Genomic DNA, 138,946 nt, shown 5'->3' with positions numbered 1-138,946 from the left:
TGCAGGATTCAAAACTGCTTGTCTTTTTTCTGGTTCTCTTGTCTCGCTGAGTTCAGTTTGCCAGAGCTCAGTTAAGCTTTCTAGGGAGTCAGTATCTCTTCTTCCTCCTCCATCAGACCATCTTCGGCATAAAAGCTGTTCTGAGGCTGGTGAGGGCTGTGGGTTGGTTTCTTGGTAGGAGAGCCACAGTGGTGCTTTAACTGTTGTGCATTTGTTGTGAGTTGGTTGAACTGGTGGTGACGGAAGAGGCACTTTCCCTTCCGCCTCACGGCCGGAGTAAGCTTGCTGTGTCCATGTTGCTGCGTGGTTGTTCTGCAGCGGTCTCATGGCCGCTGCGCAGCCAAAGGGTGTTAGTGGACCGCCCTGGCTAAAGGGAGCTAGCAGAGCCTCTTCTGTGTCCTCTATAGACTCGCCGTCTATTTGTCTGTCATAGTCATCCTCCCCCCTTCCCGGCGAAACGCCTGAACCTGGGGGTGGCGGCTTCACTTCTGCCGCGCGGCAGGGGCAACACGGCGGTGCCTCCGCTGCCGCTCTCCTTCCGCACGCTGACTGCAACCGCCGTGTGACGGTCGCCGCGTAACGGTCCCGGGGTCGGCGCTGCTCTGTAACTGTCCCCGGCTCCAGCAGCACCGCTCGCTGCTCTGTACGGCACGGTCTCAGCTGCAGCCATGGGCGCTGGCATAAAGCCAGCATCCCCCCCTGCTGCCAGGCTCACGCCGCCCCCCCCCCAAACCCGGGCGGGGCGGCGCCACCGCAAACCGGGTCGGAGCGGCAGTCCCGGCAAACCCCGGCTCCACCCACTCTCCCGGGTGCATTTGCCTTTCTGTAGTGCATATTTAAAGCTTGGGTTCGATTCCCGGCCCCCCGGGCAGATGGAGCTCGTCAGCCCTGTGAGGCAATCCATCTAAGAGAAGGTCACTCTAATCAAACCTACGTCCTGAGACCCTCACTGCCACTGTCCAAGCTTGCTTGGCCCCGGCAGATGAACCTCAGGATTAAAGGGTGGGCTCAGTTCAGCGCACGCTGGGTCTCCCCTAAAAAATCCACTGCACAGGCTCGAAGGGTTAATGACCTTTCCCAAATCTTCGCTTGCGAAGACTGGCCATTATAGTGCATATTTAAAGCTATCATAATGTCCTTCCATGTAGCTAAATTCTTGAGGGCGTCTGTTTTTCCTTCACTAGCTTTTTCAACGATCTTGTTCCCTATTTTTCTCCAAGATGATATTTAATAAGGTCCAGTTAGAGGTAATGCAGGTTCATGCAAAGAAATCCAATATAACAAGTCCCATAACTTACTTTCTTCTATGTTTATGCTCTGTTCTTGTAAAAGTTGAGAGATAACTTCAGCTGTTTGTTTGATTTTTGGAGTAATTCCCTCCTGACGGGTAAACCACCCTTCCATATTTGCCAATTTTTGGTTACCTCTGTGCTGAAGCTCTGTTGTCCTTTCTTCCGGTCCTTTTTTCTTCCTTTTTTGTTCCTTTTTGCAGAGGAAACCCAGCGCGCTGAATTCTTTCTTTTCTTCCTTTTGGTTTTGGCGATATGGACACCCCCAGACGGGTTCCCCAGAGCTGCTGCTCCTGGTTGCCGGTAACCCGCTGAAGTCCCTTATTGGACGGCCATTTGAGGTGTTGATTAAGGCACGAACCACACTCAGACACGAACGAGTGCCAGAGCAGAATTACCTTTTATTCAAACCGCTTAGGTTTAAATACCATGCTTAAACATGTCCCATGACCTTCCAACCAATGACAATCAGGTATTGTTTGAGAACCCAGAAGACTACAACTCCCATGGTTCCTTGTTACATTCTTCCTGCCACAGGTTAATGTGGGGATGGGATAAGTTTTGCAGATGTCAGTTTTCTCTAATGGTTTCAGCGGTGCCTTATTTGTTAATTTGTTAATTTTGCAGATAGTTCTGGTGTATCTCTACCAGTCCAGGGGTCAATCTGCTGGCCCAGATATTTCTCAGAACTGCTGGGTTCAATCCCATTGAGGGGTGTGCAGTTAAGGGTCTGTGCTGGACAGTCACTGACGGTGTACGAATCCTTAGTTGGCTTGGTGTAGAAGCCGTGGCACTTTTCTCCCTGTGTCCTGCAGAAGGTCTGTAGGATTTTGATGTTGTTTTTTATGCCTTCCCAGGATCCATTTAATAGGACCAAGTCATCAGTGAAGGGCATTGCTGTTACAGTGTTCCCTCCCTGTTGGTACCCTTTTCCACACTCTTGCAGCTTGCGCAGCAGAGGGTCTACAGGCAAATGGAATAGAAGCAACAACATTGGATCACCTTGTTTCACAGCACTTTGTATGTGGATGTGATCTGTGTGTTCATTCTTTGTGTCTATACGTGTGTAGATGTTCTTATGCAGGTTCTTAAACAAGGTGATAATAGGAGGGTCTCCTCCCTTCTGTTTCAGAGCCCTTAGGATGTGCTGATGGCTCACGGTATCAAAGGCCTTTGCGATATCAACCAATAGCACTCGCAGTTCTCTGTGTCCTCAGCATTTCAGATTAGCAGTTGTAACAGTTTGGGATTTTTGGAGCATCCTGCCTGTCTTCTAAATCCTCTCTGCCTGAGATTAATGGGACATGCCTTGGCCAGCTTTGCTGTCATTGTTCTGGAAAAGAAGCTTAAAATGATTGATCCAATGGTAATGGGCTGTGAGTTGCTGATGTCCTTCAGGCGTTCTGGTCTGGTTGACTTTGGTATTAAAATAGTCCAGCAGCACCTCACCATGTCTGGTATCACTGCTGATGCCAGCCATAGATGGAAAACTTCCATGGTCTGGGAGTGGCGAGGGTCCAACTGCCAGGGGTAGCAATAGAATATGCATGAGAAGGGAGTGGAACTTTTGTGGGAACGAACCATTACAACATGGGGATATCAAAAAACATTAAAAGAGCCATAAACCTGTAATTTTGCTCCATTCAGTAATCTCAGTTAAATGAGTCCATTATTTCAAATCCATTCTTCCTCTTCTGCGACTTCTTTCAATGCTGCCGTCCAGTGCTGGTAGGCTTTTCTCTCTGGTTCTTCGGAGTCCTCACCCACACTCTGAGGAACCTTGATGAAGTTGGTTCAGTTCCTCTGTCACTGAGGGGTCTGTCAGTTGTTTTGCTTCAGATTTTTTCCAGGCCTTTTGTTTTATCCATCGCTCTCGTTGCTGCTGTATTGCCAGTTGAGCTGCCTGTTGTTACGACCCCCCCCAGGAAAAAAGGGGGGGGGTAACCCAGGTTTTATCAATAATTCCCTTGGGGTGGATTAAAGGGAAACGACACTCAATAGTCGGTGTCTGAAAACATAATCGACAAGGTTTATTTTAACAATTTTGTATCAACAGGTATGCCAGCATTTTGGGGGCTGTCATAACCTTTCCGGGGAGGAGAAAAATGCATAGGGGAGAGAAAGACAGGGTAAGAGTAAGGGAGAACAAGAAAAAAAGGAAAGATGAGAGTGGTATAATCACCGCCCACTGGATCCAGCGATGTCTTGATCTGCAGGCGGTGGGGGAGAAGAAGAAGAAAAAACCCCCCAAACCCCCAAAGTCACCAGTCAATATCCATATCCTTTGCACCTCCCCCAAGGCAGGGAGTTGTTTTCATAGGGTGGTGTCCCCCTTTTTGGCGTGGAGTTCATGTGGAGGGCGTGGTAAACTTGACTCTTCCTGCCTTTTCAGGGCTTGCACTGGAGGAGGGGGGATGGGCCCAGTTGCACATCAGAAAGTCAAAAGCCTGCAGAAGTCTCTTAGAATGCATAAATCATTAACTGTTCCAGTCTCTGACATAGGGTGTCATGTTCTTGAGGTAGAGCTTTCAGGTGTTTGAGTCTCTACAGTAATTGTTATAAAAAATAAATTAAGAAATTTAATATATATATTAATTACAGAACATCATATCATTACAAACAATTAGACTATACAAAACAACATATAAAACCATTAATTAATATACATATATATATAGATGTGCATGTATTTTTAGAGTTTGTCTGTAGTTTCCTGGCTATGTTGTTTTCTTTTTCTTATTAATGATCCTTCCCCTTCTTTTCCTTTTATTATAGAAGCTTCTCCTTTTCTTTTTCTAGATGTTTTTCATTGTTGCGATCACCTTTTTACCCTTGGACATAAAACTCAGCAAATATATTAGTAACAAAGAAAATACTTATCATTCAATTTTATAACAAAACCATAAACATGAAAATAGCTTCCTATTCCTAAATATCAAAAGTAGCATGGTCGTGTGGGTGTGCCAGCCATGCGGCCCAGTACCCGCCGTTCAACCGGGAGGACTGTGTGAGCAACACCTCCCTCCTGAGGTGTGCTTGTACCCTGCGCAAGCTGAGGTCGACTCCTCTACGCCAGGAATCAACTTCTCAGCTCCGCCTTTGGTTTCCATTTCACAGCCCAAAGGGGATGTCAACCTTGAAAGGTTAACGGACGGGGAAAGGGATCTGTCCCTGGTTGCTGCCTCTTAAGCTACTCACTGGTTTCCCAGGAACTATGATATTTAGGAAGAGTTTCAGCAATTGCGTTACAAACATGGTTAAATAAAGGATACCCGTTAATACATACACTTATATAAAAATGAAACATATACACCCATAAACAAGAAGTAATAGCAGCAGATAGAGTTTGAGGTAGTTAGTTATTAATTAAAATGTTCATGATTATTCCAAAAATTCAAGCTTTTCTGAAAACACTACTTTTTGTTCGCTGGAAATGGTTTGATGGATTCGGCGCTTCTTCTTTTGGTGGGCTACGAGTTCTGTGATATGTTTTGTTGTCTCATCTGTCACGGCTCGGAGAGTGACATCACCATTCTCGCGCTGAGAAACTTGGACCACGTCCAGTATAGACACGACCAGTTGTAATACAGATTGAAAACCTAGTTCTTGGACAGGCAGATCTTTATATGTCATGGCTTTATATTGCAATTCTAGTGCAGTTGGTGTTAAACCCTCTCTTTCAGATACCAGGATCGATCTCAATTCTTTTTTTACTGTGTCCATTGATGGTGTTGGTTTTGCTGAATTAGTAGTGGTTGTTTCTTTTGAGGGGTGTTGCTTACCAAGTGTGGTGAAAGCTAGTTCTGAATTTGAGGCCCATCTGTGGATGTTAACCGCAGGCCTTGAGCTACTGGCAGCTATCCCTGGGCGGTGCCATCTTGGCGGATGTTTACATTCTGAGAGCCGGAAGCTCCTTGGGCGCCGCCATCTTGGATGTTAAGAGTGTCACCGGATGTGGGCGTGGTGCAGATGTTGTCATGGGCCTCCGTTACCATGGTGTTGGTTGCCACAGAGGTGCCATTTTGGGAGATGGTAGAATTTTTCGCAGCACGAGCCGAGCCACCATTTGGTGTTCCTAATTTCCCGCCGCAGACTTTTGCGCCATCTGTTTTCCTGCCGGGGCGTCCCGCGCTCTGGGGCTCGTCGCCATTTTGTGGAGAACTATTTAATTTGGCATCCTTTTTGCCCTTGTCTTTTGATCCGCTATTTTTTATAGACGTTTTTGCATTATTGGTAATACAGACATTTTTACCTTAAAAAATACAGAAGGAAAAGTTTTGATTTTCTTTTACTTCTATCTCCTTATCCTGATTTTCCCATTTTACAGTCTTTTTTAATATTGTAAAGATCATTCACCACGCTTTTAAAGGCTTAATGGCGTGACGATCTCCATTATAAATAGCATATGAAATCGAAGCTCCGATATTCACCCATTCCAAATACGTGATTACTTCAGGAACAGGGTCCATAATTTTTGGTCAGGTCCTTTAAATAACTATACATCTCAGTCTCCTCCCTGGAAGGGTGAGCTCCCATCTTGATGTTAGTTGTAGAAGGGGTAATTAAAATCTTTGCTCGCCTCTCCGGTGTTAATGTGCGGTGTTTTCGTCGTTTAGCCGGGTCTGCTGTCCAGCTGCGATGGCTCTCTAAGCGTGGCAGTGAAGCTCTCAGGTGTTAAAGAGTTAGCTCACTGACATCTGCTGCACCTTACCAGCTACTGCTGCTGCTTGCTACTGTTTCTGTCACTCCTCACACAGGGCACCATTTGCGGAGGTCGGCGCTTGAATAAAGACCTCCCCAACTTTTCTGGGTGCAGCTGGTGAGGTGATTTTATTATAAAAGTAGCGGGGCAACTGAACGGCTTAAAGGGAGGAACAAAAGGGCACAAAAGAGCACTGCACAAAATGGCTCCAGCCTTAAATGATACGGGTAAGGAAGGCACTGGAACAGAAGGTGGGGTTTAGGCGGAGCATGCAAATTACAACCAATCATCGGGCTGAACATAACCATATATGGTACTGTGTGAAATATCAACCAGTGAAAGGACAGAACATACATACAATACAATACAACTTATACGCATAATCTACAATTTCCTTATTAATTACACGTTTTTAGACCACCACAAACCTGCCCCTGTGAAAGGGGACTGGCCCTTTCAGTAGAAGGGGATGGACTGACAGTCACTGGACTCCAGGGGTTGCCTCACCATCAGGGGCTTCATTCAGGGTGGAAGCAGCAGCCAAAGCTCTTCCCCCAGTGGGGCACTGGTAGGGCTTCACTTACTGGTGGGTCCCTTGGTGTCTCATCAAGTAGTCGGTGCAGCGGAAGGGCCTCTCATCTGTGTGAATCCGTTCATGCAGGAGGAGATTGGAGCTGGTCTGAAACCTCTTCCACATTCTCCACACTGGTAGGGCCGTTCCCCGGTATGGATGAGCTGATGTCTGTGGAGGTGGGAGCTCTGTCTGAACCTTTTCCCGCATTCCCCACGTGGGTAAGGCCATTCCCCAGTGTGCCTGTGCTGGTGTTGGATCAAGTGTTTTATCAGGTCGGAGTTGTTCCTCGAGCTCTACCCACATTCCCAACACATGTAGGGCCATTCCCCAGTGTGGATGTGCTGGTGTTGGATCAGGTCAGAGTTGTTCCTCAAGCTCTAACCACGTTCCCCACACATGTAGGGCCGTTTCCCACTGTGGATATGCTGGTGTTGTGCGGGGGTCGACACTTGAATAAACACCTCCACAACTTGTCAGGGTGCAACTGGTAAGGTGACTTTATTATAAAAGTGGGGTACAACTGAATGGCTTAAAAGGAGGAACAAAAAGAACACTGCATAAAATGGCTCCAGCCTTAAATAACGTGGGTAGGGAAGGCACTGGAACAGAAGGTGGGGTTTAGGCAGAGCATGCAAATTAGGACCATATAAGGAAAAACATAAATACACATAATACTGCAACCAATCAGAACACAAGAATTACATAAAAAGGTATAACATATACAAAACCATACAATGACAATAAACCAAATACAGAATTTATAATTCTCAGTCCCTCAACAGGTCCCCCTTTTCTGTTTTTTATTAAAGCACATTTTTTTTTTAATTGGGAACGAAAGGAATCATCAGAATGCCAATAAACTTTGGTCAGTATAAGAAAAAGAATTGTAAAAGAACATCGCTTACCAGGGAACAATTTAACAATTTGTAAAAGTCAGCTGACACAACTCTTAACACGACAGAGCAAGAAACATCGTTTTTAGCTTATAATAGAGGTTTAAAGAAGCAGAGTCTTTCATTTAATTCACTTTATCCTCACTACTTCTTCCACTACAATCTTCTTATAACTTAATTCTTTTTCTTCTTAGAACTGCTGCTTGCGAATTGTCTTTCTTCTCGTATCATCTTTCGACTTACATAAACTTTCTTTTCATAGTAAACCTCTCTTAAAACTTTCTATGTAATGACATTCTATGTTCTTTATTCTTAGTAAACCACTCTGGGAGCTTTCTATTACGTATTTTTTCTTTATCACCTTCATATTTTGCTTATGGTTTGTACAGATGTTTCTCCAAATTTTCGCTTCAGATTTTGGTGTGTCCTCATTCTAATGAAAACTTTTTTCAAACTGATATTTTTAAAGATCAAGACAATCTATTTCATAAAATAAAGTCAATAGGATATTGTCAGGATTGTCAGGGTTCAGATTATCAGGGTTCTTCTGTCAGATTGTCAGGGTTCTTCCCCAGCTGCTCGTCTCTTATATTGGACACGAGGATCAGCCCACCTTGCGGTGTGATATCCGCTGTTCAGCTGGGGGGGCTGCTGGAGTGCTGCTCTCTGAGCCACAGCACCTGTGCCCAGGTGGGCAGGCGGGTTCCTTCAGTATGAAGGACCTACAATCCTGCACCACGTCTGGCCGCCATTTAACGCAGCCTGATTGGAGAATGTGATCGATGAAACGAGGCTATAATTTGGGTTACAAGGAAATAAAAGGTTTATTAATGCCAATCTTCTAACAGATTCCCCATTTCTTTTTTAAAGGTTCTTACATCTCCAGAGCTGAGGGGCACAGACACAAATCCTATCCCTCCTTGTCTTCCTGTCAGAGCTGTTTCTCTGAGGGGATATAGTTGTGATTGTGGGAGGGGGTTCTCAATTTTTCCATGAGTCAATGTCATGCCTGGATTTAAAGGCGACTCACTGGAGTATTTTACTAATGTGTGTGCAGAGGTTGGTGACAAAATGGCGGCTTCCCGCCCTTGTGCAAATAAAATGGCGGCTTCCCGCTCTTTTGCAGATAAAATGGCGGATTCCCGCCCTTCTGAACACAAAATGGAGGTTTCCCACCCTCGAGGAGATGAAATGGCAGACTTTGACTCTACTGGGGCACTTGGTGTTACTATACTTTCCCCATTACAGGGTGGAATATAAGGTGGAGGGGAATTCCAAGGCTCCGGATCTTTATCTGAGTCTACTTGCTTTCTTTTCTCCCTTAGGGGAAATAAGCGAGTATGTGTACTTGCTCCCAACCAAATGATAGCATAATGACTTTCTTCTAAACAGTAAGGTCTTTTATCACTAACATACCAATTTAAGACTTCACAAATCCAATTCTCTAACATGCCATAAATTGGCCAGTACACACCATCTCCTATTTGTCTGCCTCCCCACATTTCAACACAATAGTAGACCATTTTCTCTCTCGACTTCCCGAGAGTATGTGGGTAACCACTCCAGTTTTTCAACAATATTCCTAAGGGGCTGTCTGGTGGAATCCCCTGCGACCTAGCCTCAAAACCACTTGTTTTAAGCCTTCGCTCCTCCAAAGAGTCTCTTCCAGGCTCACTCACAGATTTATTCTCTTTTTTGGTAGATAGGTCCCTAACTGTAGGATTCCTTTCTCCCTGGGAGCTGCAGCTACCTAGCGCAGACTGCCTCTCTCCCAGAGGGTCCTTCTTCAAATTCTTAATTTTACTCCTGAGTCCTTCCCTTCCCCGGGAACTACCGGCCCTCAGGAGCCTTCCTCCATCGGAGGAATCAGCTGGCTGCTCTACCTTACAGCCTCCTATGGGTGAGGAAGCCTTGCTCTTCCCCAATCCCATCTTCTGGGGTGCCTTCTCGCTCTCACTCAAGCACTCAAACCACAAACGTGTTTGGGACACGAACGTATCCCATTCAGGTGGAGTGATCGGGATCCCCACCAGGCACGTCCTAAACGGACTGCCTGCGCTGGTCAAGGCCAGGCACAAGGTGTCCGTACCAGTGGCCTTGGCCAGTGTTACCCATAGATTTTCTGCGGGTTGACTCATCCATTCCCTCAGCGGTGTCATGGTGGTTCGAGGGATGAGTCCAATGCTGATGATCAGGAAGAGGTGAGACGGATGCATGGGTGTTCTTTTTCTTTAACCTTGGAAGATCTTAATCCGGCGGGCAGGGACCCACTTTGGTCCTTCTGAACCTGAAATACAGACGTAGCCCTTCCCCCAGGTGACCAAGGGGAAAGGGCCCGTCCATTTTTCCGTTAGTGGGTCCCGGTACATAACTTTAGCTTTAGGTTGTGACAGCGATGAGGAATCTGTTCTGAAATGGCGATCTACAGGACTTTTGTTTAGGTGAGTTTCTGATTCCTCCATCATATTTAAAAAATTTAAAACATACATTACCTTTTCTAATCTTTCCTGGGGGGACAGGCCAATACTCCCCCTCTTTTGTTTTTTGAGTAAATTTTTAACATTTTGGTGGGCACGCTCCACTATACCCTGCCCTGTGGGATTATGAGGGATCCCAGTGGTATGTTGTACCCCCCATTGTTCAAAAAACCTTTTCGTGTCTACAGACACATAGGAGGGCCCGTTATCGGTCTTTACCTGCTTGGGGACACCCATCCTTGTGAATGCAGACAGGAAATGTTTTTTGACATGGCTACTTCTTTCTCCAGGATGCGCGGTGGCCACAATCATTTTTGAAAATGTGTCAATAGACACGTGAACATATTTTAGTCTGCCAAATTCAGCCACATGAGTGACATCTGACTGCCAAATCTCCAGTGGTGATAGACCTCTCGGGTTAGTTCCCTCAGGAACGACTGGTGTGAGTATTTGGCAATCAGAGCACGCTTTCAGAATTTCTTTAGCTTGGGATAATTTTAGGCCAAATTGCTTTTGTAGCGACCGCACATTCTGGTGGAAAAACTCATGTGAAAGTTTCGCCTGTTGGTATAAGTTAGGGGTGACAGCCATACCTGCCAGATGGTCGGCAACTTGGTTTCCCTCCGCCACAGGACCTGGTAGAGCGGTGTGTGACCTGGTGTGGACAATGTAATACTCAAATTCTCTCTTTTCTATAAGAAACAACAATTTGGTTAAGAGTCTGAACAAATTCTCATTTGCCACATCCTTTAAATATGAATTTTCGATTCTCTTGACCACACCAACGACATAGGCCGAATCTGAAATTATATTAATTGACTCACCACAGAAAATTTCGAAGGCTCGCACAACTGCTGAAAGCTCTACTATCTGGGGAGAACCCTGTACTTTATGAGTATCTTGTTGCCAGTCATCCTTTTCGCGCCATACTACGACTGCATTACCAGTTCTCCCAGAGCCATCGGTAAAAACTGTTCTTGCATTTTTGATTGGTATGTCTGATTGCATAATTTTTAGCCTCAATGGAATTTGGATTAGTCTCTGGATAAATGGGCACGCCGGGAGGTGTAGCCTGATTTCTCCCGGGTAGCCCCCGATGGCAATTTGAAAATCAATAGAGCTTCGCAGCAGTTGATCTAGGTGTTCAGAGGTCAGTGGGAGGTAGATAAAATTTGGCTCTTCCCCACTGAGCTCTAAACACCTAGTGCGACCTTTGGATGTTACCTTGCCAATCATTTCTGCAACTGTGGTGATGGTTTTGCCGAATTGATGAGGGAGGAATATCCACTCCCATAAACAAAAGTCTCTGTAGTCGTTCGTGAATTGGCCCAGAAGGGCCAAAGGTTGACGTTGTTCACGGATTATTACCAGGGAGGATGGCAGTCCCTCCATTCTCCTAGATGTCTGTCTCTGTGAAATCTTCTTTTCGACAATGGTAAGGGCCTTTTTTGCTTCAGATGTTAAAACTCTGGGAGAGGATAGACCGGCGTCTCCTTTTAGCAGCTCAAAGAGTGGGTGCAGATCACCGGTTGTGATCCCCAGCACAGACCTAATCCAATTAATAGCTCCCAGCAGTTTCTGGAGGTCATTTAAAGTCTGGACTCGCTTATCGATTGATACTGTCTGAGGTCTTATAGTTCTGGCAGTGATCTGGAGTCCCAGATACCTCCAGGGTGCTTCCCTCTGGACTTTTTCAGGGGATATCTCCAATCCTTTATCTTTTAGTGCCCTAAATTGTTGAATTTAGGGTCTTATCTACTGCCAGTTGAGATTTGGCGCAGATCAACACATCATCCATGTAATGGAAGATGATTGACTGCGGGTACTTTTGCCGAATAGGTCTCAACACTTCTGCCACGAACATCTGGCAGAGTGTTGGGGAATTTTTCATCCCCTGGGGAAGCACTTTCCACTGGAACCTACGGTGAGGTTCGCAAGCGTTGATCGCAGGGACTGAAAATGTGAATCGGACCGAATCAGCCGGATTGAGATAGATATGAAAAAAGCAGTCCTTAATATCAATGACCACTAGGGGCCATTCAGCAGGGAGCATAGATGGAGATGGCATTCCCTGCTGGAGGGCTCCCATTGGTTCAAGGACTTCATTAACTTTTCGCAGGTCCTGAAGAAATCTCCAGGAACCTGAGGATTTTTGTGCCACGACCCGCGGGGAAAAGGGAATGGGGTCGGGCACTGCAAAAAAGGGTTCTTCACACAGCGGAGGTCGAGGTGCAATGCCAAAGTTTATTGGGGGAACAACAACTTATATAGGGTAGGTTTGAGGGTGGAGTCTGGGCTAGGGAGGAGCATGGGACTGACAACTTAGGGAAGAAGGTGATTGGGCAGCTGGGCAAGGAGGGGAGGAGTTTAGGTGTAACTAGGGGAATAGACCAATAACAGCTACCTCTGCACTGCACCAAACACAGACCAATGGCAGGCAGAGGAGCAGGAAAACAGGGAAAAGGCGGGAAAACTGTGGGGAGAAGAAGGAGACAACATGGAGAACAAATTTAAAAAACAACAGCTGGGGGTACATATAACAGTACAACAATACAATAGTGAACTGGGGACAACTGGGGTGAAACTGTCACATCCGAGGGGTGTCACATCCGGTACAAATGAGTCTAGTCCAGTAAATAAGTGTTCATTCAGGGGTTGTAAATCTTCCTCCATGCCTCGTATCTCTGCCATTCGGTTTCATCTCTCCCAACATTTTTGGATGACAAACACTGGAGTGTTCCAGGGACTGGTGGAAGACTCCAGGTGTCCTTTCGCCAATTCCTGATTGACCAATTCGTTTAAAATTTGCAGCTTTTTTCGCGGTAGGGGCCACTGATCGACCCAGACTGGCGTTTCTGTCTTCCAGCTCAGTCTGGGGAGCTGTAGTACTTCAGTGACCCCTCCTAAAAATTTTCCTCAGGAGACAGGGTTCCTAATTTAAGGTCCCACTGCTCTATGGCGTCCTGTCCCCAGAGTGTTACTGGAGTGTTTAATACGTACGGTTGTAGAGACGCCGGCCTGCCCTCTGGCCCATAAATGGTGAGTACCTCTCGGCTTCTGACCGGGTATCGAGTTCCCCCTACGCCACTAACTTGAACATATGCAGTTTGGGCTGGCCACCCGTGCGGCCAGTCCTTGGAGGCGATGATTGTTACGTCCGCCCCCATGTCGAGGAGTCCCTCCACCTTGACTTGCTGCGGTCTCCTAAGCTGTGAAAAATAGACAAGGCAAGTTAGGAGAGGGCGAGAGGTTTTTACGGTTGTGGTCCAGAGGACTTCCCTCTGTGTTTTCTCCCTCTGCTCCTCATCCGTTGACATCACACACAGCAAGTCTTCGGTGGAGACCATCTTCGCCACGGGGAAGCGGTCCTCCAGCTGCACAGGGGGAAGATGAACAATTAGACAAATGGCGATGTTGGAATTGGTTAACCCAGTCAGAAGAGTAGGTACAACTACAATGCCCTTACCTACTGCCGAAAAGTGTTGATGTTATTAAATATGTCAAATCCGGGTCAACCAGGGCCGATGGCATGACCCTGGCCAACTGCTCATAGGAGCTGAGGTGGGTGGAAGGGTGTATGACATTGAGAATAATCCAATTAAGGGGTTTACATTGATCTTTAGTAGGGACAGGGTCTGCCAGGGGCAGCCGGGTTACGGGGTAGCTGGGCGCGATGGCTGGCGCAGGATGGAGCGCGAGTGGGGGGCAATTTGTGTCATCGTGCCCCCCTGGGCGCTCTGCTCCCCGTTTCCCGACGGCTCACATGAGCACGGTCTTAAATCTGGCAGAGAGGAAGAAGTGACCCTTTTCTGTAATTTGGGTGACCTCTTCGGGGGAAGGGGTTCGCCATTGACATTGGTCATCGAGCGACAGCTCGAAGTCCAGTGGCGTCCCTTCCCACACCTGCGACAGAGAGTCTTGGGTAAGCCTGGTTCTGTTGTTATCTTGGGACAGTGTTTGCGAAAATGCCCTTTCTCACCGCACTCAAAACAATGTTGGGGACCCGTAAAGGCAGCGGCCATCAGACGTGCTTTATGAGAATTGGATCCAACGTTTTTGCACGCATCAATCATTTCTAGCAGAGTGGGATCTTTTAGCATCTTCAAAACCCATTGGCAGTCCTCATTAGCTTTTTCTATTACCAATTTATTAAATAAAATTTCTTGGCTTTCCTTTTGGTGGACTTGCCTGGCAATAGCCTCTTTAAGCCGAGTTATGAATTCAATGAATGGTTCTTTTATGCCTTGGTTAATTAAAGTGAAAGAGGGCGTCTGCACATATGCATCAACCACTCTTTTCACGGCTTCTAATGCCAATTCTTTTGTAGCATTTAATAATTTGGGGTCGAGACGAGTTTGATCCCCTCTGCTAGAATAATTTCCCTCCCCAGAAAGCATGTCCACCGCTTGCCTAACAGGGATTCCCCTTCTCTCTATTTTATCATTCACAAACGTCACAATCCGCTTTTTCCATTCGGCCTCAAACACGGAGGCCTGTACCGTGGTAAACAAGCCCCCAATTACAACCCGAATGTCGTAGGGTATGAGGGTATAAGCTAGGAAAAAGGACTCCAATAAGCCGATAGTAAACGGAGCTCCCAACCCGTATTCCACGATTGCTTTCTTAATATCCTTTAACATTGGATATGAGATTGGCCTCCATTCGGGGGCCTTTCCCTCTTCAAAGTACACCGGGAAAGCTTTTAAGAACTCGGTGTCTTTTGCGCTCGCTGCCTCTTCCCTGAAGGCTTTCCAGATGTCTGGAGCTGTAGGTTGCCTTTCAGGGGAGCGCGGCGCCCAGTCATAGTCCGATTCTAAGTCGCAGCAGGCAGGGTAGGCCTTGGTGGTACGCGGCCTATGGGCACGGCCATCTTGGTGGAAGGAGGCCTTGACCTTTGCCCTTGCCCCGCCCACTGCTTCCCGCCCCTTCCTGGAGGGCAACACATCGGAGGAGGAGACGGGACTGGCGGAAGTAGGCGTGGTTGAGGGTGTGTCGGGGGAGGGACTTCTCACGTGACGTGTAGGTGGAGACGGAGGCGGCCCAGAGGGTGGAGCTACGGGGGCCCGCCTCCTTTTTTCCCGCGCCAATCTTTTGCGCATTTCTCCCTCTCGCTTTTTCTCTGGGCGGTCCCGGGGTCCCTCCTCCTCGACGCCATTTTGTAATCATCGCGATCTTCTCTTTCGCGCCTTCCCGCCATCTTGGGATTCACTGTCCATCTCCCGCCCGCCATTTTGTGTGCCTTTGTGGTCGGTGTCGGTGTCTCGATTCGTGTGCTCTGCTTTCTCTTTAGGGAGGCTGTAGCACCATCAGAACGAGCCTCCATGCTATGAGTGCTTGCTTTGCGATTCTGTCGCCCTTATTGCTGTCTCACCAGAGGCTGTAGCCTAAGGCTTGCCACCTTTCCAATCCGATGTCATCGGTTATTGTACAGCCTTGGCGGTCTAACCACCTGGCGAGCGCTTTTGCCGATTTTTTGTCGAGCGGATGGCCATGCTCAATAACAAAGTCTTTAAGGCGACGGTAAACAAACTTCTGGGAGGTGGAAAGTGTGAGCCCCATGATGTTAGCCGGGTTTTTCAACACACTTCCAGGTGTTATTCCTCCCCTTTTTAGTTTTTAGGTTACGGGGGTGAGGTGTTGGGTGAGGGTGTTAGGGATGTCCCCTGCAGCTCACCTTTCCAGGTGCGCGACCCGTGCGACTCGCTCGTAGTCCACAGCCGTCAGCTATGCAGAGGAGGGCCGGCGGAGCGATCTCCCCTCCTGGAGATGCTTGAGCCCAATTGGCAACACAGGAGTTCTCCTGATACAGGAGACCTCTACTGTGCCCCACGTTGGGCGCCACTTGCCACGACCCGCGGGAAAAGGAATAGGATCGGGCACTGCAAATCAGGGTCTTGACACAGTAGAGGTTGAGGAGCAATGCCAAACTTTATTAGGGAAACAGTAACTTATATAGGGTAGGTTTAGGGGTGGAGTCTGGGCTAGGGAGGAGCATAGGACTGACAACTCAGGGATGAATGTGATTGGGTAACTGGGCAAGGAGGGGAGGAGTTTGGGTGTAGCTGGGGAAATGGGCCAATGGCAGCTGCCTCTGCACTGCACCAAACATCAGCCAATGGCAGGCAGAGGAGCGGGAAAACAGGGTTAAGGCGGGAAAACTGTGAGGGGAAGAAGGAGACAATATGGAGGATAATTTTAAAAACAACAACTGGGGGTACACACAATCATATAACAATATAACAATAAACTGGGGAAAAGTGGGGTAAAACTGTCAAGTTCGGGGAATGTCACATCCAGTATAACAGTGTCCAATCCCGTATAAAAATGTCCATTTATGGGTCATAAATCTTTCTCCAAGCTTCATATTTTTGCCACTCCGTCTCTTCTCCTCTGATATAGATAAAATGAGGCTATAATTTCGATTGCAAGGTAAAAAGGTTTATTAATGCTAACAAGCAAAAGCGGCCAGCCGGGCGACCGGGGAGACCCTTGCTCACCACAGTCAGCAAAATGGGGAACCGAAACAGCAGCAATTATACCCTTGGTTGACACCACCCCCCTGAGTCATGTCAATAGTCCATTGGTTGGGGGTTCGCAAGCTGCTCCCTGTTTGGTTCCTCTTTCGCGGGCAGATCTGTGGTTGGTCCTTCTAATCCCGGGAGTCGGCCGTTGCTGAGGGGCTTCCACCAATGAGGTTAAAGTTATTAGTCTCTATGAGGTCGTGGTTCTGGAACTTTCCATAGGGTGATGTCATCTAGTCACAAGACTCCTCATGACTCCTCATGGCTTGCCCCTTTACATTAGTCCATATCAATATGCCTGTAACAAACAACTTCAAAAACACTGAATTACTCTGCGTTGTGTTCTGCAATAGTCAAATTTATGGTTAAGGATTCCATAATCACTCTACTCATAACTTTTAATAACATAACAACTTAATTAACCCATTTCTTGAACAGCAAATTTCCTTGGTTTACTTATAACAATTCCCCCCTCCTAATTTCCTCATAAATTTGCTGGTCAAGTCTAATCATTGCTTCTCTAGATGCCTCTGAAAGAGAAGCCTGGTCTTCATCAGAAGACCTTCTACTCATATCTTCATATTGGTGTTTTATGGTCAATAGCTGCGCTTTTTCAATCCTATTTTTAGCAAACGCAACGATTTTGTTGAGAACACATGGTCCGAAAATTAGGGAAGCAAATAACACTACCAACGGCCCTGCCATGGTTGAGATCAGGGCTGTTAGCCACGGGAACTGATTATGCCAAGTATCTAGCCAACTTTGTGTGGCCTCTTTTTCTCTTTTTCTTTGCAAAATTCCCTCACGTAATTTAGACATTGACTCTTTGATAACCCCCGAATGATTGGCATAAAAGCAACATTCTTCACCCAATGCTACACATAATCCTCCCTGTTGTAAAAACAGCAAATCTAATCCTCTCCTATGTTGTAAAACTACTTCCGAAAGGGAATTTAGAGAGGTCTCTAAAAAGGATATAGATTTTTCTATTCGGTCCAAATCTTCATCTACAACTGTTCTCAACGCAGTTAGTCCATAACTATGTTGTACCAGAGAGGCAACTCCAGTTCCCGTAGCTCCTAACCCTAATATCATTGCTATCGTTACACTCACTAGTTCCCTTTTTTGTAGTTTAGGTTTACTCACTTGCCAAGATTCGAAAACAGACTCTTCAGAACGATATAATATGCGAGGTAATACTGTTATTTGAATACAAAATTCATTATTCCTTTTAAAGGCGGAAACGGACACACATGGAACCAGACCTGTTTTTGAGCAAATCCACCATCCACCTTGATGTGGTATGACCCACTTATTACTTCTCCCTTCCACTTTATTTACCTCAATACCACATAAATCCCTACTACTTGGTGAAACATTCCCAATACATGCTCCTTGCCCACTAATTTGTGACATAGAGAGACCTATTTCTTTTTCTCCCCATCTGCACTGGCTCGGGTTATCTTCAGTGCTAAAATTAAAAGTGAGATTCAACCCTACTCCCTCATAAAAGGGAGGTCTCACATTATAGCATAACCAGCAGGACTCCGTCATCTCAGGATCTGTATAATTAATTGCTCTATATGATGAGTCTACCATGTTTAGCATTGATCTAATTCCACCATATGATACCTCATCCTTTTTTACTGGTTCGGTGGGGAGAATTTGGGTACCCTTTGAATCTTGTGACGTTGATCCGATAAGGATTTTATTCTCTCTTTCCCTCTCTTTTTCTTGATTGTTTCCCTTGGATTCCTTTATTTCCAGATTGGGTCCTAAAAACTGAGAATATGTAGTTAGTGGCTGTTTTCGTATGGTCACATATTCACCCGGGTCTGCTGACAATCGATCTAGCCTCACTCCCCATGTTCGGCCAGTCAACCATCCCGATCTTCATGGTTGAGAATCTGGACCTGCAAATATTCACAATTAGATGGTTCATTGGGGAGAACAAGTCCTCCAAGGGCAGGTGGTGTACAATGTGGGGGTCCCCACTGCACCCGTAAGTACTTATCTGGTTTCTCTGGCCTCCAAGCAGTAGCTATTGTTTTCACTTATGGATTCGGTAGAACTTGTTCTACACCTCATACAATGGGGTTGTCCCCTGATTGAAATACAGCGCCACTGTTTACCGCAATTCTTACACTTACACACCACCCAACTATAATGAGTAGATCCGGGATGTTTTATGCAGGATATTCCATGTGGGTCGCGTCCACCCGGTATGTCTGTTTCCACCTCGCAGCAAAAAGGCAAAACCGTTTGAGTTCCTACTATTCTATACAGTCCTGAACCTCCAGTCTGGTCAGGTATTCCTTCTAAATTCCAGGGAACGTAATACGCTCTCCTTAAAGTCTGTCCTTGGGGTGTCTGGAAAAAGGAATACAAACTGGGCCTTACACCTTCTTCTTCAAAGTTCATCTGTGGGTCGCACTCTCTTTATTTTCATCTGCAAGTTCCCAGGATTCGAAGTCACCCTCCACTCCAAATCCTTTATCGGTCCTTTCACTCGTGAGGCATGAGTCCACCCTCGCTTAGCTGTCCTTACTGCAGTATCTGTGGTGAGAAGAACGACAAATGGCCCCTCCCACTGTGGAGTTAGTGATGTTTCTCTCCAGGTTTTAATTAGCACCTGATCACCCGGTTGAATTTTATGTATAGCTAAATCCAAAGGAGGTCTTTGAGTTACCAATCCTTTCTTTCTTAACTCTTGTCTCCTCCTCATTAATTCAATAATATACTCTCTTAAATGTATGTCTTCAACCTTAGGGTGATCTACTGGGGTCCCAAACTCATAAGGCATACCATATAGCATTTCAAATGGTGAGATACCTGTATCTGTCCAAGGTTGAGTTCGGATGTATAGTAGTGTCAAGGGAAGACACTTTACCCAATTCATTTTAGTCTCTATCATCAATTTAGTCAGATGTTTCTTAATTTCCCCATTCATTCGTTGTACTCTCCCCGAACTCTGAGGGTGCCAAGGGGCATGATATTCCCACTTGATGCCTAGCAGCTCTGTTATTTCTTTAATTACTTTTGAAGTGAAGTGAGTTCCCCTATCTGAATCTATCACCGCAACCACCCCATACCTAGGTACAATTTCTTCTAATAAGATTTTAGATACCACTTTAGCTGTACACCGAGCAGTGGGAAAGGCTTCCACAAAGTGTGTCAAATGATCCACTAACACCAATAAATACTGATATCTCCCTACTTTTGGTAATTCTGTAAAGTCAACTTGAATTTTCTCAAATGGTCTTTTTGCCAATTCCCTTCCTCCTTTGATTTTCTCTCTCAAATATCCTCTATTCACCTTTTTACAAGTCAGACATCCTTCCAAGACCGACACATACATATCTATTCTCAAAATGATCTACCAAGGCCTGGGTACTCCAATGAGTCTGCCCGTGCAATCTACCCATAATCCTACGGGGAAGGCCCTTAGGAATCACTTCTCTCCCATCTGACAACAACCACTTTCCCTGTTCTTCTCTTGCACCGACTTGCAACAATTTTTCCTTCTCTTGATTGCTAAAAGACTTGGGGACCTGTTCACTTCCTGGCTCTTGTTCACTCACCACCAGCAGAGCTGCTTTCTTTGCCTCAGCGTCAGCTAGGTTATTTCCTCTGGCTGTCACTTTCAGTCCCTTCTGATGACCTTTCACATGCACCACTGCAATCTGTTTCGGGCCTCTTAGAGCTTGCAACACCTCTCGAATCAGACTCTCATGAACTAGCCCTTTTCCTTTTGCATTTGCTAGCCCTCTTTCTTCCCATATCTTTCCAAAAGTGTGTACTATTCCAAAAGCATACTTTGAGTCTGTGAATATAGTTCCTACCTTCCCTTCTAACAGCTGAAGAGATCTTAACAAGGCATAGAGTTCACATACTTGAGCCGACCAAGTACCACATAAAGATCCAGATTCCCTAACTTGAAGGGTAACTCCATCCACTATAGCATAGCCTGATCTCCTTTTTCCATCTACTACTCTAGACGAACCATCGATATAGAGCTTTTCACCTGTATCTAATTCCTCTTCTTCTAGATCTTCTCTAATTTTTGTCTGGAGACTTATAACCTGGCTGCAATCATGCACTATATTTCCTTGAGGTTCACCATACAAAAACTGAGCTGGATTCTGTAAATGAGTTACTTCCAATTCCAACTTAGGAGTATTCAACAAAATACTCTCATATTTCAACAACCTGCTATCAGTCAACCACTTCTCTGCCCTTTGTTTCAGTACTCCCCTGATATTGTGAGGGGTATATACCTTTAAATCTCCACCAAAAGTAATTTTTACAGCTTCTTCTACCAAAAGCGCAGTAGCCACTATGGCCTGTAAACAGGTGGGCCAACCCCTGCTGACTGGGTCTAGGATTTTTGAATAGTATCCTACAGGTTTCTTATGTCCCGCCCATTTCTGAGTTAATACACCATAAGCTGATCCATTTTCCACATTTACAAACAGATAAAAGGGCTTCCTAGTGTCTGGAAGACTAAGTACAGGAGAATTTATTAAATCCTCTTTTAATGCTTCTAGCTTACTCTCATCCTCATCATTCCACTTTACTAATTTCTCCTTGGTCAATTTTTCATATAGGAACTTTACCTTGTTGCTATAGTTCTCTATCCATTGTCTACAGTATCCCAAAAGTCCTAGTATCTGTCTGATTTGCCTTTTGTTCTTAGGTGCAGGTAGGGACAGTATTCCTTTTACCCTTTCTGGGTCTAACCCTTTACATCCTTTACTTAGCCAATGTCCCAGGTACTTTACCCTCTCTTCAGTAAATTGCAACTTGGACTTAGACACCTTTAGGCCCTTACCTCCCAAAAAATTCAGGAGCCTAATGCTTTCATCTCTTACAGATTCTGCATCTTTCCCAGCTATCAGCAGATCATCAACATATTGCACCAACACTGTACCCTCTCTAGGTTTGAAGGACTCCAGCAACTGTTCCAGAGCTTGCCCGAACAAATTTGGCGACTCTGTAAACCCCTGGGGCAAGACTGTCCATCTCAACTGCTGCTTCCTATAGGTATCAGGGTCCTCCCATTCAAATGCAAAATAATTTCTACTTTCCTCCTTAAGAGGGCACGTCCAGAAGGCATCTTTTAAGTCTATTACACTATACCATTGATGTTCTGGGGATACTTGACTCAATAAGGTGTATGGGTTAGCAACCACTGGGAATCTTGTCACTGTTTGCTTATTCACTTCCCTCAAATCTTGCACCAACCGATAAGTTCCGTCTGGCTTTTTAACCGGTAAAATGGGCGTATTGTGAGGGGACATACAAGGTTCTAACAATCCTTTTGCCAATAATCTTTCTATAGTGGGCTTTAGGCCCACTCTCCCTTCATTAGGAATTGGGTATTGCTTCACCCTGATAGGTCTATCTGGATCTTTAATAGTTATTTCAGATGGCTCAATATCTAACTTTCCCACAGTATCAGAAGTATACCACACTTCTGGATTAATCCTAATTTCATCTTCTGCCGTAAGGGCATAAATTTTTACCTCCAGCTGTTGTTCTGATACTTCCAAATTAATTCCCAATTCAACCATTAAATCCCTTCCTAATAAATTATACTCTGCCTCTGGGACTAACAAAAAGGTTCCCAAGGCAAACTTATTGGAAGCTTCTATTTCAACATTCTTAATCATGGGTACTTTGAAAGGCTCCCCTTTTGCTCCAATCACTTGAACTTTGTCGGATGATATTACACATCCTTGAGGTAGTTGTTGTACAGTTGATCTTTCTGCTCCCGAGTCCACAAGGAACTCTATAACTTGTTGCTGAGGACCCACTTTCAATTTTATCAAGGGCTCTGTATTCTTTGGGGTCCCCAGCAGATAGAGCCCCTGACCCCTCTAATCTTCTAAAAAGATCTGCTCGTCTTTCTGCTTCTTTCTGCAATTCCTCTGAATATGTCCTTTTTGGCCACAATAATGACACTCAACTTCTCTGAAATTTACTCTCCTACTTCTACTTGGCTGTGTCCTGTCATTAAGCCTAAAGGACTCCTTTCTCTCCTTTTCCCTGTTACTATTTTGCTCTCCTCTGATGGCTGCTACCAAAACCCTTGTCTGTCTCCTCTGCATGTCTTCCTTTTTCTTTTGTTTTTCCTCCTCTCTTACCTCATCTCTCCTAACATACACCTCCTGAGCTTCTCTCAACAACAAATCCAAGCCTTTTGTTTGCCAATCTCTATTCTTTTCTAACTTTTTCCTGATATCTTCCCATGATCCCTGGACAAACCTAAGCTTGAGTACCGCCTGTCCCATAGCATCATCCTCAGGATCCATCCCTGAATACAATTGGAAACTCTTTCTCAATCTCTCCAACCAATCTGTGGGTGACTCGTCTTTCTTTTGATATTCCTTAAATGCTCTATCTATATTTTGTCCTCTAGGGACAGACTCCCGTATTCCCTGAACGATCATACTTCTCAAATCATCCATTAGGGCCCTATCTTCAGGTCTCTGATTATTCCAATTAGGCTTTTCAAGGGGCCACTTAGTCTCAGCAGCTGGACCTTGCTGATGCCTTCTATCCCAATTTCTCATGCCAGCTGCTCTAATCATTCCCCTTTCCTCCACTGTAAATAAAATGCCTAATATAGCTTGCATCTCATCCCAAGTATAAGTATTAGGCCCTAAGAATTGATCAAACCTTTCGGAAACCCCTATGGGGTCCTCTAAAAGATTCCCCATTTCCTTTTTAAAAGCTCGGACATCTCCGGAGCTAAGGGGCACCGATACAAATCCTATACCTCCCTGTCTCCCCGTCAAAGCTGTCTCACGAAGGGGATACAACTGTGACTGTGGAGGGGGATGTTCAGTTTTTGGGTGAGTCTTTGTCATGTCATTGGTTAGAAACGACTCACTAACCCTATTAGCTGATAGGGGGGTAGAAGTGGACATCAAAATGGAGGACTCCCGCCCTTGCGCAGACAAAATGGCGGATTCCCGCCCTTGTTCAGATAAAATGGCGGATTCCTGCCCCGTTGGACACAAAATGGTGGATTCCCGCCTTTCTGATGGCAGAAGATAAGTTTCCCGCCCTTGTGTAATTGAAATGGCGGATTCCCGCCCTGACTCAGGTAAAATGGCGGGCTCTAACACTGTTGGAGCACTGGGTATCACTTTACTATCCTCACTATATGGAGGAATATAAGGTGGAGGTGAATTCCATAATTCAGAATTCTTATTAGAGTCCACTCGCTTCCCTTTTTCTTTTAGAGGAAACAGCCGGGTAGGTGTACTAGCTCCCAGCCAGATAACAGCATATTGGCTTTCCTCTGGACAATAAGGTCTTTTATCATTAACATGGTAATTCAAGATCTCACAAATCCAACCTTCTAAAGTACCGTAAATTGGCCAGTATATACCATTTCCTATCTGCCTACCTCCCCACACTTCAATGCAATAATAGATCATCTTGTTTTTCGACTTCCCGAGAGCATGTGGATTACTATTCCAATCCCTCAACACTATTCCTAGTGGGCTATTTGATGGAATGCCCTGCGACCTAGCCTCAAAGTCGCTTCTCTCAAATCTTCTCCCCTCCAGAGAGTCTGTTTTAATCTTACTCTCAGTTTCACTTCCCTTTTCGGTAGATAAATCCCTAACACGGTTCCTTTCACTCTGGGAGCTGCAGCTGCCTAGTACAGACTGTCTATTCTCCCGAGGGCACTTCTTAGCTAAATAAATTTTACTCCCTAGTCCTTTCCCTCTCCGGGAACCACCAGACTTCAGGAGCTGTTCCCCATCAGAGGACCTACCTGGCTGCTCTACCGTACAGCCACCCATGGGTGGGGAAGCCTTGCTCTTCCCCGATCCCATCTTCTGGAGTGCCTTCTCTCACACACACAATCACTCAAATCACAAACACTTCCCTCTGGTCGTGGTCTGCTCCCTCGCGGGCTACAGAAACCGCACTACTGAGAGGTCCACAATCGCTTCGTCCTCAGAGAACGTCTCAAGCAGGCACACTCCAGGACCCCCTCCCAACCGCCAAGGGGTACGCTAGACTCACCTCTCCGTGGATGAGTCCTCGCTCGTTCTGGCAGTGCTGCTCAGAGCACTGGAGCGGCCCCTCCCCAACCAGACAACCCACAGTCGCCTCGCCTGTGATCGACTGCTGCCCTCAAACAGAGCTCACCACAAGTTCCTAGCTACCCTTGAGCCAGGCGTTGTCTGGATCCGCATGCAGAAATTACGGAGATCTGCAGAAACCTACTTCCTTTTGCTTGTTTGCCTTAACAAACTGGTCGGTATGGAGAGGCTGAATGACAGAATCTCCCGGGGCCGTCCAAAAATGGGACGGGGGCGCCCTTCCCAAAGAGTGTTTCTATCACTCAGGGGTCTCCATCCGAGTCACGGCACCAATTGATATAGGTAAAATGAGGCTATAATTTCGATTGCAAGGTAAAAAGGTTTATTAATGCTAACAAGCAAAAGCGGCCAGCCGGGCGACCGGGGAGACCCTTGCTCCACCACAGTCAGCAAAATGGGGAACCGAAACAGCAGCAATTATACCCTTGGTTGACACCACCCCCCTGAGTCATGTCAATAGTCCATTGGTTGGGGGTTCGCAAGCTGCTCCCTGTTTGGTTCCTCTTTCGCGGGCAGATCTGTGGTTGGTCCTTCTAATCCCGGGAGTCGGCCGTTGCTGAGGGGCTTTCACCAATGAGGTTAAAGTTATTAGTCTCTATGAGGTCGTGGTTCTGGAACTTTCCATAGGGTGATGTCATCTAGTCACAAGACTCCTCATGACTCCTCATGGCTTGCCCCTTTACATTAGTCCATATCAATATGCCTGTAACAAACAACTTCAAAAACACTGAATTACTCTGCGTTGTGTTCTGCAATAGTCAAATTTATGGTTAAGGATTCCATAATCACTCTACTCATAACTTTTAATAACATAACAACTTAATTAACCCATTTCTTGAACAGCAAATTTCCTTGGTTTACTTATAACATCCTCCAACAGTCCTCCTCATCTCCATGGTTTTCATTTTCAGTGTCAGAGAGATTGTTTTTATTTTCTCTGACTGAGTCTGGTGTAAATGACTCGTAAACTTCTGGAAGTAAAGCCAATTTATCCCCTTGTATTAAAGATTGAGTGGCCTGCCAGTTCTCTATCTCCTTTGAGCTAGAGAACTCTAACTGTTGCAATTCAGTTTCATCTGATGTTGTTACTAAGGGACTTGATGTTTCATCTGATTTGGCTACAAAAGGTTTCCAATCATTAGGATCAGTTTGAGTGGCTGTTGGTACATGCATAAGCCTCATCAACCAGCCCATTTTGTCAGTTTATGTAGTTTGTCCATCCAAGTGAGAGATGACAAGGTTAACAGTACCCCTCAATATCTGTCAACCTGTGCCCAACTTGAGCCCGTGGGCAAGGTTCTGGGTAAATAACTTCTGTAAGTTATTATCAAAAATTTGTATCACTTTCATTTGATTACTCTCGCTGGGCAGTGACTCCAGACGATAGGGAGAGAGAGGCTTTAACCCCTCCTCCGAACTGGGGCCGAGGCCGACTTAGTTACCTGTGAAGGGCATCCAGCGGGACCACGAGGAGGTGCGACCACTGCGGCTGAGCCCAGTCAGTAACTCTGCTCCACCTTAGGAGAGTGATAGTTACTCCGCCGTTTACCTGCACTTCCCTGAATTTCTTCCCTTTGCCATTGAGAGCTCTGGGCAGAAATCCCAGCGCGTCAGCCCCCGCCGTGGGCCTTGGCGATGCTTGGCTTTGATTAAACAGTCGGATTGCCCTGGTCCGCACCAGTTCCGAGCCTGGTGCTGAGCCCTGGCCAAGGTCCCCTCTGGGGACCCTCCCCCACCTGAACCGTGGAGCTGATGTGTCCCCACCGGGCAGAGCGGGAACCCTCCAGACCCAGAGGGTCCACCCTGGGGTGGAGCTGGCACGAGTAAATTGGGATAATGAGTGATTGGTCACTCAGAAATCTGAACATGAAATAATACGTTCTTTAGAAGATCTGGTGAAGGAATTGTACTTTCAGTTAAATGAGGAGAAGGAAGAAGAGATGCAGGTGGAGGGGCTGCTGCTGGTGAGCACCGTGTTGGAAAGCTTCCCCCAGAGCTTTGGAATGCACATGAGAGAGAATCCGAGGGAAGAATTGCAGGATGTAGAACCTGTGACTCAGACCTTCTGTGTTCAGTGGAGGAGTTTGGGAGATGGTGAATGAGTGTTAATCTGATAAAGAGCAAAACCTAATGTTTGCATTGACAGCTGATGACGAGGAAGTAACATTACGACCCTTAATTAAAACTGAAACCACAAACGATTGTCAGGGTCAGCAAACTGCTACTAAAATGGTGCCAGGCACGGCTATGGAGATGTGAAGGTCTGGCCATAAATGAGGTGAGATTGAAATCTGGTCAGCATTAAAGCAGTGGGATGCTGAGAGGCCAGGTGTGCTTCCCGGGTAGCAAAGAGTTAAAATCACTGCAGTAAACAGAGCAAGTGGGATCTGCCAAACTGCTGAGGTGACTTTATGGCTCCTGGTTGAAAAGTGGAAATCTGGTAATCTTAACCCTAAAGGAAACACAGGGACTGTGCTCTCACAGTGTTGGGGTTTGCTGCAACACCAAACAGAATTTCTGAAGTTACAGCTAATTTGGCTCCACTGACAGCTGCAGCATTAAATGTTGCAAACCCAGGAGCCACAGGACCAGCACAGCCGTGCTTCAGCCCTGAAGGAGTGGTCTCAGCCTTCCCTTCTAATTCTCCTCCCTGGGCAGTTTATTACAGACAGTTGAATACCAATGCTCGGCCTTTAACAGCTGCTCTGCCAACCAGAGGGGACCCCCCTGAAAAATAGGGGAAGTTTGTGTTGTTTTCTCTTTCCAGGAATGCCAGCACTGCCCCCACTGAAGATGAGAGGAAGGAGTTGCAAGCAGGGCAGCTGCCAGCGGATTTCCCTGAGAAGGCTCACAGCCAGCCAAGATGGGATAATCATTTTTCCCTTAGGCCCTTTGAACTTTGGTTACTTGCTGCTTGAGTAGCATCCTGCCAGACAAGACATTCTTTCTTCTTTTTCAGGATTGGTCTATATTAGGCCAAATTTTCCCTTTCTTTTCCTAGGAACCTGCTGACAGGTGAGACCCAGCTGCCTGAAACCGATGGAGCTTTTAACTGCCCCATAATTGCTTGTGCTGTCAGTTTATTAATGTTTGTGATTTGTTTGTGTTTCCATGGCAAGCAACTTGTTGAGAACTAAAAATATTAGGAGGATTATATAAGACAAACCGTTCTATGTATTGCCAGTTTGATTTTTGCTAAGTTTATTTTGTCTTTTTACTAAAAAGAATGGGGTGGGGAAAGCTTTTGTCTTATGGACGTATAAGTTTGTCTCAGAAAACTCAATCAAATTTAGCCTGGGAGTTGGTACAAGAATTTATGCCTATTTGGAATCCTATAAATATGTATTAACCTTCCCATTCTGCTTCAGAAGGATTTAGATTTATTATGATTTGGCTAAATTTTTCAGAGATGTTAGTGAGTGAACTAAATAATCTTAACAAAAGAAAACATTACATGGGAAATGGTTGAGTCCCCCTTCCTAAACCAGAAGGAGGGACGGCCAAGGACTGCAGAGGGGACATGGATAAAATACAGGAAGGCCTTTTACCAGCTCTCAAGACCTGTAACCAGTTTTGGAAACACTTGTATTCTCACTTGAACGTGTCTGATGTACTGTTGAGTTTCTTACCCTGTGTCCTAAGCAGGTTTTTTACTTTGCATCTCTTCTTTCATTTTTGCTAATCAATATGGTAACTCTAGTCCACTGTGCACCCCACATGCTTCTAAACTTTGGGTGCAATTTACTGTAGCAGCAATTGTAAAGGAATGTGATGAGGGGAATTTGCCCACTAAAATTAAAAAAATAAAAAAGGAAAAGCAGCTGGGGATAATACAGTTAAATTTGAAAGGGAATTAATTTCATTTATGACCCCACCACCAGTAAAGCCACAGCTTTTTGTTTTGTGTCAGGACTAAATCACGACAGAGCTCTCCCCTGTGCTCTGTCCCCTGAGAATGGAGCATAGGCCTGATGTAAAGATGTGCTTATATGAACACTCTTTTATATTTTGTATGAGGACTTTGTACACCAAAAGTTAATTTTTCATGGTGTGTAGAATTACCCAGTGGGGCAGGAATGTTGCCTAGAAATTCTTCCAACTCAATGTGGATGTGGCCAAGAGAGAACCCTGTTTTAAAGCCTTTGAACTGTATGAACACACCTCCTTACAAACCCAGTCACACTTGTTCTGGTGTGCCAAGGGAACCAATTTACTGGGAGACCTGGAGATGCCCTTTGAGTCTTGGCTGAAAAACACGTGTCTTATACGTGAGGTGTGTTTGTTGGGGATCCCCCTCGATGGGATTGAAAAATCAGTACTTGCTGTGGAATTCTGGGACTCATTTCAAGCCCCAAATGTACTTGAGAGACCCCTGGACTTGCAAGACAAGCAGCTCTGGTGCCCCACTTGGGTCAGCTTGGGGTGTTCCTGACTCCTCACTCTGGTCTGAGGTGGGGGGTAGTGCTGCCATCCCTTTGCCCAAATCGTGTCTCTCCTTACCCGTGGGCAGGAAGGACAGGGCAGGAACTGAGTTGTCCTGAACAAAGCTGAGACTGGATCACTGACACACGTGCCCCAGATTATTATACAGTCGGGCAAAGGATAGATTTTCATCTTTGGGTATTTTTTACACCTTCTCTAGTTCTAACACACCACCAGTGGGCCTTGGAAAGTACCCCAGGGCAGGTGCATGCCCTCAGTAATTGGGCCAGGTGTGTTCAGAGAGCTGAACTTGGGAGTCCAGCAGGTGTCAAAACTGGCTTTACAAAATGGGTTGGTGTTAGAGATGTTACTGTTAAAGGAACAAGGGGTGTGTGGGATGTTAAATCTTACTGAATGTTGTATTGCCATTCACAATGTAACGGCATCAATTGAAAAAACCTGAGGCAAAACGAAAGAAAAGGCTGATCAAACATCAGAACTTTTGCAATCACTCCAACCCAAGGACTGGCTTCAAGGAACTGGCCCCAATTCCTGGCTGATGTCCATGTCCTGATCCTTGGGACTCGCGGGGTGGGGGCAGTGGCTGATGAGGGTTGGGTTGATGGTTGCAATTGGATTTACATTTTTCATGACTGGAATAGCTGATGTCCGTGGTATGATTACTCTTGTTGTTGTTTCTGCTGTTTGTGTCTTTTCTGCTCTGTCTTGTCTACGTGCACATCACCCTGATGGAAAACCCGTGAACTGAGGAAAAGTCCCTGGCAGAGAGTGTTTGAGCCATGGGGTGGGGTAAGGACTTCAGTGCAGTTCCCTCTCTCCAAACCCTGTCAAAGCACAGAAGGAACTTGCTGTAAGAGAAGCCACTGGATAAAAAATCCCCACTGTGCAGACGGTGAGAACTTGAGATGAGCCCAGAAGGGAGGAATCTGCAAGAGGAAAGAGCTCATGCCAGGCAGGTGGTGAGGCAGATCTGGGGAACCTCCTCCTTCCTGCATCTCAGCAAAAATTCCCCCTGTGGCAGCCTGGGGGAAAGGAAACAACTGCTCACACATGTGCCATCCCAAGAAATGGGAATGGGATCTGGGCCCCTTTTAAAGTCCAGGAGTTCAAGTAAGGCAGTAAAACTTAGGAGATTGATGTATCTCACCATACTCAGCCATAAGGTTCACATCTGCAGCGGACACTTTTATAGCATGGAGGCAAGAGGTACCTGCACTACCACTTCATGAGGTAAAGATGATTGACTGTAGTCAGGGGGGGCTGTGGCAGGGGGGCCTACCCCGAGAAGGCCCAGAAGCCATCAGAAAATGCCCACAGTGCAGGCTCTCATGCAAGCTGGCTGTGGTGAGTTCTGGTGGTGCCACGGTGGTGGGTTTTGGTGTTGAATGAGGCTAAAACCAGCCTGGTTCACCAAACCCCAAACACATCCTGCTTTTCGAAGTTGGGTGTGGCAGATAAGCTGGTGGCTGGCCTGTAAATTTGTGACTAGCAGTCAATCACTTTATACTATAAAAGTCCAGTCCACTTTTCTGCAGTCAGGTTCTTCAAACCTAACCCTTCTTGGGGTGTATGTGTGGAGATTCCTCCCTTGGGCTGGGGACCCCCCAAGGATACTCCTTGAGGTTGAGCAAAAGAGTTCTCCCCACAAGCATTGGTATGGGTGAGTTACATCCAATCTCTACTTAATGATTATTTCCCTTCTGCTCCCTTGAATATAATTGCTTCAGTAATTGCTTCAATAGAGTGCACTGTCCTACCCTACCCTGTGCTAGTAGTAGTCTTAGCCTTTATGTTGTGTAGTAAATATGATTAAGATCTTCTCTCTGTTCACCTGTTGATTTGTCTGATCATTTGTATCAATAAATGATTCATTTTATAGAAATAGTCTCACTTTGTCATCATTCAAACCTGCAGGACAAAAGTGGTTCAATCCCACCTCTGTAATTCCTCAGATTTAAACCATTGACATGATCCAAGGCTAAGATTGGATCCAGGCACACCGAGACTCCTCTCTGAGAAGGACTTTAGAAAGCAAGGGGGTCCTTTGTGCCCCTTGTGACTCCCCAGCAGGGCTTCTGTAATAAATGTTGTCTGAGCCTTCCACTCCCACCCGTGACAGCGACCTGGGGGTGTCTCGGCCCTCCTGGTCTTGGAGCCAGAGGAGCTGCTCCCAGGGCTGCTCTCAGTGCTGCTCCTCGTGCAGAAGGAGCTGTGTCATGGCAGTGCCAGCCCTGAGGACGTGCTGCTTGTCCTGGAAAGGGAAAGGAGAGGCTCTGCTGGGAGGGCTGAAGGTCGGTCTGTCCTCCCTGCTGGGAGGGGTTTCCCTTTGCCTTCTGGCCTGCAGGAGAAGGGCTCCCTGGAGAGCAGAGAAAGCAGCATTTCCCCATGCTGGCCCCCCAGGCCTCCCTGCAGAAGGGGCCCAGGACTGGGCTGTGTCCCTCCAGGGAGCCCCCAGCCTCGGGCACGGTGCTGGCAGGCTCCTGGCTTGGGGTGCTTTGTCACCCAGACGGCCCTTCCCAGCCCCCCTCTCCTCACGTGCCACCAGGCACAGATGGACCCACGGACGTGGCCATCCCAGCTGTGGCCCAAGGCGTGGGAAGCAGCAGCTCTCTCCTCTCCTCCTGGCAGCCCAGCCAATTGACCAGCACGTAATGGAAGAGGGGGTAAATGTCTTCACAGAGCTGCACTTCCCGGCTGCCAGGGAAGGGGTGTTGCTCCTGGGTGACATATTTGGACCATTGTTTCACAACTGTGCCAGGAGAAGAGAAAAGGGAGCACTCGAGGCTCTGCAGCCAGGAAGGTTCCTTGCACCCTCCCCCAAGCCAAGCTTTCCGGGCAGTCCCAGGCTCAGCCCAGGACCAGCTCTGGATCCAAGCTCAGCCTGTGCCCTGAGGTATCTGGATTCAAACCCCTGGCTGTTTCTCTCCTCCTCCCCATTGCACCTTTTCCTCCTAAGTGGCTGTTCCCCTCCAGCCTCTTCCACTGCACCCCTGCACTTCCCCTCCCAATACTCACCCTTTTAACCCTAAAGCAAAGCCAGGGAACAAAGTCATGGGAAGGGACCCGGCAGCTCCTCCACCCCAGCACTGGGGAAGGGACCCTGCAGCTCCTCCACAGCAGCACTGCCACATCCTGCCCACAGAAACCTCCCAGGCTTCCCCCGCTCCTCCTGCTCACTCACAGCAGTTGGGGATCTCCAAAGCCTGACCTTGCAGCAGGCTGACACTCCCCATGTTCCCTCTGAGATCACAGGGAGGCATCCAAGGTCACTCCAGCCCCATCCCCGGGATCCCGGCCAAGGAGCCGACACTCAGCACTGCAGACGGGCACAGGATCCGGCCCCTCCACACCCGACTGGGCACAGCAGGGCGGGAGCGGCGTTCCCAGGAAGGGGATGCACCGGGGGCTGCGGAGAAGGCAGAGACAGGCACTGAGAGGAGTAGGGAGAGACACAGGAGGCTGGGGCTGTTCCCTGGCAAGGCTGGGGCTGCTGGGCCATGAGGGATGAGCTGGGGGTGTGGGGAGAGCTGTCTTCCTAAGGGGGACCCAGAGGAGCCCTTGAGGCAAATGAGGAGGACAGAGGGGGGCAGAGACCCTGCAGGTTTTTCCCAGCGGGTTCCCACCCTGCAGGAACTGGGATTGGGCTGGTAAGGCAGAGCAGCCGGCTGGCCCTGGCTCAGAGCAAGGAGTCACAGCAACTTCATAGCCCCCAGTCCAACAGGGAGCTTTTGGGAAAGGGGAGGGACCTCCCCATGACCGCAGACCCCTGCCCAGACCAGGGGGCCGAGAGTGCCGTGCCGGAGCTGCGGCCACTTTGCCCAAGGTGAGGAGCACAGCCTCACCAGGGCCCTTCCCCGTGGCCTTCAGGTGGCTCTGGAGCTTGGACAGGGCACAGTGGGAGCACGAGCGGGCCAGAGCCACCCAGATGTCACTCACAGCTGCCATCACATCATCTGTCACCCCTGAACAAGCACCACGGGACAAGCTCGTGGCTTCCATTATCTGGTGGTTTGACACGGTAATGGAACTACAGTGCTATTTTTTCCTGTCCTGTATGTTCTTTGCCCACAGAAATAGGGAAGGTCTCCTTTCCAGGATGAAGCCATCCCAAATGTCCCGTTGCTCTGGTGGCAACTCATGGAAGTTGTTCATTTCTGCAGCTTTAGTTGCAAGCTGTTTCCTTCCACCTCTGCCTTGGGCTGCTGAGGCTGCACCAGCAGCTCCACTGTGCAGGGAACAGAGGCTCTTTGGCTCTTTGGTCCCTTAAGTGTCAGCTCATTTGGATCTTCCTCTGGAAACCACCCTCACAAAACCTCCTATTGATGCATAGATAGCACATAACAGTGACAATGGGAAGCTGATGCCAGTTAAAAATCTCAGACTTCCCGGAGCTGGGGACTGTCACTTCTTAACTTCATTTGCTGCCCCTTGTTTCCCTCACCTGCTGGAACACTCTCAGCACCCTGTCTCTTATTATACCCAGAGCTATTCTGGGGTTAGGTTGCCAGCTTTTGAGCAAAGCTCTATTCTAACTGAGAAAGTTTTGGGTAGTCCCATTTCTGGAGAAAATTTATTTATTCTAGAATTCTGTGATTGATGAGGGTTTCCTTTCTTCAAACCTTACAGGTTATGTCCTATAAAAGAAATACTTTTTTGAACTCAATGAATCCTGCTTTTTGCCAGCTGGGGTCCTATCTGTGCAGGTACTACTGAATATGGAACAGTTCTCCTCTAGTTGGGGGGGGGGGCTGTTTTGTTTTGTTTTGTTTTGTTTTGTTTTTTTAATTAATTTCTTAGCAGCTGTATCAGGGAGAGTTTGGAAGGAACAAAACCAATATTTATTAGCAAGAGGTGGCCAACAAAAGGAAAAAACCCAAGAGAGAGGAAGGAGGAAAAAAATAAGCCCTCAGTACAACTCCCCCAGTCCCCCAGGTGTTGTTTCTGAAGTTATCTCACCGCCCCAGAATGCCCAGAATTGCCCAGAGCAGAAGCTGCCATTTGGGACAGTCGGCAGGCTCACAAGATCGCAGCGTCCCCGCAACAGGCAACGTTGTCCTTTCAGGTGAAGCTTGTGTCTGCCGAGCACGAGCCATCTGCTTTTTACCCAATTAATTGGTGAGGTCTGCCTGGGCAGGTGTGGCCAGCACTGCCTAGCCAGAGGCCTTCAGTCCCTCCCAACATTCTAGAAGTGGTGCCCCTTCTGCGCATGCGTGTGTCCTTTGGAATTCCCCCCACACTTGCACACTGTACTTCAGGGGGTCTTTTCTAAATGAGTCTGGGGGCATACTTCATCACCCTCCTCTTCACTTTCTTCTTCAAATGCCCTTGGAAGGCCATCAGCCAATAATAAGACACCAATTAATTGTAGTTTGTACAAAACGCCTCCTTCAAGGTCCAAGTTCCCGTTTCTCAGTGCTTGTTTTCTCCTAACTGGGCAGGAAAAGGAGAGACTGTCCCAGGTGGCTGGGCCAAAAACAGACCAAAAGTATCAACATCTAACACAACCCTGATACATCCGCAAAGAAAAAGGGAAATTTCTTCAGCCTGTTTGTGGTCCATTGTAGCGTCCCTCCCCTGAGAAAGCTGGTGCAGAACTTGTGGTCCTTCCAACACTTGGTGTTGTCACTGGGGCAAAGTGGGACAAGATGTGTTTGAAAGTTTCTTCCTGCCCTGCTGTGTGCTGCTTGTTGCCTGGTGGAGCAGCAGAGCAGAAATTCACTGTTGGCATCTGGCAAAGCAGCAGGAGAGAGCAGTTGTGAGGGGAAGGGGGGTGAGGTGTCTGCTCTTCAAGAGGGACAAGACAAAGGAGTTGAGGAATTGTTGGGAACTCTGGCCTGGCAGGCTTGGAGCGCTGGGTGGGCATTTCTTGAGAGCTGTGGTGACCCCACTTCGTCCTGAGCCTCATTTGATGGCAGTGTGTCCAGAGGCAGCCCGGCTCCAGGCTGAAGCAAAAAGCCAGAGCGGGTGATGCGGGAGCTGCTCCAGCGCCTACCGCAGCCTGCGGCCCGGTGGGAGCGTCCCGGGCCCTGCCCCGGGGCGCCCTGAGGCGGGGCAGTGCCCACTCCCGCCGGCCGCCCTCACAAGGCCCAGGCCGCCTCCTTCCCACAAGGCCCAGCAGGGCCGCCCTCACACCTGCCCCGCCCTGCCCTGTCCCGCCCGGCCCCACCCTGCCCCGTGGCCTCTGTCACACCCCACGCTGACGTGCTGAGCCTTCCACCAGCCATTGTGACGCCACAGGCGCCAGTCGGGCACGGCTTTGTTGGTGCCCGCAGCCGGCGCCCAGAGCTGCTGTAGCCTCTCGGGGAGCAGCAGCACATCCCGCTCGGGGAGCATTGCGCGCCTGCATCGCCGTCTTGGCAGCTGCAGGCCACGACCACTGCGCAGGGCGACCTCGTCTGCCTTGTGCTTCATACCCTGTGCCCGTCCTTATTCTCGTCCCCTTTGTCACCCTCCCCCTAAACCTCGCCCTGTCCCATTCCTCATCCCCACTTGGCTCCCGGCAGCCCGCCGGGGCCTTCTTGCCCTTCCTGCTGCTGGGAGCTCCAAGCAGGGCCATGCCGTGGCTTCTGAGCAAGAAGCGACGGCAGTCGCCCTCCAGCAGCCCCAGTGGGCAGCCCTGGGCTGCCACCAGCTCCAGCAGCGCCTCCCAGCTCCGGGAGCAGGGGCTGGGCAGGCTGCACCGCGCGGCCGCCCGCGGTGACCTGGGCTGGCTGAGGCGCTGGCGCTGGTACGTCAAGGTAGTCGGCATCGACAGGCCAGACCAGGAGATGCGGTGAGTTCTGGGCCACGCTGATGGCACACCTTGGCTGCTCCTGAGCCAAGCTGCAGTAGTCCTCGGCAGCCCTCTCTTAGGGACAAGGCTTGAAAAGTGACATTTGCCCTGTCAGCTGGGACAGGGAACTCTTGAGCTTTTCACTGCTCGGAGCTGCCGGCCGGGCTCCAGCGCTGCTGCAAACGCGTGTTGCCCACCTGCCCCTTGGCCGTGCTCTCTCTGCAGGGCTGTTCTGCAGCTGCTCAGCCCTCACCTGTTCTCTTCTGCCCTCTGGCTCATCAGGGCAGGGTTGCAGCAGCAGCAGCAGCAGCAGCAGCAGCAGCAGGAGGAGCAGAGTCCAGGCAGGGTCCCCAGGGTGCTGGGTAGAGACACAGCTTGGGCTCGTCCTTTGTCTGTCTGGGTTAAGAGTGTCCGTTTAATTTTTAGGACACCTCTACATCTGGCTTCAGCCAATGGCCATGCAGATGTCGTCAGATATCTGCTAAGAAAGAACAGCCAGCCCAACCTCGCTGACAACTTCAAGAGAACAGCCCTGATGAAGGTGTGTGGAATGCCTTCTGAGCTTGGAGGTGGGGCTCAGTGCTGGGGTGTTAAAGGGGAGGTGTCTGGCAGGATTCCTTGCAGGGCAGGGCCATAGAAACACGCCTATTGCAATGGGCAGGGCACAGCCTCTGTTAGCTGATCTTTGAAGATGGTCTTCTATGGCAGCACTCAGGAGCTGAGGGAGTTGTGACAGAGGGGGATGGAAAAGTTGGAAGTCTTTCCCTTTTGGTGTGTTGTTGCCAGGCAGTCCAGCAGGAGCAGGAAGAATGTGTTGCTGTTCTGCTGGAACACGGTGCCGACCCCAATCTGGCAGACGCTGAGGGCAACACTGCCCTTCACCTGGCTGTCCTCTCTAAAAACACAGCTGTAGCAGGGCTGTTACTGGAGCATCATGCCAACAGTGATGCTCAGAACCAGGTAACCTTGGCACGTGGCTAAAGCTGCTCTTTCCAACAGCTGCAGAGCTTGTCTGTGTCTTTCTAATGGGGATTCTTTCTCCTTTTAGTGGGGATTTACCCCTTTCAAACTTGCAGCCTTGCAACAGCACGAGGAGATTCTGGAGTGCCTTGTGAACAAAGCAGCTGACAGGCCTGCTCAAGCCCAGGGGGAAAGGTGAGGGCTTTGTCAAAACAGCCCCCGGGTGTTCTGGGTAGTCTGCAAGTGTGACCCAGACGAGGGGCGTGGCAATGAGCTGGGAAAAAGAAGGAGCAGCCCCGTGGAAGCAGTTCACTGGGTGACTGGTAAATGCAGGTCTGCCCTTGGCTGCTCTCGTACCTCAGGGGATCTCGTCCTTTGCCCGCTGAGGTCTGCAAGAAAGCCTTGTCTGTGGTGCCCTTCCCCCCCACAGAGCCAGAGCCATGGGGAAACTTGCCAGTAGCTCAGCAGCGTGGCTGCTCTGCAGGCCAGGGGGGTTTGAGGCACGGCAGAGTTGGTGCGTGAAGTGCTCTGAAGGGAAGCGTTGGGGGAAAGAGAAGCAACACTGTCCCAGGGGACACGAGGGGCTCCGAGCACAGAAGGAGAAAACTTCCTGCCATGGAGATGGTCAGGCGGTGGGGCCTTTGAAGAGCAGTGCAAGGAGCCCTGAAGAGCACGGCCTGAGCTGGTAGTTGAGGCTGCTTCAGGGAGGCCCCTTGTAGGAGAAATTCTCCAGTGCTTGCATGGACTTGGCTTTGCTTTCCCGGAGCTTGTAGGAAAGGGGGGAAGAGGTCTTTTGGGAGCAAGCAGGGGAAAAATGATGCAGGATAAGACATGTTTCCGATGAACTTTTGGATGCTTTAGGACTGCTCTTGTGGTTCCTGGAAGCCATGAGGCTCACCTGGAGGAAGATAATCTGCGCTTCCAGGAGGAGTTGGACAGGGCTGACGCGGAGGTATGGAAAGCCTGTCCCCACAGGGATAAACCTGGGGGTGCTTGTTGCTTCCTCTCCATCACAAAAAGGGACAAAACAGTATTCTGGGAGCCACTCTGACAGAGACCTAAGGAAGCGGCAGTTCCATCAGGCTTTGATCTGCCTCTGTCCCTCCGGCCCCCTGCCCCACAACCCGCCATGCTGAGGCAGAGCTGCCTCTCCTTAGGGTTTCACTCCTTACCGCTCAGGGGGGCAGGGGTTCCTCTCTTTCTGCTCCATTGGAGGTCTTCCTACTTTAAGAAGACTCCCCACGCAGCCCTGGCTCCATTCTCGACTCCAGGGCAGGTCTGTGGAGCAGTTCACCTGGCTGCCTTTGCTGAAATGGCAGTTATCAGCTCGTCAGTGATGCCACCCTTCCTGACCCCACCCCACTGAAGCAGAACTGCCTCTCCTCAGGCATCCACTGCTTCCTGCTCAGGGGCTGCTGGGCGCCTCTCTCTGCACTACAGTGCGGGTCTTTCCCACTGAAGAAAACTCCCCGTGCTGCCCTGGTGCAATCCTGGGCTCCAGAGCACGTGTGCCAGAGCACTTGGCCTCTGCCACTTGCCAGACGCCTTCCTTTAGGAAGATGAACTATTTCAGTGGTCTTTTCCTGGAGTAGCAAGCAAGGGAATACAGGAAGTGTCCCAGGTGACCAAAAAGGACGGAGGGGCAGTGTCGGTGCTTAGAAGCGTGCTGTAGGAAAGCAGTGGAGGGATAGGAGAGGCTGCTGTAAAAGAGGACAAAGGCCTACAGTTTGTGTTCATGGGGCAGTAGAAGTGAAGCTTTGAAGGGACTTGAGTGGATTGCAGTTCTTTGGGCAGAGGGGATGCACACAGACATGCAGCACCTGAGTTCTTCAGCAGCAACTGGCTCCTCTCTGGAAAAGCTCCCCTGACAACTGTGGATTCTTCCCGTGGTTTTACAGCTGCGGGAGGAGGAAGAAAAGCATCTTCAGTCTGAGCATCGCGTTTGTGACTTGAAGACTGCCTTGGATGACAAGGGAAGAGAGGCAATAAGATCTTCCCAGAAACTGCAGGACCTCCCGTTGGCATCTTGCGAGACTAACATGACTGTAAAACAACTGGAAGAAGAGGCGCAAGAGTAAGAGAGTAACCCAGTGAAGCGAGGGCTCTGTGGCTTTGGGGGATTGGGTGGAAACAGGGGGAGAGTCAGTGGCATTTTGAAGGACACTTCTGCTGTGGCTTCTGTTCCTTAGCACAGTTTGTCTGGCATTGGATTTTCTGGTAATAAGAGCTGTATTTCTTCTTAAGCTTTGCAAGTGAAAAGAGCAGATTGGAAGGCACTGTCCAGCAGCCAAGCGATGGCGTTGAAGCCCTTCCGAGAGCCCTGCAAGCCTCTGCCTCAGTAAGCTGGTGCTAAATTTGCCTTTTTGTGACTCTTGAGCCTAGTTGCCTCTTTGTGTGGGGAAAGTGTCAGATGAAGTTTTCCTGGAGAGCCTGGGGAGCTCAGTTTCTGCCTTCTCCTCAGTAGAGGCTGCTCAGAAAGCAGCCTGGTCCTTTTGCCAGCTGCTACAAAAGCCCCGAGGGTATTTGCTGTGCTGGACACTGGAGGAATTCTTAGATTCTAAATGAGGAGTTTCATCCTGAGCTCCAAGGGAGCCGGAAGTATTGCTGCCAGGAGTGTCTCCCAAATTCTTAAGCAGGTCTAAAGTTTCTTCTTTCTGTCGGGGAATCTTTCAAGTGTTTTCTAGGCTGGTTTCCAGTAGAGGAGAGATACAGTTGCGATGGCCACCCCCTTGAGAAGTTTTCCCAGAATTCACTGCCTTTAGATGCCGCTGAGTTTCCTTTCCTGTTTTTTTTGTCCTGTGTCCAGGGTGGTGAACTTTCCCAGCAGCTGGACATGGAGCCTAGAAGAGGCATGCTGCTCGAGGCTCAAAAGCAGGCTTTGCAAGGAGAGCTGTCCAGTCTGCGTGGGAAGTGTGAAAACCTGGAGAAGAGCAAATGTCAGCTGCAAGAAGAGGTGGCAGAACTCGCTCATCATTTGGAGACTTTGGTGCTGGATGGCAGCCAAAGAGAAGAATGTAGAAGAGACGTGGAGGAACGAGCTGACCAGGAAAGAAGTCAAAAGGTACAAGACGTCAGCCTCGTTTTGCAAGTAAGTGAATTTCTCCCCAGCGTCCACAGGCACTACGTAAACTTCTGTTGTGGCCATGGGTTTTGGTGTTTTTCTTTTGCTCCTGTATTCTGTGGGTTAGCTTCTGTCTTTGCTGAAGACAGTGGCAGAAGGCAATCTGGTTGGGCAGGAGTGCTGTCGTGGGTGTGTCATGTGCCGGCAGGTCCCTGAATGCAAAGGCTGCCCAAGGCAGATTCCCACTTTGCAGTGCTTGGGGGGTATCTCTGTGCGCTGCTCTGCTTCTCACTGCTCATCCTTGAATGAGTTTTGCAACTTGCAGCTGTCATGGCCAGACCTAGAGGGGCTGCTTTGTCCTTGTAGGGGGGGAAGGTGCTCCGAAAAGGAGTCACTTAAATGACAGGGGTGGGGGTGAGGGGGTGGACATGCTGCTGGGAGTGAGGAGGCAGAGCCACCTCTCTGAGTAAGGCTGGGCCCTTGAAACTGGGTGCGTGCAATTTTGTGCTGGGCAGAGCTCTCTTTTTCTTGTGGTGGTTGAAGGTGCACTGTCTCCTTCAGGCACAGGCCCGATTAGGACAAATCAGAGACAGTCATTGTGATTCCGTGAGAATCCAGTTGGAAGACAGAATTAGAGGCCTCGAAAGTGAATTGGACAGGGTAAAAAGAACCCAACAAGAGAGTGCTTCTCGTAAAGAAGCAACGCAGGCAGAAATGACGATGTACAAAGACCTGTATCTGGAGGAAGTGAAAACCAGAAGATGCCTAACCAAGAAAGTGGAAAGGTAAGTCCCTGCTTTTTTTGGAGTGGTAATAAGAGACTCCTTTTTCTTCCTGCATTTTCCTTGGAAATCCATCTTCTCCATCTGGCCAGCATTATTGCCCTCCACTGGCCAGCAGGGTCTGATGGAGTTGCCAAGACATTCTCCTTGATATTTGAAAAGTCGTGGCAGTCAGGGGAAGTCCCAGGTGATGGGAAAAAGGGAAACTCACTGTGCCCATCTTTGAAAGGGGTGGAAAGGAGGGCCCTGGGAACTGCCAAGCTGAGTCCAGAGGAGGCCAGCAAGGTGGTTAGAAAGATGGAGCAGCTCTCCTCTGAGGAAAGGCTGGGCCAACTGCAATACTTCAGCCTGGAAAAGAGGAGGCTTTGGGGTGACCTACTGGTGGCCTTTCGGTGTGTGAAGGGAGCTTACAAGAAGGAGGAAGAGAGTGCATTTCAAAGAGCATGTGGGGAGAGGACAAGGGGGAATGGCTTCAAATGGCAAGAGAGTAGGTTTAGATTTGATCCTAGGAAGAGATTGGTCCCTGTGAGGGTGGTGAGGACCTGCAACAGGTTGCCCAGAGAAGCTGTGGATGCCCCATGGCTGGAAGTGTTCAAGGCCAGGTTGGATGGGGTTGTGAACAACCTGGTCTCGTGGAAGGTGTCCCTGGCCACAGCAGGAGGCTTGGAATGAGATGATCTTTAAGGTCCCTGCCAAGCCAAGCCATTCTAGGCTTGGATGCTGTCTGTGGCGTTTCTGTGAGACTGTGGGGGAAAGGCTGGTTGTTCCTGTGTTTCATGGTTTTCTTAACTAATTTGCTGTGCAGGTTGGAAAAGCTTCTGAGGCTAGAGAGGAGGAAAGTCAGGCTTAATGAAGAGAAAGAAAGCCAGCCCCAGATGGAGGAAATGAAGAAGAGTTATTCTGAAAAGGTCAAGGAAGTTGACAGATTACGAAGAGAGGTGAGCTGCGCTCTGGGTGGGGCTTTTTGGTTGTTCCTTCTTTTGAAAGCTGGGAGATGCTTTCCCTCTATTTCTTGTCATGTTGATGATTTTTTTCCCTTGTCTGCATTTTGGGTGTGATGGGCTTTTCTTAATGCTCCTTCTGCTGTTGCAGTGGGAGATGACTCTAAGTAATCCGGAGGTAGTTCTCCTTCTGGGGAAAGATGCAAATGTTGAGGGCAAAGCAGTAGGTGTAAGGGCTGATGGAGGCCAGGCTGTCCTGCAGAGGAGGGGCAAGCCAGGAGTGGCAGCCAGCCTGGCAGGGTGCGTGAGCTGAGGGGCCAGGGAGCCGTCCCACAGGCCCTGAGCAGGAAGAGCAGAACAGGTCCCCTGAGAGTGAGCGGGGTCAGCCAAGAGTGCAGATCCCCCGGCTGGGCCTGAGGGATGGGCAGGTCCTTGCAGGACATCATGTGCATGGGCTGAGAGCAGTGGGGCCCAGCTGAGGCCTGGCTGCAGCTTGAGGGAGGCTGTGACAGCGTCCTCTGGGTGTGACAGATGAATTGCAGTGATTCCTTTGGAGTGCAGAAGCTTGGAGCATTTTTGCAGGAGGAACTCGGAAAGGATGGGAAGCTGAGGAATCCTATGACAAATGATGGGAAAGCTGTTCTTGCTGGAAAAGAAGAGGCTGGTTGGACTTTGTTTCTAGTCCTGAGGCAGCAGATGATGAATATAGTCTCCCTGGCCGCCCCCTTTTGAGGTTTTCCCAGAATTCACTGCCTTTCCATCCCGCCGAGTTCCTGTTTTTTTCTTTCTGCCTGCAGGTTGCTGAACTTTCCCAGCAGCTGGACAGGGAATGTCAAAAGTGCACGCAGCTGGAAGCCAAAAATCAAGATTTGCAAGACGAACTGTCTACCCTGCGTGGGAAGTGCGAGAACCTGGAGATGGACAAATGCCAGCTGCAAGAAGAGCTGGCAAAACTCCGGCATCATTTGGAGACTGACTTGGTGGATCGCAGCCAACTCGAACAATGGAAAAAAGAGGTGGAAGAGCAAGCCGACCGGGAACTCAGACAAAAACTCCAGGAAGTCAATGAGTTTTTGCAAGTAAGTGAATTTCTCCCCAGCATCCACAGGCACTACGTAAACTTCTGTTGTGGCCACGGGTTTTGGTGTTTTTCTTTTGCTCCTGTATTCTGTGGGTTAGCTTCTGTCTTTGCTGAAGGCAGTGGCAGAAGGCAATCTGGTTGGGCAGGAGTGCTGTCGTGGGTGTGTCACGTGCCGGCAGGTCCCTGAATGCAAAGGCTGCCCAAGGCAGATTGTCAGGTTGCAGTGCTCGGGGGGATCTCTGTGGGCTGCTCTGGTTCTCGCTGCTCATCCTTGAATGGGTTTTGCAACTTGCAGCTGTCATGGCCAGACCTAGAGGTGCTGCTTTGTCCTTGTAGGGGGGGAAGGTGCTCCGAAAAGGAGTCACTTAAATGACAGGGGTGGGGGATGCTCTTCTTGTCTTTGAAGAATCCTTTTCGCTGTGCTCTGTCCTACAGATACAGTGTGTCTTCCTTAGTAGCTTTGAATAAGAGTGCAAAGAATTGTTTGCCTTGGTAGCTGCTGGGTTCTGCCTTGGTTGCTGCTGGCAGTGAGGAGGCAGAGCCGCCTCTCTGTGCAGAGCTGGGCCCTTGAAAGTGGGTGTGTGCAATTTTGTGCTGGGCAGAGCTCTCTTTTTCTTGTGGTGGTTGAAGGTGCACTGTCTCCTTCAGGCACAGGCAGCCCACCAGGACACATTAGAAAAAATCCGAAGCAGTCATCTGGACTCCCTGAAAAACCAGTTAGAAGAGAGAATTAGAGATCTTGACCGTGCACTGGGAAGGATAAGAAGCAACCAAGCAGAAAGACCTTTTCAAAAAGAATCCACCCAGGCAGAAGTGGAAAAGTATAAAGAACTGTATGTGGTGGAAGCAAAAAGCAGAAAAAGCCTCGCCAAGAAACTGGAAAGGTAAGTCCCTGCTTTTTTTTACTGGTACTAAGAGACTCCTTTTTCCTCCTGCATTTTCCTTCTTAAATCCCTTTTCTACATCTGGCCAGCGTCAGGTGTGAAAGCATAACGTGGCATCTTTGTGGGGAAAGTTCCTTAAGACCTTGCCTTCATCAGACCTGTCTTCCTTTCTCTTTAGAGTTCCAGCAGTAACAGCACAGTAGCGCCACTCTGGCATTGCTGGTGTCTTTTCAAGTTGAGGTTGTTTTAGCAGGCAGTCTTTTTGCCAGTCTCTAATCTCCTCATCCTGTGGGGGAGAGAAAAGACGAATCTTGTACCCTTTCCTGTTTGAATGAGGAGAGGCCTCTCGGAGAAGAGAGTTGGATTCTGTGAATCCAAACTAAGAAGGCTCTTGTTTGGCTTCGGTTTTGGCAGCGGGTCTGAGGGTTGAGCTTTCCTTGAGAAGGCCAGGGTAGGCCAGAGTTCTTCTGGAGGTGACACTGGCTGCTCCTTGCACTTGGTGTGATTTCTTAGAAACAGGCCCTGTGAACAAGCTCCGATCAAAGGATGTGCTGGTTTTGGACGCTCTTCATGCCCTTGGCTTTTAGAAGTGGGGTAATAGTGAAGGCTGTGGAGGGTAACTTTGCGAAAGCCTTCCTGCCAAAGATGACTCTGTGTGTGCTTGTGAATGTTTCAGAGCTAATGAGAGACTTGCAGAGGCCAACACCAAGCTCTTTTTGGAGCGCCACAGAAGCAGATCTGCAGTCCCAAGCAGCGCCGTCATCGGACACCTGGCTGCAAATCCACTTCTGGATTCAACTGGCCTGGGACGTCTTGGCACCGGTTTGGGACCGAGCAGAAGCCTGGGTCTCAGGCATCTGTGGTAAAGTGGAAGACTTCTGGTCATCAGGTTTGTCCAAATTTTCCAGAGTGGTCCAAGGCCCAAAAATACGGAACTGGAAGCAATGAGCTGTGGAACTCCATTCTTTGACAAGAGAAACCGTGGGAAAGAGCTCTGTGGCGCAGGAACCTCCCCCCTAAGTTCTCCACTAAATTGACACATAGGGTGTGTGTGACCTATTTGAAATGGCTGATGTCACCGTGAGTGCCAAATGCCACCAGACATCTGTGAGACACCTTTTTCTTCATCAGTGATCTTCGTTCTAGCAGTTTCTTCCCTGGACCTTGCTTTAATCTGTTACTCTGGATAGGAGGCATTTGCTGGTGTAGTTCCTGCTACGTCTTCCTCCATGAAACAGCAGAGCTCCCTACTCCTTGGGAAGTCTTCACGGCCTTCTAATTTTGCAGCAATGCTGCAAGCTCTGCAATACCGCTGGTCCGAGTATGCCCTGTAGTCAGCAGTCAGTGTGATAGCACATCCCTGCCAGACTGCAGAGCATGATAGCAGGAGATGTGGAAACCACGCGCCAGGAGTTGTAATCAGCGGGACAGGCGCGTAGCATGGGATTGAGGCATGGGCAAGCAGGAGGCTTGGAAGCAGATGATCTTTAAGGTCCCTTTAAGGTCCCCTTTTGGGGTTTTCCCGGAATTCACTGCCTTTCCATCCCGCTGAGTTCTTTTTTTGTTCTTTCTGTCTGCAGGTTGCTGAGCTTTCCCGGCAGCTGGAGAGGGAATGTCAAAAGCGCACGCAGCTGGAAGCCACAAGTCAGGGTTTGCAAGACGAGCTGTCTAGCCTGCGTGGGAAGTGGGAAAACCTGGAGAAGAGCAAATGCCAACTGCAAGAAGAGCTGGCAAAGCTCCAGCCTCATTTGGAGACCAGTGTGGTGGATGGCAGCCAGATCATGGCTAGGCTTGGCCAACGAAGATTTGGAAGGGCTCTCCCCACATTTGCTACAAGCGCGCTGGTGGCTAAAGAGGCCAATGCGAGACAGTCAAGATGGGTTGCAAAAGGCACAGCAGAAAGACTCCTTGGATGGGATCGGCAAGACACGATTCTTTCTGCGTTGTCTTCTCTCTTCGATGGTGATCCTGCGTGCGTTCTCAAAGGAAGCAGCAGCGTTAGAGACAGTGTGTCTGCAGACCTCTCGATTGGAGGCCAGAGTAGACCAGCGCTGGAGACCAATGTGGCCAAGGTTGAGATGTTGCTTCAGGGAGTCCTCGTGGCTCCTTTTGCGGGCTCCTCTCTTGCGGCAGCCAGTGGCAAGTTTGCCATAGATCACGATCTTAGGGAGGCGGTAGTCCTCCATCCTGGAGACGTGCCCTGCCCAACGCAGCCGTGTTCTCAGCAACATGGCCTCAGTGCTGGTAATTGCTGCCTGTTGTAGAACAGACGTATTAGTTCCGTAATCTGAGCAGCGGATGTTTAGGATTGTACGGAGACAGCGTTGATGGAAGCGTTCGAGGAGTCACAGGTGGTGGCGGTAAATGAGCCATGATTCGGACCCATCTGAGAGAGTAGACAGCACTATGGCTCTGTAAACCCTGATCTTTGTACTTTTCTTCAGGTGTTTATTTACAAGGACTCCCCGAAACAACCTCTCAGCCTTGGCCATATTGATCAACATAACTGGTCTACTCTGACCTCCAATCGGGAGGTCTGGAGACACACTATCTTTAACGCGGCTGATGCTTTTGAGAAAGCACGCAGGATCACTCTTGAGGAGAAAAGACAACGCAGAAAGAATCATGCCTTGCAGAATATATCTCCTAAGGAGTCTTTCTGCTGTGCCTTTTGCAACCGGCCGTGTCTATCTCGTGTTGGCCTTTTTAGCCACCAACGCGCTTGTAACAGACGTGGGTAGATCCCTTCCCAAATCTTCGTTCGTGAAACCTGGCCATGATGATGATGATGATGATGATGATTATTTCACCAGACTCTTTATGGAGTCTTCCGAAAGCTCTCGATGCCTTTGGTAACCTGTTGTGTCCCCTAGTAGGGGCAGTATCCAGTTCATTCTTCACGGGTTGTTGTGTAATGGACTGAATTGCTGAGTCTTGACCTACACGGTTGGTCCTGAAAAGAGTCTGAAAGTGTTCAGAGCATCAATTTAGAACGGCGGTTTCACCTGTGAGAAGCATTTGACCATCTGCGCTGAGTAGAGGGCTTTGGGCCTGGTCTGTCGGTCCATATGCTGTTTTCAAGGCCTCCTAGAATCCTCTGTGATCACCCGTATCTGCGCATAATTGAATTTTTCCTGCTAGATTGATCCACCCCTTGTTTTGGATGTCACGAAGTTGCTGTTGGAGGTTGCTGCCTGCGAGACGAAAGGCCGCTTTTCTTCCATGAGCAGAAGGCTGAGCAAGGTGTGCTCGGTGGGCAGTTCTCTTTTTCCTCCACAAATCCTGGATCTCTTGACTGTTTTCATCCAAGCAGCCCTTGTTCTTCTTGAAGGAGAAGCCTAAGGATTCTTCAGAGGACTGCAGGATGCTATTTTCCATAGGTTGCCCAAATGATTCAGGAGAGGGATCTATGGAATGATCCTGGAGCCTAGTTTGAAGGTTTGCCTGAAAGCTGTCTCTCCCTTTAGCTGATTGAAGATCTTTAACTTGGAATCTCCTGCTCGGAATACCGGCCCTTTTAGGTTTGAACTTAAGGTTGAAGTGAAGTTTACAGCCAAACAGAACACTAGAAAAGGGATGTGGAAGAACACGCCGAGCAGGAAATAAGACCAAAACTACAAGTCTGGTTCTCTACTCAACTGGGCTGGAACATCTTGTCAACAATTTGAGTCTGAACAATCTCAGTCTGTGAGGAGGCTCTTGACTCCCGCTAGGTGTTCTTATGCCAACTTGGTCTTGAATAAACTGAAGAGTCTAGTAGGTGTCCTTGTTTTCTTCTGTTGCCCCTGCCGGCTTTGCTTCTGCCATTCCCCGATCCCAAGGCTGTCCCCTCTTCTTCCCTCTGCTTTCCTGTGGGACAGGTGGGGACCTGTCCAGCTTGGGCAGAAAGGGCCTGGCTGCCAGAACTGTCCCGACATTTGAGGAGAACTGCTGCGTTTGGTGACAGAATTGGAGCTCTTTGGACCTAGGTGGGAGGGATGAGGAGAGTCCTATTTTTGAAGGTTTATTAAGGCTTTCTTCCCGGGCCGGGAGTTAAGACTTCTCTCTCTGCCCTTGGTCTGAGTGCAAATCAGTGCGGCAGACAATTTCAAGGCTGAAAGAGAAGCCAGGCCTGAAGGCCGAGCCGGAGCTCTCCTCTGCTCCCTTCAGCTCTGCTCACAGCTGCATCTTCAGCCCGTCCCAGAGGCCAGGCAAATGCATCCCCTTCCTCCGTGAAGGCTTGAAGCACAGTCGTGTTAAGATCCTGGCCGACAGGTGAGCTATTGCTTCTACTGGGTTGCCAGAGTCTTCCAGTGCTTTCGAGCCCTCCTCTTTGTGTTCTGGGCAGAAGACAATGGGTGAGCTTGTGGTAGCCATAAAACACAGGCAACTCCCTGATCCTGTGGGAAGCGGATGGGTTTGTAGCCCGCTGTAAGAGGGAAAGTTGGGAAGGATGCTGAAGCTGAAACCATACACCGTTGAAATCTCAACCCAAACAATCTTTATTCCCAAGAGGTGGCCAACAAAAGGAAAAAACCCCAAGAGAGAGGAAGGAGGAGAAAAATAAGCCCTCGGTACGACTCCCCCAGTTGCCCAGGTGTTGCTTCTGAAGTTATCTTCCCGACCCAGAAGGCCTAGAATTGCCCAGAGCAGAAGCTGCATTCTGGGAGAGTCGGCAGGCTCACAAGATAGCCGGCGTGCCCACCAAAGGCAACGTTGTCCTTTGATGTGAAGCTTGCGTCTGCCGAGCACGAGCCATCCGCTTTTTATCCAATTGATTGGCGATGTCCACCTGGGCAGGTGTGGTCAGCACCGCCCAGCCAGAGGCCTTCAGTCCCTCCCAATGTTCTGGAAGCGGTGCCCCTTCTGCGCACGCGTGTGTCCTTTGGAATCCCCCCCGTGCTTGCGCGCTGTACTTCAGGGGGTCTTTTCTAAATGAGTCTGGGGGCGTACTCCATCACCCTCCTGTTCCCTTTTTTCTTCAAATGCCCTTGGAAGGTGATCAGGCAATAATAAGACACCAATTAATTGTAGTTTGTCCAAAACGCTTCCTTCAAGGACGAAGTTGCCGTTTCTCAGTGCTTGTTTTCTCCTAAGTTGGCAGGAAAAGGATAGACCCTCCCAGGCGGCTGGGCCAAAGACAGACCAAAAGTATCAACATCCAATTAAGCCCTGATACACCCGCAAAGAAAAAGGGAAATTTCTTCAGCCCGCTTACGGTCCATTGTAGCGTCCCTCCCCTGAGCAAGCTGGTGCAGAAGTTGTGGGCCTTCACTTGGTGTTGTCATTGGGACCAAGTGGGACAAGATGTGTTTGAAAGTTTCTTGCTGCCCTGCTGTGTGCTGCCTGTTGGCTGGTGGAGCATCAGCAGAGCAGAAACTGACTGTTGGCATCTGGCAAAGCAGCAGGTGAGAGCAGTTGCGAGGGGGGGAGGGGGGGGCGAGGTGTCTGCTCTTCAAGAGGGACAATGTCAGGGTTGAAAACAAGTCTGTGGGAAGGCAGACAGAGCTAAACAAGTCCCTGTAAGTCTGTAAATGCTGAACCATCATGGTGTGATGCAGGGCAGCCAATTGTGATATATGTTTATGAAAAAACACCAATGGTATTTTAACATGTATGTTATGCCCAGGGCAATGAGTCAGTGTTCTGTTCCAATAAAGGTTCTTTCCTCTCCTGTCTTGTTGCTTGGAAGTAGACTGTCTGCGTATTTTCTTTTATTGACTGCCACAACAATAACAGGACAAGAGAAAGGAGTTGGGGAATTGTCCTGGAAGTCTGGTCTGGTGGGCTTGGAGCACTGGGTGGGCATTTCTTGAGAGCTGTGGTGGCCCCCGCCTGCTTGGGCTGGGATGTCACTTCATGCTGAGCCTCATTTGATGGCAGTGTGTCCAGAGGCAGCCCGGCTCCAGGCTGAAGCAAAAAGCCAGAGCGGGTGATGCGGGAGCTGCTCCAGCGCCTACCGCAGCCTGCGGCCCGGTGGGAGCGTCCCGGGCCCTGCCCCGGGGCGCCCTGAGGCGGGGCAGTGCCCACTCCCGCCGGCCGCCCTCACAAGGCCCAGGCCGCCTCCTTCCCACAAGGCCCAGCAGGGCCGCCCTCACACCTGCCCCGCCCTGCCCTGTCCCGCCCGGCCCCACCCTGCCCCGTGGCCTCTGTCACACCCCACGCTGACGTGCTGAGCCTTCCACCAGCCATTGTGACGCCACAGGCGCCAGTCGGGCACGGCTTTGTTGGTGCCCGCAGCCGGCGCCCAGAGCTGCTGTAGCCTCTCGGGGAGCAGCAGCACATCCCGCTCGGGGAGCATTGCGCGCCTGCATCGCCGTCTTGGCAGCTGCAGGCCACGACCACTGCGCAGGGCGACCTCGTCTGCCTTGTGCTTCATACCCTGTGCCCGTCCTTATTCTCGTCCCCTTTGTCACCCTCCCCCTAAACCTCGCCCCGTCCCATTCCTCATCCCTACTTGGCTCCCGGCAGCCCGCCGGGGGCTTCTTGCCCTTCCTGCTGCTGGGAGCTCCAAGCAGGGCCATGCCGTGGCTTCTGAGCAAGAAGCGACGGCAGTCGCCCTCCAGCAGCCCCAGTGGGCAGCCCTGGGCTGCCACCAGCTCCAGCAGCGCCTCCCAGCTCCGGGAGCAGGGGCTGGGCAGGCTGCACCGCGCGGCCGCCCGCGGTGACCTGGGCTGGCTGAGGCGCTGGCGCTGGTACGTCAAGGTAGTCGGCATCGACAGGCCAGACCAGGAGATGCGGTGAGTTCTGGGCCACGCTGATGGCACACCTTGGCTGCTCCTGAGCCAAGCTGCAGTAGTCCTCGGCAGCCCTCTCTTAGGGATAAGGCTTGAAAAGTGACATTTGCCCTGTCAGCTGGGAGAGGGAACTCTTGAGCTTTTCACTGCTCGGAGCTGCCGGCCGGGCTCCAGCGCTGTTGGAAAGGCGTGTTGCCCACCTGCCCCTTGACCGTGCTCTCTCTGCAGGGCTGTTCTGCAGCTACTCAACCCTCACCTGTTCTCTTCTGCCCTCTGGCTCATCAGTGCAGCATTGCAGCAGCAGCAGCAGCAGGAGGAGCAGCAGGAGCAGAGTCCGGGCAGGGTCCCCAGGGGGCTGGGTAGAGACACAGCTTGGGCTCGTCCTTTGTCTGTCTGGGTTAAGAGTGTCTGTTTAATTTTTAGGACACCTCTGCATCTGGCTTCGGCCAATGGCCATGCAGATGTCGTGAGATATCTGCTAAGAAAGAACAGCCAGCCCAACCTCGCTGACAGCTTCAAGAGAACGGCCCTGATGAAGGTGTGTGGAATGCCTTCTGAGCTTGGAGGTGGGGCTCAGTGCTGGGGTGTTAAAGGGGAGGTGTCTGGCAGGATTCCTTGCAGGGCAGGGCCATAGAAACACACCTATTGCAATGGGCACAGCACAGCCTCTGTTAGCTGATCTTTGAAGGTGGTCTTCTATGGCAGCATTCAGGAGCTGAGGCAGTTGTGGGAGAGGGGGATGGATGTAAAAGTTGGAAGCCTTTCCCTTTTGGTGTGTTGTTGCCAGGCAGTCCAGCAGGAGCAGGAAGAATGTGTTGCTGTTCTGCTGGAACACGGTGCCGACCCCAATCTGGCAGACGCGGACGGCAACACTGCCCTTCACCTGGCTGTGCTCTCTAAAAACACAGCTGTAGCAGGGCTGTTACTGGAGCATCATGCCAACAGCGATGCTCAGAACCAGGTAACCTTGGCACGTGGCTAAAGCTGCTCTTTCCAACAGCTGCAGAGCTTGTCTGTGTCTTTCTAATGGGGATTCTTTCTCCTTTTAGTGGGGATTTACCCCCTTGAAACTTGCAGCCTTGCAACAGCATGAGGAGATTGTGGAGTGCCTTGTGAGCAAAGCAGCTGACAGGCACGCTCAAGGCCAGGGGGAAAGGTGAGGGCTTTGTCAAAAGAGCACCCGGGCCTTCTGGGTAGTCTGCAAGTGTGAGTGAGACGAGGGGCGTGGCAATGAGCTGGGAAAAAGAAGGAGGAGCCCCGTGGAAGCAGTTCACTGGGTGACTGGTAAATGCAGGTCTCTGCACTTGGCTGCTCTCGTAGCTTTGGGGCTCTCACCCTTTGTCCGCTGAGGTCTGCAAGAAAGCCTTGTCTGTGGTGCCCTCCCCCCACCCAGAGCCAGAGCCCCGGGGAAACTTGCCAGTAGCTCAGCAGCGTGGCTGCTCTGCAGGCCAGGGGGGTTTGAGGCACGGCAGAGTTGGGGCGTGAAGTGCTCTGAAGGGAAGCGTTGGGGGAAAGAGAAGCAACACTGTCCCAGGGGACACGAGGGGCTCCGAGCACAGAAGGAGAAAACTTGCTGCCATGGAGATGGTCAGGGGGTCGAAGGGCTTGGCCTGGGAGTTTGTGCAGCCGCATCTGGGGGACTTTGAAGAGCAGTGCAAGGAGCCCTGAACAGCACGGCCTGAGCTGGTAGTTGAGGCTGCTTTAGGGAGGCCCCTTGTAGGAGAAATTCTCCAGTGCTTGCATGGACTTGGCTTTGCTTTCCCGGAGCTTGTAGGAAAGGGGGGAAGAGGTCTTTTGGGAGCAAGCAGGGGAAAAATGATGCAGGATAAGACATGTTTCCGATGAACTTTTGGATGCTTTAGGAGTGCTCTTGTGGTTCCTGGAAGCCATGAGGCTCACCTGGAGGAAGATAATCTGCGCTTCCAGGAGGAGTTGGACAGGGCTGACGCGGAGGTATGGAAAGCCTGTCCCCACAGGGATAAACCTGGGGGTGCTTGTTGCTTCCTCTCCATCACAAAAAGGGACAAAACAGTATTCTGGGAGCCACTCTGACAGAGACCTAAGGAAGCGGCAGTTCCATCAGGCTTTGATCTGCCTCTGTCCCTCCGGCCCCCTGCCCCACAACCCGCCATGCTGAGGCAGAGCTGCCTCTCCTTAGGGTTTCACTCCTTACCGCTCAGGGGGGCAGGGGTTCCTCTCTTTCTGCTCCATTGGAGGTCTTCCTACTTTAAGAAGACTCCCCACGCAGCCCTGGCTCCATTCTCGACTCCAGGGCAGGTCTGTGGAGCAGTTCACCTGGCTGCCTTTGCTGAAATGGCAGTTATCAGCTCGTCAGTGATGCCACCCTTCCTGACCCCACCCCACTGAAGCAGAACTGCCTCTCCTCAGGCATCCACTGCTTCCTGCTCAGGGGCTGCTGGGCGCCTCTCTCTGCACTACAGTGCGGGTCTTTCCCACTGAAGAAAACTCCCCGTGCTGCCCTGGTGCAATCCTGGGCTCCAGAGCACGTGTGCCAGAGCACTTGGCCTCTGCCACTTGCCAGACGCCTTCCTTTAGGAAGATGAACTATTTCAGTGGTCTTTTCCTGGAGTAGCAAGCAAGGGAATACAGGAAGTGTCCCAGGTGACCAAAAAGGACGGAGGGGCAGTGTCGGTGCTTAGAAGCGTGCTGTAGGAAAGCAGTGGAGGGATAGGAGAGGCTGCTGTAAAAGAGGACAAAGGCCTACAGTTTGTGTTCATGGGGCAGTAGAAGTGAAGCTTTGAAGGGACTTGAGTGGATTGCAGTTCTTTGGGCAGAGGGGATGCACACAGACATGCAGCACCTGAGTTCTTCAGCAGCAGCTGGCTCCTCTCTGGAAAAGCTCCCCTGACAACTGTGGATTCTTCCCGTGATTTTACAGCTGCGGGAGGAGGAAGAAAAGCATCTTCAGTCTGAGCATCGCGTTTGTGACTTGAAGACTGCCTTGGATGACAAGGGAAGAGAAGCAATAACATCTTCCCAGAAACTGCAGGACCTCCCGTTGGCATCTTGCGAGACTAACATGACTGTAAAACAACTGGAAGAAGAGGCGCAAGAGTAAGAGAGTAACCCAGTGAAGCGAGGGCTCTGTGGCTTTGGGGGATTGGGTGGAAACAAGGGGAGAGTCAGTGGCATTTTGAAGGACACTTCTGCTGTGGCTTCTGTTCCTTAGCACAGTTTGTCTGGCATTGGATTTTCTGGTAATAAGAGCTGTATTTCTTCTTAAGCTTTGCAAGTGAAAAGAGCAGATTGGAAGGCACTGTCCAGCAGCCAAGCGATGGCGTTGAAGCCCTTCCGAGAGCCCTGCAAGCCTCTGCCTCAGTAAGCTGGTGCTAAATTTGCCTTTTTGTGACTCTTGAGCCTAGTTGCCTCTTTGTGTGGGGAAAGTGTCAGATGAAGTTTTCCTGGAGAGCCTGGGGAGCTCAGTTTCTGCCTTCTCCTCAGTAGAGGCTGCTCAGAAAACAGCCTGGTCCTTTCCCCAGCTGCTACAAAAGCCCTGAGGGTATTTGGTGTGCTGGACACTGGAGGAATTCTTAGATTCTAAATGAGGAGTTTCATCCTGAGCTCCAAGGGAGCCGGAAGTATTGCTGCCAGGAGTGTCTCCCAAATTCTTAAGCAGGTCTAAAGTTTCTTCTTTCTGTCGGGGAATCTTTCAAGTGTTTTCTAGGCTGGTTTCCAGTAGAGGAGAGATACAGTTGCCATGGCCACCCCCTTGAGAAGTTTTCCCAGAATTCACTGCCTTTAGATGCCGCTGAGTTTCCTTTCCTGTTTTTTTTGTCCTGTGTCCAGGGTGGTGAACTTTCCCAGCAGCTGGACATGGAGCCTAGAAGAGGCATGCTGCTCGAGGCTCAAAAGCAGGCTTTGCAAGGAGAGCTGTCCAGTCTGCGTGGGAAGTGTGAAAACCTGGAGAAGAGCAAATGTCAGATGCAAGAAGAGGTGGCAGAACTCGCTCATCATTTGGAGACTTTGGTGCTGGATGGCAGCCAAAGAGAAGAATGTAGAAGAGACGTGGAGGAACGAGCTGACCAGGAAAGAAGTCAAAAGGTACAAGACGTCAGCCTCGTTTTGCAAGTAAGTGAATTTCTCCCCAGCGTCCACAGGCACTACGTAAACTTCTGTTGTGGCCATGGGTTTTGGTGTTTTTCTTTTGCTCCTGTATTCTGTGGGTTAGCTTCTGTCTTTGCTGAAGACAGTGGCAGAAGGCAATCTGGTTGGGCAGGAGTGCTGTCGTGGGTGTGTCATGTGCCGGCAGGTCCCTGAATGCAAAGGCTGCCCAAGGCAGATTGTCAGGTTGCAGTGCTTGGGAGGTATCTCTGTGGGCTGCTCTGCTTCTCACTGCTCATCCTTGAATGGGTTTGGCAACTTGCAGCTGTCATGGCCAGACCTAGAGGGGCTGCTTTGTCCTTGTAGGGGGGGAAGGTGCTCCGAAAAGGAGTCACTTAAATGACAGGGGTGGGGGTGAGGGGGTGGACATGCTGCTGGGAGTGAGGAGGCAGAGCCACCTCTCTGAGTAAGGCTGGGCCCTTGAAACTGGGTGCGTGCAATTTTGTGCTGGGCAGAGCTCTCTTTTTCTTGTGGTGGTTGAAGGTGCACTGTCTCCTTCAGGCACAGGCCCGATTAGGACAAATCAGAGACAGTCATTGTGATTCCGTGAGAATCCAGTTGGAAGACAGAATTAGAGGCCTCGAAAGTGAATTGGACAGGGTAAAAAGAACCCAACAAGAGAGTGCTTCTCGTAAAGAAGCAACGCAGGCAGAAATGACGATGTACAAAGACCTGTATCTGGAGGAAGTGAAAACCAGAAGATGCCTAGCCAAGAAAGTGGAAAGGTAAGTCCCTGCTTTTTTTGGAGTGGTAATAAGAGACTCCTTTTTCTTCCTGCATTTTCCTTGGAAATCCATCTTCTCCATCTGGCCAGCATTATTGCCCTCCACTGGCCAGCAGGGTCTGATGGAGTTGCCAAGACATTCTCCTTGATATTTGAAAAGTCGTGGCAGTCAGGGGAAGTCCCAGGTGATGGGAAAAAGGGAAACTCACTGTGCCCATCTTTGAAAGGGGTGGAAAGGAGGGCCCTGGGAACTGCCAAGCTGAGTCCAGAGGAGGCCAGCAAGGTGGTTAGAAAGATGGAGCAGCTCTCCTCTGAGGAAAGGCTGGGCCAACTGCAATACTTCAGCCTGGAAAAGAGGAGGCTTTGGGGTGACCTACTGGTGGCCTTTCGGTGTGTGAAGGGAGCTTACAAGAAGGAGGAAGAGAGTGCATTTCAAAGAGCATGTGGGGAGAGGACAAGGGGGAATGGCTTCAAATGGCAAGAGAGTAGGTTTAGATTTGATCCTAGGAAGAGATTGGTCCCTGTGAGGGTGGTGAGGACCTGCAACAGGTTGCCCAGAGAAGCTGTGGATGCCCCATGGCTGGAAGTGTTCAAGGCCAGGTTGGATGGGGTTGTGAACAACCTGGTCTGGTGGAAGGTGTCCCTGGCCACAGCAGGAGGCTTGGAACGAGATGATCTTTAAGGTCCCTGCCAAGCCAAGCCATTCTAGGCTTGGATGCTGTCTGTGGCGTTTCTGTGAGACTGTGGGGGAAAGGCTGGTTCTTCCTGTGTTTCATGGTTTTCTTAACTAATTTGCTGTGCAGGTTGGAAAAGCTTCTGAGGCTAGAGAGGAGGAAAGTCAGGCTTAATGAAGAGAAAGAAAGCCAGCCCCAGATGGAGGAAATGAAGAAGAGTTATTCTGAAAAGGTCAAGGAAGTTGACAGATTACGAAGAGAGGTGAGCCGCGCTCTGGGTGGGGCTTTTTGGTTGTTCCTTCTTTTGAAAGCTGGGAGATGCTTTCCCTCTATTTCTTGTCATGTTGATGATTTTTTTCCCTTGTCTGCATTTTGGGTGTGATGGGCTTTTCTTAATGCTCCTTCTGCTGTTGCAGTGGGAGATGACTCTAAGTAATCCGGAGGTAGTTCTCCTTCTGGGGAAAGATGCAAATGTTAAGGACAAAGCAGTAGGTGTAAGGGCTGATGGAGGCCAGGCTGTCCTGCAGAGGAGGGGCAAGCCAGGAGTGGCAGCCAGCCTGGCAGGGTGCGTGAGCTGAGGGGCCAGGGAGCCGTCCCACAGGCCCTGAGCAGGAAGAGCAGAACAGGTCCCCTGAGAGTGAGCGGGGTCAGCCAAGAGTGCAGATCTCCCGACTGGGCCTGAGGGATGGGCAGGTCCTTGCAGGACATCACGTGCATGGGCTGAGAGCAGTGGGGCCCAGCTGAGGCCTGGCTGCAGCTTGAGGGAGGCTGTGACAGCGTCCTCTGGGTGTGACAGATGAATTGCAGTGATTCCTTTGGAGTGCAGAAGCTTGGAGCATTTTTGCAGGAGGAACTCGGAAAGGATGGGAAGCTGAGGAATCCTATGACAAATGATGGGAAAGCTGTTCTTGCTGGAAAAGAAGAGGCTGGTTGGACTTTGTTTCTAGTCCTGAGGCAGCAGATGATGAATATAGTCTCCCTGGCCGCCCCCTTTTGAGGTTTTCCCAGAATTCACTGCCTTTCCATCCCGCCGAGTTCCTGTTTTTTTCTTTCTGCCTGCAGGTTGCTGAACTTTCCCAGCAGCTGGACAGGGAATGTCAAAAGTGCACGCAGCTGGAAGCCAAAAATCAAGATTTGCAAGACGAACTGTCTACCCTGCGTGGGAAGTGCGAGAACCTGGAGATGGACAAATGCCAGCTGCAAGAAGAGCTGGCAAAACTCCGGCATCATTTGGAGACTGACTTGGTGGATCGCAGCCAACTCGAACAATGGAAAAAAGAGGTGGAAGAGCAAGCCGACCGGGAACTCAGACAAAAACTCCAGGAAGTCAATGAGTTTTTGCAAGTAAGTGAATTTCTCCCCAGCATCCACAGGCACTACGTAAACTTCTGTTGTGGCCACGGGTTTTGGTGTTTTTCTTTTGCTCCTGTATTCTGTGGGTTAGCTTCTGTCTTTGCTGAAGGCAGTGGCAGAAGGCAATCTGGTTGGGCAGGAGTGCTGTCGTGGGTGTGTCACGTGCCGGCAGGTCCCTGAATGCAAAGGCTGCCCAAGGCAGATTGTCAGGTTGCAGTGCTCGGGGGGTATCTCTGTGGGCTGCTCTGGTTCTCGCTGCTCATCCTTGAATGGGTTTGGCAACTTGCAGCTGTCATGGCCAGACCTAGAGGTGCTGCTTTGTCCTTGTAGGGGGGGAAGGTGCTCCGAAAAGGAGTCACTTAAATGACAGGGGTGGGGGATGCTCTTCTTGTCTTTGAAGAATCCTTTTCGCTGTGCTCTGTCCTACAGATACAGTGTGTCTTCCTTAGTAGCTTTGAATAAGAGTGCAAAGAATTGTTTGCCTTGGTAGCTGCTGGGTTCTGCCTTGGTTGCTGCTGGGAGTGAGGAGGCAGAGCCGCCTCTCTGTGCAGAGCTGGGCCCTTGGAACTGGGTGTGTGCAATTTTGTGCTGGGCAGAGCTCTCTTTTTCTTGTGGTGGTTGAAGGTGCACTGTCTCCTTCAGGCACAGGCAGCCCACCAGGACACATTAGAAAAAATCCGAAGCAGTCATCTGGACTCCCTGAAAAACCAGTTAGAAGAGAGAATTAGAGATCTTGACCGTGCACTGGGAAGGATAAGAAGCAACCAAGCAGAAAGACCTTTTCAAAAAGAATCCACCCAGGCAGAAGTGGAAAAGTATAAAGAACTGTATGTGGTGGAAGCAAAAAGCAGAAAAAGCCTCGCCAAGAAACTGGAAAGGTAAGTCCCTGCTTTTTTTTACTGGTACTAAGAGACTCCTTTTTCCTCCTGCATTTTCCTTCTTAAATCCCTTTTCTACATCTGGCCAGCGTCAGGTGTGAAAGCAGAACGTGGCATCTTTGTGGGGAAAGTTCCTTAAGACCTTGCCTTCCTCAGACCTGTCTTCCTTTCTCTTTAGAGTTCCAGCAGTAACAGCACAGTAGCGCCACTCTGGCATTGCTGGTGTCTTTTTCAAGTTGCTGTTGTTTTAGCAGGCAGTCTTTTTGCCAGTCTCTAATCTCCTCATCCTGTGGGGGAGAGAAAAGACGAATCTTGTACCCTTTCCTGTTTGAATGAGGAGAGGCCTCTCGGAGAAGAGAGTTGGATTCTGTGAATCCAAACTAAGAAGGCTCTTGTTTGGCTTCGGTTTTGGCAGCGGGTCTGAGGGTTGAGCTTTCCTTGAGAAGGCCAGGGTAGGCCAGAGTTCTTCTGGAGGTGACACTGGCTGCTCCTTGCACTTGGTGTGATTTCTTAGAAACAGGCCCTGGGAACAAGCTCCGATCAAAGGATGTGCTGGTTTTGGACGCTCTTCATGCCCTTGGCTTTTAGAAGTGGGGTAATAGTGAAGGCTGTGGAGGGTAACTTTGCGAAAGCCTTCCTGCCAAAGATGACTCTGTGTGTGCTTGTGAATGTTTCAGAGCTAATGAGAGACTTGCAGAGGCCAACACCAAGCTCTTTTTGGAGCGCCACAGAAGCAGATCTGCAGTCCCAAGCAGCGCCGTCATCGGACACCTGGCTGCAAATCCACTTCTGGATTCAACTGGCCTGGGACGTCTTGGCACCGGTTTGGGACCGAGCAGAAGCCTGGGTCTCAGGCATCTGTGGTAAAGTGGAAGACTTCTGGTCATCAGGTTTGTCCAAATTTTCCAGAGTGGTCCAAGGCCCAAAAATACGGAACTGGAAGCAATGAGCTGTGGAACTCCATTCTTTGACAAGAGAAACCGTGGGAAAGAGCTCTGTGGCGCAGGAACCTCCCCCCTAAGTTCTCCACTAAATTGACACATAGGGTGTGTGTGACCTATTTGAAATGGCTGATGTCACCGTGAGTGCCAAATGCCACCAGACATCTGTGAGACACCTTTTTCTTCATCAGTGATCTTCGTTCTAACAGTTTCTTCCCTGGACCTTGCTTTAATCTGTTACTCTGGATAGGAGGCATTTGCTGGTGTAGTTCCTGCTACGTCTTCCTCCATGAAACAGCAGAGCTCCCTACTCCTTGGGAAGTCTTCACGGCCTTCTAATTTTGCAGCAATGCTGCAAGCTCTGCAATACCGCTGGTCCGAGTATGCCCTGTAGTCAGCAGTCAGTGTGATAGCACATCCCTGCCAGACTGCAGAGCATGATAGCAGGAGACGTGGAAACCACGCGCCAGGAGTTGTAATCAGCGGGACAGGCGCGTAGCATGGGATTGAGGCATGGGCAAGCAGGAGGCTTGGAAGCAGATGATCTTTAAGGTCCCTTTAAGGTCCCCTTTTGGGGTTTTCCCGGAATTCACTGCCTTTCCATCCCGCTGAGTTCTTTTTTTGTTCTTTCTGTCTGCAGGTTGCTGAACTTTCCCGGCAGCTGGAGAGGGAATGTCAAAAGCGCACGCAGCTGGAAGCCACAAGTCAGGGTTTGCAAGACGAGCTGTCTAGCCTGCGTGGGAAGTGGGAAAACCTGGAGAAGAGCAAATGCCAACTGCAAGAAGAGCTGGCAAAGCTCCAGCCTCATTTGGAGACCAGTGTGGTGGATGGCAGCCAGATCATGGCTAGGCTTGGCCAACGAAGATTTGGAAGGGCTCTCCCCACATTTGCTACAAGCGCGCTGGTGGCTAAAGAGGCCAATGCGAGACAGTCAAGATGGGTTGCAAAAGGCACAGCAGAAAGACTCCTTGGATGGGATCGGCAAGACACGATTCTTTCTGCGTTGTCTTCTCTCTTCGATGGTGATCCTGCGTGCGTTCTCAAAGGAAGCAGCAGCGTTAGAGACAGTGTGTCTGCAGACCTCTCGATTGGAGGCCAGAGTAGACCAGCACTGGAGACCAATGTGGCCAAGGTTGAGATGTTGCTTCAGGGAGTCCTCGTGGCTCCTTTTGCGGGCTCCTCTCTTGCGGCAGCCAGTGGCAAGTTTGCCATAGATCACGATCTTAGGGAGGCGGTAGTCCTCCATCCTGGAGACGTGCCCTGCCCAACGCAGCCGTGTTCTCAGCAACATGGCCTCAGTGCTGGTAATTGCTGCCTGTTGTAGAACAGACGTATTAGTTCCGTAATCTGAGCAGCGGATGTTTAGGATTGTACGGAGACAGCGTTGATGGAAGCGTTCGAGGAGTCACAGGTGGTGGCGGTAAATGAGCCATGATTCGGACCCATCTGAGAGAGTAGACAGCACTATGGCTCTGTAAACCCTGATCTTTGTACTTTTCTTCAGGTGTTTATTTACAAGGACTCCCCGAAACAACCTCTCAGCCTTGGCCATATTGATCAACATAACTGGTCTACTCTGACCTCCAATCGGGAGGTCTGGAGACACACTATCTTTAACGCGGCTGATGCTTTTGAGAAAGCACGCAGGATCACTCTTGAGGAGAAAAGACAACGCAGAAAGAATCATGCCTTGCAGAATATATCTCCTAAGGAGTCTTTCTGCTGTGCCTTTTGCAACCGGCCGTGTCTATCTCGTGTTGGCCTTTTTAGCCACCAACGCGCTTGTAACAGACGTGGGTAGATCCCTTCCCAAATCTTCGTTCGTGAAACCTGGCCATGATGATGATGATGATGATGATGATTATTTCACCAGACTCTTTATGGAGTCTTCCGAAAGCTCTCGATGCCTTTGGTAACCTGTTGTGTCCCCTAGTAGGGGCAGTATCCAGTTCATTCTTCACGGGTTGTTGTGTAATGGACTGAATTGCTGAGTCTTGACCTACACGGTTGGTCCTGAAAAGAGTCTGAAAGTGTTCAGAGCATCAATTTAGAACGGCGGTTTCACCTGTGAGAAGCATTTGACCATCTGCGCTGAGTAGAGGGCTTTGGGCCTGGTCTGTCGGTCCATATGCTGTTTTCAAGGCCTCCTAGAATCCTCTGTGATCACCCGTATCTGCGCATAATTGAATTTTTCCTGCTAGATTGATCCACCCCTTGTTTTGGATGTCACGAAGTTGCTGTTGGAGGTTGCTGCCTGCGAGACGAAAGGCCGCTTTTCTTCCATGAGCAGATGGCTGAGCAAGGTGTGCTCGGTGGGCAGTTCTCTTTTTCCTCCACAAATCCTGGATCTCTTGACTGTTTTCATCCAAGCAGCCCTTGTTCTTCTTGAAGGAGAAACCTAAGGATTCTTCAGAGGACTGCAGGATGCTATTTTCCATAGGTTGCCCAAATGATTCAGGAGAGGGATCTATGGAATGATCCTGGAGCCTAGTTTGAAGGTTTGCCTGAAAGCTGTCTCTCCCTTTAGCTGATTGAAGATCTTTAACTTGGAATCTCCTGCTCGGAATACCGGCCCTTTTAGGTTTGAACTTAAGGTTGAAGTGAAGTTTACAGCCAAACAGAACACTAGAAAAGGGATGTGGAAGAACACGCCGAGCAGGAAATAAGACCAAAACTACAAGTCTGGTTCTCTACTCAACTGGGCTGGAACATCTTGTCAACAATTTGAGTCTGAACAATCTCAGTCTGTGAGGAGGCTCTTGACTCCCGCTAGGTGTTCTTATGCCAACTTGGTCTTGAATAAACTGAAGAGTCTAGTAGGTGTCCTTGTTTTCTTCTGTTGCCCCTGCCGGCTTTGCTTCTGCCATTCCCCGATCCCAAGGCTGTCCCCTCTTCTTCCCTCTGCTTTCCTGTGGGACAGGTGGGGACCTGTCCAGCTTGGGCAGAAAGGGCCTGGCTGCCAGAACTGTCCCGACATTTGAGGAGAACTGCTGCGTTTGGTGACAGAATTGGAGCTCTTTGGACCTAGGTGGGAGGGATGAGGAGAGTCCTATTTTTGAAGGTTTATTAAGGCTTTCTTCCCGGGCCGGGAGTTAAGACTTCTCTCTCTGCCCTTGGTCTGAGTGCAAATCAGTGCGGCAGACAATTTCAAGGCTGAAAGAGAAGCCAGGCCTGAAGGCCGAGCCGGAGCTCTCCTCTGCTCCCTTCAGCTCTGCTCACAGCTGCATCTTCAGCCCGTCCCAGAGGCCAGGCAAATGCATCCCCTTCCTCCGTGAAGGCTTGAAGCACAGTCGTGTTAAGATCCTGGCCTACAGGTGAGCTATTGCTTCTACTGGGTTGCCAGAGTCTTCCAGTGCTTTCGAGCCCTCCTCTTTGTGTTCTGGGCAGAAGACAATGGGTGAGCTTGTGGTAGCCATAAAACACAGGCAACTCCCTGATCCTGTGGGAAGCGGATGGGTTTGTAGCCCGCTGTAAGAGGGAAAGTTGGGAAGGATGCTGAAGCTGAAACCATACACCGTTGAAATCTCAACCCAAACAATCTTTATTCCCAAGAGGTGGCCAACAAAAGGAAAAAACCCCAAGAGAGAGGAAGGAGGAGAAAAATAAGCCCTCGGTACGACTCCCCCAGTTGCCCAGGTGTTGCTTCTGAAGTTATCTTCCCGACCCAGAAGGCCTAGAATTGCCCAGAGCAGAAGCTGCATTCTGGGAGAGTCGGCAGGCTCACAAGATAGCCGGCGTGCCCACCAAAGGCAACGTTGTCCTTTGATGTGAAGCTTGCGTCTGCCGAGCACGAGCCATCCGCTTTTTATCCAATTGATTGGCGATGTCCACCTGGGCAGGTGTGGTCAGCACCGCCCAGCCAGAGGCCTTCAGTCCCTCCCAATGTTCTGGAAGCGGTGCCCCTTCTGCGCACGCGTGTGTCCTTTGGAATCCCCCCCGTGCTTGCGCGCTGTACTTCAGGGGGTCTTTTCTAAATGAGTCTGGGGGCGTACTCCATCACCCTCCTGTTCCCTTTTTTCTTCAAATGCCCTTGGAAGGTGATCAGGCAATAATAAGACACCAATTAATTGTAGTTTGTCCAAAACGCTTCCTTCAAGGACGAAGTTGCCGTTTCTCAGTGCTTGTTTTCTCCTAAGTTGGCAGGAAAAGGATAGACCCTCCCAGGCGGCTGGGCCAAAGACAGACCAAAAGTATCAACATCCAATTAAGCCCTGATACACCCGCAAAGAAAAAGGGAAATTTCTTCAGCCCGCTTACGGTCCATTGTAGCGTCCCTCCCCTGAGCAAGCTGGTGCAGAAGTTGTGGGCCTTCACTTGGTGTTGTCATTGGGACCAAGTGGGACAAGATGTGTTTGAAAGTTTCTTGCTGCCCTGCTGTGTGCTGCCTGTTGGCTGGTGGAGCATCAGCAGAGCAGAAACTGACTGTTGGCATCTGGCAAAGCAGCAGGTGAGAGCAGTTGCGAGGGGGGGAGGGGGGGGCGAGGTGTCTGCTCTTCAAGAGGGACAATGTCAGGGTTGAAAACAAGTCTGTGGGAAGGCAGACAGAGCTAAACAAGTCCCTGTAAGTCTGTAAATGCTGAACCATCATGGTGTGATGCAGGGCAGCCAATTGTGATATATGTTTATGAAAAAACACCAATGGTATTTTAACATGTATGTTATGCCCAGGGCAATGAGTCAGTGTTCTGTTCCAATAAAGGTTCTTTCCTCTCCTGTCTTGTTGCTTGGAAGTAGACTGTCTGCGTATTTTCTTTTATTGACCGCCACAACAATAACAGGACAAGAGAAAGGAGTTGGGGAATTGTCCTGGAAGTCTGGTCTGGTGGGCTTGGAGCACTGGGTGGGCATTTCTTGAGAGCTGTGGTGGCCCCCGCCTGCTTGGGCTGGGATGTCACTTCATGCTGAGCCTCATTTGATGGCAGTGTGTCCAGAGGCAGCCCGGCTCCAGGCTGAAGCAAAAAGCCAGAGCGGGTGATGCGGGAGCTGCTCCAGCGCCTACCGCAGCCTGCGGCCCGGTGGGAGCGTCCCGGGCCCTGCCCCGGGGCGCCCTGAGGCGGGGCAGTGCCCACTCCCGCCGGCCGCCCTCACAAGGCCCAGGCCGCCTCCTTCCCACAAGGCCCAGCAGGGCCGCCCTCACACCTGCCCCGCCCTGCCCTGTCCCGCCCGGCCCCACCCTGCCCCGTGGCCTCTGTCACACCCCACGCTGACGTGCTGAGCCTTCCACCAGCCATTGTGACGCCACAGGCGCCAGTCGGGCACGGCTTTGTTGGTGCCCGCAGCCGGCGCCCAGAGCTGCTGTAGCCTCTCGGGGAGCAGCAGCACATCCCGCTCGGGGAGCATTGCGCGCCTGCATCGCCGTCTTGGCAGCTGCAGGCCACGACCACTGCGCAGGGCGACCTCGTCTGCCTTGTGCTTTCTACCCTGTGCCCGTCCTTATTCTCGTCCTTGTCCCCTTTGTCACCCTCCCCCTAAACCTCCCCCTCGTCCCAATTCCTCATCCCTACTTGGCTCCCGGCAGCCCGCCGGGGGCTTCTTGCACTCCTGCTGCTGGGAGCTCCAAGCAGGGCCATGCCGTGGCTTCTGAGCAAGAAGCGACGGCAGTCGCCCTCCAGCAGCCCCAGTGGGCAGCCCTGGGCTGCCACCAGCTCCAGCAGCGCCTCCCAGCTCCGGGAGCAGGGGCTGGGCAGGCTGCACCGCGCGGCCGCCCGCGGTGACCTGGGCTGGCTGAGGCGCTGGCGCTGGTACGTCAAGGTAGTCGGCATCGACAGGCCAGACCAGGAGATGCGGTGAGTTCTGGGCCACGCTGGTGGCACACCTTGGCTGCTCCTGAGCCAAGCTGCAGTAGTCCTGGGCAGCCCTCTCTTAGGGACAAGGCTTGAAAAGTGACATTTGCCCTGTCAGCTGGGACAGGGAACTCTTGAGCTTTTCACTGCTCGGAGCTGCCGGCCGGGCTCCAGCGCTGTTGGAAAGGCGTGTTGCCCACCTGCCGCTTGGCGGTGGTCTCTCTGCAGGGCTGTTGTGCAGCTGCTCAGCCCTCACCTGTTCTCTTCTGCCCTCTGACTCATCAGGGCAGGGTTGCAGCAGCAGCAGCAGCAGCAGGAGGAGCAGCAGGAGCAGAGTCGGAGCAGGGTCCCCAGGGTGCTGGGTAGAGACACAGCTTGGGCTCGTCCTTTGTCTGTCTGGGTTAAGAGTGTCTGTTTAATTTTTAGGACACCTCTGCATCTGGCTTCGGCCAATGGCCATGCAGATGTCGTGAGATATCTGCTAAGAAAGAACAGCCAGCCCAACCTCGCTGACAGCTTCAAGAGAACAGCCCTGATGAAGGTGTGTGGAATGCCTTCTGAGCTTGGAGGTGGGGCTCAGTGCTGGGGTGTTAAAGGGGAGGTGTCTGGCAGGATTCCTTGCAGGGCAGGGCCATAGAAACACACCTATTGCAATGGGCAGGGCACAGCCTCTGTTAGCTGATCTTTGCAGATGGTCTTCTATGGCAGCACTCAGGAGCTGAGGCAGTTGTGGGAGAGGGGGATGGATGTAAAAGTTGGAAGCCTTTCCCTTTTGGTGTGTTGTTGCCAGGCAGTCCAGCAGGAGCAGGAAGAATGTGTTGCTGTTCTGCTGGAACACGGTGCTGACCCCAATCTGGCAGACGCTGACGGCAACACTGCCCTTCACCTGGCTGTCCTCTCTAAAAACACAGCTGTAGCAGGGCTGTTACTGGAGCATCATGCCAAGAATGATGCTCAGAACCAGGTAACCTTGGCATGTGGCTAAAGCTGCTCTTTCCAAGAGCTGCAGAGCTTGTCTGTGTCTTTCTAATGGGGATTCTTTCTCCTTTTAGTGGGGATTTACCCCCTTGAAACTTGCAGCCTTGCAACAGCATGAGGAGATTGTGGAGTGCCTTGTGAGCAAAGCAGCTGACAGGCCTGCTCAAGGCCAGGGGGAAAGGTGAGGGCTTTGTCAAAACAGCCCCCGGGTGTTCTGGGTAGTCTGCAAGTGTGACCCAGACGGGGGGCGTGGCAATGAACTGGGAAAAAGAAGGAGCAGCCCCGTGGAAGCAGTTCACTGGGTGACTGGTAAATGCAGGTCTCTGCACTTGGCTGCTCTCGTAGCTTTGGGGCTCTCACCCTTTGTCCGCTGAGGTCTGCAAGAAAGCCTTGTCTGTGGTGCCCTTCCCCCCCACAGAGCCAGAGCCATGGGGAAACTTGCCAGTAGCTCAGCAGCGTGGCTGCTCTGCAGGCCAGGGGGGTTTGAGGCACGGCAGAGTTGGTGCGTGAAGTGCTCTGAAGGGAAGCGCTGGGGGAAAGAGAAGCAACACTGTCCCAGGGGACACGAGGGGCTCCGAGCGCACCGAAGGAGAAAACTTGCTGCCATGGAGATGGTCAGGCGGTGGGGCCTTTGAAGAGCAGTGCAAGGAGCCCTGAACAGCACGGCCTGAGCTGGTAGTTGAGGCTGCTTCAGGGAGGCCCCTTGTAAGAGAAATTCTCCAGTGCTTGCATGGACTTGGCTTTGCTTTCCCGGAGCTTGTAGGAAAGGGGGGAAGAGGTCTTTTGGGAGCAAGCAGGGGAAAAATGATGCAGGATAAGACATGTTTCTGATGAACTTTTGGATGCTTTAGGACTGCTCTTGTGGTTCCTGGAAGCCACGAGGCTCACCTGGAGGAAGATAATCTGCGCTTCCAGGAGGAGTTGGACAGGGCTGACGCGGAGGTATGGAAAGCCTGTCCCCACAGGGATAAACCTGGGGGTGCTTGTTGCTTCCTCTCCATCACAAAAAGGGACAAAACAGTATTCTGGGAGCCACTCTGACAGAGACCTAAGGAAGCGGCAGTTCCATCAGGCTTTGATCTGCCTCTGTCCCTCCGGCCCCCTGCCCCACAACCCGCCATGCTGAGGCAGAGCTGCCTCTCCTTAGGGTTTCACTCCTTACCGCTCAGGGGGGCAGGGGTTCCTCTCTTTCTGCTCCATTGGAGGTCTTCCTACTTTAAGAAGACTCCCCACGCAGCCCTGGCTCCATTCTCGACTCCAGGGCAGGTCTGTGGAGCAGTTCACCTGGCTGCCTTTGCTGAAATGGCAGTTATCAGCTCGTCAGTGATGCCACCCTTCCTGACCCCACCCCACTGAAGCAGAACTGCCTCTCCTCAGGCATCCACTGCTTCCTGCTCAGGGGCTGCTGGGCGCCTCTCTCTGCACTACAGTGCGGGTCTTTCCCACTGAAGAAAACTCCCCGTGCTGCCCTGGTGCAATCCTGGGCTCCAGAGCACGTGTGCCAGAGCACTTGGCCTCTGCCACTTGCCAGACGCCTTCCTTTAGGAAGATGAACTATTTCAGTGGTCTTTTCCTGGAGTAGCAAGCAAGGGAATACAGGAAGTGTCCCAGGTGACCAAAAAGGACGGAGGGGCAGTGTCGGTGCTTAGAAGCGTGCTGTAGGAAAGCAGTGGAGGGATAGGAGAGGCTGCTGTAAAAGAGGACAAAGGCCTACAGTTTGTGTTCATGGGGCAGTAGAAGTGAAGCTTTGAAGGGACTTGAGTGGATTGCAGTTCTTTGGGCAGAGGGGATGCACACAGACATGCAGCACCTGAGTTCTTCAGCAGCAGCTGGCTCCTCTCTGGAAAAGCTCCCCTGACAACTGTGGATTCTTCCCGTGGTTTTACAGCTGCGGGAGGAGGAAGAAAAGCATCTTCAGTCTGAGCATCGCGTTTGTGACTTGAAGACTGCCTTGGATGACAAGGGAAGAGAAGCAATAACATCTTCCCAGAAACTGCAGGACCTCCCGTTGGCATCTTGCGAGACTAACATGACTGTAAAACAACTGGAAGAAGAGGCGCAAGAGTAAGAGAGTAACCCAGTGAAGCGAGGGCTCTGTGGCTTTGGGGGATTGGGTGGAAACAGGGGGAGAGTCAGTGGCATTTTGAAGGACACTTCTGCTGTGGCTTCTGTTCCTTAGCACAGTTTGTCTGGCATTGGATTTTCTGGTAACAAGAGCTGTATTTCTTCTTAAGCTTTGCAAGTGAAAAGAGCAGATTGGAAGGCACTGTCCAGCAGCCAAGCGATGGCGTTGAAGCCCTTCCGAGAGCCCTGCAAGCCTCTGCCTCAGTAAGCTGGTGCTAAATTTGCCTTTTTGTGACTCTTGAGCCTAGTTGCCTCTTTGTGTGGGGAAAGTGTCAGATGAAGTTTTCCTGGAGAGCCTAGGGGAGCTCAGTTTCTGCCTTCTCCTCAGTAGAGGCTGCTCAGAAAGCAGCCTGGTCCTTTTGCCAGCTGCTACAAAAGCCCCGAGGGTATTTGCTGTGCTGGACACTGGAGGAATTCTTAGATTCTAAATGAGGAGTTTCATCCTGAGCTCCAAGGGAGCCGGAAGTATTGCTGCCAGGAGTGTCTCCCAAATTCTTAAGCAGGTCTAAAGTTTCTTCTTTCTGTCGGGGAATCTTTCAAGTGTTTTCTAGGCTGGTTTCCAGTAGAGGAGAGATACAGTTGCGATGGCCACCCCCTTGAGAAGTTTTCCCAGAATTCACTGCCTTTAGATGCCGCTGAGTTTCCTTTCCTGTTTTTTTTGTCCTGTGTCCAGGGTGGTGAACTTTCCCAGCAGCTGGACATGGAGCCTAGAAGAGGCATGCTGCTCGAGGCTCAAAAGCAGGCTTTGCAAGGAGAGCTGTCCAGTCTGCGTGGGAAGTGTGAAAACCTGGAGAAGAGCAAATGTCAGATGCAAGAAGAGGTGGCAGAACTCGCTCATCATTTGGAGACTTTGGTGCTGGATGGCAGCCAAAGAGAAGAATGTAGAAGAGACGTGGAGGAACGAGCTGACCAGGAAAGAAGTCAAAAGGTACAAGACGTCAGCCTCGTTTTGCAAGTAAGTGAATTTCTCCCCAGCGTCCACAGGCACTACGTAAACTTCTGTTGTGGCCATGGGTTTTGGTGTTTTTCTTTTGCTCCTGTATTCTGTGGGTTAGCTTCTGTCTTTGCTGAAGACAGTGGCAGAAGGCAATCTGGTTGGGCAGGAGTGCTGTCGTGGGTGTGTCATGTGCCGGCAGGTCCCTGAATGCAAAGGCTGCCCAAGGCAGATTGTCAGGTTGCAGTGCTTGGGAGGTATCTCTGTGGGCTGCTCTGCTTCTCACTGCTCATCCTTGAATGAGTTTTGCAACTTGCAGCTGTCATGGCCAGACCTAGAGGGGCTGCTTTGTCCTTGTAGGGGGGGAAGGTGCTCCGAAAAGGAGTCACTTAAATGACAGGGGTGGGGGTGAGGGGGTGGACATGCTGCTGGGAGTGAGGAGGCAGAGCCACCTCTCTGAGTAAGGCTGGGCCCTTGAAACTGGGTGCGTGCAATTTTGTGCTGGGCAGAGCTCTCTTTTTCTTGTGGTGGTTGAAGGTGCACTGTCTCCTTCAGGCACAGGCCCGATTAGGACAAATCAGAGACAGTCATTGTGATTCTGTGAGAATCCAGTTGGAAGACAGAATTAGAGGCCTCGAAAGTGAATTGGACAGGGTAAAAAGAACCCAACAAGAGAGTGCTTCTCGTAAAGAAGCAACGCAGGCAGAAATGACGATGTACAAAGACCTGTATCTGGAGGAAGTGAAAACCAGAAGATGCCTAGCCAAGAAAGTGGAAAGGTAAGTCCCTGCTTTTTTTGGAGTGGTAATAAGAGACTCCTTTTTCTTCCTGCATTTTCCTTGGAAATCCATCTTCTCCATCTGGCCAGCATTATTGCCCTCCACTGGCCAGCAGGGTCTGATGGAGTTGCCAAGACATTCTCCTTGATATTTGAAAAGTCGTGGCAGTCAGGGGAAGTCCCAGGTGATGGGAAAAAGGGAAACTCACTGTGCCCATCTTTGAAAGGGGTGGAAAGGAGGGCCCTGGGAACTGCCAAGCTGAGTCCAGAGGAGGCCAGCAAGGTGGTTAGAAAGATGGAGCAGCTCTCCTCTGAGGAAAGGCTGGGCCAACTGCAATACTTCAGCCTGGAAAAGAGGAGGCTTTGGGGTGACCTACTGGTGGCCTTTCGGTGTGTGAAGGGAGCTTACAAGAAGGAGGAAGAGAGTGCATTTCAAAGAGCATGTGGGGAGAGGACAAGGGGGAATGGCTTCAAATGGCAAGAGAGTAGGTTTAGATTTGATCCTAGGAAGAGATTGGTCCCTGTGAGGGTGGTGAGGACCTGCAACAGGTTGCCCAGAGAAGCTGTGGATGCCCCATGGCTGGAAGTGTTCAAGGCCAGGTTGGATGGGGTTGTGAACAACCTGGTCTCGTGGAAGGTGTCCCTGGCCACAGCAGGAGGCTTGGAACGAGATGATCTTTAAGGTCCCTGCCAAGCCAAGCCATTCTAGGCTTGGATGCTGTCTGTGCTGTTTCTGTGAGACTGTGGGGGAAAGGCTGGTTGTTCCTGTGTTTCATGGTTTTCTTAACTAATTTGCTGTGCAGGTTGGAAAAGCTTCTGAGGCTAGAGAGGAGGAAAGTCAGGCTTAATGAAGAGAAAGAAAGCCAGCCCCAGATGGAGGAAATGAAGAAGAGTTATTCTGAAAAGGTCAAGGAAGTTGACAGATTACGAAGAGAGGTGAGCCGCGCTCTGGGTGGGGCTTTTTGGTTGTTCCTTCTTTTGAAAGCTGGGAGATGCTTTCCCTCTATTTCTTGTCATGTTGATGATTTTTTTCCCTTGTCTGCATTTTGGGTGTGATGGGCTTTTCTTAATGCTCCTTCTGCTGTTGCAGTGGGAGATGACTCTAAGTAATCCGGAGGTAGTTCTCCTTCTGGGGAAAGATGCAAATGTTAAGGACAAAGCAGTAAGGTGTAAGGGCTGATGGAGGCCAGGCTGTCCTGCAGAGGAAGGGCGAGGCGAGAGTGGCAGCCAGCCTGGCAGGGTGTGTGAGCTGAGGGGCCAGGGAGCCGTCCCACAGGCCCTGAGCAGGAAGAGCAGAACAGGTCCCCTGAGAGTGAGCGGGGTCAGCCAAGAGTGCAGATCCCCCGGCTGGGCCTGAGGGATGGGCAGGTCCTTGCAGGACATCACGTGCATGGGCTGAGAGCAGTGGGGCCCAGCTGAGGCCTGGCTGCAGCTTGAGGGAGGCTGTGACAGCGTCCTCTGGGTGTGACAGATGAATTGCAGTGATTCCTTTGGAGTGCAGAAGCTTGGAGCATTTTTGCAGGAGGAACTCGGAAAGGATGGGAAGCTGAGGAATCCTATGACAAATGATGGGAAAGCTGTTCTTGCTGGAAAAGAAGAGGCTGGTTGGACTTTGTTTCTAGTCCTGAGGCAGCAGATGATGAATATAGTCTCCCTGGCCGCCCCCTTTTGAGGTTTTCCCAGAATTCACTGCCTTTCCATCCCGCCGAGTTCCTGTTTTTTTCTTTCTGCCTGCAGGTTGCTGAACTTTCCCAGCAGCTGGACAGGGAATGTCAAAAGTGCACGCAGCTGGAAGCCAAAAATCAAGATTTGCAAGACGAACTGTCTACCCTGCGTGGGAAGTGCGAGAACCTGGAGATGGACAAATGCCAGCTGCAAGAAGAGCTGGCAAAACTCCGGCATCATTTGGAGACTGACTTGGTGGATCGCAGCCAACTCGAACAATGGAAAAAAGAGGTGGAAGAGCAAGCCGACCGGGAACTCAGACAAAAACTCCAGGAAGTCAATGAGTTTTTGCAAGTAAGTGAATTTCTCCCCAGCATCCACAGGCACTACGTAAACTTCTGTTGTGGCCACGGGTTTTGGTGTTTTTCTTTTGCTCCTGTATTCTGTGGGTTAGCTTCTGTCTTTACTGAAGGCAGTGGCAGAAGGCAATCTGGTTGGGCAGGAGTGCTGTCGTGGGTGTGTCACGTGCCGGCAGGTCCCTGAATGCAAAGGCTGCCCAAGGCAGATTGTCAGGTTGCAGTGCTCGGGGGGTATCTCTGTGGGCTGCTCTGGTTCTCGCTGCTCATCCTTGAATGGGTTTGGCAACTTGCAGCTGTCATGGCCAGACCTAGAGGTGCTGCTTTGTCCTTGTAGGGGGGGAAGGTGCTCCGAAAAGGAGTCACTTAAATGACAGGGGTGGGGGATGCTCTTCTTGTCTTTGAAGAATCCTTTTCGCTGTGCTCTGTCCTACAGATACAGTGTGTCTTCCTTAGTAGCTTTGAATAAGAGTGCAAAGAATTGTTTGCCTTGGTAGCTGCTGGGTTCTGCCTTGGTTGCTGCTGGGAGTGAGGAGGCAGAGCCGCCTCTCTGTGCAGAGCTGGGCCCTTGGAACTGGGTGTGTGCAATTTTGTGCTGGGCAGAGCTCTCTCTTTTTCTTGTGGTGGTTGAAGGTGCACTGTCTCCTTCAGGCACAGGCAGCCCACCAGGACACATTAGAAAAAATCCGAAGCAGTCATCTGGACTCCCTGAAAAACCAGTTAGAAGAGAGAATTAGAGATCTTGACCGTGCACTGGGAAGGATAAGAAGCAACCAAGCAGAAAGACCTTTTCAAAAAGAATCCACCCAGGCAGAAGTGGAAAAGTATAAAGAACTGTATGTGGTGGAAGCAAAAAGCAGAAAAAGCCTAGCCAAGAGACTGGAAAGGTAAGTCCCTGCTTTTTTTTACTGGTACTAAGAGACTCCTTTTTCCTCGTGCATTTTCCTTCTTAAATCCCTTTTCTACATCTGGCCAGCGTCAGGTGTGAAAGCAGAACGTGGCATCTTTGTGGGGAAAGTTCCTTCAGACCTTGCCTTCATCAGACCTGTCTTCCTTTCTCTTTAGAGTTCCAGCAGTAACAGCACAGTAGCGCCACTCTGGCATTGCTGGTGTCTTTTTCAAGTTGCTGTTGTTTTAGCAGGCAGTCTTTTTGCCAGTCTCTAATCTCCTCATCCTGTGGGGGAGAGAAAAGACGAATCTTGTACCCTTTCCTGTTTGAATGAGGAGAGGCCTCTCGGAGAAGAGAGTTGGATTCTGTGAATCCAAACTAAGAAGGCTCTTGTTTGGCTTCGGTTTTGGCAGCGGGTCTGAGGGTTGAGCTTTCCTTGAGAAGGCCAGGGTAGGCCAGAGTTCTTCTGGAGGTGACACTGGCTGCTCCTTGCACTTGGTGTGATTTCTTAGAAACAGGCCCTGGGAACAAGCTCCGATCAAAGGATGTGCTGGTTTTGGACGCTCTTCATGCCCTTGGCTTTTAGAAGTGGGGTAATAGTGAAGGCTGTGGAGGGTAACTTTGCGAAAGCCTTCCTGCCAAAGATGACTCTGTGTGTGCTTGTGAATGTTTCAGAGCTAATGAGAGACTTGCAGAGGCCAACACCAAGCTCTTTTTGGAGTGCCACAGAAGCAGATCTGCAGTCCCAAGCAGCGCCGTCATCGGACACCTGGCTGCAAATCCACTTCTGGATTCAACTGGCCTGGGACGTCTTGGCACCGGTTTGGGACCGAGCAGAAGCCTGGGTCTCAGGCATCTGTGGTAAAGTGGAAGACTTCTGGTCATCAGGTTTGTCCAAATTTTCCAGAGTGGTCCAAGGCCCAAAAATACGGAACTGGAAGCAATGAGCTGTGGAACTCCATTCTTTGACAAGAGAAACCGTGGGAAAGAGCACTGTGGCGCAGGAACCTCCCCCCTAAGTTCTCCACTAAATTGACACATAGGGTGTGTGTGACCTATTTGAAATGGCTGATGTCACCGTGAGTGCCAAATGCCACCAGACATCTGTGAGACACCTTTTTCTTCATCAGTGATCTTCGTTCTAGCAGTTTCTTCCCTGGACCTTGCTTTAATCTGTTACTCTGGATAGGAGGCATTTGCTGGTGTAGTTCCTGCTACGTCTTCCTCCATGAAACAGCAGAGCTCCCTACTCCTTGGGAAGTCTTCACGGCCTTCTAATTTTGCGGCAATGCTGCAAGCTCTGCAATACCGCTGGTCCGAGTATGCCCTGTAGTCAGCAGTCAGTGTGATAGCACATCCCTGCCAGACTGCAGAGCATGATAGCAGGAGACGTGGAAACCACGCGCCAGGAGTTGTAATCAGCGGGACAGGCGCGTAGCATGGGATTGAGGCATGGGCAAGCAGGAGGCTTGGAAGCAGATGATCTTTAAGGTCCCTTTAAGGTCCCCTTTTGGGGTTTTCCCGGAATTCACTGCCTTTCCATCCCGCTGAGTTCTTTTTTTGTTCTTTCTGTCTGCAGGTTGCTGAACTTTCCCGGCAGCTGGAGAGGGAATGTCAAAAGCGCACGCAGCTGGAAGCCACAAGTCAGGGTTTGCAAGACGAGCTGTCTAGCCTGCGTGGGAAGTGGGAAAACCTGGAGAAGAGCAAATGCCAACTGCAAGAAGAGCTGGCAAAGCTCCAGCCTCATTTGGAGACCAGTGTGGTGGATGGCAGCCAGATCATGGCTAGGCTTGGCCAACGAAGATTTGGAAGGGCTCTCCCCACATTTGCTACAAGCGCGCTGGTGGCTAAAGAGGCCAATGCGAGACAGTCAAGATGGGTTGCAAAAGGCACAGCAGAAAGACTCCTTGGATGGGATCGGCAAGACACGATTCTTTCTGCGTTGTCTTCTCTCTTCGATGGTGATCCTGCGTGCGTTCTCAAAGGAAGCAACAGCGTTAGAGACAGTGTGTCTGCAGACCTCTCGATTGGAGGCCAGAGTAGACCAGCGCTGGAGACCAATGTGGCCAAGGTTGAGATGTTGCTTCAGGGAGTCCTCGTGGCTCCTTTTGCGGGCTCCTCTCTTGCGGCAGCCAGTGGCAAGTTTGCCATAGATCACGATCTTAGGGAGGCGGTAGTCCTCCATCCTGGAGACGTGCCCTGCCCAACGCAGCCGTGTTCTCAGCAACATGGCCTCAGTGCTGGTAATTGCTGCCTGTTGTAGAACAGACGTATTAGTTCCGTAATCTGAGCAGCGGATGTTTAGGATTGTACGGAGACAGCGTTGATGGAAGCGTTCGAGGAGTCACAGGTGGTGGCGGTAAATGAGCCATGATTCGGACCCATCTGAGAGAGTAGACAGCACTATGGCTCTGTAAACCCTGATCTTTGTACTTTTCTTCAGGTGTTTATTTACAAGGACTCCCCGAAACAACCTCTCAGCCTTGGCCATATTGATCAACATAACTGGTCTACTCTGACCTCCAATCGGGAGGTCTGGAGACACACTATCTTTAACGTGCTTTTGAGAAAGCACGCAGGATCACTCTTGAGGAGAAAAGACAACGCAGAAAGAATCATGCCTTGCAGAATATATCTCCTAAGGAGTCTTTCTGCTGTGCCTTTTGCAACCGGCCGTGTCTATCTCGTGTTGGCCTTTTTAGCCACCAACGCGCTTGTAACAGACGTGGGTAGATCCCTTCCCAAATCTTCGTTCGTGAAACCTGGCCATGATGATGATGATGATGATGATGATTATTTCACCAGACTCTTTATGGAGTCTTCCGAAAGCTCTCGATGCCTTTGGTAACCTGTTGTGTCCCCTAGTAGGGGCAGTATCCAGTTCATTCTTCACGGGTTGTTGTGTAATGGACTGAATTGCTGAGTCTTGACCTACACGGTTGGTCCTGAAAAGAGTCTGAAAGTGTTCAGAGCATCAATTTAGAACGGCGGTTTCACCTGTGAGAAGCATTTGACCATCTGCGCTGAGTAGAGGGCTTTGGGCCTGGTCTGTCGGTCCATATGCTGTTTTCAAGGCCTCCTAGAATCCTCTGTGATCACCCGTATCTGCGCATAATTGAATTTTTCCTGCTAGATTGATCCACCCCTTGTTTTGGATGTCACGAAGTTGCTGTTGGAGGTTGCTGCCTGCGAGACGAAAGGCCGCTTTTCTTCCATGAGCAGAAGGCTGAGCAAGGTGTGCTCGGTGGGCAGTTCTCTTTTTCCTCCACAAATCCTGGATCTCTTGACTGTTTTCATCCAAGCAGCCCTTGTTCTTCTTGAAGGAGAAACCTAAGGATTCTTCAGAGGACTGCAGGATGCTATTTTCCATAGGTTGCCCAAATGATTCAGGAGAGGGATCTATGGAATGATCCTGGAGCCTAGTTTGAAGGTTTGCCTGAAAGCTGTCTCTCCCTTTAGCTGATTGAAGATCTTTAACTTGGAATCTCCTGCTCGGAATACCGGCCCTTTTAGGTTTGAACTTAAGGTTGAAGTGAAGTTTACAGCCAAACAGAACACTAGAAAAGGGATGTGGAAGAACGCGCCGAGCAGGAAATAAGACCAAAACTACAAGTCTGGTTCTCTACTCAACTGGGCTGGAACATCTTGTCAACAATTTGAGTCTGAACAATCTCAGTCTGTGAGGAGGCTCTTGACTCCCGCTAGGTGTTCTTATGCCAACTTGGTCTTGAATAAACTGAAGAGTCTAGTAGGTGTCCTTGTTTTCTTCTGTTGCCCCTGCCGGCTTTGCTTCTGCCATTCCCCGATCCCAAGGCTGTCCCCTCTTCTTCCCTCTGCTTTCCTGTGGGACAGGTGGGGACCTGTCCAGCTTGGGCAGAAAGGGCCTGGCTGCCAGAACTGTCCCGACATTTGAGGAGAACTGCTGCGTTTGGTGACAGAATTGGAGCTCTTTGGACCTAGGTGGGAGGGATGAGGAGAGTCCTATTTTTGAAGGTTTATTAAGGCTTTCTTCCCGGGCCGGGAGTTAAGACTTCTCTCTCTGCCCTTGGTCTGAGTGCAAATCAGTGCGGCAGACAATTTCAAGGCTGAAAGAGAAGCCAGGCCTGAAGGCCGAGCCGGAGCTCTCCTCTGCTCCCTTCAGCTCTGCTCACAGCTGCATCTTCAGCCCGTCCCAGAGGCCAGGCAAATGCATCCCCTTCCTCCGTGAAGGCTTGAAGCACAGTCGTGTTAAGATCCTGGCCGACAGGTGAGCTATTGCTTCTACTGGGTTGCCAGAGTCTTCCAGTGCTTTCGAGCCCTCCTCTTTGTGTTCTGGGCAGAAGACAATGGGTGAGCTTGTGGTAGTCATAAAACACAGGCAACTCCCTGATCCTGTGGGAAGCGGATGGGTTTGTAGCCCGCTGTAAGAGGGAAAGTTGGGAAGGATGCTGAAGCTGAAACCATACGCCGTTGAAATCTCAACCCAAACAATCTTTATTCCCAAGAGGTGGCCAACAAAAGGAAAAAACCCCAAGAGAGAGGAAGGAGGAGAAAAATAAGCCCTCGGTACGACTCCCCCAGTTGCCCAGGTGTTGCTTCTGAAGTTATCTTCCCGACCCAGAAGGCCTAGAATTGCCCAGAGCAGAAGCTGCATTCTGGGAGAGTCGGCAGGCTCACAAGATAGCCGGCGTGCCCACCAAAGGCAACGTTGTCCTTTGATGTGAAGCTTGCGTCTGCCGAGCACGAGCCATCCGCTTTTTATCCAATTGATTGGCGATGTCCACCTGGGCAGGTGTGGTCAGCACCGCCCAGCCAGAGGCCTTCAGTCCCTCCCAATGTTCTGGAAGCGGTGCCCCTTCTGCGCACGCGTGTGTCCTTTGGAATCCCCCCCGTGCTTGCGCGCTGTACTTCAGGGGGTCTTTTCTAAATGAGTCTGGGGGCGTACTCCATCACCCTCCTGTTCCCTTTTTTCTTCAAATGCCCTTGGAAGGTGATCAGGCAATAATAAGACACCAATTAATTGTAGTTTGTCCAAAACGCTTCCTTCAAGGACGAAGTTGCTGTTTCTCAGTGCTTGTTTTCTCCTAAGTTGGCAGGAAAAGGATAGACCCTCCCAGGCGGCTGGGCCAAAGACAGACCAAAAGTATCAACATCCAATTAAGCCCCGATACACCCGCAAAGAAAAAGGGAAATTTCTTCAGCCCGCTTGCGGTGCATTGTAGCGTCCCTCCCCTGAGCAAGCTGGTGCAGAAGTTGTGGGCCTTCACTTGGTGTTGTCATTGGGACCAAGTGGGACAAGATGTGTTTGAAAGTTTCTTGCTGCCCTGCTGTGTGCTGCCTGTTGGCTGGTGGAGCATCAGCAGAGCAGAAACTGACTGTTGGCATCTGGCAAAGCAGCAGGTGAGAGCAGTTGCGAGGGGGGGAGGGGGGGACGAGGTGTCTGCTCTTCAAGAGGGACAATGTCAGGGTTGAAAACAAGTCTGTGGGAAGGCAGACAGAGCTAAACAAGTCCCTGTAAGTCTGTAAATGCTGAACCATCATGGTGTGATGCAGGGCAGCCAATTGTGATATATGTTTATGAAAAAACACCAATGGTATTTTAACATGTATGTTATGCCCAGGGCTATGAGTCAGTGTTCTGTTCCAATAAAGGTTCTTTCCTCTCCTGTCTTGTTGCTTGGAAGTAGACTGTCTGCGTATTTTCTTTTATTGACTGCCACAACAATAACAGGACAAGAGAAAGGAGTTGGGGAATTGTCCTGGAAGTCTGGTCTGGTGGGCTTGGAGCACTGGGTGGGCATTTCTTGAGAGCTGTGGTGGCCCCCGCCTGCTTGGGCTGGGATGTCACTTCATGCTGAGCCTCATTTGATGGCAGTGTGCCCAGAGGCAGCCCGGCTCCAGGCTGAAGCAAAAAGCCAGAGCGGGTGATGCGGGAGCTGCTCCAGCGCCTACCGCAGCCTGCGGCCCGGTGGGAGCGTCCCGGGCCCTGCCCCGGGGCGCCCTGAGGCGGGGCAGTGCCCACTCCCGCCGGCCGCCCTCACAAGGCCCAGGCCGCCTCCTTCCCACAAGGCCCAGCAGGGCCGCCCTCACACCTGCCCCGCCCTGCCCTGTCCCGCCCGGCCCCACCCTGCCCCGTGGCCTCTGTCACACCCCACGCTGACGTGCTGAGCCTTCCACCAGCCATTGTGACGCCACAGGCGCCAGTCGGGCACGGCTTTGTTGGTACCCGCAGCCGGCGCCCAGAGCTGCTGTAGCCTCTCGGGGAGCAGCAGCACATCCCGCTCGGGGAGCATTGCGCGCCTGCATCGCCGTCTTGGCAGCTGCAGGCCACGACCACTGCGCAGGGCGACCTCGTCTGCCTTGTGCTTCATACCCTGTGCCCGTCCTTATTCTCGTCCCCTTTGTCACCCTCCCCCTAAACCTCGCCCCGTCCCATTCCTCATCCCCACTTGGCTCCCGGCAGCCCGCCGGGGCCTTCTTGCCCTTCCTGCTGCTGGGAGCTCCAAGCAGGGCCATGCCGTGGCTTCTGAGCAAGGAGCGACGGCAGTCGCCCTCCAGCAGCCCCAGTGGGCAGCCCTGGGCTGCCACCAGCTCCAGCAGCGCCTCCCAGCTCCGGGAGCAGGGGCTGGGCAGGCTGCACCGCGCGGCCGCCCGCGGTGACCTGGGCTGGCTGAGGCGCTGGCGCTGGTACGTCAAGGTAGTCGGCATCGACAGGCCAGACCAGGAGATGCGGTGAGTTCTGGGCCACGCTGATGGCACACCTTGGCTGCTCCTGAGCCAAGCTGCAGTAGTCCTCGGCAGCCCTCTCTTAGGGACAAGGCTTGAAAAGTGACATTTGCCCTGTCAGCTGGGACAGGGAACTCTTGAGCTTTTCACTGCTCCGAGCTGCCGGCCGGGCTCCAGCGCTGTTGCAAACGCGTGTTGCCAACCTGCCCCTTGGCCGTGCTCTCTCTGCAGGGCTGTTCTGCAGCTGCTCAGTCCTCACCTGTTCTCTTCTGCCCTCTGGCTCATCAGGGCAGGGTTGCAGCAGCAGCAGCAGGAGCAGCAGGAGGAGCAGAGTCCGGGCAGGGTCCCCAGGGTGCTGGGTAGAGACACAGCTTGGGCTCGTCCTTTGTCTGTCTGGGTTAAGAGTGTCTGTTTAATTTTTAGGACACCTCTACATCTGGCTTCAGCCAATGGCCATGCAGATGTCGTGAGATATCTGCTAAGAAAGAACAGCCAGCCCAACCTCACTGACAACTTCAAGAGAACGGCCCTGATGAAGGTGTGTGGAATGCCTTCTGAGCTTGGAGGTGGGGCTCAGTGCTGGGGTGTTAAAGGGGAGGTGTCTGGCAGGATTCCTTGCAGGGCAGGGCCATAGAAACACACCTATTGCAATGGGCACGGCACAGCCTCTGTTAGCTGATCTTTGCAGATGGTCTTCTATGGCAGCACTCAGGAGCTGAGGGCGTTGTGACAGAGGGGGATGGAAAAGTTGGAAGCCTTTCCCTTTTGGTGTGTTGTTGCCAGGCAGTCCAGCAGGAGCAGGAAGAATGTGTTGCTGTTCTGCTGGAACACGGTGCCGACCCCAATCTGGCAGACGCTGACGGCAACACTGCCCTTCACCTGGCTGTGCTCTCTAAAAACACAGCTGTAGCAGGGCTGTTACTGGAGCATCATGCCAACAGTGATGCTCAGAACCAGGTAACCTTGGCATGTGGCTAAAGCTGCTCTTTCCAACAGCTGCAGAGCTTGTCTGTGTCTTTCTAATGGGGATTCTTTCTCCTTTTAGTGGGGATTTACCCCCTTGAAACTTGCAGCCTTGCAACAGCACGAGGAGATTCTGGAGTGCCTTGTGAGCAAAGCAGCTGACAGGCCTGCTCAAGCCCAGGGGGAAAGGTGAGGGCTTTGTCAAAACAGCCCCCGGGTGTTCTGGGTAGTCTGCAAGTGTGACCCAGGCGAGGGGCGTGGCAATGAGCTGGGAAAAAGAAGGAGCAGCCCCGTGGAAGCAGTTCCCCGTGGGACTGGTGAATGCAGGTCTGCCCTTGGCTGCTCTCGTACCTCAGGGGCTCTCGTCCTTTGCCCGCTGAGGTCTGCAAGAAAGCCTTGTCTGTGGTGCCCTCCCCACACCCAGAGCCAGAGCCCCGGGGAAACTTGCCAGTAGCTCAGCAGCGGGGCTGCTCTGCAGGCCAGGGGGGTTTGAGGCACGGCAGAGTTGGGGCGTTCAGTGCTCTGAAGGGAAGCGTTGGGGGAAAGAGAAGCAACACTGTCCCAGGGGACACGAGGGGCTCCGAGCACAGAAGGAGAAAACTTCCTGCCATGGAGATGGTCAGGGGGTCGAAGGGCTTGCCCTGGGAGTTTGTGCAGCCGCATCTGGGGGGACTTTGAAGAGCAGTGCAAGGAGCCCTGAACAGCACGGCCTGAGCTGGTAGTTGAGGCTGCTTTAGGGAGGCCCCTTGGAAGAGAAATTCTCCAGTGCTTCCATGGACTTGGCTTTGCTTTCATGGAGCTTGTAGGAAAGGGGGGAAGAGCTGTTTTGGGAGCAAGCAGGGGAAAAGTGATGCAGGATCAGACATGTTTCCAATGAAATTTTGCATGCTTTAGGACTGCTCTTGTGGTTCCTGGAAGCCATGGGGCTCACCTGGAGGAAGATAATCTGCGCTTGCAGGAGGAGCTGGACAGGGCTGAGCCGGAGGTATGGAAAGCCTGTCCCCACAGGGAGAAACCTGGGGGTGCCTGTTGCTTCCTATCCATCCTGAAAACGGACAAACCAGTGTTCATTGTGTTCATTGGGGAGTAGAAGTGAAGCTTTGAAGGGACTTGAATGGATTGCAGTTCTTTGGGCCGAGGGGATGCACACAGACATGCAGCACCTGAGTTCTTCAGCAGCAGCTGGCTCCTCTCTGGAAAAGCTCCCCTGACAACTGTGGATTCTTCCCGTGGTTTTACAGCTGCAGGAGGAGGAAGGAAAGCATCTTCAGTCTGAGCATTGTGTTCCTGACTTGAAGAGTGCCTTGGATGCCAAGAAAAGAGAGGCATTAACTTCTTCCCAGGAACTGCAGGACCTCCTGGAAGAAGACGCGCAAGAGTAAGAGAGTAACCCAGTGAAGCGAGGGGTCTGTGGCTTTGGGGGATTGGGTGGAAACAGGAGGACAGTCAGTGGGATTTTGAAGGACACTTCTGCTGTGGCTTCTGTTCCTTAGCACAGTTTGTCTGGCATTGGGTTTTCTGGTAATAAGAGCTGTATTTCTTCTTAAGCTTTGCCAGTGAGAACAGCAGATTGGAAGGCACTGTCCAGCAGCCAAGCGAGAGCGTTGAAGCCCTTCCGAGAGCCCTGCAAGCCTCTGCCTCAGTAAGCTGGTGCTAAATTTGCCTTCCTGTGACTCTTGAGCCTAGTTGCCTATTTCTGTGGGGCAACTGTCAGATGAAGTTTTCCTGGAGAGCCTGGGGAGCTCAGTTTCTGCCTTCTCCTCAGCCTTCTCCTCAGCAGAGGCTGCTCAGAAAGCAGCCTGGTCCTTTCCCCAGCTGCTACAAAAGCCCTGAGGGTATTTGGTGTGCTGGACACTGGAGGAATTCTTAGATTCTAAATGAGGAGTTTCATCATGAGCTCCAAGGGACCCAGAAGTATTGCTGCCAGAAGTGTCTCCCAAATTCTTAAGTTTTTAGGTGTAAAGTTTCTTCTTTCTGTCGGGGAATCTTTCAAGTGTTTTCTAGGCTCGTTTCCAGTAGATGATAAATACAGTTGCCATGGCCACCCCCTTGAGAGGTTTTCCCAGAATTCAGTGCCTTTAGACCATGCTGAGTTTTCTTTTCTTTTTTTTTTCTGTGTCCAGGGTGGTGAACTTTCCCAGCAGCTGGACATGGAGCCTGGAACAGGCATGCAGCTCGAGGCCCCAAACCGGGCTTTGCAAGAAGAGCTGTCCACTCTGCTTGGGAAGTGTGAACAACTGGAGAAGAGCAAATGTCAGCTGCAAGAAGAGGTGACAAAACTCCACCACCATTTGGAGACTTTGGTGCTGGATGGCAGCCAAAGAGAACAGTGTACAGGAGAGGTGGCAGAAGGAGCTGACCAGGAAAGAAGTCCAAAGTTACAAGAGGTCAGCCTCGTTTTGCAAGTAAGTGAATTTCTCCCCAGTGTCCACAGGCTCTTCATTAGGAGCTTTGAAGCAGAGTGCTCATTTGGGCTTCTTTCCCACTGCAAAGAATTGTTTGCCCTGGCAGCTCCTGGGTTGTGCCTTGATTGCTGCTGGGAGTGAGGAGGCAGAGCCGCCTCTCTGAGTAAGGCTGGGCCCTTGGAACTGGGTGTGTGCAATTTTGTGCTGGGCAGAGCTCTCTTTTTCTTGTGGTGCTTGAAGGTGCACTGTCTCCTTCAGGCACAGGCAGCCCACCAGGCCCCACTAGGACGAACCAGAGACAGTCATTGTGAATCCATGAGAATTCAGTTGGAAGAAAGGATTAGAAATCTGGAAAGTGAATTGGAGAGGGTCAAAAACACCCAACAAGAGAGAGCTTCTCATAAAGAAGCAACGCAGGTAGAGATGGAAAGGTACAAAGAGCTGTATCTGGAGGAAGTGAAAACCAGAAGATGCCTTGCCAAGAAACTGGAAAGGTAAGTCCGTGCTTGTTTGGAGTGGTAATAGGAGAGTCCTTTTTCTTCCTGCATTTTCCTTGGAAATCCATCTTCTCCATCTGGCCAGCATTATTGCCCTCCATTGGCCAACAGGGTCTGATGGAGTTGCCAAGACACTCTCCTTGATATTTGAAAGGTCGTGGCAGTCAGGGGAAGTCCCAGGTGAGGGGAAAAAGGGAAACCCACTGTGCCCATCTTTGAAAGGGGTAGAAAGGAGGGCCCTGGGAACTGCCAACCTGTCAGCCTGCCCTCTGTGCCTGGGGAGGTGATGGAAAAGATCCTTCTAGAAGCTCTGTCAAGGCACGTGGATGACAGGGAGGTGATTGGAAGCACCAGCACAGCTTCGCCAAGGGCAAGTGCTGCTTGACCGACCTGGTGGCCTTCTAAGATGGAGTGACTGCCTCAGTGGACAAGGGCTACCCATGTCATTTCCCTGTCATTCTGGAAAGCCTTTGACACAGTCCCCCACAACATCCTTCTCTCCAAAGTGGAGAGAGACAGACTGGATGTGTGGACTGTTAGATGGATAAGAAATTGGGTGAACAGTGCCATGCAGAGGTGGTGATCAATGGCTCAGAGTGCTGAGGGCCATCAGTGCCGAGTGGTGTCCCTCAGGGGTCTGGACTGGGCCCAGTGTTCTTTAATGTCTTCACTAATGATCCAGAGGAAGGGATGGAATGCGCCCTCAGCAAATTTGCAGCTGCCACCAAGCTGAGGGGTGTGGTTGACACAGCTGATGCCATCCAGAGGGCCCTGGACCAGCTGGAGAAGTGGGCCCATGGCAATCTGCTGATGGTTTACCAAGAGCCAGTGCAAGCTGCTGGCCGTGGCTCAGGGCAGCCCCTGTATCAGTGCAGGCTGGGGGATGAAGAGGGGCAGAGCAGCCCTGCCGAGAAGCCCTTGGGCTGGAGGAGAGGCCGGACATGAGCCGGCGATGTGCGCTCGCAGCCCAGAGAGCCAATTGTGTCCTGGGCTGCGTCCAAGGCAGCGTGGCCAGCGGGTGGAGGGAGGGCATTCTGCCTCTCTGCTCTGCCCTTGGGAGAGCCCAGCTGGAGTGCTGCATCCAGCTCTGGGCTCCTCAGCACAGCAAGGACCTCCAGCTGTTGGACTGAGTCCAGAGGAGGCCACCAAGGTGCTTGGAAAGATGGAGCACCTCTGCTAGGAGAAAAGGCTGGGACAATTGCAACTCTTCAGCCTGGAAAAGAGGAGGCTTTGGGGTGACCTAATTGTGGCCTTTTGGGGTGTAAAGGGAGCCCACAAGAAGGATGAAGAGAGTGCATTTAAAAGAGCAGGTAGTGAGAGGACAAGGGGGAATGGCTTCAAATGGAAGGAGAGTAGGTTTAGATTTGATCCTGGGAAGAAATTGGTTGCTGTGAGGGTGGTGAGGAACTGCAACCGGTTGCCCAGAGAAGCTGTGGATGCCCCATGGCTGGAAGTGTTCAAGGCAGGTTGGATGGGTTGTGAACAAGCTGGTCTGGTGGAAGGTCCCTGCCAGAGCAGGAGGCTTGAACTGGATGATCTTTAAGGTCCCTGCCAAGCCAAGCCATTCTAGGCTTGGATGCTGTCTGTGCTGTTTCTGTGAGACTGTGGGGGAAAGGCTGGTTCTTCCTGTGTTTCATGGGTTTCTTCACTAATTTGCTGTGCAGGCTGGAAAAGCTTCTGAGGATAGAGAGGAGGAAACTCCGGGTTAATGAAGAGAAAGGAAGTCAGTCCAGCTGGAAGAAATGAAGAAGAGATATTCTGAAAAGGTCAAGGAAGTTGATAGATTCCAAAGAGAGGTGAGCTGCTCCTATGGGTGGGGCTCTTTGGTTGTGGTGTTCCTTCTTTTGAAAGCTGGGAGATGCTTTCCTCTGTTTCTTGTCATGTGGATGATTTTTTTTCCCTTGGCTGCATTTTGGATGTGATGGGCTTTTTTAATGCTCCTCTGCTGTTCCAGTGGGAGATGACTCGAACTAATCGGGGTAGTTCTCCTTCAGGGGAAAGATGCAAATGTTGAGGCAAAGCAGTAGGTGTAAGGGCTGATGGAGGCCAGGCTGTCCTGCAGAGGAGGGGCAAGCCAGGAGTGGCAGCCAGCCTGGCAGGTGCGTGAGCTGAGGGGCCAGGGAGCCGTCCCACAGGCCCTGAGCAAGAAGAGCAGAACAGGTCCCCTGAGAGTGAGCGGGGTCAGCCAAGAGTGCAGATCCCCCGGCTGGGCCTGAGGGATGGGCAGGTCTGCCGTCCTGGCAGGACATCACATGCATGGCGTGAGAGCAGTGGGGCCCAGCTCAGGCCTGGCTGCAGCTGGAGGGAGGCTGTGACAGCGTCCTCTGGGTGTGCCAGATGAATTGCTGCCCTGGCAGAGAGGGGAGGAACAGCGCTGTCACTGGCAGGGCACCATCAGCCCCTGAGCCCTGTCTCAGGCACGAGCTGAGCAGGAGGCACTTGAGGTTTGGCTTTTCTGCACAGTGTTGTTGCTGCCAGGGCCCAAGGAGGACAGGGGCCTCCCAGGGGAAAATCTGTCCCTTTCTTGCTCACGGGGAGCTGTTTCAGCCCATCCTGTGGCGGGGAGCCAGAAGGACTGTTCCCAGCAGTGCTTTTGAGGCTGCTGTGCCTGTGCAGCAGTGGCACAGAACCTCTGATCCCTTCTCTGCTCCTCACTCGGATCGTTGCTAAAGCGGCGTCTGTCAGAGTCACGCTTGGTTTTGAAGGCATCCTGTAGAATGGCTTCCTGCCTTTGCAGTCATTCCTTTGGAGTCCAGAAGCGTGGAGCATTTTTGCATGAGGAACTCCAAAAGGCTGGGAAGCTGAGGAATTCTACGGCAAATGATGGGAAAGCTGTTCTTGCTGGAAAAGAAAAGCCTGGTTGCACTTTGTGTCTAGTCTGAGCCAGCAGATGATGAATAAAGTCTCCCTGGCCACCCTCTTTTGGGGTTTTCCCAGAATTCACCTCCTTTACACCACACTGAGCTCCTTTTTTTATTTTCTGTCTGCAGGTTGCTGAACTTTCCCAGCAGTTGGACAGGGAACGTGAACAGTGCACGCAGCTGGGAAGCCAAAAATCAGGCTTTGCAAGAAGAGCTGTCTGCCCTGCGTGGGGAGTGCGAGAACCTGGCCATGGACAAATGCCAGCTGCAAGAAGAGCTGGCAAAACTCCACCATCATTTGGAGACCAACGTGGTGGATCGCAGCCAACTCGAACAGTGTAAAAGAGAGGTGGAAGAACAAGCAGACCAGGAAATAAGACAAAAACTCCAGGAAGTCAATGAGTTTTTGCAAGTAAGTGAATTTCTCCCCAGTGTCCACAGGCGCTACGTAAACTTCTCTTGTGACCATGGTGTTTGGTCTTTTTCTTTTGCTCCTGTATTCTGTGGGTTAGCTTCTGTCTTTGCTGAAGGCAGTGGCAGAAGGCAATCTGGTTGGGCAGGAGTGCTGTCATGGGTGTGGAATGTGCTGGCAGGTCCCTGAATCCAAAGGCTGCCCAAGGCAGATTCCCACTTTGCAGTGCCTTGGGGGGGATCTCTGTGCGCTGCTCTGCTTCTCACTGCTCATCCTTGAATGGGTTTGGCAACTTGCAGCTGTCATGGCCAGACCTACAGGTGCTGCTTTGTCTTGTAGGGGGGAAGGTGCTCAGAAAAGGAGTCACTGAAATTCCAGGGATGGCAGGGAGGGGGTGGAGGTGGAGGTGGAAGCTCTTCTTGTCTTTGAAGAATCCTTTTGGAAATGCCATGCCCTACAGACGCAGTGTCTCTTCATTAGTAGCTTTGAAGCAGAGTGCTCATTTGGGCTTCTTTCCCATGAAAAGAATTGGTTTGCCCTGGCAGCTCCTGGGTTCTGCCTTGGTTGCTGCTGGGAGTGAGGAGGCAGAGCCGCCTCTCTGAGTAAGGCTGGGCCCTTGGAACTGGGTGTGTGCAATTTTGTGCTGGGCAGAGCTCTCTTTTTCTTGTGGTGGTTGAAGGTGCACTGTCTCCTTCAGGCACAGGCAGCCCACCAGGACACCTTAGAAGAAATCAGAAGCAGTCATTGGACTCACTGAAAAAACAATTAGAAGACAGAATTAGAGATCTGGAACGTGCACTGGGAAGGACAAAAAAGCAACCAAGCAGAAAGACCTTTTCAAAAGGAATCCCCCCAGGCAGAAGTGGACAAGTACAAAGAGCTGTATCTGGTGGAAGCCAAAACCAGAAAAAGCCTCGCCAAGAAACTGGAAAGGTAAGTCCCTGCTTTTTTGGACTGGTAAGAACAGACTCCTTTTTCCTCCTGCATTTTCCTTGGAAATCCCTTTTCTACATCTGGCCAGCGTCAGGTGTGAAAGCATAACGTGGCATCTTTGTGGGGAAAGTTCCTTCAGAGCCTTCCCTTCCTCAGACCTGTCTTCCTTTCTCTTTAGAGTTCCAGCAGTAACCCCACAGCAGCACCACTCTGGCATTATTGGTGTCTTTTCAAGTTGAGGTTGTTTTAGCAGGCAGTCCTTTTTGCCAGTCTCTCCTCTCCTCATGCGTGGGTGACAGAGGAAGATGAATCTTGTGCCCCTTTCCTGTTTGAATAAGGAGAGGCCTCTGGGAGAAGAGAGTTGGATTCTGTGAATCCAAAATAAGGCGGCTCTTTCTTGGCTTCTGTTTTGGCAGCGGGTCTGAGGGTTGAGCTTTCCTTGAGAAGGCCAGGGTAGGCCAGAGTTCTTCTGGAGGTGACACTGGCTGCTCCTTGCACTTGGTGTGATTTCTTAGAAACAGGCCCTGTGAACAAGCTCAGATCAAAGGATGTGCTTGTTTGGACGCTTTTCATGCCCTTGGCTTTTAGAAGTCGAGTAGTAGCCAAGGCTGTGGAGGGGAACTTTGCAAAAGCCTTCCTGCCAAAGATGACTCTGTGTGTGCTTGGAATGTTTCAGAGCTACTGAGAGACTTGCAGTGGCCAACACCAAGCTCTTTTTGGAGCGCCACAGAAGCAGATCTGTGGTCCCAAGCAGCGCTGTCAGCGGAGTTCTGGCTGCAAGTCCACTTCTGGATTCACCTGCCTGGGACATGCTGGCATCAGTTTTGGGACTGAGCAGAAGTCTGGCTCTCAGAACACCACCCAGACACCTGTGGTAAAGCCAAGACTTCTGCTCATCAGGTTGGTACAGATTTTCCAGAGTGGTCAAAGGCCAAAAAGATTGAAATGGAAGCAATGAGCTGTGGAACTCCATTCTTTTCCAAGAGAAACTGTGGGAAAGAGCTCTGTGGCAAAGGAACCTCCCACCTAAGTTCTACCCTAAATTTACACATAGTAATCTTCTGTAGTCTGTGGGGTTTGGCAGGAAGCCAACTCCAACTGGCTACAGATGGTTTTGGTGTCAGAAGTGGGATTGTTTTGCTTCCTTTGGTTTTGTTGTGGGAACATTGTCTGGGAAAGCTGCCAAGAGCAGGTTTGTTTTGTCAACATCCCCCATTGTTTTGGGACACTCCTGGGAGAGCTGCCAAGGAGGATTTTGTTTATCTAAACATAGCTTTGTTTAGGAACAAGGAGAAAGAAAAATAATAACAATGGCCTTTTTACTAATTTTATTCCTGATTCTTGCTGGTTTTGTGCCTGTCCCAGGACATCCTGTAAGGGACCGTTCAGATGGATGGAACAAATTGCTTCCTTTCCTTAATTTCGACATCCACGGCTAGTAACCAGTTTCCTTAATGGTGGCCTTCAAGGTTTGGTAGCAAGGACTCCAAGATCAGCTCTAACCCATCCCTGCATTGTTCAACGACAATGATCCTAGTGGTGAAGGCAGCGAAATGCTACTTAAAATTGGAGAGGTGGTGCTGCATTGGTCCCCCTTGTTGTACGAAAGGAATCGCTGGAGCTTTGGGGACAAGAAGTGCCAACAGCCACGACAACTGTACACAGGCAACAGTATCGGAGGAACCGAGATGCTGTGACCCCCATCCATCCATCCAGTACATCCATGACATCATTGTGTGGGGGGGACACGAGCAGAAGTTTTTGAGTAAGGACAGAAGATCATCCAGATTCTCCTCAAGGCCGGTTTGCATCAAGAAGAGTAAGGTCAAGGGCCCTGCCCAAGAGATCCAGTTCCTAGGGCTGAAATGGCAAATGGACGACACCAGATACCAACAGACGTCCTCAACAAGATTGTAGCAATGGCTCACCCACAAACAAGAAAGAAACCCAAGCTTTTCTGGGAGCCATTGGCTTCTGGAGGATGCACATCCCAGAGTACAGCCAGATGGTGAGCCCTCTTTACTTTGTGACCTGTGAAAAGAACAATTTCCAGTGGGGTCCCTGAGCAACAACAAGCTTTCAGGCAGATCAAGCAAGAGATTGCACATGCCGTGGCTGTTGGAGCAGTCAGGACAGGACCAGAGGTAAAGAATGTGCTCTACTCTGCAGCTGGAGATAAAGGTCCCTCCTGGAGCCTCTGGCCAAAGGTGCCTGGTGAGACGTGAGGGCGACCACTGGGTTTCTGGAGCCGAAACTACAGAGGTTCTGAGGCCAATTCCACCCCTGTGGAGAAGGAAATCTTAGCAGCCTATGAAGGCATACGAGCAGCTTCAGAGGTAATTGGTACCAAAGCACAGCTCTTCTTGGCACCCCAGATGGGACCCCAGCATGCAAAGTGTAACTAGATAAGGGAAAAAGGGGTAGGGTTTATCCATTTTAGGGAAAGGGTGGCCAAAAAAGGAAATACTGCAATGCAGCAAACTTTGCCAATCAGGAGCGGGGGTCTAAGATACAGACATCAAGGGGATTTTTCATCAAACAATTTCAGGGGACAAACAAGGGAAAAACTACAAGAAATGTTAAGACACAACCGTAAAACTCGAAGGCATTGGGGTCTGAACTTCTGACAACTTCATCCAGGCTTTCATCCTCTGGAGGGTCGCACATTTCTTGTTTCTTCTCCAGCTTTCAGATTCAGCAATGTCCTCACTCCCGACAGACCAGGGTCCCCTTTCCAGAGTAATGGAGGAGCACCGTGATTTTTTAATCCAAAATTCCCGGATTTGAATGAAATGCTCTGGAAAGGCTCTGGAAATCATTGGGTGTTCACAGTGAGTCTCTGGTATCCCATCCCTGCTTCAGATGTGAAAACATGTTCCTTGCAGTCGGAATGTAAACTCATCAGCTCCATTAAACTTGAGCACTATATCCCATCATCCAGATCATCAATGAAGATGTTCACCAGGAATTGCTGATCACTGGCCTCCAGCTGGATGTTGCACTCCTGATCACCACCCTGGCCAGCAGATTTCAACCAGCCTGCTGTCTGCTCATCCAGCCCATACTTCATGGGCTTCTCTGTGAGGAGCCCTGTCTGTGTCCACTAGTACACACATTCATTTGGATTTTAAACAATCAAACAGAAGAGAGTGTTTTAACAGCAGAATTATTTTTCAAAGGGAAATAGAAGGGTAAGAGGTTTTAATTTTAATGATCATGTTTTACATGATGCTAATTGACATCTAGTAGAAATGAGAGAGCACCTTAAGAGACAAATCTACATTCTCTATTTATGCCTCTGAATTACAGGTATGGCTTTGATGGAACGAGTGCCTTCAAGCTCCATTGGCAGGCACTGTTTGAAAACTGTTTGGGTGATTTTGGATAAAAAATGAAAGATGCAACAGCAGGAAGCCATTCAGCAATCCCTGACAAGGGAGGTCCACTGTCAATTGCTGGGAGGGCCCCCACCTGTTTCTTTTAATGGTGCTCCCAAATCCCACCCCTTGGGCCTCCCATCCCATCCTTTTTGGTCCCCTCAGGCATCTCCTCCCCAGGATCTGCTCTGTGTCCTACCCAGTGTCCCCAGACATCCTCCCACTGATCATTCCCAAAGCTTTTCTTTCCATCTTTCCCCTCAGATCTTTGCCTTTCACCCAGGCCACTGCCCTGGTACCTCCCAAGACCATTCCTTGCCTCCCTCTCCACTCCCAACCATCTCCCAGTGCCCTCGTTTTTGTCCTCCTCCATCCTCCTCCTCCTGTCCCCACCAAGCCTCTCCCTTGCAGTCCCCATGTCCCTACACTTGAATTCCTTTCCCCTCCCCTGCATCCCACACAGGGCCCCTTCAACACCCCAATCCCAGTCCCGTGGGCTTCCCAGTCCCCCCCAGTTCAGCATCTTTGGGTCCCCCCCAACCTCCCCCCCCCCTCCCTGCAGGCCCTGAATTCCCCTGGCTCTCCTTGTCTCCATCCCCACCCTGGGCCCTGCAGGCACAGGGGTTGGAGGTGAAACTGGGTGCAGTGGGAGCGGGGGGAGCAGAAGGGATTTTCCCCCTCAGAGGGGGGCAGCCCTGGGCTGGGGGGCTGGGGACACCCGTGTCCCTCCCCCAGCCCCACAGGGGCCAATCCTGCTTAAACTTTTGCTCTCCTTGCCCAGGCACTCTTGGCAGGAACCCAAAATGATCTGCGGGAGGTGAGTGGGCCGGGGGGACTGGAGGGCATCCAGTCTGGGAACTGGGGGACACTTTGATCCCCCCATCCCTCGCTGGCACCGGGGACATCCCAGTGACCAGCCAGGGCTCCTGGTCTCTCTCCAGCTGGATTTAGTGGAAGTTGGGATCCTGAAGATGGCTCAGGTGGGTACCAGGAGTTCTGCCTGAGTCGGGTCCTCCCCTCACATGGCCATGACACTCCCAATCCATCCCAGTCTGCCCCAGTATACCCCAGTGCACCTTCCCAAGGATCCCATTTCTCCCCCCAGGCTCCCAATACATCCCACTGAACCCAGGATGTCTCTGAGCCTGTCTTTGTCCCCAGCCCCCTGTGGTTGAGAAGGTGGTGGGTCTTGTTGGTGAGAAAGGCGTGGCTGCATCCCTGGATGGCTGAGGTGAGCAGTGCCTGCAGGGAGAGGGGTCAGGACAAGGCCCCTCTCGTGTTGCAGTGGACTTTGGGGGTGACGTTTGGGGCTCTGTCTTTCAGGACTGGTGGTGACACCCGTGCCCTGTCCCCCTCCAGCACCATGAGGAGATGATCATCCCTGGAAGAACTCCCTGATTTCCCTCAGAGCCCAGGGGCATTTTCCCTGAATGATCAATAAATCTCTTCAGCCAAGCCACTCTGCCTGATCTTGTGTGTGTGTGTTCCCATCTCCATGTGTGTGTTCCCATCTCCATGTGTGTGTTCCCATCTCCATGTGTGTGTTCCCATCTCCATGTGTGTTCCCATCTCCATGTGTGTTCCCATCTCCATGTGTGTTCCCATCTCCATGGGTGTGTTTCCATCTCCATGGGTGTGTTCCCATCTCCGTGCCTGCATTCCCATGTCCATGTCCCCTCCTTCTCCAGCCCCTGCACACCCGGTGCCTCTCTGGCTGCTCCCCTGCCATGAGCAGAGAGGCTCAGGGGGCTCCTGGGGGTCTCTGCACTCGAGATCCCCTTCACCCCCTCCATGTGCATCCTGAGCAGTGCAGGTTGGGGCATCATGGAATGTCCCTGCTGGGGGCTGGGACAGGCAGGGGGACACGGGGCAGCCCCTGGAGCACCTGGACCTCCCCTGTGTTCTGGGAGGGATGGGAAAGGGGATCAATGGAGCCAGCGGGTGTCAAATGCCCCCAGATGTCAAGGGCCAGGCTCGGGGCTGAAGGGATGGAGAGCAGCCCTGCATCCAAGGCCATGGGGATAGTGGGGGATGAAAAGCAGGATGGGAGCCAGCAATGGGAGCTCACAGCCCACAACCCCCCGTGTCCTGGGCTCATCCCACAGCGTGGGCAGCAGGGGAGGGGGGTTCTGCCCCTCTGCTCCGCTCAGCTGAGACCCCTCCTGCAGTGCTGCCTCCAGCTCTGAGCTGCCTCAGGGTGTGGTTTTCTGTTGAGGAGGAAAAGGCAGGACTGAGTCAGGTCAGACTCTATTGGCAAAATGTGTCTCTCTTTTTAGGAAGACATCTCTGCATCCCCCTCCCCTGAGCTCTGGGTTTTGCTGGCTGATGGGGGCTTTGAGAGCAGGGACCCTGTGACAGGCTCCCGAGGAATCCTCCTTGCTGTGAGAGGCAACTCGGAACACGGGGTGATCCGAGATTAAATGTGCCTGTGACACATCAAAGCATCTCCAGCCCTGCTGTTCACAGTTTGCCCAACTGCAGAGCAGAGCTGAGGGGATTTGCTGTAGTTTTTTACAGTTTCACTTGGCACATTTAGGAGTGAATTTGGATGGGTGAAATCCCTGACATTTCTAATGTTCTCCAAGTGAAATCTCGTGGGTCCTGGGAGGCAAAGGGATGGTCTCTCAGTGCAGAGAGAAGAACTACGCTGGCCATCACTCCTGTTCTCAGCCGCCCCTCGCTGGCAGCTTGGAGCTGAGGGAGGATCACACTAAGGAGCTCCCTTAAAAAGAGACAGGGCCTTTCTGGGAGCAGGGGAATCTGGGCTCAAAGAGCAGATTGACAGACTCCTTGTCTTTCCTCAGGGTGCCTGATTAGGATCTCCTCTTTCTTCTCCCAGACTGCTGCACAGAGGGATCATTGCAGCTGCCCAGAGCATTTCTATGGCTCTTACCATCGAGGTGTGTAGCAGTACGTTCGGATACATGTCCGGAATAAAGACAAGTGCCAAAAAATACTCAAGCACACAAAATATCTTTTATTACAGTGAGAATAATAATAATAGCAATAAACTTAGCAAGAGGAATTAAAAACTAAAAAGGATACAAACTAACTATGTTATCGGGTGGCATTAAAACAAATACTACGAACAGCATTTCATACAATATTAACTAGTGAAAAAGGGATACCAAAAAAGGATCTTAACACAATATTATGGATAACACGATATTGGTTAGTAAAAAGGGAGACTAAAGGAAAAATACTATAAACATAAAAGGGGAATTAAAGGAACACTAAAAGGATATTAAAAAGTTTGTTCTCTCAGTTGCTTCCTATCAATAACCTGTGCTTAAGTTTGTTCTCTCAGTTGCTTCCTATCAATAACCTGTGCTTACCCACACAGACAGGCCAGGGCTGTCAGGATCTGCAGCAGCTGGTCGGTACCCATGCTTAGCGGGCGTCCCCGCGGAGCAACACAGTCTCAGTGGTAGGATGAGTATCGCTCGACTCAGCAGTCCCGACACCCCATTTTTATCAGTTCCACATTACACTACGTAGGGCCAGTACGTAGCATAAGGTGATGCCTGAATGGCAGCCAAACACCGCCTAATCATGACCTCATGGCAACAGTCTGCGCATGCCCTACTTGTAGGGCAAGGGGTGAGCGACCCCTGCCCACATCATCTTCCTCCCATCATCATCTTTCTCACCCCTATGTATGACCTCTACCATTGTGTTTCAAGGGTAGATGTATCTATCTTGCAATATGTAGCAAAACCAAGGAAGAACTCAGCTCTGATAATAGGGGATATCAAGCTGACTTGCTAAAAAGCACAATGGACCTTACAATTAGCTTCTGCCATAAGTTACATTGTACCATACTCTAGCTGGTTTCACATCCTAATATGATTTCGTTCTCACGCCTCTATGCTCCATTGATCATCTAATTCAGAAGTACCCCCCTTACATACCACCGCGTGATCAATGGTAGCAAGAGGGTGATAACGAACTACTCGAGATTGCAATGCATTTAGCTTGGTGTCTATCATTCGACGTACACATGTTAATATACAGGGAATCATACACAATATGCATGCTATTATACATCCAACTATTGACAAACCTATTAACGTTTTTCGTAACCAGGGCCATCCCCATTTCCAATCACCAAAGAGATTCCATTCATCATGAACATGTAATTGTTGAGTAAGGGCTTTTAATTTCTGAATGCTAGCATGAACAGATTCAGAATGATCACTTAAATTCATGCAGCACATGCCCTCAAAATCTTGACAGCCATGTCCCTGGGCTAACAACAAAAAATCAATAGCAGCTCTATTTTGTAAACTTGCATGTCTAACAGAGTCTACATTTGTGAGCAATGCACTCAAAGCAGCAGAAGTAGCATTAGCTTCTTTAGCCAACCAGCATCCTAGTTTATTTAAAGAAGCCAAAGCATGAGCAGTCCCTATCTGAGATATTATACTAGCAGTTATTCTTTCAGCCTTATTCCAAAACTCTACATCAGAGTTACAGTCCGGAGTAAATCGCCGTGTGCCACGTCTGCATCTTCTTAGTTTAGGCAAGGTTACACTGCGAGGATGGAAAAAGGTTAATTGTCCAAAGGTACAAGGGCTTACTACAGCTTTTCTTGGAATACTTTTCCATGCTCTTTGTCCACAAATGAGAAACAGATCATTTGGGAGACCTATCGCATCAGATCCAGGAATAAATCATTTTTGCAGAGTCTCATTGCACTAAGCTGATGCGTTCTGGTATATATCTCTAGGAAAAATGTCAACTCCTCCTTCATTAACCTTGGTACCTGACGTATAGTTTAGGTAGAAGCATCGAGTTGCAGTTAATGTCCCTAAAATGTCCAACTCTTGTGGTTGAATGGGTAAAGCAGGAAAATTATGCATGTATGCTAAAGACTTAATATACCAAGTGGCGTCCTTTCCACTTTTAGCTCGCCACGATGCCTGGCACCACCAAAGAGGTTGTTGAGTTCCTGGATGTGTGCAGTTTGCTAACACGGTCTCATTATATAGAGTTCCCCACCGGTAGTTATCAATAGGTACTCCAACCAGACAGGTGCAAAAAGGACTCGTGGGAGTTGCCATGGACACACATATCACGTCCGTCTTCGTCACGTTGGCCAAAGTGGTCCACACATTGACATCTAAAACAGAAGTTAGCAAAGAAGCAAAGTATAGCTGATATCTTTCTGGAAGGTACAGTTGGGTCTGAAAGAGGCCCTGCTGCTCTGCACCCTCAGGGGACAAACTAGCTCTTGGGGGCTGTTGGATTCCATCCCACCGCGTGGTCCATGGTTGGACCATGACACTGGTGAATGACTCGAACAGCGCATTGATGAAGTGTCATTTCTAAAAATGTGAACAACATAACAACTGAGTAACAGCGAAAATACAGACAATAATATAATCATGTCCATCCCCAGTGAGGAGATCTAAGCTGATTACAGTGGTTATTTACTTGGAGTCAACAGTACTTGAGACAATCTTTTCCTGGTTGGCAGACCTAGTTTCTAAGTTTGGACAGGTGTGTCCAATCATATGGGCTCAGGAATTTCTGCAAAATATAAAGTCTAGTACAACAGAACTTCTCATTTCAGAATTTTATAGTCTGGATTCATCTTTTATAGTATGAAGTGGTTGACTGCCAGTCACACATTTATAGGCCTGTTAGGAGTCATCACAGGCAATGTATATCTGGAGTTTGATGCAACACCAGACAACATCCTGATTTCACCAACTGCTCCCACAGAAAGCTTGCACTCTCTGTACAGATTCCAGGCCTCATCGGGAGCAAACCGTCCTGCCCCAGTTTACCCCTGACTGCAGTCAATCCCCCTTCACCTCATGGAGTGATAGTACAGGTTATCTCTTGCCTCCATGCTATAAAAGAATTTTATCCATCTTCACATTAACTATACTATTGAGTGTGAAATCATTTCTGCACTTAACTAGAATATTACCAGTTCATCATAAGAAAATTGTAAACATGATGCGAGTTAGAGCCCATAGGGAGGTCCACAAACATCAGTCCTTCATTTGCAGTCTTGCCAACCAGCTTTTCAACATAAGCTTTTCTTCTGCGAGGCCCAGCACCTCACACATGGTTATTTCACAATCACATATATTCTTGTATAGACTCGTAAGCCAAAAGGTTCCTGTCATTTGTTGATTCCAAATAATACTTGCCACCTGCTGTAACACTACCGGGATGAAACACATACAAATATGAGCACTGCAAAACAATCAGTGTCTGATTTAGAATTCTCAAACCACACCATTCTGCCTGATCTTCACAAACATCACTGGTGTGACATGAATAGCACAGAAATGGATCATTCTGTACAGTGATGACCATTAGGCTTCAGGATGTTACAAGTTTTATAGTTTTCCATTGTCTTCTTTCCCCCCTTAGTGGCATGTCTGCCCCATCCCAGGAGACAAAACCAAGCACAATTGCAGTCCCTCTGCACACAGCATCACATATGTCCTTCACTTCTTGAAGCCAGGGCTTAGCTTTAGCCTTTACCTTTAACACTGCTGCCAGAACAACTTGGCAGCACACAGTTCAGGAATAATATTCCAATTCTGATTGTTGCTTACCAGTAACACAAAACAAAGCATATAGATTGTTGGTGTAACTCATCTAAGAAATATAGACCTTCTTATCTCTGGAGCAGTAGATCCAGGGATCCATTGGGACACGAGACCTGCTATGCAGAAAAAAATAACTAATCCATCTTGTTATTCAAGATACATAACCTGCACTGAATAGGTTAATGCAAGAGTAGTCATGGCTGTGGTAGCTATATCCTCCCAGCCTCTGGCTAGGACATTGTTCATTACATGAATCCCAACATCAGGTGTGAACAAGACACACAAGAGACAGGTACACGATAACTGAGTCATTACGCCAGTTAGCAAAAGTTAGTAGACACAATTAATTATATTTAGGATATGTTTTTCTTCCATGTGATATTCGGGCTGGTCTTGTGCTGCTCAGCATTCACTGATCTCTGTCCAGAATTCTTGCCGCTCATGATAAAGTTTCGTCAAACATGCTGGAAGCCAGCAGGGTCCTGTGGGAGACAAAACACAAACAACTCCCCCCTTCCAAATACTAACAACTTAATATTTACTTGAGGTGTCATATTACCCCTCCTGGTTACAACAGTATAATTGTATCAAGTTAAGGTTTTGTTCTGTGGGTGAGAGGCCTGGAAGGTCACCAAGTTGCTGCAACCTCTCTATGATCTCTTCTATGGGTGCCCCCGAGTTAGACACTAGCAGTGGAACAATGTATGGTTTCCAGGGTACAGGACAGCCTTCTAACAGTTTGTTTCACATTACTAGAATTAAAGGCTGTTGCATGTAAAATTCAGGGCTCTGCAGCTCAATAGCTACTTTCATCCCTTCCCCCTTTAATATCTTGATTGCTTGATGAAGAGTTACCCAGGATGGACTTCCATCCTGCCATGATCCATCATTAGTAAAACGGTCACTAAGACCTTCAGCAATAACTGAAACCAAAGTTCTATCAACTCCCGGTGTTTGTCTTAAACACCGAAGGGCATTTTGTACATATACATCATTAGTTAACCCTAAAAACTTCGTGGCATCAACTTTGTCTATTATCACAGAGTCAGCCCCTTGCTCTGTGTTCCAACTCATCTGATGTTGATAACTTCTCTAAATTTTCTATAAAATCGTCCTCATCAGAATCATCACTACTACTCTATATGTTACCATCCCACTTCTCTGGATCCCAATCAGGGGAAGTGATTATAGCTCGGACCCATGGTCCCGATCACTTTGGTCTATTTTCCTTTGTCTGTGCCGAACAGTTCTCACAGCATATTTCTCAGCTAAAGTAACACGTTTATCTTCTACCCTGTTCTTTTCAGCCTGAAGGTCAAGTAAAGTCTGGCGTTGTACCAACTGAGTGGTTCTTACAGCATTCAGCTGCTCCTGCAGTTTTTTGCATTTTTCCACAGTTAACTTATATGCAGTAAGCAGTGCACCCCCCATTCGTCCAGCCTGTTCCAGACGACTGCTTGATTTACTAGTAGGGGTAAACTGCTCCCAGTATTGCAATACCTCCATCGGGGTCTGCTGCCCCCAATACTCAAAAGGAATCTTTGTACACACTTCCCACTTGTTCTACAAAGTAATCCATGGCTCCTGCCCCAATTCTATTAATTCACGGGGAGGAGCTCTCTTGGGTTCATTGTCACCTGCGGCTGACCCTCCTAACCACTTTCTCATCTTAATCTTCTAACGTTCTCACTAACAAAACAATGACAAAAAATTCTCAATTTTCAAGCTAAACACGAGACACACCAATCCACAAACTGTGGCTCTTACATCACAAACAAGCTTAACTCCACATACACATCAAATCTAAAGTCTCTATATACCAACCACCAAATACACACTCTACAGTAATTCTGAATGAATCCTCAGAAAGACATATCTATGAGTGAAACAACAATAAAACCTAATCCACCGGGTATCTTCTAAACTTTGATTCGCTCCACACCGAATACAATAAAAATTTAAAGTCCGATCTAGCCTTATCTCCTGGCTGCCTCTAGGTCCCAGGATATATTTATTACAATTAATACAACGAAGTCGTACATATAAACAACAATTGCAAAAAGGACAAATCTTAATTCTAGCTCTCAAGAAATGTGGTATACTCACAATTAATTGCTCAGAACTACCTCCCATATGCAAAAAACAAACAAAGCATATAAAACACAAGCACTGCCACCCATGTAGTATCTTAATCAACAAGAACAACAAAACCCAGTTTAAAACAAAGTAAAACCAGCTGAAGATATGAACCCAGACACTGGCACCCACGGCACCCACACAGAGTTCACCTCACACACAGGGACGCGGCTTCCCAGGCTATGCTCCCCACCTGAGAATCTCCCTTTTACACAACACACACGGGGACGCGGCTCTCCAGGCTGTGCACTCCACCTGAAGATCTCCCACCAATACACAGAGAAACGTCAGCTGAGCACTCCACCAACGAATTCCCTGGGGCACTGCTTATTCCTCCATGTATCCTGCCGACTACGCCAATTTATGTAGCAGTACGTTCGGATACATGTCCGGAATAAAGACAAGTGCCAAAAAATACTCAAGCACACAAAATATCTTTTATTACAGTGAGAATAATAATAATAGCAATAAACTTAGCAAGAGGAATTAAAAACTAAAAAGGATACAAACTAACTATGTTATCGGGTGGCATTAAAACAAATACTACGAACAGCATTTCATACAATATTAACTAGTGAAAAAGGGATACCAAAAAAGGATCTTAACACAATATTATGGATAACACGATATTGGTTAGTAAAAAGGGAGACTAAAGGAAAAATACTATAAACATAAAAGGGGAATTAAAGGAACACTAAAAGGATATTAAAAAGTTTGTTCTCTCAGTTGCTTCCTATCAATAACCTGTGCTTAAGTTTGTTCTCTCAGTTGCTTCCTATCAATAACCTGTGCTTACCCACACAGACAGGCCAGGGCTGTCAGGATCTGCAGCAGCTGGTCGGTACCCATGCTTAGCGGGCGTCCCCGCGGAGCAACACAGTCTCAGTGGTAGGATGAGTATCGCTCGACTCAGCAGTCCCGACACCCCATTTTTATCAGTTCCACATTACACTACGTAGGGCCAGTACGTAGCATAAGGTGATGCCTGAATGGCAGCCAAACACCGCCTAATCATGACCTCATGGCAACAGTCTGCGCATGCCCTACTTGTAGGGCAAGGGGTGAGCGACCCCTGCCCACATCATCTTCCTCCCATCATCATCTTTCTCACCCCTATGTATGACCTCTACCATTGTGTTTCAAGGGTAGATGTATCTATCTTGCAATATGTAGCAAAACCAAGGAAGAACTCAGCTCTGATAATAGGGGATATCAAGCTGACTTGCTAAAAAGCACAATGGACCTTACAATTAGCTTCTGCCATAAGTTACATTGTACCATACTCTAGCTGGTTTCACATCCTAATATGATTTCGTTCTCACGCCTCTATGCTCCATTGATCATCTAATTCAGAAGTACCCCCCTTACAAGGTGTCCTCTCCATGGGGATCCCAGGCAGCAGAGAGATACTATGGCAGAGCTGTGCCCTCCTGGAGGACACCCTGCAGGACACCCGGGGAAGCAGCTGAATGTCCTGAAGTTGCCTGGAGGGCACTTGGGCATTTTGCTCCCACAGACATCCCCACAGCAGCACCCAAAGGGTTTGTGTCTGGACAGGAACCTGCCACCCCATAGCCCCTGCACTGCCTGAGAAAAGCCAATGGTGAGAAGAAGAACAGCCCAGACAACAGGGGATGGCAGGGAAATGCCACAATGCGGCTGCCAAGGGAGGAGGGACACACAGAGAGAGATGGAAATGGGGGCCTTGTCCTTGCCTGGGCTCTGGCTGCTGCAGGGCAATGCACAGCCCAGGGGCCATGGCCTGAGGGCACAGGCTCTGCTTAGGCTGGGAAAGGAGCCCAGGGAGGAGCTGCTCAGGTGTGGTGGTTTGGGCAAGGCCTTCCTTGGTGACCAGTTTGTAACCAAGGAAGGGTCCAGATTTAGCCAGTATTCCCTACGATTTTTACGTAAGCCAGACTATAAGAAGAAAGGAGGAGAGGCCTTCGCTCTCTTTCCTTCCGGCAGCCTGGAGGTGCAGGTTCCCTGCTGTTGATCTGCCGTGTTGGGGAGCAAGGCCTGGTTGGGCCTTGTTGACCTTGGGAGGTGGAGGTTGCCGGCGATCGGTCCAGAGTGACTCTCCGTTGTCCCAAGGAAAGTGTGAGATATTTCCTTGCTAACTCTTTTAGTTACTAGATCTCGGGCCACTAATTGGGAGATATATATATATATATATTTTATTTTGGTTTTGTTCCTTTTCCCTTCCCCCTTCCCTTTCCCTTGGGAAATTGTATATATTTTAATTGTATATAAGTGTAACATAGGTGTAAATATATTTATATATCTCACTTGAGCTGTCTCTCTCTCGTTTCGGGTTTTTCTTGGTTGTTTTTCTCCCTCTTCTCCCTGAGGGTTGGGGGGGCGGGAACTCTTGTGGTAGCGTTTGGAGACTTGGCAGGGAGCCAGCTTCAAACCATATCATCAGGGAAGGGGTCTGTGCCACAGGGACAGCAGGGAGGGGCCCACATCCCCCTGCCCAGCACTTGTGGCAGCAGCTCCCTCTCCCTGCCTGCCTGTCTCTGGGTGAGGAGCTGTTCCTGCCAGCAGCCCCTGCCTGTGCCCAGCTCAGCTCCCTGCCAGTGCTGCCAGAGCCATGCCCAGCCCAGTGCCCAGGGGCAGCTCTGCCTGGGCAGGGGCTGCAGAGCAGATCCCAGACCCCTGCGGTGGCTGGGAAGGGGGAGGTGTTCTGGGGGGATGTGCTTCCTGAGAAGGGCCCCTGGAAATGGCAGGAGGTGGAGCTGAAGCTGTGAGGAGCCCTGACCCTGCAGCTGAAGGGCCCTGCCCTGCCCTGCCCAGCCCTGCCCGGCCCTGCCCGGCCCTGAGGGGTCAGTCCTTCCACCCACCCCTTCTCCCTGCAGGGCCGTGGCAGCTCCTTGGCCGGGCTGAGAGCTGACCCTGGCAGGCAGCAGAGTCCCTGCCCCAGCACACAGAGCCCTGGGGGCAGGACCCTGCTCTGCACCACAGCCCTGGGCACCCCTGGCTGCACCCCCACCTTCCCACCCCACAGCCAGCCCTGGTACAGGGAACCTTCTTGCCCTGGGCCTCTGATGGGGCAGCAGCAAGTCCTGCTCTGCAGCAGCTTCTCCTGCTGCACCCCAGCAAATCCAGCAGAGCCATCCTGGCAGCTCCTGGCACTGCTGCCATTTGGCAGCTGGGAGAGGCACTTGCAGGAACTCCCCTGCACTGCTCTGCAGCCAGAGCCTGATCATGGCAAAGGGCTGGGAAGGTTCCTCCCCTGAGCAGCTCTGCCCTGTCCTCCCACCCCAGGATCCCTTGAACCTCCTGCTCCCTTCTCCTCTCTGCCCTTGCTGCCTGCAGCTCCTGCCCTGCTCTGCCATATGGCCACTTCCCCTGCACTGCAGCAACTGGGAGAGTCCTGCTGAGAGATCCTAGAAGCTGTGGGATGTGGCAGCTTTAGGAGATCCCTCCAGGAAGGGAAGTTGAACTTTCCTGCAGCCAGAGAAATAATCATTCAAATCCCGTGAAGGTTTCTCCCACAGTGAGAGCTCAGTCACCTCCCAGCCCAGGCTGCCTCTCATCTCTCTGCCTTCTCTCCTGTGCCCTGGGTGCTGCAGGCAGTGCCCTCAGCCCTGCTGGGCTGTGCAGAGGAGCTGCTCCTGGGCAGAGCTTGCCAGGAGCTCCCTGTGTGCCAGGAGCCCGGCCCAGCTCAGCAGCACAGCAACAGCCCCAGGCAGCACTTCTGCCCTTCAGGGATCCCTCCAAGTGTCCCTGGGGCTCCAGGGGACCCTGCTGGGACACAGCTGAAGGAAATAATGATGTTCCTTCTCTCAGCTGGGCACAGACACTTCTTTCAGCAGGGTCATTTCTCCAAACAGACACTGAGTTAAGTTCAAGAGTCCCCTTTTCATGTCCCATCATTAGACAGGAAACCCAGACAGTGCCCAGGAGGGATCTCCTTCACCCCCACTGAGGGAAGGGACTCAGCTGAGTCAACAGAGGTGTCTCCTTGTGGCTCTGCAGACCTGGGGCCAGAAGGACACTCAGCTCTCTCCACAGCTCCCATGGGCTGGGATTCATCCTGCCCCAGTTCAGGGGGCCCAAAACAGGCACCTGCAGGTGACTCCTGTTGGGGCAGATGACACTGCAGAGATAAGAAATTATCTTAGCCAGAAACCATGGAATTGAAAGACAGACAAGGAAAGCTTGTTTACATATACCACCTGATATTTTTATACTATCTTTTAATTAAGCAGACTTGCTGCCTCCATGAAAATCCTTTTACCACCTTGTTTACCCCATCTCCTGTTGTAATTGTGATAAAGAAATATCTGTTTATCTGTTTGAAGAAAAATATCTCCCTGCACTTCCTGGACCCTCAACCTCAAATGTGAATACAATGTATGTCCCCCCTTCCCTGAACCCTATATATAGCTAGAGTTGTGTCAAACAAAGGATTCAGCTTTGTACCCACAAAGTGGATCATGCAATTATTTAAACTGTCTTAGACTCCTTGTCCCATCTCCTGTGGGAATGAATGAAGACCAAAGCCAGGAGTGACCTGCTGGGACACAAATCCCTGGTCACTTCTGAGGGGCCAGAGGTGACCGAGATTCCTGCTGGGAACTGCAGGCTCCAATGGAGCAGTTCCTAGGCACAGGGCAGCAGCTGTGGGATCTTCTTGGAGGCTGCTGGGACATTGCTTTGGCCAACTTCAGTGGCAGAAGGGGCCCACATGTAGGACAGGGGAACCTGTCACTGCTCCTCCTGTCCAGGGCAGCCCACAGAGGTGCTCAGCTGACCAAATGCAGAGAGGGAGGTCTCTCTCCTGTTCTTTATCAGGGTATTTTCTACACATCCTTAGAGTACAATGGCAGTTGTCTCCTGGACATCCCTTAATTGCTGAACATAATTCAGGGCAGCTGAACCTGAATTTCATACCCAAAGAGGGGCCTGTAGTGCCAGGGGAGGTGCCAGGGCTCTGCAGCACAAGTGCAGCAGCTGCCTTGGACAGCACAGGGCCTGTGCAGGGACCCCGTCCCCATTCCCAGCAGTTGTGGGACAGGCACCACCCAGGGCTCCTCAGACACATTGGGGGCCTTTGGGGCAGGGAGTGAATCCCAGCCCTGCAGGGACATAAGGTCTGGCCCTTCTCTATCCAGCTGGTGCTGGGCAGTTCCTGAATACAAAGCACATCCCAGCAGGGTCTCCACTCCTGTGCATTCCCTTTTTGTGTGGTTTAACCCCAGTGAGCAGCCAAGTGCCACAGAACTGCTCACTCAGTCCCCCGACCTCCCCCTGCACTGACAGGGGGAGGAGAATCAAGAAAAGACAAAACCCCTGCGTTGAGATAAGAGAAATGTAATAACTGAAACAAAGTAAAGTATGAAAATAACAGTAAGTGTAGTAACTAATAATAACTGTATTGAAAAGGGAGACAGAAGAAAGAGAGAGAGGAATAAAACCCCAGAGGAACAAGTGATGCTCAGCATGATTGCTCACACACACTGCCCAGTGCCCCACACCCCAAGCAGTGATCTGCCCCTCCTGCACAACCCCTCCTCATGGATCCACTGGGAATGATGTTCTGTGGTGTGGAATATCCCTTTGGAATGTCCAGGTCGGCTGTCCTGGCCCTGCTCCCTCCCAGCTTCTTGTGCACCCGGCAGAGCACGGGAAGCTGGAAAGTCCTTGATTAGGGTAAGCACAACCAAACCATCAGTGTGTGATCAACAATGTTCTCCCATGGAACCCAAACCACAGCCCTGCACCAGCTACTAGGAAGAAAATGAACTCTCTACTTAGGAAGAAAATTAACTCTATCTCAGAATTAATCTGCAGTTAATCTATAGGAAGATTAACTCTATCTCCTAGGAAGAACAGCCAAGACAAGGCTGGTGTCCACCCCTTATTCCACACCATTTACACCATGTCAGATCCCACACTTTCCAATACATTCCACCATCACCTTTCCTATCATTTGATATAAACCCACCGATCTCATTGCTTAGTCTATGAAAGTCTGTTGAGTTCATTTAGTCAGGATTTTAGGCTCCATCTGCCAAAATACTCTTTCAGGGCAGGAAAAATGCTGTCTACTGTGGGCTTGTTGCCTCTTGCAGCCAGTTCTTGTTCCATCACCACTGTGCTTGTCTGGTCTCCTCCAAGCTCATTGTTCATTTCTCTCAGTGATTTTCACTGTAATACCCCTGACACGGCAAAGAGTGGCCACAGCAGTGAGAATGCAGTGTTAGAGAGTTACCACCGTAATACACCTGAATTCCTTGGCTGTTCTCACCCAAAATCCAGTCCCTTCGAGGCACACACTGGATTTCCCATCTTTCCCTCCTTCCCCACCAAGCGCATCCGTGTCCTTGAGACACGTGAATCCCACGGGTGCACTTCCCTTTGCCTGAAGCAGGAATAACCCAGACTGTCTTCTCAGCATGTTTTTAATGTGCACTACAGGAACTTTATCCCTTTCCATGGCACGTAAAAACTTGGACTGGACAGGGCCAGCCCGATTGGCACATCCCCCAGTGCTGAGTGACCAGGTGGCCTTTGCTAAATGTGCCTCCCAATGTTGGCAGGTCCCAGCACCCACTGCATCATTCCATCTTTCCTGGTGCATGGCAGGTGTGGTGGTTTTAGCACCATCAGGAAATTAAAATTCACATAAGTCAGAGGGGCCCTCACCAGTACCTTGTCCCTCTAAGTTTTTCATGTTATCCCACAGATTTCCCAGAACAAGCCTGATCTTGTGCCCCTCCCCCACCATGTCCAGTGTAGAGCCCTGTGACTCTGTGGGGCTCATGGAACCAAAGGGACCCTGGGACACTGTGGGGGCTCATGGAACCAAAGGGACCCTGGGACACTGTGGGGGCTCATGGAACCAAAGGGACCCTGGGACACTGTCAGGAGCCTCGTGGTGCCCAGGGCTGAGGAATCCCGTGGGTGCAGGTGGCTCAGGGAGCAGCTGCAGTTGGAGCTGTGGGATGAGCTCTGAGTGAGGGGCCTCAGACCAAAGGCCATGAGCTGCTGACCCTGGAGCAGCCAAGGGAGAGGACACTTGGAGACAGGGCAGGAGCCCAGGGCTCAGCAGGAAGAGCAGTTTGTGTGCTTGGAGTGTGAGGGGATAAAAACTCATAGAGTTTTTTGTTGGGGGTCCTTCCTTGAGGCACCAGCTCGGGCTGTTTCTGTGTTTCTTCTCCAGGAATGAAATGTCTTATTGTTTCTAAGACATGAGACTCTGCCATGGGAAACCTGGGGTGGAAGCAGTGAGGAAACCTGGTCTGACTGTGAGAGTGGAGGGTGTGGGGAGTCACAGGGGACCTGTCGGGTCACTGGAGCTGCTGCTGCTGGGAAGGGGCCTGAGTGTCAGCAGTGCCAGTCTGGGCTGGTGGGAGAGTCACTGCCAGGGAGTCCTGGGAATGGTGAACCTGGGAAGTTGCCTTAAGAGTGTGAGGGGGAATCTCGTGTGCAGAGACCCCCAGGAGCCCCCTGAGCCGCTCTGCTCATGGCAAGGATGCAGAGAAGGCAGAGTTACTGAACACCTTTGCACTGACAAGACCAACCCTCAGGGATCTCTGGCCCAGGAGACCAGTCTGTAGGAATGTTGGAAGGAAGATCTTGCCTTGCTAAGGAAGATTGGGTCAGAGAACACCTCCAAAAACTCTACCCCCACAAATCTGTGGGACACTTTATGAACTCATGTCAACAAGGGGACCCTGTGACACTGTGGGACCTCGTGGTTATCAGTCTCTTCCAAAAGTTGTGTGCAACTACAGAGAGGCAAAACAGTGGAGCCTGAGCGTGTTGATCCAAGCTATTCCCACCTCACCTGAAGATGTCCCTGCTAACAGAGGTCCTGTGTGTTCCCTCTGCTCTCTGGGCACTTGCATCCTTTGAGAGCTGCCCATCACTGGGGTAGCCAAGAGCACAGGGCGGGGGATCCCCTGGAGGGGGAGCAGAGACATCTTTCCTAGATCACCTTGCTCAGAGCCCCATCCAACCTGGCCTTGAATGTTTGCAGGGATGGGGCATCCACAACCTCCCTGCAAACGTGTTCCTGTGTTTCAGCATTCTCACTAGAAAATAGCTCTTCTTTATCTCTAGTCTGAACTTACCCTTTTTTAGATTAACTCCCTCACCCCCTGTCCTATTGTGACAGGCCCTACTGAACCCTTTGCCCACATGTCTCTAAAAAGCTGCCTTGAAGTACTGGAAGGCCCCAAGGAGGTCTCCCCACAGCCTTTTCCTCTGCAGGCTGAAGAGCCCCCACTCTCTCAGCCTGTCTCCATGCGAGAGGTGCTGCAGCCCTGGGATGCCCTTGGTGGCCTCCTCTGGAAGTGCCCCAAGAGGTGCGTGTCTTTGCTGTGCTGAGGAGCCCATGGAGCTGCAGGAGATGCCAGGGCTGGCAGGGGAATCCCCCCAAGCCATTGCCATTGCGGGCGGGTGCGTTGCAGACAGCCAGAGGAGCCCAGAGCTGGGGGCAGCACTGCAGGAGGGGTCTCAGCTGAGTGGAGCAGAGGGGCAGAACCCCCCTCCCCTGCTGCCCACGCTGTGGGATGAGCCCAGGACACGGGGGGGTTGTGGGCTGTGAGTTCCCATTGCTGGTTCCCATCCTGCTTTTCATCCCCCACTATCCCCATGGCCTTGGATGCAGGGCTGCTCTCCATCCCTTCAGCCCCGAGCCTGGCCCTTGAGATCTGGGGGCATTTGACACCCGCTGGCTCCTTTGATCCCCTTTCCCATCCCTCCCAGAGCACAGGGAAGGACTGAGGGGCCTTGGCTGATTGTCCCTGACCCTCCCCTGCCCCGACACCAAGCTGTGCTCCTTGGGGACGGTGCTTGGACAGCCCCAGTCAGACCCTGTTTCCCGCTGTGCCCCCAAACCACCGGGTGCCCCAGGGGACGTGGGAACACACATGGACACGGGAAGGCACCCGTGGAGGTGGGAACACACACCCAGACAGACACAGAGCATTTGTTTTGCTGCAGGGGTTTATTGATTCTTGCAGGGAAATTGCCAGGGCACCCAGAGGATCAGGGGGGTCCTCCAGGGATGATCATCTCCTCATGCCACTGGAGGGGGACAGGACACGGGTGTCACCACCACTTCCAGTCCTGAAAGACAGAGCCCCAAACGTCACCCCCGGTGTCCACAGGGACATGGCAGGGGCCTTGTCCCCACCCTGTCTGTCTGCAGGGAGCTGGGGCAGGAGAAGGGAATTGGATGCTGAGATCCATGTGGCCCCCAGAGTCCCGGAGCCCGGGATGCTCTGAGACCTCCCCGAGCCCCTCCCTGCCCTCCCGGTGAGCCTGGGGGTCTGCAGAGCCCCCAGTGCAAGGCAAGGCTTGGGGGCAGCTCTGTCCAGCTGCCCCGGGACACGGAGCAGGGACAGCCCCCTGCGTGTCCCTCTGCTGTCCCCAAGCTCTGCCCACTGCAGAGGGCTCAGGGACCCCCCAGGGCCCTGCCAGGCTCCTTTGGGGGGCTGAGGAGCCTCCCATATTTCTCACCTGGACATGCAGAGAGGCAGCCGAGCGTCACTGGCGCATCAGCTCCACCTGGTCAGCCACGGGGGGCTGGGGACAAAGGCAGGGTTAGAGACACACTGGGCTGGTTCTGGGACACACTGGACTGGACTGGGACACACTGGGGTGGACTGGGACACACTGGGATGTACTGGGACACACTGGACTGGACTGGGACACACTGGGGTGGACTGGGGCACACTGGGATGTACTGGGACACGCTGGGCTGTACTGGGGCCCACAGGGATGTACTGGGACACACTGAGCTGTAGTGGAACACACTGGGGTGGACTGGGACACACTGGGCTGGACTGGGACACACTGGGGTGGACTGGGGCACACTGGGATGCCAGGAAGGGTCGTGACCACGAGAGGGGAGGGTCTGGGCCCAGCAGAACTCGGGGTACCCACCTCAGACCCCTTCACTCAATGGACATCCATGCCTCCCTGGAGAGAGAGCGGGAGGTGTCACTGGTCACTGGGGTGTCCCCAGGCCCAGGAGGGATGGGGGGACTACATTTCCCCCCATTTCCCACACTGGGGACATCCCAACTCCAGGACTTACCCCAACACATCCACCTCCTCCTTGTCCCGAGATTGGGAGGAGAGCAAAGGTTTAAGCAGGATTGGGCCCTGTAGGGCTGGGGGAGGGACACGGGTGTCCCCAGACCCCCCAGCCCATGGTTGGTCCTGATCTGAGGGGGAAAATCCTCTGTGCTCCCCCAGCCCCACTGCACCCAGTTTCCCCCCGGGATCCCTGTTCCTGCAGGGCCCAGGGTGGGGATGGAGACAAGGAGAGCCAGGGGAATTCAGGACCTGCAGGGAGGGTGGGAGGGAGGAGGAGGGGACCCAAAGAGGGTGAAGTGGGGGGAATTGGGGATCCCACAGGATGGGCATTGGGGTGTGGAAGGGATGGGACTGTGGGGGATGGGGGTGTGGGAATGAAGCAGGGCAGGGGTAGGGCAGGAGAAATGGGGAAGGGGAGAAAACTGGAATAGGATTGGAATGGGCTCTGGGACTGAGGTGTCAAGGAAGGGGATTTATGGACATGAGTGTCATGGACAGTGGGAAAGGGGAAGGATTAGAGGAGAAAGAAGGGAAGAAATGGTGTGGGAATGATGCCCTGTGTGTGTGTGGTGGGGTGGACTGGGGTGTGTGGGAATAGAGTGGGGGCCCTGAGGAAGGGCCTCCCCGGGGCACACTGGGGTGGACTGGGGAGCACTGGGATGCCCTGGAGGGTGGTGGCCACCAGAGGGGAGGGTCTGGGCCCAGCTCAAGCCCTGGTACCCACCGGGCCGCCGATGATGCCTCCCTGTAGAGAGACAAGGAGACGTCACTGGTCACTGGGGTGTCCCCAGTGCCAGGAAGGGACGGGGGCCCAAAGTGCCCCCACTTCCCACACTGGGTGCCCCCCAACTCCCAGACTTACCTCCCCACATTGGACGTTGTCGACCTCAATGGGCTGCAGGAGGAGAGCAAAGGAGATGAGAAATGGGGACCCTGTTCTCTCCACATTTACTTCTGTAAATTTTCCCTGTGAGGGGGGATGCCCGGGCACAGGTTGCCCTGAGAAGCTGTGGCTGCCCCATCCTTGGAAGTGTCCAAGGCCAAGATGGACGTGGCTTGGAGCAAACTGGGCTTGTGGAAGGTGTCCCTGCCCATGGCAGAGGGTGGCACGGGATGAGCTTTAAGGTCCCTTCCCACTTAAACCAGTCCATAATTCCATGATTCTGTGCTGAGACACGGCAAGTCTCTGTTGTGGGTAGTGACTGTAAACCAGTCCATTATCCCAGTCAAAACCAGGACAACAGGACAGACACCTCCTGCTCAGTCTGGTCCTGCCCCTTCCTCGTGCAGCTACTGAGGGGCTCTGGGAATATGAGGGCACCAGGAAATTGGGAAGGGAGATGTAAATGTGGGGAGAACAGGGCCCCCTTTTCTCCTCCCCTTTCCCTCTGGGAATCACCACAACACCTCCCTGAGGGTCACGGCCTGAGCAGAACGGCCAGGCCCCAAATCCATTTGGAACCAGAGGGTGGGAAAAAATCCCACAGGACGGACTACAAGAACCAGGGTAATTTCCCCAGGTACTCCCAGCTCTGCTCAGGGGGAAGGTAGGAGACAGTCCAGGGGGGATCAGCTGCACCTCAGGCACCCTGGTCACATCTCTCATCCATCTCTCTCAAACACCAAACTGGGGACATTTCCCTCTTCCAATGAGTTGCTGCTCCCACAGTTTGGATGGTCCAGAGTGGGACCTTTGGTGGTGAGGGGCTGTAAATGACTCTTTCTTGAGCAGCTTCACCTCCCCTGGGCCCCTGCTCAGTCAACGTTCCTCAATTATCCAACAAAGGAGGCACGAAGCAGAAAAGGGCAAAAGGAAAATCTTCCAGGTCACTGTCGGCTCCTGGGGAAAATGCAAGGCAAATAGTCAAGTCATTGAGCTGAGATGTTTTCCCAGCTGGCCCACAATGGTCTCTTGTGTCTGGTCAGGGGCCTGTAAGGATTGAAGGTGTTGTGTAAATGTGGGCAAAGGTGAGTGGAGAATTGAGGCTGTGGCAGGTGCTGGGAGCCCCCGTTCAGTGCCTGTCCTTGATCTGTGCCCACGGGGGTCCCAGCCCAGAGGGGCCTGTGAGGCGGGTGGGGAGGGAGGGAGAGTGGGGCGGGAAGGTGCCATCCTGCTGAGGGCCAGCGCTGGGCCCAGAGATGTGATGTCATATGAGGGATGTGATGTCACAGAGGAGGATGTGATGGCACAGGAATGATGTGATGTAACTGATGCCTTAAGCCCCTAGTATAGTTTTTATTTTTCTAATTTTTATAAGCTTTATAAGTTTTATAAGTAGTAGAAGTAGATTTGAAAAGCAGCATCCCTCACTCCCTTTCCCTGTATTACAAGTAGTTTACACATTCCTTAACCCTCTTACCCCATTCTATGCTCCCCATATCAAATCTACCCCTGAATTCAGTGGCAATGTTTAGTGTCTTGTCAAGGCAAGGCCTAGGCTGTTTAGAGAACAGCCATATCAGGGCCTGAACAACAAAAGAGAGTCAAGAACTAGGTGACTATATACCCTCTGTGCTCTGAAGATGATGAGAATGATGAAGAGGTGGTCCGGAAATACAGCCCAGACTCAATTCTCAGGGGCTGGACCCGGGGTGGACCAGAGCAAAGGCTACAGTGTGGACACACTTGGGATTGGACAGACAATATTATAAAATGTACCATCTCGAGCACAGTGGCACGTCTTGTAACATCCATTGCCTTGGCACAATTAAACCCTTTGCTTATCTCACCCCTAATTAACTGCTCCTGAGTAATTTCTTTAGCACCAACATTCCACGGCATCACACAGAAGAGGATGTGATGGCACAGAAGAGGATGTGATGTCACAGGGAAGGATATGACGTCAGAGGAAGGATGTGATTCACAGTGCAGGATGTGATGTCACGAGAGAGGTGATGTCATACGATGGATGTGATGACATAGACCAGCTCTGATGTCACAGAGGAAGATGTGATTTCACTGAGGAAGGATGAGATGTCACATGGGCAGATGTGATGTCACAGATGAGGATTTTATGTTGTGTGATGGATGTGATGTCACAGAGGAGGGTGGGATGTCACAAGAAGGATGTGATGTCACAGGGAGGATGTGATGTCACAGAGGTAGAATGAGATGTCACGGGGGATTCCAGAGTAAGTGGTGGAAATATCCACTGAGAGGTTTTCCTTTGGCTATGACGTGTCAGTCCCCGAAAAAGGGCCCTGGAATTCCCCCCACCTGGTGGATCTGTTTGGTGGAGGGTTCCTGGGCGGAATATGGGACAGACTAGATGGGACTGACAGGGTTTTGTTTTTCCCTGGGGCACCACCAGATAAACAAATCTCCAAGAGTCGGGTGAATTCCCCTTCCCCCCGTTTCCCGGCACACACGGGAATCTGCTGAGGTTGGACAAGACCAAGGTGGTGCAGCCGGGTCAGGGCAACCCCCGGGATCGGTGCAGGCTGGGGGAGGAAGGGATGGAAGTCCCTGCTGGGAGAGGGCTCTGGGGGTGCTGGTGGGTCCAGCTCTGCTCTGGGGACAATTGGGATTGTTCAGCCTGGAGAAGAGAAGGCACCAGAGAGGCCTTAGAGGCCCTTCCAGTGCCTCAAGGGGCTCCCAGGGAGCTGCAGAGGGATTTTGGACAAGGAGCTGTAGGGATGGGAGAAGGGGGAATGGCTTCCCACTGACAGAGGGCAGGCTTAGGGGGATATTGGGAAGAAAGTTTTCCCTGTGAGGGGGAGGCCCTGGCACAGGTTGCCCAGAGAAGCTGTGGCTGCCCCATCCCTGGAAGTGTCCAAGGCCAGGCTGGACGGGGCTTGGAGTAACCTGGGCTTGTGGAAGGTGTCCCTGCCTACACCAGGGCGTGGCACGGGATGAGTTTAAGGTCCCTTCCCACCCAAACCAATCCATGATTCCAGGATTCTGTGCTGAGACAAGTCCCTGTTGTGGGCAGTGACTGTAAACCAGTCCATTATCCCAGTCAAAACCAGGACAACAGGACAGACACCTCCTGCTGAGTCTCATGTCCCCTCTCGTGCAGCTACTGAGGGACTCTGGGAAGCCGAGGGCACATGGAAATTGGAAAGGGAGACATAAATGTGGGGAGAACAGGGCCCCCTTTTCTCCTCCCCTTTCCCTCTGGGAGTCACCACAACACCTCCCTGCGGGTCACAGCCTGAGCAGAACGGCCAGGCCCCAAATCCATTTGGAACCAGAGAGTGGGAAAAATCCCACAGCAGGGGCTGCAGGAACAAGAGGAATTTCCCCAGGTGCTCCCAGCTCTGCTCAGGGGGAAGGAAGGAGACAGTCCAGGGGGGATCAGCTGCACCTCAGGCACCCTGCTCACGTCTCTCGTCCATCTCTCTCTCAAACACCAAACTGGGGACATTTCCCTCTTCCAATGAGCTCCTGCTCCCACAGTTTGGATGGTCAGGAGTGGGACCTTTGGTGGTGAGGGACTGTAAATGCCTCTTTCTTGAGCGGTTTCACCTCTCCTGGGCCCCTGCTCAGTCAACGTTCCTCAATTATCCAACAAAGGAGGCACGAAGCAGAAAAGGGCAAAAGGAAAATCTTCCAGGTCACTGCCGGCTCCTGGGGAAAATGCAAGGCAAATAGTCAAGTCATTGAGCTGAGATGTTTTCCCAGCTGCCCCACAATGGTCTTTTGTGTGTGGTCAGGGGCCCGTAAGGATGGAAGGTGTTGTGTAAATGTGGGCAAAGGTGAGTGGAGAATTGAGGCTGTGGCAGGTGCCGGGAGCCCCCGCTCAGTGCCTGTCCTTGATCTGTGCCCACGGGGGTCCCAGCCCAGAGGGGCCTGTGAGGCGGGTGGGGAGGGAGGGAGAGTGGGGCGGGAAGGTGCCATCCTGCTGAGGGCCAGCGCTGGGCCCAGGGCAGGGCAGGGCCATCCCTGGGGACAGGGGCACTGGGGCAGCTGTGTGCCAGGGTCAGCCCAGTGTGGAGCCAGAGCCCTGCTGGGCTGCCAGTGCCTGGCCCCCCCTGCCTGGGCCAGCTGAGCAGAGCAGGGCCCGGCTGATGCGGGAGGACACGGTGTGCCCAGCTGGGACAGGGGCAGGGCCAGCAAAGGGCATCTGCCCCTCTGGGCTCTGCTCGGGGAGGCCGTGGCTGGGCCTGCACCACTTGGGGGCTGCAGTGCCCGCAAATGGGCTGGAGCCGGGCACTGCCACCACCCCAGCACTTCCCTGGGCCCAGCCCTTGTGTGCCAGGGCCAGCATTGCCCAGTGCTCCCCAGTGCCTGCCCAGACTGGAGATCCCAGTCACCCGCCTGTGCCCATTGCCCATCAGCCCCTTTATCTCCCAGCTTCCTGTTTCCCTGACCCTGGGGTCTTGGTGCCACATCCTCCTCTGTGACATCACATCAGTCCTATGACATCACATATCTCTTATGATATCACATCCTCCTCTGTGACATCACACCCTTCCTGTGAAATCACATCCTCCTTTGTGACATCACATCTGTCCTATGACATCACATCATCATGGCCAGGTTTCGCGAACGAAGATTTGGGAAAGGCTCTATCCACGTTTGTCACAAGCACGCTGGTGGCTTATAAGGCCAATATGAGACGGGCATGTCCCATTCCAAAAGGCACAGCAGGAAGATTCCTTAGGTGGTATATTCTGCAAGACACCGTTCTTTCTGTGCTGTCTTTTCTCCTCGAGAGTGACCCTGCGTGCTTTCTCAAAGGAAGCAGCAGTGTTAGAGATGGTGTGTCTCCAGGCCTCCTGATTTGAGGACTTTGCCAGCAATGGAGAGCAGAGTGATACCACGGTAGTTTGAACAGTCTGATTTAACTCCTTTCTTCTTACACAAAGTGATGATGACTGCATCTCGAAGGTCTGATGGGAGTTCGCCTAGTTCCCAACAGCACACCACAAACTCGTGGAATTTAGCATGGAGTGCAAGGCCCCCATGTTTCCAGATTTCTGGTGGAATTCCGTCAACCCCAGCTGCCTTGCCAGTTTTCACCTGCTGTATGGCCTTAAGGGTTTCTCCCAACGTGGGGGCAATATCCAAATCATTCTTCACCGGTTGTTGTGAGATGGACTGAATTGTTGAGTCTTGAACTACATGGTTGGTACTGAAGAGAGTCTGAAAGTGTTCAGATCAATGATTCAGAATGGAGGTTTTATCTGTCAGAAGCGTTTGACCATCAGCAGGCGACGCACTGTAGAAGGGGATTAACTGAGCAAGCTTCTGTCCTTTCGGGATGAAGTAGGGGGGTGAAGGGGTCCAAGCCATTATTAGAATCTCACTATGAGAATCTGAATCTATTACACCTGGCAGCACAAACAAACCCATTCTGGTGGTGGAGGACCTTCCAATCAGCAGTGCATGTACCCCTGGATTAAGGGGACCCCAACACCCAGTCGGGATTAGCACCACCTCAGTGGAAGTTATGAGGATTGTGTCCCTGTTGGATAAGTCCAGCCCAGCGCTGGCTGCGGTGGAGGGGCGCAGAGCGCTGGCTGGGATGTAGGGGCACAGAGCGCTGGCTGAGCTGGGGGGGCGCAAATCGCCAGCCTGTTCCCTTGTGTCGCATGTGATTGCTGTACCGGGGCGTGCGACAGCGCCCCTCGCCTCCAGTTTTTTGGCATCCTCCTTGCTTTGGGGTGCTTTCGAGGTGCCACTGCTAGAGGTTTCTGAGGGCAGTCCCTTTGGAAGTGGTCGGGGGCCCCACAAGTGAAGCAACCTTCTCTGGGTCTGGCCCCCTGCTGTGTCCTTAACTGAGTACTCAGTGCTACTGCTAGCAAATCTGTTTGATGTGTTAAAGAACCTACCTCCTGGCAGGCACAAACTAATTCTGAGATACTGCAAGTTTCCCTCTTAGGAAGGTTTTGCAGAACTCTTTTGCAATCCACATTAGCATTTTCGAAAGCCAGTCTTCTGCTAAGGATTTCTCTGGCTTCCTCATTTTCAATCTGCCTATCCAGAGCAGATTGCAGCCGATCTAAGAATTTTGTATAAGGTTCTGTTGGGCCCTGTACTATTTTTGTAAATGACAAGTTTGCGTCTCTGTCTGATGTGGGTAGTTTCCGTATTGCCCGCATGGCATGTTTTGCTATGACTTCGTATACTTCTCTATTGTACCCGGTTTGAGCATCTATGGAACGATAGTTCCCATCCCCTGTGAGTTGGTGTGCTGATACCCCTGCTTGTGGGTCATTAGCATAGGCAGAACAGATTTCTCTAAAATCGTTCAGCCATACATTGTACTGTGTGTTAGAAAGGCTTATTTGTAACAGGGTTCTCCAGTCATGAGGCATGAAGATATATGTGGAACTTAGTGATTCTAAGAATGCAAGCATGTTAGGGGATGATACACCAGTTTCTCTTATTAACTGTCTCAATTCTTTGGTTAGTTCATGTGGTAATGGTTGGAATCTGCGGCTTTGACGTGGGCCGATAATTACTGGACATGCTTGTATAACTTGTAAGTCCCCAGACCGCAATGCCTCTTCCCTACATAAAGCCCACCTATCAATTGTGCCCTCTCGGTATGTCGCTTCATCCCTTGCCGGCGGAGCTATCCCGAAATCCCCCTCCTCTTCCCCCCATTCCTCCCATTCCCCCCCCCTGCAGCTCCGGCGAAAGCGGCTGCCTGTGGGTGGGCGGTGGTGGTGGATGGGGAGGACGGCACAGGGGCGGGGAAGGACGGGTCGGTGTCCGTACCGCGTGGCGGGCGAGATGGTGGTGCCCGCCCCTGGGCGCGTACTCGGTGTTCATGCGCGGGATGGGTTGGCAAGTAAGCTGGGCTAGCCCCCCCACCCCCGTCACGGGACCCCTTGCTGCTGTCCCACAGACTGGAACCTCGCATCTGGGGCCCCGCTCCCTCCCGCCGGTCCGTGTCCCTTGGGCTCCCGGTTCCCTTCCCCGAAGTGGAATTGTGAACGGCTCCACCCCCTCCCCCCGCCGCGCTTTGTGTGTTTAAACTGCGACACGTAAGAGTGGGGCTGCTGCTCGCAGCGTGAGTGGGGGGGGGTGTGTTCGTCGTTCTTTGGTGGGGTCTGCTTAATGCAGTCATTATAGTTTGCCAGGCTGGATAAGCATTGTTTACTTGGGAGTCCCCTCCCCGAGCCTTGAGTTTGATAAGACTGCCTATTTTGTCCCATATGTGAATGTTGAGGGCTTCAACTAGAGGTAGTTCTGGTACGGCTGCTTTAATGAGCCACACCAACTCTGATAATTCAGCCCTTGTAACCTGAATATAGTAAGGATTCAGCAGAGCAGCCAGTGCTTCTGTGTCCCGTGATAGTTCAGTGGGGAAGAAGTTTCCCATGTTACCTTTGAGACTCGGCGCTGCTGCGGTGCCCTGCTGAAGAGGGTCTGTCGGTTTGTTGATTTGTGTTGGCTCACTGTCGGCTGGGCTGTGGCATCCCGGCGGCGGCGGCTGATGTCACAGTGCAGGTGGCAAGCGGCGGCAGCAGGCACGGGCAGCTGTAGCGACGGGTGCGCGGCGGCTCGGCGTGGTTCCGTGTCCGGTGAGCGCGGCGTTCGCAGCGATGGCAGCGGCGGCTCCGGGGGCTCCCGCGGTTCGCTGGGTGGCGCAGGGGTCAGGGCGCGCTGTATCGGAAGGCGCGGCGCCTCCGTAAAGCCCGCGCGATCTGAACACGGCGCAAGGGCTTTTTGCTGGCAGTGCTTTTTAAGCACACCGCAGGGTCAGTCAGCAGCGGTGAGCAGGCGGGGAGCCGCGGCCAGTTTCTGCGGGACAGAAAACTGGAACGGGGGCTCCGCGGGGGTCAGCGGTGGCTGGGGTTGCTAAGACGCGGCAGCGGCAAGCCGCTTCTTGCACGTGGTCCACACAGTCGGTAGCGAAGAGCCGCTTTACCAGATGAGCGACACTCGGGACCAGCAGGCTTTTCCCTGACAATCTTAAGGTGCTCCGTGGCTCGTTCTCCGAGCTGCAGGCACGTCTCACCCAGGGAGCAGTCTTAGGCATGCGGGGTGCGTCCCAGTCAGACTCACTGCTTTGGATGTTGCGTTGACCCTCTCCGCTCTCTCGGTGGCTGCTTTGACCTCTCGGTTTCTTCTTCAACTTCTTTCTTCTCTTCTTCCGTGCACTATCTTAATATTTTTGAGCTCGCTAAACTAACTGTCCGTCTCTTAGGTGCCACTAAGAGCACGGGGTTTATTGACGTCAAGGTTTTTTGTGGTCAAGACCCCTGTCTTCGGAAATTGAGAAGATCCCAGGGTCACCAGCAGATTTCCTGATCCAGGATAAATATCTCGCTTAATATAAGCTAAAAATGTCTGTTTCGGATCGCCATTTGTAGCAGGGGACCCTTGTATAACAAGGAATGAGTCAACTCCTCGTGGATGGTAAAACCAAGAGAGCTTTATTCAAAATTGCCACTCTTATATCCCTGTGTACCATGTGACTTCTTCAGCCAATAGAGTTATATGTGACTGCGCATGTCCTCTCGGGCCCATCACCCTGGCACATCCCCTGTGCATCCAGACACGCCTCCCACAAGGTCTCACGTTGTAACATAACCAACAAGACTCAGTCATGTCAGGGTCTGTATAATTGATGGCTTTATAAGACGCTTCTACCAGGTTTAACATTGATTCCACTCCCCTATGTGATACCTTTTCTTTTTGAAATGATCCAGTAGGAATGACCTGTGTACCTTTAGATTCCTGTGACATTGAATTAGTAAGGACTTTATCTACCTTTTCCCTTTCTTTTTCTTGACTGTTGTCTCTAGATTTCCTTATTTCCAAGCTGGGTCCTAGTAATTGGGAATAAACAGTTAATGGCTGTTTCCTTATTGTTACATATTCACCTGGGTCTGCAGACAGTCTGTCTAATCTTACTCCCCAGGTTCGTCCAGTCAGCCACCCTCGGTCCTTGTGATTCAGAACTTGCACCTGTAAATACTCACAATTGGAGGGTTCATTAGGGAGTACAAACCCTCCAAATGCAGGGGGCTCACAATGTGGTGGTCCCCATTGTACTCGTAAGTACCTGTCTGGTCTTTCAGGTCTCCAGGCAGTGGCTATGGTCTCACAACCCCAATATCCACAGTGATAGTGCCCAGGAAAATTGCAATATGACTTCCCTGGATTAGAAGTTGGGCACCAATATGTGGCTCCCTTATTTACTGTAACAGAGGGTTTTCTTCCTCCTTTGCCACATTCTTGGGGTATATTAGCCATTAACAGATCACAAACTGTCACATTAAATTTAGGACCTATGGCAGTTATTGCCTTCTGAACAATTTTTGAATCTTTTGACCTGATTAAGGTCCACTCAAATGGCTGTGGGCACATCCCAGAGAACTCGCAAGAACTATTACAATAATGATTGACACCAGATTTTGCCCCATTTTGTTTGAGTCTCTTCCTTTCGCTCTCAATGGTCTCTGCTTTGAGTCACCTGCTTCCCCACACGTTTATCTCTCTGCCTTCCTTCGTCTGTTCCTGTGCAGGGAACAACGAGGTTTTAGGTTCTTCTCGGCAGCAGTGATACTCTTCGGGGGATAGACTCAATTTGCTTAATTTTCCCCCACTGATTCAGGCTGAGACTCATCTATTTCAAGACTTTGGATTCTATTTATTAGTCCCAACAATTCAACATACCTCCTTCGATTGGGTTTTTCCAATTTCCAAGAAAATCTAGTTTGGCACAATTCTATCAGTGCCCTATTCCAATTGGTTTCATAAATTTCCCAAGTCTCTGGGACTAACCACTCCCAACCACAGAAAGCTTTTATTATTTCAGCGTTTGCCATTTGTTCCCTTATGGATTCAGTAGAACTCGTCCTACACTTCATACAATGAGGTTGTCCCCTTATTGATACACAGCGCCACTTCCTATCACACTTCTTGCACTTACACAACACCCAGCTGTAGTGTGTGGACTCTGGATGTTTTATACAGGGTATTCCGTGTGGGCTACATCCCTCCGGTATGTCAGTTTCTACTTCACAACAAAAAGGTAAAACAGTTTGGGTCCCCACTACCCTATACAGTCCTGAGCCTCCAGTCTGTTCAGGTATTCCCTCTAAGTTCCAGGAAACAAAGTGCACTCTCCTTAAAGTCTGATCTTGGGGTATCTGAAAGAAGGAATACAGGCTGGACCTTACGACCTCTCCATCAAGGTTCATCTGTTGGCTGTACTCTCTTAATCCTCATCTGCAGGTCTCCGGGGCTCGATGTTACTTTCCACTCTGAATCTTTTACTGGTCCTTTAACTCTTGATGCATGGGTCCACCCTCGCTCAGCTGTTCTCACTGCCGTATCTGTGGTGAGAAGAACAACAAAGGGCCCCTCCCATTGTGGAGTTAGAGATGTTTCTTTCCATGTTTTAATTAACACCTTGTCACCTGGTTGAAATTTGTGTATGGCCATGTCTAAAGGTGGTCTTTGAGTTACAAGTCCCTTTTTCCTTAACTCCTGCCTTCTTTTCATCAATTCAATGATATACTCTCTTAGGAGGGTATCCTCAACCTTTGGATGATCTGTTGGGGCTCCGAACTCATAGGGCATGCCATACAACATTTCAAATGGTGAAATCCCCGTATCTGTTCGAGGTTGAGTCCTGATATACAGTAGTGTCAAAGGAAGGCACTTCACCCAATTCATTTTCGTTTCTAGCAACAATTTGGTCAGATGTTTCTTAATTTCTCGTTCATTCTCCCTACTCTTCCTGAACTCTGTGGATGCCAAGGGGCGTGATATTCCCACTTGGTTCCAAACAACTCTGTTACCTCTTTAATCACTCTGGAAGTGAAGGAGTCTGGACGTATGCATCTGCTACCGTCTTAACTGCTTCCAACGCCAATTCTTTAGATATATCCAAATGTTTCAGATCAATTCTAGACTGATCGTCCCTACTTGAGTAATGTCCTTGACCATAAAGCATGTCTACAGCCTGTCTCACTGGTATTCCCCTCCTCTCCACCTTTTCGTTAACGTAAGTTGTAATTAGTTTCTTCCACTCCGTCTCAAAGAGGGACGATTGCACGGTGGAAAAAAGCCCATTTGTAACTGCACAAATATCATAAGGTGTGAGTCTATAAGGTAAAAGGAATGATTCCAGCAGGCCAACTGTGAAGGGTGCTCCTAACCCATACTGAACAAGAGCTTTTTTAATGTCCTTCAGCATTGGGTAAGAGATAGGCCTCCATTCTGGAGCTTTACCCTCCTCTAAGTAAATTGGAAAGGCCTTTAGGAAATCTCTGTCATTGGCCTGAGCAGCCTCCTCCCTGAAAGACTTCCAGAAGTTTGGATGGTTTGCCTGTCTCTCAGGGGAGTGCTGGGAACAGTCTGAGTGGGTGTCAGATAACTGGTAGGTGGGGTGGGCCTCGGTGGAACAGGCCCTATGGGCATGGCTGTGTTTGTGGAAGCTGGACTTGACCTTTGGCCTGGCCCTGCCCCTGAATTCCCTTCTGTCCCAGGAGGGAAGACTTTCTGGGGAGGAGGTGGAGCTGGAGGGAGAGGCCGTGGGTGTGGGTGTGTCAGGGGTGGAGTCCCTGACACGCGCAGGTGGAGGCAGAGGTGGCCTAGGGGGTGGTGCTGAGGGAACCCACCCCCTTCTTTCCCGCACTGGCGTTTCCCGCAGCAACTTTTCCCGCCTTCGCTCCTCGCTCCTTGCCTCCCTCCTTCCCGATGCCATTTGGTTGGTGCTGTGATGCAGCTTCATTCTCCCTCCTGCCATCTTGTGACTGATGGAATTTGTGTGCCGAGGTGATAGTCGTTTTAGTGGATGAGAGTCTCATACGTGATTTCTCATGTTTAGTGGGTTAGCTGTCTCCTAGCTCATTGAATGCATTAGTGCCCTCCCATGATGGCGGTCTGATGGGAAAAGGAAAACTGATGAGCTCCCTCTGCCCTGGCATCGGGCAGGTGCAGGGTGTCCCTGCCCTTCCCCCTGTGCCATTTCCAGCTCCTGCAGGAAGCTGAACCTGGGACTCACGGACCAGGGCAGGGCCAGGACTGCTGGGGCAGGCCCTGGCACAGCACAGCACTTGCACCCCCTGTGTTGTGAGCCAGGCAGAAGGACACCAACCTGAAGGGGATTTGGATCCCCATGGTGAACAAATTCATGACAAATGTGTCATTATTTCTGTAGAGGGGGCACTGGAGGGATAAAAGACCAGCATGCAGAGCCTGTCCCTCCAGGGGAAACACAAGTAGCAAGAGTGAGGCCCTGGTGCTGCTGAGCCCCTGCTGTGCCCATGGGGGTGACAGAACCACTCCTACTTGGATGCAGTCCCTGTGGAACCAGGCGGTTCTGCAGGCTGGGCACACCAGGGTGTTGAAGGTCTTTCTGTCCTCCACAGGCTCCAAGCAGATGAGGCATTGGGTGCCCGGCTCTGGAGTCACCTCCACTGCCTGCTCTGGGCTGTTTGTGGGGCAGTAGGAGCTGGGGGGAAAAGGGGTGGGTGAGGTGAGAAGTGCTGGGCCCTTCTCTGGTGGTGGCAAGGAAGGGACAGGAGGTACCTGAATGGTCTGTGGAACTGGGTGACACAGCCTCCCTGCTTGGCACGGGGCAGGTGGAAGCTCAGGTCACAGTGTCTTCCACAGCAGGAAATGGTGGCCCCGCTCTGGCCACAGATGCAGCAGCTCTGGAAAGAGCAGAGCAGCCCCATCAGCAGCAGCCTCAGGGCGCTCCCTCATGCCCGACCGTCAACCGCGGCCGTTCCCAAAGCGCCAGGCTGATTTGTAACACAGTCTTTTGCTGTGGGAGTGTTCTGGGCTCCTGAACACTCCCTCCTCACCAGCTTCCAGCAGTTGTTCGTTGTAGTCTCTCCTCATGAAGTCCGAGGAGATAGCTTTGAGTCCTTGCTCTCCTGCTGCTGGTGATCTCTCCCTCTCGGTGTCCCACCTCGGTCCGTAGGCTGCTGCAGTGCAGCTTATCAAGTGTACGCGTCCTGGAATCTTCATTCCTCTAAGTCAGTTTCTGGCTGCCCCCGGTCAGCTTCGGCAGGCAACTCTCGAGCCTCTCTTGGCCCGTCTCCAATTTCTCCTGGGATTCTTCTCCCAAGCACCGAGCTGATTTATCAGCCCGTCCACTTGGCTCTGCTCAAGTGCTGAGCCTCAAAATCCACCCCCCACCAGCCTAAATGCAGTGGGGGGAAAAAAAGCCCCCTAGCCTTGGCCACAGGCAGCTCGGTTCAGTTCTGCACTGTCCCAAGTGTCCTGCAGCTGCAGGGGGGGGAAGGAAGGCCTGGCCTCCTCCCTCTTACCTCAGGTGCTGTGAATCTCTTCCTTCCCAGCACACACTCCAAATGCTGACTCTAATTCCCCGGAGGGGAAGAGAGGGAGCCCAGCCACCCCCTGGCCTTGTCCACCTACACGCAGCAGACACCAACAGCAAAACAACCAAGACAGCACTGCCAACGGTTTCTGGTGCTGTGATATGTGATTTTGAGCAGAAGTGAACAACATGGACAGTGACTGGCTCTCCAGGGAACACTGCCCTGGCACCCAATCACCTCTGAGCCCCTCGACCTCTCAAGGGGGGCCAATTTCAAAGTATGACATCGGGTTAGATGTTCTGACAGTGTGTGTTGCAACAGACTGAAGATGCACTCAGACAGCAAGTTGGCAGGCAAGGAACAACAAACGCTTTCTTTACAGCAGGCTTAGTTTTATAGTCTTTTTCTTCTGTCCACGTGCAAATACCATATCTCCTTGGTTATATGTTCTTGTCCACGTGTCCAAGCTCATCCTCTGATAGGCGGTCGGCATCCCTTCGCGTGCTGGCAAGTCTTAAAACAACACCTGTTATTTACTGCAGTTGTTCCTCTTTTCTGCTTTCTAAGTCTCGATGTTTACATTCTTTTACCACCTCACAGCTGTAAGTGCCCAAATTCAAGGCCTGAGCTGTCTGCAGCCCAGTTGTTTCCCACAGGTGTGAGGGATGTCCAGGTCGACAGTACTCCCTCAATATCTGTGAACCTGTGCCCAACTGTAGCCTGTGGGCAAGGCTTTGGGTAACAGACTTTGTGTAAGTTGTTACCTATAAAATGTGTATCACTTTAGTTTTAATTCTGTTGCTGGGTAGTGAATCCGGATGATAGGGAGAGAGAGGCTTTAACCCCTCCTCCAAGTTGGGGCCGAGGCCGACTTAGTTACCTGTAAAGGGCATTCAGCAGGACCACGAGGAGGTGCGACCACTGCGGCTGAGCCCAGTCAGTAACTCTGCTCCCCCTTAGGAGAGCGATAGTTACTCCCGCCGTTTACCTGCACTTCACTGAATTTCTTCCCTTTGACATTGAGGGCCCTGGGCAGAAATCCCAGCGCGTCAGCCCCCGCCGTGGGCCTTGGCGAGGCTTGGCTTTAATTAAACAGTCGGATTGCCCTGGTCCGCACCAGTTCCGAGCCTGGCGCTGAGCCCTGGCCAAGGCGGGGCCCTGGGGTGGGGCACCTCTGGGGACCCTCCCCCACCTGAACCGTGGAGCTGATGTGTCCCCACTGGGCAGAGCAGGAACCCTCCAGACCCCTATTACACCTGGCAGCACAAACAAACCCATTCTGGTGGTGGAGGACCTTCCAATCAGCAGTGCGTGTACCCCTGGATTAAGGGGACCCCAATGTCCAGTCGGGATTAGCACTACCTCAGTGGAAGTTATGAAGACTGTGTCCCTGTTGGATAAGTCCAGCCCAGTGCTGGCTGGGGTACAGGGGCACAGAGCGCTGGCTGAGTTGGGGGGGGGGCACAAATCGCCAGCCTGTTCCCTTGTGTCGCATGTGATTGCTGTACCGGGGCGTGCGACAGAGCCCCTTGCCTCCAGTTTTTTGGCATCCTCCTTGCTTTGGGGTGCTTTCGAGGTGCCACTGCTAGAGGTTTCTGAGGGCAGTCCCTTTGGAAGTGGTCGGGGGCCCCACAAGTGAAGCAACCTTCTCTGGGTCTGGCCCCCTGCTGTGTCCTTAACTGAGTACTCAGTAAATCTGATTGATGTGTTAAAGAACCCACCTCTTGGCAGGCACGAACTAATTCTGAGATGCTACAAGTTTCCCTTTTAGGAAGGGTTTGCAGAACTCTTTTACAATCAACATTAGCATTTTCAAAAGCCAGTCTTCTGCTAAGGATTTCTCTGGCTTCCTCATTTTCAATCTGCCTATCCAGAGCAGATTGCAACCGATCTAGGAATTGCGTGTAAGGTTCTGTTGGGCCCTGTATTATTTTTGTAAATGACAAGTTTGCGTCTCTGTCTGATGTGGGTAGTTTTCTCATTGCCCGCATGGCATGTTTTGCTATGACTTCGTATACTTCTCTATTGTACCCGGTTTGAGCATCTATGGAACGATAGTTCCCATCCCCTGTGAGTTGGTGTGCTGATACCCCTGCTTGTGAGTCATTGGCATAAGTGGAACAGATTTCTCTAAAATTGTTCAGCCATACATTGTACTGTGTGTTAGGGAGGCTTATTTGTAACAGGGTTCTCCAGTCATGAGGCATGAAGATGTGTGTGGAACTCAGTGACTCTAAAAATGCAAGCGTGTTAGGGGATGATACACCAGTTTCTCTTATTAACTGTCTTAGTTCTTTGGTTAGTTCATGTGGCAATGGTTGGAACCTGCGGCTTTGACGTGGACCGATAATTACTGGACATGCTTGTATAACTTGTAAGTCCCTAGTCCGCAATGCCTCTTCTCTGCATAAAGCCCATCTATCGATTGTACCCTCTCGGTATGTCGCTTCATCCCTTGCCGGCGGAGCTATCCCGAAATCCCCCTCCTCTTCCCCCCATTCCTCCCATTCCCCCCCCCTGCAGCTCCGGCGAAAGCGGCTGCCTGTGGGTGGGCGGTGGTGGTGGATGGGGAGGACGGCACAGGGGCGGGGAAGGACGGGTCGGTGTCCGTACCGCGTGGCGGGCGAGATGGTGGTGCCCGCCTCTGGGCGCGTACTCGGTGTTCATGCGCGGGATGGGTTGGCAAGTAAGCTGGGCTAGCCCCCCCACCCCCGTCACAGGACCCCTTGCTGCTGTCCCACAGACTGGAACCTCGCATCTGGGGCCCCGCTCCCTCCTGCCGACCCGTGTCCCTTGGGCTCCCGGTTCCCTTCCCCGAAGTGGAATTGTGAACAGCTCCACCCCCTCCCCCCGCCGCGCTTTGTGTGTTTAAACTGCGACACGTAAGAGTGGGGCTGCTGCTCGCAGCGTGAGTGGGGGGGGGTGTGTTCGTCGTTCTTTGGTGGGGTCTGCTTAATGCAGTCATTATAGTTTGCCAGGCTGGATAAGCATTGTTTGCTTGGGAGTCCCCTCCCCGAGCCTTGAGTTTGATAAGACTGCCTATTTTGTCCCATATGTGAATGTTGAGGGCTTCAACTAGAGGTAGTTCTGGTACGGCTGCTTTAATGAGCCACACCAACTCTGATAATTCAGCCCTTGTAACCTGAATATAGTAAGGATTCAGCAGAGCAGCCAGTGCTTCTGTGTCCCGTGATAGTTCAGTGGGGAAGAAGTTTCCCATGTTACCTTTGAGACTCGGCGCTGCTGCGGTGCCCTGCTGAAGAGGGTCTGTCGGTTTGTTGATTTGTGTTGGCTCACTGTCGGCTGGGCTGTGGCATCCCGGCGGCGGCGGCTGATGTCACAGTGCAGGTGGCAAGCGGCGGCAGCAGGCACGGGCAGCTGTAGCGACGGGTGCGCGGCGGCTCGGCGTGGTTCCGTGTCCGGTGAGCGCGGCGTTCGCAGCGATGGCAGCGGCGGCTCCGGGGGCTCCCGCGGTTCGCTGGGTGGCGCAGGGGTCAGGGCGCGCTGTATCGGAAGGCGCGGCGCCTCCGTAAAGCCCGCGCGATCTGAACACGGCGCAAGGGCTTTTTGCTGGCAGTGCTTTTTAAGCACACCGCAGGGTCAGTCAGCAGCGGTGAGCAGGCGGGGAGCCGCGGCCAGTTTCTGCGGGACAGAAAACTGGAACGGGGGCTCCGCGGGGGTCAGCGGTGGCTGGGGTTGCTAAGACGCGGCAGCGGCAAGCCGCTTCTTGCACGTGGTCCACACAGTCGGTAGCGAAGAGCCGCTTTACCAGATGAGCGACACTCGGGACCAGCAGGCTTTTCCCTGACAATCTTAAGGTGCTCCGTGGCTCGTTCTCCGAGCTGCAGGCACGTCTCACCCAGGGAGCAGTCTTAGGAATGCGGGGTGCGTCCCAGTCAGACTCACTGCTTTGGATGTTGCGTTGACCCTCTCCGCTCTCTCGGTGGCTGCTTTGACCTCTCGGTTTCTTCTTCAACTTCTTTCTTCTCTTCTTCCGTGCACTATCTTAATATTTTTGAGCTCGCTAAACTAACTGTCCGTCTCTTAGGTGCCACTAAGAGCACGGGGTTTATTGACGTCAAGGTTTTTTGTGGTCAAGACCCCTGTCTTCGGAAATTGAGAAGATCCCAGGGTCACCAGCAGATTTCCTGATCCAGGATAAATATCTCGCTTAATATAAGCTAAAAATGTCTGTTTCGGATCGCCATTTGTAGCAGGGGACCCTTGTATAACAAGGAATGAGTCAACTCCTCGTGGATGGTAAAACCAAGAGAGCTTTATTCAAAATTGCCACTCTTATATCCCTGTGTACCATGTGACTTCTTCAGCCAATAGAGTTATATGTGACTGCGCATGTCCTCTCGGGCCCATCACCCTGGCACATCCCCTGTGCATCCAGACACGCCTCCCACAAGGTCTCACGTTGTAACATAACCAACAAGACTCAGTCATGTCAGGGTCTGTATAATTGATGGCTTTATAAGACGCTTCTACCAGGTTTAACATTGATTCCACTCCCCTATGTGATACCTTTTCTTTTTGAAATGATCCAGTAGGAATGACCTGTGTACCTTTAGATTCCTGTGACATTGAATTAGTAAGGACTTTATCTACCTTTTCCCTTTCTTTTTCTTGACTGTTGTCTCTAGATTTCCTTATTTCCAAGCTGGGTCCTAGTAATTGGGAATAAACAGTTAATGGCTGTTTCCTTATTGTTACATATTCACCTGGGTCTGCAGACAGTCTGTCTAATCTTACTCCCCAGGTTCGTCCAGTCAGCCACCCTCGGTCCTTGTGATTCAGAACTTGCACCTGTAAATACTCACAATTGGAGGGTTCATTAGGGAGTACAAACCCTCCAAATGCAGGGGGCTCACAATGTGGTGGTCCCCATTGTACTCGTAAGTACCTGTCTGGTCTTTCAGGTCTCCAGGCAGTGGCTATGGTCTCACAACCCCAATATCCACAGTGATAGTGCCCAGGAAAATTGCAATATGACTTCCCTGGATTAGAAGTTGGGCACCAATATGTGGCTCCCTTATTTACTGTAACAGAGGGTTTTCTTCCTCCTTTGCCACATTCTTGGGGTATATTAGCCATTAACAGATCACAAACTGTCACATTAAATTTAGGACCTATGGCAGTTATTGCCTTCTGAACAATTTTTGAATCTTTTGACCTGATTAAGGTCCACTCAAATGGCTGTGGGCACATCCCAGAGAACTCGCAAGAACTATTACAATAATGATTGACACCAGATTTTGCCCCATTTTGTTTGAGTCTCTTCCTTTCGCTCTCAATGGTCTCTGCTTTGAGTCACCTGCTTCCCCACACGTTTATCTCTCTGCCTTCCTTCGTCTGTTCCTGTGCAGGGAACAACGAGGTTTTAGGTTCTTCTCGGCAGCAGTGATACTCTTCGGGGGATAGACTCAATTTGCTTAATTTTCCCCCACTGATTCAGGCTGAGACTCATCTATTTCAAGACTTTGGATTCTATTGATTAGTCCCAACAATTCAACATACCTCCTTCGATTGGGTTTTTCCAATTTCCAAGAAAATCTAGTTTGGCACAATTCTATCAGTGCCCTATTCCAATTGGTTTCATAAATTTCCCAAGTCTCTGGGACTAACCACTCCCAACCACAGAAAGCTTTTATTATTTCAGCGTTTGCCATTTGTTCCCTTATGGATTCAGTAGAACTCGTCCTACACTTCATACAATGAGGTTGTCCCCTTATTGATACACAGCGCCACTTCCTATCACACTTCTTGCACTTACACAACACCCAGCTGTAGTGTGTGGACTCTGGATGTTTTATACAGGGTATTCCGTGTGGGCTACATCCCTCCGGTATGTCAGTTTCTACTTCACAACAAAAAGGTAAAACAGTTTGGGTCCCCACTACCCTATACAGTCCTGAGCCTCCAGTCTGTTCAGGTATTCCCTCTAAGTTCCAGGAAACAAAGTGCACTCTCCTTAAAGTCTGATCTTGGGGTATCTGAAAGAAGGAATACAGGCTGGACCTTACGACCTCTCCATCAAGGTTCATCTGTTGGCTGTACTCTCTTAATCCTCATCTGCAGGTCTCCGGGGCTCGATGTTACTTTCCACTCTGAATCTTTTACTGGTCCTTTAACTCTTGATGCATGGGTCCACCCTCGCTCAGCTGTTCTCACTGCCGTATCTGTGGTGAGAAGAACAACAAAGGGCCCCTCCCATTGTGGAGTTAGAGATGTTTCTTTCCATGTTTTAATTAACACCTTGTCACCTGGTTGAAATTTGTGTATGGCCATGTCTAAAGGTGGTCTTTGAGTTACAAGTCCCTTTTTCCTTAACTCCTGCCTTCTTTTCATCAATTCAATGATATACTCTCTTAGGAGGGTATCCTCAACCTTTGGATGATCTGTTGGGGCTCCGAACTCATAGGGCATGCCATACAACATTTCAAATGGTGAAATCCCCGTATCTGTTCGAGGTTGAGTCCTGATATACAGTAGTGTCAAAGGAAGGCACTTCACCCAATTCATTTTCGTTTCTAGCAACAATTTGGTCAGATGTTTCTTAATTTCTCGTTCATTCTCCCTACTCTTCCTGAACTCTGTGGATGCCAAGGGGCGTGATATTCCCACTTGGTTCCAAACAACTCTGTTACCTCTTTAATCACTCTGGAAGTGAAGGAGTCTGGACGTATGCATCTGCTACCGTCTTAACTGCTTCCAACGCCAATTCTTTAGATATATCCAAATGTTTCAGATCAATTCTAGACTGATCGTCCCTACTTGAGTAATGTCCTTGACCATAAAGCATGTCTACAGCCTGTCTCACTGGTATTCCCCTCCTCTCCACCTTTTCGTTAACGTAAGTTGTAATTAGTTTCTTCCACTCCGTCTCAAAGAGGGACGATTGCACGGTGGAAAAAAGCCCATTTGTAACTGCACAAATATCATAAGGTGTGAGTCTATAAGGTAAAAGGAATGATTCCAGCAGGCCAACTGTGAAGGGTGCTCCTAACCCATACTGAACAAGAGCTTTTTTAATGTCCTTCAGCATTGGGTAAGAGATAGGCCTCCATTCTGGAGCTTTACCCTCCTCTAAGTAAATTGGAAAGGCCTTTAGGAAATCTCTGTCATTGGCCTGAGCAGCCTCCTCCCTGAAAGACTTCCAGAAGTTTGGATGGTTTGCCTGTCTCTCAGGGGAGTGCTGGGAACAGTCTGAGTGGGTGTCAGATAACTGGTAGGTGGGGTGGGCCTCGGTGGAACAGGCCCTATGGGCATGGCTGTGTTTGTGGAAGCTGGACTTGACCTTTGGCCTGGCCCTGCCCCTGAATTCCCTTCTGTCCCAGGAGGGAAGACTTTCTGGGGAGGAGGTGGAGCTGGAGGGAGAGGCCGTGGGTGTGGGTGTGTCAGGGGTGGAGTCCCTGACACGCGCAGGTGGAGGCAGAGGTGGCCTAGGGGGTGGTGCTGAGGGAACCCACCCCCTTCTTTCCCGCACTGGCGTTTCCCGCAGCAACTTTTCCCGCCTTCGCTCCTCGCTCCTTGCCTCCCTCCTTCCCGATGCCATTTGGTTGGTGCTGTGATGCAGCTTCATTCTCCCTCCTGCCATCTTGTGACTGATGGAATTTGTGTGCCGAGGTGATAGTCGTTTTAGTGGATGAGAGTCTCATACGTGATTTCTCATGTTTAGTGGGTTAGCTGTCTCCTAGCTCATTGAATGCATTAGTGCCCTCCCATGATGGCGGTCTGATGGGAAAAGGAAAACTGATGAGCTCCCTCTGCCCTGGCATCGGGCAGGTGCAGGGTGTCCCTGCCCTTCCCCCTGTGCCATTTCCAGCTCCTGCAGGAAGCTGAACCTGGGACTCACGGACCAGGGCAGGGCCAGGACTGCTGGGGCAGGCCCTGGCACAGCACAGCACTTGCACCCCCTGTGTTGTGAGCCAGGCAGAAGGACACCAACCTGAAGGGGATTTGGATCCCCATGGTGAACAAATTCATGACAAATGTGTCATTATTTCTGTAGAGGGGGCACTGGAGGGATAAAAGACCAGCATGCAGAGCCTGTCCCTCCAGGGGAAACACAAGTAGCAAGAGTGAGGCCCTGGTGCTGCTGAGCCCCTGCTGTGCCCATGGGGGTGACAGAACCACTCCTACTTGGATGCAGTCCCTGTGGAACCAGGCGGTTCTGCAGGCTGGGCACACCAGGGTGTTGAAGGTCTTTCTGTCCTCCACAGGCTCCAAGCAGATGAGGCATTGGGTGCCCGGCTCTGGAGTCACCTCCACTGCCTGCTCTGGGCTGTTTGTGGGGCAGTAGGAGCTGGGGGGAAAAGGGGTGGGTGAGGTGAGAAGTGCTGGGCCCTTCTCTGGTGGTGGCAAGGAAGGGACAGGAGGTACCTGAATGGTCTGTGGAACTGGGTGACACAGCCTCCCTGCTTGGCACGGGGCAGGTGGAAGCTCAGGTCACAGTGTCTTCCACAGCAGGAAATGGTGGCCCCGCTCTGGCCACAGATGCAGCAGCTCTGGAAAGAGCAGAGCAGCCCCATCAGCAGCAGCCTCAGGGCGCTCCCTCATGCCCGACCGTCAACCGCGGCCGTTCCCAAAGCGCCAGGCTGATTTGTAACACAGTCTTTTGCTGTGGGAGTGTTCTGGGCTCCTGAACACTCCCTCCTCACCAGCTTCCAGCAGTTGTTCGTTGTAGTCTCTCCTCATGAAGTCCGAGGAGATAGCTTTGAGTCCTTGCTCTCCTGCTGCTGGTGATCTCTCCCTCTCGGTGTCCCACCTCGGTCCGTAGGCTGCTGCAGTGCAGCTTATCAAGTGTACGCGTCCTGGAATCTTCATTCCTCTAAGTCAGTTTCTGGCTGCCCCCGGTCAGCTTCGGCAGGCAACTCTCGAGCCTCTCTTGGCCCGTCTCCAATTTCTCCTGGGATTCTTCTCCCAAGCACCGAGCTGATTTATCAGCCCGTCCACTTGGCTCTGCTCAAGTGCTGAGCCTCAAAATCCACCCCCCACCAGCCTAAATGCAGTGGGGGGAAAAAAAGCCCCCTAGCCTTGGCCACAGGCAGCTCGGTTCAGTTCTGCACTGTCCCAAGTGTCCTGCAGCTGCAGGGGGGGGAAGGAAGGCCTGGCCTCCTCCCTCTTACCTCAGGTGCTGTGAATCTCTTCCTTCCCAGCACACACTCCAAATGCTGACTCTAATTCCCCGGAGGGGAAGAGAGGGAGCCCAGCCACCCCCTGGCCTTGTCCACCTACACGCAGCAGACACCAACAGCAAAACAACCAAGACAGCACTGCCAACGGTTTCTGGTGCTGTGATATGTGATTTTGAGCAGAAGTGAACAACATGGACAGTGACTGGCTCTCCAGGGAACACTGCCCTGGCACCCAATCACCTCTGAGCCCCTCGACCTCTCAAGGGGGGCCAATTTCAAAGTATGACATCGGGTTAGATGTTCTGACAGTGTGTGTTGCAACAGACTGAAGATGCACTCAGACAGCAAGTTGGCAGGCAAGGAACAACAAACGCTTTCTTTACAGCAGGCTTAGTTTTATAGTCTTTTTCTTCTGTCCACGTGCAAATACCATATCTCCTTGGTTATATGTTCTTGTCCACGTGTCCAAGCTCATCCTCTGATAGGCGGTCGGCATCCCTTCGCGTGCTGGCAAGTCTTAAAACAACACCTGTTATTTACTGCAGTTGTTCCTCTTTTCTGCTTTCTAAGTCTCGATGTTTACATTCTTTTACCACCTCACAGCTGTAAGTGCCCAAATTCAAGGCCTGAGCTGTCTGCAGCCCAGTTGTTTCCCACAGGTGTGAGGGATGTCCAGGTCGACAGTACTCCCTCAATATCTGTGAACCTGTGCCCAACTGTAGCCTGTGGGCAAGGCTTTGGGTAACAGACTTTGTGTAAGTTGTTACCTATAAAATGTGTATCACTTTAGTTTTAATTCTGTTGCTGGGTAGTGAATCCGGATGATAGGGAGAGAGAGGCTTTAACCCCTCCTCCAAGTTGGGGCCGAGGCCGACTTAGTTACCTGTAAAGGGCATTCAGCAGGACCATGAGGAGGTGCGACCACTGCGGCTGAGCCCAGTCAGTAACTCTGCTCCCCCTTAGGAGAGCGATAGTTACTCCCGCCGTTTACCTGCACTTCACTGAATTTCTTCCCTTTGACATTGAGGGCCCTGGGCAGAAATCCCAGCGCGTCAGCCCCCGCCGTGGGCCTTGGCGAGGCTTGGCTTTAATTAAACAGTCGGATTGCCCTGGTCCGCACCAGTTCCGAGCCTGGCGCTGAGCCCTGGCCAAGGCGGGGCCCTGGGGTGGGGCACCTCTGGGGACCCTCCCCCACCTGAACCGTGGAGCTGATGTGTCCCCACTGGGCAGAGCAGGAACCCTCCAGACCCCTATTACACCTGGCAGCACAAACAAACCCATTCTGGTGGTGGAGGACCTTCCAATCAGCAGTGCGTGTACCCCTGGATTAAGGGGACCCCAATGTCCAGTCGGGATTAGCACTACCTCAGTGGAAGTTATGAAGACTGTGTCCCTGTTGGATAAGTCCAGCCCAGTGCTGGCTGGGGTACAGGGGCACAGAGCGCTGGCTGAGTTGGGGGGGGGGCACAAATCGCCAGCCTGTTCCCTTGTGTCGCATGTGATTGCTGTACCGGGGCGTGCGACAGAGCCCCTTGCCTCCAGTTTTTTGGCATCCTCCTTGCTTTGGGGTGCTTTCGAGGTGCCACTGCTAGAGGTTTCTGAGGGCAGTCCCTTTGGAAGTGGTCGGGGGCCCCACAAGTGAAGCAACCTTCTCTGGGTCTGGCCCCCTGCTGTGTCCTTAACTGAGTACTCAGTAAATCTGATTGATGTGTTAAAGAACCCACCTCTTGGCAGGCACGAACTAATTCTGAGATGCTACAAGTTTCCCTTTTAGGAAGGGTTTGCAGAACTCTTTTACAATCAACATTAGCATTTTCAAAAGCCAGTCTTCTGCTAAGGATTTCTCTGGCTTCCTCATTTTCAATCTGCCTATCCAGAGCAGATTGCAACCGATCTAGGAATTGCGTGTAAGGTTCTGTTGGGCCCTGTATTATTTTTGTAAATGACAAGTTTGCGTCTCTGTCTGATGTGGGTAGTTTTCTCATTGCCCGCATGGCATGTTTTGCTATGACTTCGTATACTTCTCTATTGTACCCGGTTTGAGCATCTATGGAACGATAGTTCCCATCCCCTGTGAGTTGGTGTGCTGATACCCCTGCTTGTGGGTCATTGGCATAAGTGGAACAGATTTCTCTAAAATCATTCAGCCATACATTGTACTGTGTGTTAGGGAGGCTTATTTGTAACAGGGTTCTCCAGTCATGAGGCATGAAGATGTGTGTGGAACTCAGTGACTCTAAAAATGCAAGCGTGTTAGGGGATGATACACCAGTTTCTCTTATTAACTGTCTTAGTTCTTTGGTTAGTTCATGTGGCAATGGTTGGAACCTGCGGCTTTGACGTGGACCGATAATTACTGGACATGCTTGTATAACTTGTAAGTCCCTAGTCCGCAATGCCTCTTCTCTGCATAAAGCCCATCTATCGATTGTACCCTCTCGGTATGTCGCTTCATCCCTTGCCGGCGGAGCTATCCCGAAATCCCCCTCCTCTTCCCCCCATTCCTCCCATTCCCCCCCCCTGCAGCTCCGGCGAAAGCGGCTGCCTGTGGGTGGGCGGTGGTGGTGGATGGGGAGGACGGCACAGGGGCGGGGAAGGACGGGTCGGTGTCCGTACCGCGTGGCGGGCGAGATGGTGGTGCCCGCCTCTGGGCGCGTACTCGGCGTTCATGCGCGGGATGGGTTGGCAAGTAAGCTGGGCTAGCCCCCCCACCCCCGTCACGGGACCCCTTGCTGCTGTCCCACAGACTGGAACCTCGCATCTGGGGCCCCGCTCCCTCCTGCCGACCCGTGTCCCTTGGGCTCCCGGTTCCCTTCCCCGAAGTGGAATTGTGAACAGCTCCACCCCCTCCCCCCGCCGCGCTTTGTGTGTTTAAACTGCGACACGTAAGAGTGGGGCTGCTGCTCGCAGCGTGAGTGGGGGGGGGTGTGTTCGTCGTTCTTTGGTGGGGTCTGCTTAATGCAGTCATTATAGTTTGCCAGGCTGGATAAGCATTGTTTGCTTGGGAGTCCCCTCCCCGAGCCTTGAGTTTGATAAGACTGCCTATTTTGTCCCATATGTGAATGTTGAGGGCTTCAACTAGAGGTAGTTCTGGTACGGCTGCTTTAATGAGCCACACCAACTCTGATAATTCAGCCCTTGTAACCTGAATATAGTAAGGATTCAGCAGAGCAGCCAGTGCTTCTGTGTCCCGTGATAGTTCAGTGGGGAAGAAGTTTCCCATGTTACCTTTGAGACTCGGCGCTGCTGCGGTGCCCTGCTGAAGAGGGTCTGTCGGTTTGTTGATTTGTGTTGGCTCACTGTCGGCTGGGCTGTGGCATCCCGGCGGCGGCGGCTGATGTCACAGTGCAGGTGGCAAGCGGCGGCAGCAGGCACGGGCAGCTGTAGCGACGGGTGCGCGGCGGCTCGGCGTGGTTCCGTGTCCGGTGAGCGCGGCGTTCGCAGCGATGGCAGCGGCGGCTCCGGGGGCTCCCGCGGTTCGCTGGGTGGCGCAGGGGTCAGGGCGCGCTGTATCGGAAGGCGCGGCGCCTCCGTAAAGCCCGCGCGATCTGAACACGGCGCAAGGGCTTTTTGCTGGCAGTGCTTTTTAAGCACACCGCAGGGTCAGTCAGCAGCGGTGAGCAGGCGGGGAGCCGCGGCCAGTTTCTGCGGGACAGAAAACTGGAACGGGGGCTCCGCGGGGGTCAGCGGTGGCTGGGGTTGCTAAGACGCGGCAGCGGCAAGCCGCTTCTTGCACGTGGTCCACACAGTCGGTAGCGAAGAGCCGCTTTACCAGATGAGCGACACTCGGGACCAGCAGGCTTTTCCCTGACAATCTTAAGGTGCTCCGTGGCTCGTTCTCCGAGCTGCAGGCACGTCTCACCCAGGGAGCAGTCTTAGGCATGCGGGGTGCGTCCCAGTCAGACTCACTGCTTTGGATGTTGCGTTGACCCTCTCCGCTCTCTCGGTGGCTGCTTTGACCTCTCGGTTTCTTCTTCAACTTCTTTCTTCTCTTCTTCCGTGCACTATCTTAATATTTTTGAGCTCGCTAAACTAACTGTCCGTCTCTTAGGTGCCACTAAGAGCACGGGGTTTATTGACGTCAAGGTTTTTTGTGGTCAAGACCCCTGTCTTCGGAAATTGAGAAGATCCCAGGGTCACCAGCAGATTTCCTGATCCAGGATAAATATCTTGCTTAATATAAGCTAAAAATGTCTGTTTCGGATCGCCATTTGTAGCAGGGGACCCTTGTATAACAAGGAATGAGTCAACTCCTCGTGGATGGTAAAACCAAGAGAGCTTTATTCAAAATTGCCACTCTTATATCCCTGTGTACCATGTGACTTCTTCAGCCAATAGAGTTATATGTGACTGCGCATGTCCTCTCGGGCCCATCACCCTGGCACATCCCCTGTGCATCCAGACACGCCTCCCACAAGGTCTCACGTTGTAACATAACCAACAAGACTCAGTCATGTCAGGGTCTGTATAATTTATGGCTTTATAAGACGCTTCTACCAGGTTTAACATTGATTCCACTCCCCTATGTGATACCTTTTCTTTTTGAAATGATCCAGTAGGAATGACCTGTGTACCTTTAGATTCCTGTGACATTGAATTAGTAAGGACTTTATCTACCTTTTCCCTTTCTTTTTCTTGACTGTTGTCTCTAGATTTCCTTATTTCCAAGCTGGGTCCTAGTAATTGGGAATAAACAGTTAATGGCTGTTTCCTTATTGTTACATATTCACCTGGGTCTGCAGACAGTCTGTCTAATCTTACTCCCCAGGTTCGTCCAGTCAGCCACCCTCGGTCCTTGTGATTCAGAACTTGCACCTGTAAATACTCACAATTGGAGGGTTCATTAGGGAGTACAAACCCTCCAAATGCAGGGGGCTCACAATGTGGTGGTCCCCATTGTACTCGTAAGTACCTGTCTGGTCTTTCAGGTCTCCAGGCAGTGGCTATGGTCTCACAACCCCAATATCCACAGTGATAGTGCCCAGGAAAATTGCAATATGACTTCCCTGGATTAGAAGTTGGGCACCAATATGTGGCTCCCTTATTTACTGTAACAGAGGGTTTTCTTCCTCCTTTGCCACATTCTTGGGGTATATTAGCCATTAACAGATCACAAACTGTCACATTAAATTTAGGACCTATGGCAGTTATTGCCTTCTGAACAATTTTTGAATCTTTTGACCTGATTAAGGTCCACTCAAATGGCTGTGGGCACATCCCAGAGAACTCGCAAGAACTATTACAATAATGATTGACACCAGATTTTGCCCCATTTTGTTTGAGTCTCTTCCTTTCGCTCTCAATGGTCTCTGCTTTGAGTCACCTGCTTCCCCACACGTTTATCTCTCTGCCTTCCTTCGTCTGTTCCTGTGCAGGGAACAACGAGGTTTTAGGTTCTTCTCGGCAGCAGTGATACTCTTCGGGGGATAGACTCAATTTGCTTAATTTTCCCCCACTGATTCAGGCTGAGACTCATCTATTTCAAGACTTTGGATTCTATTGATTAGTCCCAACAATTCAACATACCTCCTTCGATTGGGTTTTTCCAATTTCCAAGAAAATCTAGTTTGGCACAATTCTATCAGTGCCCTATTCCAATTGGTTTCATAAATTTCCCAAGTCTCTGGGACTAACCACTCCCAACCACAGAAAGCTTTTATTATTTCAGCGTTTGCCATTTGTTCCCTTATGGATTCAGTAGAACTCGTCCTACACTTCATACAATGAGGTTGTCCCCTTATTGATACACAGCGCCACTTCCTATCACACTTCTTGCACTTACACAACACCCAGCTGTAGTGTGTGGACTCTGGATGTTTTATACAGGGTATTCCGTGTGGGCTACATCCCTCCGGTATGTCAGTTTCTACTTCACAACAAAAAGGTAAAACAGTTTGGGTCCCCACTACCCTATACAGTCCTGAGCCTCCAGTCTGTTCAGGTATTCCCTCTAAGTTCCAGGAAACAAAGTGCACTCTCCTTAAAGTCTGATCTTGGGGTATCTGAAAGAAGGAATACAGGCTGGACCTTACGACCTCTCCATCAAGGTTCATCTGTTGGCTGTACTCTCTTAATCCTCATCTGCAGGTCTCCGGGGCTCGATGTTACTTTCCACTCTGAATCTTTTACTGGTCCTTTAACTCTTGATGCATGGGTCCACCCTCGCTCAGCTGTTCTCACTGCCGTATCTGTGGTGAGAAGAACAACAAAGGGCCCCTCCCATTGTGGAGTTAGAGATGTTTCTTTCCATGTTTTAATTAACA

The 138,946-nt window shown here is 51.1% G+C and overlaps 4 protein-coding genes and 6 long non-coding RNA genes across 10 annotated transcripts; 8 read left to right on the top strand and 2 right to left on the bottom strand.

The window, feature by feature from the left end:
- Positions 1-41,475: 41,475 nt before the first annotated feature.
- Positions 41,476-44,840, top strand: LOC135406268 (ankyrin repeat domain-containing protein 26-like). Its single transcript, XM_064640694.1, has 5 exons — positions 41,476-41,538; positions 42,339-42,620; positions 43,271-43,506; positions 44,183-44,328; positions 44,794-44,840. Exons 1-5 carry the CDS (start codon positions 41,476-41,478, stop codon positions 44,838-44,840), a joined length of 774 nt encoding a protein of 257 aa, XP_064496764.1.
- Positions 44,841-49,251: 4,411 nt separating this feature from the next.
- LOC135406266 (ankyrin repeat domain-containing protein 7-like) lies at positions 49,252-65,682 on the top strand. Its single transcript, XM_064640692.1, has 3 exons — positions 49,252-50,225; positions 50,646-50,760; positions 65,488-65,682. The coding sequence occupies exons 1-3, from the start codon at positions 50,008-50,010 to the stop codon at positions 65,680-65,682; spliced, it is 528 nt and encodes a 175-aa protein (XP_064496762.1). The 5' UTR covers positions 49,252-50,007.
- On the top strand, positions 52,093-53,566 carry LOC135405921 (uncharacterized). Its single transcript, XR_010426096.1, has 3 exons — positions 52,093-52,175; positions 53,122-53,297; positions 53,468-53,566. It is a non-coding gene; the product is annotated as an uncharacterized LOC135405921 (long non-coding RNA).
- Positions 54,287-55,941, top strand: LOC135405920 (uncharacterized). Its single transcript, XR_010426095.1, has 3 exons — positions 54,287-54,311; positions 54,846-55,069; positions 55,872-55,941. It is a non-coding gene; the product is annotated as an uncharacterized LOC135405920 (long non-coding RNA).
- Positions 55,943-58,176, top strand: LOC135406267 (ankyrin repeat domain-containing protein 26-like). The gene is made up of 4 exons (XM_064640693.1): positions 55,943-56,004; positions 56,805-57,086; positions 57,738-57,973; positions 58,152-58,176. The coding sequence occupies exons 1-4, from the start codon at positions 55,951-55,953 to the stop codon at positions 58,174-58,176; spliced, it is 597 nt and encodes a 198-aa protein (XP_064496763.1). The 5' UTR covers positions 55,943-55,950.
- Positions 65,683-70,384: 4,702 nt separating the features above from the next.
- On the top strand, positions 70,385-88,574 carry LOC135404821 (ankyrin repeat domain-containing protein 26-like). Its single transcript, XM_064639552.1, has 6 exons — positions 70,385-70,447; positions 71,249-71,530; positions 72,184-72,419; positions 73,097-73,132; positions 87,912-88,071; positions 88,563-88,574. The coding sequence occupies exons 1-6, from the start codon at positions 70,385-70,387 to the stop codon at positions 88,572-88,574; spliced, it is 789 nt and encodes a 262-aa protein (XP_064495622.1).
- On the top strand, positions 82,929-86,037 carry LOC135405927 (uncharacterized). Its single transcript, XR_010426103.1, has 3 exons — positions 82,929-82,988; positions 84,656-84,787; positions 85,982-86,037. It is a non-coding gene; the product is annotated as an uncharacterized LOC135405927 (long non-coding RNA).
- Positions 88,575-89,459: 885 nt separating the features above from the next.
- LOC135405918 (uncharacterized) lies at positions 89,460-90,237 on the top strand. Its single transcript, XR_010426093.1, has 3 exons — positions 89,460-89,533; positions 89,883-90,028; positions 90,139-90,237. It is a non-coding gene; the product is annotated as an uncharacterized LOC135405918 (long non-coding RNA).
- A 31,894-nt stretch (positions 90,238-122,131) lies between these two features.
- LOC135405930 (uncharacterized) lies at positions 122,132-122,923 on the bottom strand. The gene is made up of 3 exons (XR_010426105.1): positions 122,783-122,923; positions 122,543-122,705; positions 122,132-122,455 (listed from the first exon to the last, which is right to left on the bottom strand). It is a non-coding gene; the product is annotated as an uncharacterized LOC135405930 (long non-coding RNA).
- Positions 122,924-131,277: 8,354 nt separating this feature from the next.
- LOC135405928 (uncharacterized) lies at positions 131,278-132,069 on the bottom strand. The gene is made up of 3 exons (XR_010426104.1): positions 131,929-132,069; positions 131,689-131,851; positions 131,278-131,601 (listed from the first exon to the last, which is right to left on the bottom strand). It is a non-coding gene; the product is annotated as an uncharacterized LOC135405928 (long non-coding RNA).
- Positions 132,070-138,946: the final 6,877 nt, after the last annotated feature.

The sequence above is a fragment of the Pseudopipra pipra genome, chromosome W (genome assembly GCF_036250125.1).
Source record: "Pseudopipra pipra isolate bDixPip1 chromosome W, bDixPip1.hap1, whole genome shotgun sequence".
Classification (NCBI taxonomy): Eukaryota; Metazoa; Chordata; class Aves; order Passeriformes; family Pipridae; genus Pseudopipra; species Pseudopipra pipra.
Note: the sequence above shows the minus strand (reverse complement) of the source record. Positions and strands in the feature narration are given on the sequence as shown.

Coding starts and splice junctions, on each gene's coding strand:
- LOC135406266 (XM_064640692.1), top strand. CDS start 50,008: ATGCCGTGGCTTCTGAGCAAGAAGCGACGGCAGTCGCCCTCCAGCAGC. Junction 50,226..50,645: donor AGGCCAGACCAGGAGATGCG/GTGAGTTCTGGG, acceptor TTTAATTTTTAG/GACACCTCTGCATCTGGCTT. Junction 50,761..65,487: donor AGAGAACGGCCCTGATGAAG/GTGTGTGGAATG, acceptor TGTTGTTGCCAG/GCAGTCCAGCAGGAGCAGGA.
- LOC135404821 (XM_064639552.1), top strand. CDS start 70,385: ATGGAGGAAATGAAGAAGAGTTATTCTGAAAAGGTCAAGGAAGTTGAC. Junction 70,448..71,248: donor TTGACAGATTACGAAGAGAG/GTGAGCCGCGCT, acceptor TTCTGCCTGCAG/GTTGCTGAACTTTCCCAGCA. Junction 73,133..87,911: donor GCAGAGGCCAACACCAAGCT/CTTTTTGGAGTG, acceptor ACACCAAGCTCT/TTTTGGAGCGCCACAGAAGC.
- LOC135406268 (XM_064640694.1), top strand. CDS start 41,476: ATGGAGGAAATGAAGAAGAGTTATTCTGAAAAGGTCAAGGAAGTTGAC. Junction 41,539..42,338: donor TTGACAGATTACGAAGAGAG/GTGAGCTGCGCT, acceptor TTCTGCCTGCAG/GTTGCTGAACTTTCCCAGCA. Junction 43,507..44,182: donor CTCGCCAAGAAACTGGAAAG/GTAAGTCCCTGC, acceptor TGAATGTTTCAG/AGCTAATGAGAGACTTGCAG.
- LOC135406267 (XM_064640693.1), top strand. CDS start 55,951: ATGAAGAAGAGTTATTCTGAAAAGGTCAAGGAAGTTGACAGATTACGA. Junction 56,005..56,804: donor TTGACAGATTACGAAGAGAG/GTGAGCCGCGCT, acceptor TTCTGCCTGCAG/GTTGCTGAACTTTCCCAGCA. Junction 57,087..57,737: donor AAGTCAATGAGTTTTTGCAA/GTAAGTGAATTT, acceptor TGTCTCCTTCAG/GCACAGGCAGCCCACCAGGA.